Raw genomic sequence first — 127,859 nt, 5'->3', positions numbered from 1 at the left:
TCTATGCGCCAGTGAACTTGGACGACAAGCATTGGGTTGCTATTTGGATATCGATCCCTAAGAGGCACATAGTCGTCTGGGACAGCATACCTTCATCTAGTGTACCAGACGCATGGGATGCGATAATGGAGCCTTTTCTCCAGATGGTCCCTTATCTGCTTGTTGAGTGCGCAGCCACCGACGAAATACGGGTCAAATACGGGTTGGAGCCATACACATATGAGAGACCGCTGAAAGGTGTACCCACGGCCAACAATGGTGATTGTGGCGTGTACGCTGTAAAGTACATTGAATGTCATGCTCTTGGGGTCTCCTTTGACCCTAAAGACTTTGCTAGGTGCAACGCGAAGAAAATGAGGGATAATATGGCGGTGGATATATGGAAGGAGCTTGTTGATCAGCATCTGAAAGAAAATGTGGATGGTGATAAGTTCGTGGGCATGTATGATTTTTGAACTTGTCTTTGTATTTGAACATGTCTTTGTATTTGAACATGATTTTTTAACGAGCGAAGTATTTGTATTTCAACTTGTCTTTGTATAGATTTGTAAATATATAAGTTGTCTGAAAGAAATAAGTCGTCTGGAAGGTTTTCCAACTGGACGACTTACAAATAAGTCGTCTAGAAGGTTTGGACGACTTATTATAAGTCGTCTGGAAGGTTTTCCAACTGGATGACTTACAAATAAGTCGTCTAGAAGGTTTGGACGACTTATTATAAGTCGTCTGGAAGGTTTTCCAACTGGACGACTTACACTGGACTTCTAAAAATAAAATACACTGGACGACTTACACTGGACTTCTAAAAATAAAATAAACTGGACGACTTAGTAGAAGGTAGTCTAAAAATAAAATACAATTGAAGGAAGAAATAAGTTGTCTGGAAGGCTTGGACGACTTATAATTAAGTCGTCTGGTAGGTTTTCCAACTGGACGACTTACAAATAAGTCGTCTGGAAGGTTTTCCAGCTGGACAACTAGTCAACTGGTTGTGTACATTGTGGTTTCGTATGGCCAGTTTCCTTGCAGTTTGAGCATCTCCGTGCCCTGTGTTTCTTCCTGGGTTTGTGTCCTCTCATCCTAGATAGCTCCAACCAAGATTGCCATCTTGATTTCTTCGGTCTCCCCCGACCACGCTTTAGTTCTGGAGGAAAGCATTCTCGTTCCTCAATATGTTGTGACACGATAGGATATATATTCTCTGAGTATCCTGCATACAGATAATTCTTTGAGTACAGTGGACATACAAGTGTGGAGATATGCAAACCAGCATGTGTTCCAGCAGCTATAGCATGAGAGCAAGGTATTTTCTCCACTCCATAGACACCACAATCACACTTTGCATGTTCCAAATCAACCACACAGTCCATTTTGCCACCTTTGACAAAGAAATGCCATCCATCAATTGGTTCGACCGTCATCGTATCCGCTATCTCTTCTCGAACAGCAAGCAAGTATTCAACAGCCCGGCTATGTTCAGTTGTGAGACTCAAAGCATCTTGTCTCCTTTTCCAATACCATTTTCCTAACTTCTGCCTTATGAACTCCAGCAGGAACGTAATCGGAAATCCTCTTGCTCGCTTCAGTGCGGAATTAATAGATTCAGCAATGTTGCTTGTTTTTATGTTGAACCTGTTCCCCTTATAATAAACCCTTGACCATAGCCGTCGGCTTTCTCCAAATACGTTGCAAGTTCCGGGTTTGCACTCCGTATCTTAGCCATGTACCGGTCAAAATCGTAAACCGTGTGAGCATAAGCAGCCCCTTTCACCAAGTACATGAGATGTTTCCCTTTAAACTTTTTGACAATGTTATCTTGAAGGTGATAATAACATATTCCTTGGGTTGCCCAAGGAAACACCTTATCACACGCACTTTTAATGGCCTTGTGCCGGTCGGAGACTATCACCAGAGGCTTGTCATGAGATATACAACTAGCCAATTTTGTGAAAAACCATTCCCAAGAAGGTATATCTTCCTCATCCACGATCCCAAAAGCCAATGGGAATATCTGAAAATTGCCATCTTGTGCGGCTGCAACTAACATAGTTCCTCCATACTTTCCACTTAGGTGAGTTCCATCCACCACAATGACCCTTCTCTGATACTTAAAACCTTTGATAGAAGCTCCAAAAGAGAGAAATAGATACTTAAATCTTTTCATAGAATCAAGTTCTATCGCCGTGATAGAATCAGGATTTGCAATGGAGATTTGCTCGAGATATGATGCCAGACGCGAATACCCTTCTTCTGCTGATCCTCTCACCAATCTTTGTGCATATAACAGTGCTCTGTATGAAGTGGTGTAATCAAGCGCCATGCCAAACATGTTCCTCATTGCATCAGTGATATGCTGCGGAGTTATCCCATCAATGATTCCAACACGATCAATGAAAAGACTACCTACATACTTCGGAGTACAGTGTCTCCGCTGAGCGATTCGGTCTCCCGCTGAGCATAAATGTTTTTCCACATACTTTGTTACCCAAAACGTGTTTGTCCCATGTTTGACACTCGCTCTGACCTTCCATCCACAATAGCTAACCCGACATGTTGCCACAACGAGAGTTTTCGTTGATTTGTATAATCTGAAAGAAAACTTACCCCTCACTGCTGCCAACCGCAGCTCTGAAAGCAGTGCACCCTTGCTAACAAAACTCTGGTTGACATAGATACTGGTACCATTCGATTTTCCTCCTTCAATAGCATTTGTCTTAGCATATGTCTTTTGGATTTCTTCAAAACAAATATTATCATCATCTTCCTCGTCCTCATCTGGAACCTTTCCATAAAGACTGTAATCCCCACCATTCTGATCCGTTTCACCAACAATAGAATTATCAGCATCCTCCTCCCCATTTTCCTCCTCCCCATCTTGATTTTCATCTTCAACAAACTCATTATCACCAACATCTTCATCATCATCACCAACATCTTCTTCCCATTCACCAGCTTCATCATTATCACCAACATCTTTTTCCCATTCACCAGCTTCATCAATATCCCTTTTCTCTGAAACCGTTTCGACCTTGCTGCGGCTTGATACACAAAGACATACTCTATGGGTTTTGAGTATCTCCAGCAAGTTTCGAACTTGTCTATCACTTGTAACATGAATGGGAAGACTGCCTGGAGCCATCATCATTTCTGCTGGTAATGAGTAGCTAATCTCCACACTCACTGTTCTCATGTCCAGGTTATAATCTTCTTGAGCCATTGCAACAAGTTCAGCATGTGTTGAATCTTCATTCAATAAAAACAATCTTGCTCCTTTGAGATCATCAACCACAAAATCCCAACGGAAATCTCTCAACAACCATTCTCCATACACTGCATGTAACTGAAAAATCATCTGCAAATATTCAAAATAAAACACATTAGTAAACATAGAGAAAATGAAGAAGTTCAATAAACATTGCCGCAGACGACTTAGCATTAAGTCGTCCAGAAGACTTAAAGGTAAGTCGTCTAAAGAGGTCACTTTTGCAATTGAAAATTAAAAGGGACGACTTAATTCTAAGTCGTCCGGCTTTGTTTGTTAAAAAAAAAACTTCAGACGACTTATATATAAGTCGTCTACGAGAAACGGGCTAGTTTTGCATTTGACCGAATCGTGTCAGATCTTTGACTATTTCTGGACGACTTATAATTCAGTCGTCTCTGGGAAAGTTAAAATTTCAATATTTTATGAAAACTTGACGACTTACGTGTAAGTCGTCCTAGGTTAGTTTTGTAATTGAAAAATAAAACTTGAAATTTAACTTTCTCCAGACGACTTAGATGAAAGTCGTCCAGCTAAACGACTTAATTTAAGGTCGTCCGGGATAAGCAAGGTTTGACCAGAAAATTGGGAAAAATTCTGGACGACTTTGCTTTCCCCGGACGACTTTAAATTAAGTCTTCTGGAGGGACGACTTTATATTAAGTCGTCTGGTTAAAGTTAAATTATGAAGTTTTATTTTTCAATTACAAAACTAACCTAGGACGACTTACACGTAAGTCGTCAAGTTTTCATAAAATATTGAAATTTTAACTTTCCCAGAGACGACTGAATTATAAGTCGTCCAGAAATAGTCAAAGATCTGACACGATTCGGTCAAATGCAAAACTAGCCCGTTTCTCGTAGACGACTTATATATAAGTCGTCTGGAGTGTTTTTTTTTAACAAACAAAGCTGGACGACTTAATTTAAGTCGTCCGTTTGACCAGAAGACTCATCAGTAAGTCTTCTACATACAGATGACTTACTAGTAAGTCTTCTACGCGAACAGATCTTGAAAAAAAATTCAAATTCGTACCTTAAACTAGGTGAGATGACTTCGTTTGCACACAGGGTCTTCTCCAACCACCCAGAACCTCAAACGAAAGCAACCGTAAGTCAAAACGAAAGAAATATGGCTCTGTCAACAATAGCTCATATTTTGAATCAAAAGCTTGAGTTTTTTGGATGAATATAGAGAGAAAGTGAAAGAAATGTTGTTTTTAGTTCATAACAATTGAAACAGAGAGAGTGTAAAGAGATTTACGTGCATTAAAGGGCATTAAAAGCTCCAAACAGTTCGTACAAGGTTGTTGCCACTATTCATTGCAGTGGCAATATTGTAAATACTTGAAGAAGATGAGGTTGAGACAGTAAAGAAGCCATTTTCGAAAAAAAAAAAAATGTTAATGGCATTTTCGTAGATAAAATGCAGGTGTAGGGTTAAAATCTCAAAAAAAAAAAGAGTCAAAAGAAAAGGTTAGTTTTCTGTTTGACTCCAAGTTTTGAGTCACTTTTGCAAAAAGCCTTTTATAAATTGTTTGTATAAAATCTAGCAATTTAGTATTTTTTTCAAAAAAAAAAAGAAATTGGACCGTATGACTATGAAAAAAAAACACTAATTAGCTACGTAACCAATTTCCCTAGTACACCTTATATACGGCTTCACTTTTGTATAATAATTTTATTTTGTCATTCAACATACCGGTAAAACCCGAAAGAAATAAAAGAAATAAAACTTCCTAATAATTACCTGTCAAAAGTTGTTCGTCGCTCTTTGATATTCATTCACCCTTTGCAAATATCTTTTTTTTTTAATTTGAGAAAGGTGAATCTGTTTCTTCTCAGACTTGTGGGATTGTTGATGAATTTGCCTAAGTAGAATTTCTGGGAGTATTTTGTGATCGGAAAATTTCTCCCAAAATTCCAACCTTCTCAGCTTCTGAAACCGCCAGCTCGCTGCTGCAGTTACAACCGATGCGTCGAGAAACATCACCCAGACCGACGACGTTGCGGACTCTGTGCATCCATCTTCTCAATCTGAGGTTTTCATTGAGTGAAGACGAAACGTGAAAACATGTAAGTTTTGATTTCGCGTTCGAAGATGAGAAAGAAGATGAACAAGGAGTGTATTTCTATACTATTTTATGAAATGAAACAGATTGTCTTTCCTTCAAATTTGACTATTCTCTTATCTGTCATGTTTATTAATATATAATGTTATATTTCATTTGATGTTTGGAAAAAAGTTCAATCTTGTTCGTTGTTGTTTCATGTTCTATTGATATGAGTTTTGTATCGGTGTATGTATGTATTTTATATTGATGTGGATATGATTTTGTAGAGAAATATATTAAACGTAAATGGATTAGAATTTAGTATCACATCAAATAAAATAGAATGCAATGTGATGTCGAATGGAATGATACTATGTTGTCTTTTCCACCTATTTTCACTAATGCTATTAATCTTCGGATATTTTTCTACAGTCAATCTGAATTTGGAGTCAGCAATTAACTTATTTTATGCAATCATAGACATTTCATAATTTCACAAATATGTATTATTCTATCTATTTTGTTCCATTTTATTTGGATTTAAGATTTATATTTAAATTTGGAGTTTATAATTAAGTTTAGAGTTTAGTGATTAAGATTTAGGGTTTACTATTTGGAAGGTGGAGGTTGAGGTTGAGATTAGCATTAACTTCTTTCATGCAAGTATAGTCATTTCATAATTTCACCAATATGTACTATGCTATTTATTTTGTTCCATTCTATTTGGGTTTAAGATTTATATTTTAGTAATGCTTCATATGTGCACTGTCTATATTTTGATATTTGGATTAGGGTTTATATTTTTTTTAGGGTTTAGTGATTAATTTTTTGGGTTTAGTTTATATAATGTTTGGATTGACGTTTAGGGTAAGCATTACCTATTCCATGTAATCATAGATATTTCAAAATTTGAACAATATATACTATGCTAGTTCATTTGTTACTATTTTGTTTTGATAATGATTCATATGTACTATTTTGCATATTTTGATACTTGTGTTAAGGTTTATATTTCCTTTTAGGGTTTAGTGATTAATGTTTTGGGTTTAGTTTATAGAAGATTTGGGTAAACAATGGATAAGCATTACTTACTTCCATGCAATCTTAAACATTTCAAAAATTAAACAATATGTAATATGCTATTTCGTTGTTACTATTCCAATGCTATGGTTGTCCTATACTATTTTGGTGATATGGAATGTGAATTTTGTAACTTTCAATTTTTCACGTATGTTCACATATGTTACGTACTTGAATACGGACACTTTTTATTTTAAAACGTCTACTATTTTTTCTCATTTTTACTGCTTACCGTTAAAATTTAAGTGATAAATAATCTAGGAGATGCACTTTGTTTCCATGCGTGATTGTAAATACAGCACAAAAAGCACGACGTCATCTACTCTCTCAGTTGCAACTGGAAACTTGTTAAGTGCAAGGACAAAACCGGACAGTTTGGGATCTAAATGTCTGACATTACATTATGTCAAAATCTTTGTCATTCACCTAATTTATATTTAAAATACGCTATTCTGCAAATAAGCCCAAAAAAAAACTCTAGTGATTTAGTACTGGATCAATATTGATAACGAATATAATGATTAGAAGAAGGTTTTTCTGATCGAATGTATTTATACCGAGTTGGTAGAGTGTACAATGTGTGTTTATGGCAAGGCTTATACCGGCTGCATGTGTTACACGCCTAGCTTCTCAGATCAGAGGCTGCTGCTTGACTGGCTCAACCTCGTCTTTACTCGGTCTTGATTGTTCTTTACTTAGTTTGGAGTTTGCTACTTCAGACTCCAAGTACCCTCTTACATACACGAAATAACTGTACTTAGGTGATTGGCCAATGAATATTATAGTGATGATTTCTTAGTAGGAGGAAATTATTTATCTTCACTTAAATTTTGAGACCGGAAGACAAGCTTCGTGAGAGTATTACTGAATATTTACAAAGAGGGTCAATTTAACAAGTACACTACGCAAGTTTATGGATCAAAAGATCAAAACAGAGCGATTTATTTCTCTCATAGTAGGTGAACCTTTGACCAGTTAAAACTCAAAGTGACCTTATTTCCTAATTACAAGCTTAATATGTCCCACTCTCCTAAGTCTCTCTTTAGACTAGTGCTAGCATTGTTAAGAGATTTGGACAAGACCAAAAGTGATTTAAGTAAACACAAGAAGTAGTTGGCGAGTCAACTTTCAAAGTGACTTAGTATATAGTCTTGTCTTCACCTTTACACAACAGTTATCAAGTCTCTCCCCATTATTTGCTGTAAAAGCAAAGATACCAAACCGATATCATATTTTCACCCAACAAACCAAAACATCACCAATACATCACACCTTCTTCTCTCTCTATTGTTCCTCCATGGAAATGGAAGCGATGGAAGAAAATAATCAAGTCGAGCAACAACATGTTGACACTTCTCGTCCTTTTAGCTCGGTGAAAGAGGCTGTTGCTATCTTCGGCCAACGGATTATGCTACCAGGACAAACTCATACGGTAAGTCCTGTTGCTGCTAGTCCAAGAATCACCCACACCGCCTCTTTGCCATCTTCGCCATGGAAACAGCGCCCTTCCTTACCCTCTTCTCCTCAAGGTCCAAAAGAAGAGTTCATGGACGTATTGAAGAAGCTTGAAGCTGAGATAACGGAAACCAAGACAGAGGTGAGGAAGTTGAAGGAGAGAGAGTCAGAGACAGAGGTGGCTTTGGCTACATTGAACGCCGAGTTGCATAAGAACATGTCAAAGATGGCTAAAGCCGAGGCTGATGCTGCTGGGAAGAGCGCAGCAGCAATGACCAAATCTATGAGCATCAAGGAAACAAAAGAGAAGGAAAATGGAGAGGACGAGAGGAGGAAAGAGCTGATGAGGAAGATGGCGAAGGAGTATCCTACATTGGCTCAGATACTTGACAGTAACAGAGGAGACAGAACTGGGTATCTTGTAAAGAAGAAAAAGAAGAAACCTATTGTTCCTCTTTTGGGAGATTTCTTCTTCCTCAAGAAGAAAGGTTCTTCTACTGAAATCTCTGGACCTCTTTACACTACCTCTTCCACTCTGCGCTTTTAGCTGAAACACCCTAAATCCAAATAAAATCATGTACACTGCAAGTGTATACTATATATACGTATGCAATTCAATGTCGGTGGTGATATCTATGTATACGTGTGTGTGTGTTCTGTATTTCTTTGTTTCTTTGATTCTTTGTTTGGATTTTGTATGCAAAGCACCAACGTGTGTTCCCTCTTTCATCATATTAACAGTTTTAATCTAATAACATCACAAATTAAAGAAAAGTAAACAGTGTAAACAAAGTCATTAAAAAACAACTCCCACGATTACCAACATTGCAGAGAAACTAAACATAAATGATCAAATCAGTATGAAAAAGAACAACTTCACATGCCTTTCTAGACACAAATAACTCCCAACACCGAGCCTGTTGTGAGCAGCAGGAAAACAGCATCTTTTATTTTTGTTTCCAACAGATAAAACAACAATGTGTAGGATCCATACAGAAAAAGCAAGGTAAAAGTTACAACAGCAACGAGAAAAAAAAGAAGACAGAACTATAAAGTTGACAAAAAGGTACGAACCCAAAGATTTAAACCAAAGGGTCTTCTTAAAACTTGTTCGTCGTATGCATCTTCTTTACCAATACATTTAAAGTTTGAGGTTTGTCAGGAGTTGACCCCATCTTGGAGTATCCTCATCAAAAATGTAGGTAAGAGGTGAAACTAATACCCCACTGCCTCCAACCTGCAGTAACATTGGTGAACTTGATTAGACAACCAACAAGCAATCCAACGTTGAAGTGAAATTAGTAAAGCAAGAGACTGCAGGGATTACTAACCGCTCTGAGTTGCTTCACTGACTCGTATAAGGCCTTCTTTGGCACACAAATCACAATGGCATAGTAGTCAATCGATACTTGTCCATCTTGTTTACAGTAAACTGGGCTTATTGTTGGTCCCTGCTCATTACAAGAGAGAGCCATAAACAATCAGTGGGAAACGCTAAAGCCAAACCTTCAGAACTCCCCACCATTCTGAAACATTACCTGCAGTCCTGACAATGATGGTTGGCTCAACACGCGCTCAGCCACTTCCTCAGCACTATTTCCTCTCATGTTGGCAACAACCTGAAATGAAAATATTAGAGAAAAGAAAGTGAAAGCAAGAATAAGTGAAAAAAAATCATCACTAAGAACAAAGTGCGTACAGTGAACTGGCCATCTGCCTTCAGATGGGCCTCCAATCTCTCCAGAATCTCGTGTACTGTGTTTAATGCTCCTTTTCTGTCGGTCAATGCTCTTCGGCTTGCCACAAGAACCGCCTGAAAGTTTTAAAAAGAAACATTCAGTTATAATGGCCACTAAAATTCTATGCAGATTCCAGTAAAAATTCGCATCACCTGACTTTCCAGCACAACGCCTCCGTCAATCTCTTTTAAGTTATTCTCTTTGAGTGTAGTCCCACTACTCACAAGGTCCAATATGGCATCAGCTATACCCATCTAATTAACAAGAAAATATGTGTCAAACACAAGAGAATCCTGTCTCAGGCTACTTGTGCGCGCGTAGGAAAATCTTTCACGTCACAGCCTAACAGTAAGACACTGAATCAGGACATTATAAGCTTATTGAGATTATCCTCGAGAACAGCACATAGTCTTTACATTATTGGCAATTCTAACTTCGTAGAACCTCCAATCAAACAAAGAAGGTTAAAGACAGCAACCATGTAGATGTATCTAACACATTACTACACAAGATGTAACCATGAATATGCAGCAAACTATATCTTCATCGAAAAGTTGACGTCTTCTCTATTCATATGGAAGACTTGTTATTAGCCTAGTGTTGAAGAAAGACTTTAATGACTGAGGTGAAATAGAGTAATCTCACCGCCGGAGCTGCCTCGAGAGCTCCGTCTGCAGTTGAAAAGGCCACATGCTGTATACCGTTTTCTTTCATAAATTTCGGTCCGAGCTGCAAAAAAAACCAGTTGAATGAATCATTCCCAAATATTATTATTTGACACCAAAAGGAGAATCTGTAACTCATCATATTCATACATAAGTGAAGCCAGTAGCAACACGCAATGGTCTCTCCTCACTCCACTGTGGCATTTGCGCTAGCTCCTTGAGAGATTTAATGTTCTCGAAAATCCCATAGTTGGGTATCTGAAATCATTTGAGACGCGCAATAAGCCAAACATTTGCGGTAATGATACATAATAGATAAGTAGAGATTACCGCAATGGAGAGATGGCAGTCTCCAAAGTTGAGAGCTTCATGGACAATGATAAGATCTTCATCTCCCTTTAAAAAAAAAAAAAAAAGAAGGAAAATTCAAACATGTAAATTATAATGCAAACGGGGCCTTCCATAGTCAAGAGAATCGCAGGGAGACCTCTATATCCTAAAACATGTAGCCTAACTAAACAACATGGGTTGCCAATGTGAAAGAATCGAACAAGAGAATGAAAATCAAAAAGCTCTGAACATGATATCAAAAGCTCTTCCAAGAGAAAACCATAATGGTGGCGAGTTACCTGGCCATACTCACTAAGAGTGTCAAGACCAACGATACCAAGATCCAGATCTCCTGAGAGTAACTTCCTAACAATGTCTTTTGGCCGTTGGAACCAGACTTCAGTGTTCGGTAACTGGAGAACAAGTAACCATTACCACTCACTATAAGCCATCCACCATACCACAAAAACGCACGCACTATCGATTTAAGTTTGGTTCGAATGCGCACCTGGGGAATTTGGGCAACGTATTGCCTAGGATTGACTTGTTTGACAAACAGTTGACAGTCCTTGACAGAAGAAAAATAAACAACAAGTATGAAGCGTCAGAACTCAAAGTGAGAGATGGCCAAACGCAAACAACACCGTCTAGGAATATGAAAGCTACATAACAACAAGATTACCCAGCTTTTTAGCTTTAACGAAGTAGCCAAGATTCGATCTTTTGAATACACCAAACATTACAATCATAACGAGATTCCGGTGAAAGTACTTAAGCGGCGCTATTCGAAAACAAATACAAGTTTCATAATAACAAGAAAGATCCATTTTGATTGATTCTCACTTTGAGAAGATCGATGGCATCGGCGGCCATGCGTCCCTTACTAGGGAGACCAAGACGAATCTGGCCTCTCTCCACAACAACGGCGGCGGGGGCGGAACCGTTCGCGACGGAGGATTGTAAGGAGGCGACGGAGGAAGTGACGAATCTGAGGCATCTACGGCGAGTTCCCAGGTAGGAGAAGGCGGAGGAAGGAGACGGGGAGTGGATTGGAGGGGAAGGGGAAGGGGAGAGGGAAGGGCATTTTTGTAAATTGGTGGGGAGAAGGATAGACATTGTTGTGGCGGTGGCGGCTTCGTGCGAGTGAAAGAAGGAAGGCGGCAGCGGAGACCAGATACTGATTACAGATTCTTAATGCCCTCCAAGGCTTTACACAAATTAAGTTTTGGATCTCGATTTATTTAAATTATTATTTTTAAATACAAAATATTTACAAAAATATCTTATGATAGTTTAAAAAAAATGTTTTTATCGCAAAATAGTATCAAAATGTCAAAATAACAAAAAGAATTGTTAAAGAATAAAAGACACTGATATCCATAAGGTTAACTAAGTAATCTAGATTTATTGTTTTGTGTTTTAGATTATATGTATCCTCAAGGTTAATTACATACATATGTTATGTTCAACTGTGTTAATTGCAAAGAGGGATTACGAAGGGAGAGAATACGACATAATATTTTAACTGAGACTAATAGTCAAAGTAATATGTGGAGCTATTTATATTGTTAGTGAAGTTGTAGTTCGGCAATGGCGAAGTAAGATCGAAGGTGTTTTGTGTTTATAGTTTTGTTTCACTAAAGACTGCATATGTAGTATCCTCGAAAGAGAAATCGAACCATTTGTACTTCATGGAAAAGAGGGATATAAGATAAGATATGAAAGGAGTGAAATCTCTGCTCATCTTTGACATGTGGGGGTTTTCTCCTTAGAGGAAACCTATCTTCTCTGAAACTAGAGGCATCTATCTCTATTTATAGAGAATTTGATGGCACCAATAGAACAAAAGGCTAATGGGGTTTAAGTGGCGGCTAATGAATTTTAATAGGCTAATTTTGATTTATCTTAGATTAGTAAAAATGATGCTAAGCTTACCTTCACAAGCTAGCAACCCAATACAAAGGTTGCTAGCTTGTATTTAACAGTTTTTGTTTGTACTTTGTAATAAGGGTTTCATGTTTGCTAATGTCGTGTGTTGGGTTTATAAACATCTAAACTCTAAACCTCAACCTTGTTAATGGGCATTTTCTAATGAGTAAATGACATGGTTTGTAGACGTTAAAAATAGGTTAAAAATAGGCAACGAGAAAAAATAATAATTTTAGACTATTAAATATAAACATAATAATATTAAACGTCTGAAACAATCAAATCCGATGGTAATTGTTCTCAAATCACTAACCACCAATTGAATAATATTATCTTCAATCAGGGCCGGCCATGGGCTAAAGCCCCTAAAGCAAGGATTTTAGGCGCCATAGCCGGTATATATTTTGGGGGCGCCAACAAGGTCCAAAACAGTGCATTGGTATAGTGGTATGTGGAGTTACCTTTCTACCTACTGATTGTGTGTTCGAATACCCCCTTCAATTCTTTTTTACCTTTTCTCACTTTTAATAAAGATACCAAGTATTTTAGTTTATCCCCTTTGATCTAATATACACGATCGTTTTATTCATAAAATCTTATTACGTTTGTTTTTACCTACTTGAGTTTCTTTGTATTAAATATGAGTATCCCACTATATAAAAGGGGCTATTTTTAAGCTTCCTAAGGCTATCCACATGCTCAAAATAATCAGGGACAATCAAATTGCCACGTCACTGCCGGATTGGGCTTGAAATTTTTAAAAAAAAATTATACGAATCCAGTTTGGCCCATCTCGAAGCCCGAGCATATTCCCGTGTTCATTCTGTTCATAACCCTAAGTGCCGTCTCATTCTGTTCTACACATCCCTCTCCTTCAACATCCAACCTTATCGCCTCCTCATTCCTTCGTCGATTCTCTTCCTCTCCCCTACCTCCTCCCGCATAACGCCTCCGATGAGAGCGCTAGCACTTCAATGTGCTCTCATAAATCCCCCATTCAAGATCCCTATGGACCCTCCACTTCCCCTCTCCGACTCACTGATATCTAGATCCCTATATATATTCTTCTCACTCTTACCACAGATCGTAAAATCCAGAGTCTTATCATGGCGAAAAACACTGCAAATCTTTCCGGCGAAGCTTCTTCTCCTCTCCTCTTCCGACATGTTTCACCAGGACCCGGTGATTCGACCTTGCAGTTTAGGCTTCTTCATTTCTGGGAAGCTCGTAAGAATGTCAAAGGAGGATCCGGCATCCTTCTTGGGATCGAGATGCTTATGATTGATTCGGAGGTATATCTTCATGTTTCCTTATGCATGTCGTTTAAGCTTCTGGAATACACGAACAGTAAATTGTTTAAGCGTTTTTCAAAAAAAAATTGAACATTGTGTTGAGATGAAATTATATAGGCATATCTTCATAAAAGCTAAATTGATTGGTTAGAGATGAAATTATATAAGCGTCTGTTGATAAAAAACTTATGGTTGGTCATGTCTTATTATGCATTTCGTTTGCGTCTGTTGATAAAAAACTTCATTGATTGGTTCCTGTCTTATTAGGCGTATCTTGAAAACAAACGTGACTGATTGGTTTGAGATGAAATTATAAAGGCGTATGTTTTAAAAAAACTTGATTGTTTGGTTTCACATCATATTAGTGTATTTTTGATTTGTCTTCATGTTCAAATGATATTAGCGTATATTTGATTTGTCTTCATGTTTCATTATCATGTACCTATTAAATGAACGTGTCTTTATCAGAACTTAAACTGCTATATCATTCCAGTTTTGTTGTTTTGCTAACTCACCGCAACTATTTTGAAAAAAAAAAACTTGATTGATCAGCTTGAAATCAGATTAACGTATTTGTGATAGAGATTAGGTTAATATAAAACATGGCTCTGAGTAATACGAGAAGTGGAAAGATTGTTTTTATTGCCTTGCATCTATCTATTTGAACGGTTTTAGTTTTATATATTGTTCAAATAACACACTCTACTTTTAGATATTCGACTGACCCAATAATGTCTCTCTGTTATATAGGGTACTGTGGCTCGGAGGTTCATCGGTCTGAACCGTCGCAACCAATACGAGAAAGAGCTCAAGCGTGGGATGATCTACACACTGACCAACTACTATGCATCGAACACCAAGGTGATGTACCATGTTGCTGACCAGAGGCTGGTAATTTGCATCTCACACGCCTCTGAACTGAGGAAGGTGGAAGAAGACATTGAAGCCATTTTGACAGAGCGCTTCAGAATCCATTCCTTTACAGATTTTGAAGCCAACTGTGATCTCAGAGGAGATCTTCACGGTAAGGGTTTAGTTGTTTTCTTACCAAGTTTAGACCAGTACAGCTTCCCAGTTGATTGTTTGTAGCCGTCTGAGTAACAATCCGTGTAACTTTGTGTTGTAGATGTTGTCGGCCACCTTAAGCTGGTTGATGGGCATCCTCTCCATCAGCGTCCGGTTTTGTGCACCAAGGATGACTCAGCTTCTCGGAAAGTGATGGTTCATGTGCAACTTAAAGAGTAAGCTACTATAATTCAGCCATTGTTTTTAAATTTATGATCCTTACTAAAACATCTATATTTTTTTTTACTTTGCAGTGGTCCAGTGATTAACGTGTACCTATGGGACGAGGCTGCAGAGAATTTCCGCGTGAAGTTTGACGCCTGTGCAGACACTCCAACGGTTCTATTGGTTACAACGGTCAATCCTAAGAAACTCGGTGGTAATATCTCACACTCCATATAAGACTTCCTAATCACTCAAATTCAATTACATAACCCTATCACTAACTGCTTATGTATTGTCAGGGAAATTATGCATAAGTTCAATGTCTTCATCAAGAGTGTTTTTGGACGAAGAGGTTGACCCCACCAAGGAATACTTGACATGGTTAGTATTTTACATAACCCTACCACTAATCACTCGCACTTAGTTACACTCGGTTATTGTTCAGATATATTTTACTTGACCACTTTTAAGAACCTTGATGATCGCCTGTTGTTAATTTTTTTGGCAAGGTTGACCACGAACCCTGGTGCAACTTCTTCAGTCAATCCTGTTGAGGTGGTTAAAGCTGAAACACTCACAATAAGTGAGATTGCTGCCTTCATCAAGCGTGAGCCTGCTAAGGTAATCCCCATTTGGTTATTAAAATCAAACATTTTCTGAATTAAGTTGCTGATAACCTTTGGTATGTGATTTCAGGTTGCCTACTTTGACTGCATTGCCACAATTGATGATGTCAAGCATGGCACTGAGTGGTATTACATTGCTTGCAAGGATTGCCAGACGAAGCTAAACCGCGGGCCGACAACACTGCTTTGTCCAAAATGCGGCAATGAAAATGCTACTGCAGTAGCCAAGTAAGATTCTCCATTCTAACATGTTTCATCCTACAATGTATTAATCACTTGCCTTTGAAACAGCTACCGGGTGGAGATGTCTGTCTATGATAATGAGGAGCAGTGCACGTTCATCATTCTTGGAGATGCTGGGAAAGAGCTCACTGGCAGAAAAGCAACAGAGTTGATCGACACATATGCTGAGGTAATAATTTTGATAAACTTGACACTTATTTTCATCATAAAGTGCTACCAATTTGATAAATGATTCTGTTATAATAGGAAAATGGGGGGAGATGGGGCTGAGCTTGAGGTTCCACTGCCACAGTGTTTTATCGATGCAATAGGACAGACTAAGAAATTCAGGATCAAGGTATCGCCCTACAATTTCACATCTACACGCCTATCTTTGACTGCAACCAAAATTGTATCATCAGCAGTTTTGCCCCCAAAGAACCCCCCCCCCCCACTCAACACACCAGCAGGAACTGAAGTGGAAATCTCAGATGTAGCTACGAGCAGTGGTGGTGGTACTTCAGCCAGTGACGATGAGAAGAATGCAAAGCGTACCAAGCGTAGTGGCTAGATCGGATGCAGTAAAGTCACTCCATGAATGGATGGTACAGACAGCCCAGTCATCATGCTACTCTAATAACAGTCTTCTTATTTCTCTTTACTCAGTTTTGATTTTTCTTCTCGCTAAGACAGTTTGTTATTGGAAAAACCTTATGGTTTGGTTTTCTTATTAAAGTTGTTTGGTTTTCATTATCTTGGTTATGAAACTATAGTTTTTAATGTCTAGGTGTTCATTATTAGACTAAAACAGTTTAAAAAAACAAAAAACATGCAGTCAATAAGGACTACGTACTTTATAAATCACATTATAGTAAAACATTGCATGCATCGAATCTTTAAGTCTAGCGAGAAGATCAGTTCAGATTCTCACATATTTGCAACCATAAAAGACGACATAATAATATTCTTCTACCATAAAGAAAATTTCCATAACTCATGCCATTATTGAAAAAAATATCTTTACCATTAATCCAAATAACTAAAGATATGGAAACAAAACCATAACGTTTTGAACAGATATTCTGCTTCTAACTTTAACCTCAACTAGGATAAGATCCGCGCCTTGCGCGGAATTAAATTATTATTTTTATTATATTTTGGAGAATGAAACAATAGTTTGGCTTCATTTGGATTAGGGGTGTTCAATCCAGATATCGGGTTGGTTTCGATTCGGTTCGGTTTTTCTCGGTATTTTGGTTAGTAAAATATAACTACTATTCTAAATCCATATTTACTTTGACTTTAGTCTTACACATACTTTTGAAAGATTTCAACTGGACAACTAAATTGATCAGCCAATCTTGTTGCTTTAAATCATTAGTATATATATATATATGTATTATTTAGTTTGAATATTTATTAAATAAAAATTCATATGCGTTATATTTTATGATCATTTGTAACTTATTATAACAAAAAAAATAATCTATTGATCACAAAATTTTCAGAGTGAGAATCTTCAAATTTCTAATAATATATAGACGTTTTGAAAAATTCAAAATATAACATATAAGAAAAAATATAAATATTTTTATTATATATTTAATGTGATTTTTTAATATCTTTTAATAATATAAAATTAAAAAAAAGAACTAAGATACCAAAATTGTTATCAAATATTTATTATTCATAATAATTAATTTTCATATATACGTTAATCATATTAGGTAATTTCGTAGCTTATAATTAAGGAAAGTGCAAAAACAATATTTGGTAGATTATTTATCAATTCGAATATTCGATAGTTAGTTTAATAAAAAATATAATGTAAGTTAAGATGGACCAACCTATTTTTTTAAGAATAGTATATTTTATATAGTCATTTATTAAATGAGAATTTATAATCATACACTTCTATGATCATTCATATCGTTTTATAACTGAATATTTAAATCATCGATACCAAAATTTTCAATGTGAAATCTTTAATAAGCTTATAATTTATAAATGTTTTTGAAAATTCATTGAAAGTTTTAATATTAAAATATTTATGTAATCTTATGGTATATAGTTTAATCTATATATATATATATATATATATATATGTTTTATTATTAAATGATATTTTTTACTCATACGGTTTTAAAATCATGTGTATCTTCTTATAATATTAAATAAAAGTTCATATTAATACAATTTTATGATCATTTGTAACTTATTATGACAAAAAAATAATCTATTGATCACAAAATTTTAAGAGTGGTGATCTTCAAATTTCTAATAATTTATAGACGTTTTGAAAAATTCAAAATATAACATATAAAAAATATAAACGTTTTTATTATATATTTAATGTGATTTTTAATATCTTTTAATAATATAAAATTTTTAAAAAGAACTAAGATACAAAAATTGTTATCAAATATTTATTATTCATAATAATTAATTTTCACATATATGTTAATCATATTAGGTAATTTCGTAGCTTTTATTTAAGGAAAGTGCAAAACATTTTTTGGTACGTTATTTATCAATTCGATAGTTAGTTTAATAAAAAGTGTAATATAAGTTAAGATGGACCAACCTATTTTTCTAAGAATAGTATATTTTATATAGTTATTTATTAAATAAGAATTTATAATCATATGGTTCTATGATCATTCATATCATTTTATAACAAAATATTTAAATCATCGATAACAAAATTTTCAATCTGAAATCTTTAATAAGTTTATAATTTATAAATGTTCTTAAAAATTCATTGAAACTTTTAATATTAAAATATTTATGTAATCCTATGGTATATAGTGTTTAATCTATATATATATATATATTTATTTTATTATTAAATGATATCTTTTACTCATATGGTTTTAAAATCATGTGTATCTTCTTATAATAAAAATGTTAAACCATTGATCATTAATTTTTAACATAATAATTTTAATAGTTTTAGTCATTTATTGTCGTTTTTAAAAATTCAAAATATAACATATACGAAAAAATCTAAATTTTACTTTTATAGTTAATTTGATTGTTTAATTTATTTTAATAATATAAAATTAAACAAAAAATGATGGAGGAGATATAAATTGTTATCAAATATTTATTATTAAAATCATTAATTGTCATATATATATTAGTCATTTATGGTAATTCCGTAGGTTTGATTTAAGGAAAGAAAATAACATATCATATCATTATATCATATAGTTTGACCAACTTATGTATCTAACAACATACAAAAATCGAATGTGGACCTACTTATTTTTCAATTGAATGTAATTGACTACCTAATTGAGTGCCACCTATGCATTGGGGCCTATTTTAGTTAATACAAAATTGAGGTTACATCTTTTCAAATGTTCCTCGATTAATATATAGGGGATACTTCTCTACCATATCAAACACCCACTGCCTCCACCGAGATTCTCCTTCTATCTTCCCAACTACGTCTTCGAAGCCTGAAGAGGAAAACACCTACCGCCCCATCAGGTAAGAAATCGTATCCCATCACCCGGCTATACCCTTCGTCGCAGAAGCGAATTAGCTTCACATGGTTGCAGCAATATCATCCCTCTTACCCAGTCCCGGTTAACTAACTTTATTTATCCCAGTTTGGGTCATCATATCTTACTTATTTCTCTTTTCCGTTTATTTGATTGTTTAAGGAACGGCTGTCCATAAAGACCATGGTGAAACCAACCTCCAAAGATCCTCCGCTTCTAGGAGGTATTTTGAATTTCCAAATTATTGTTTGAATCAAAAACATTATTAGTATTATTATATTAGTTTAATACGGGACTCCAAAACTCAAATTAAACAAAACTAAAAGTTCATAAATATAATTATTTACATCTTATTAAATTTGATTTGTCATATTATTTTTTAATACCATACAACCAAATATATTAGTTTTCAAAAAATATAAAAAGTTAAAAATTACTTTCCAAAAACCCCACTAATAAGAAAAAGCCCAAAACACCATAAATTATATATTGTACCTTAACTATTATAATTTTAGAATCAGAAACATTCTTACTATCGAAATGTGAATAAAATGTTTTCACTTACTTTATATTTTTTAATGAAAATTCACATGAGTGAATTATTTTACATCTTATTAAATGTTATTTGTTTATAAATATGATTTTAAAACATACAAAAAAAGGAAAATACTTTTTAGTATCAGGTTCTATGTGGATAACAATTATTTAATATATTTGTGTATTATTATATTAATTTAATACACGAATCAAAACTCTTATGAAACTAATATAAAAGTTCATAATTATAATTATTTTCATCAGAAGCTTGCCCTGTTTAAAACATATATTAAAACAAGGAAAGTCATAGTGTTGAATTAAACATCACAAGTATCATTCCACAGATACATGAAGATTATAAACTAAACATAAACTTTACAAAAAACTAAATGCTAACAAATATTTGACTTTTCCAGGTAAACTATCCCTCACAGCAACACCTGAAACGCACTTCTACTTTAACAACGAAATTGATATCATTCAACGTTTCCAAAAGAGGAATAAACTACTATCCTAAGCCTCATAGCAAACGCCACCAGTCCTCAACAAAATTATTTACTCAAACTTACTATGTTTTTATAAAAGATAATTATCACCGCTTCCAACGTCTCCCCATTATAAAAAAATACAAAAATTAACTTGCCCTTTTGGAAACTTCAAAACTACCAATTTTAATTGACCAGACTTTTATTAAACATGTAATCCGCGCAAAGCGCGGACACCGACCCTAGTAAATTTATAAGTATAAATTAAATACTGAACTATTGTAAAGCCATTTTTCAGAAAAAACTATTGTACTCTAACCTAATAATATTTCTTTCTTTCTATACTTTGGCGCTATTTCTTTCTGATATTGATGTCATCTATTTTGATGGAATATTGTTCCATCATGTAAGTTTTATCTTCTCTAATTTTTTTCTTATACTTTTTTTTTGTGATTGATATAATTTGATTTAGGAATATTAGACGATAATTTTTTTAAAAATCTAAACAAACACAATATTATTATAAACTAGATTCTACTTGTTGCCCAAAAAAAAACTGATTCTACTAACTGTTTTTTCCGAAAAATTAAATACAATTTCACAAGTTGAATGGATGATTGTTATTCAAATATAGGAGTTTTAATCATACATTACTAGTAATTCCAACTTAGTTACATTTTTAAAAGTAAAGTTCATAAAAAAGTAATGATGTTTGAATATATCTCATACATAATAAATAAATTACTGATGATATCAACAGAAAATTTTAAAATGATATTTTGCATGATTCTAATTGCATATCAAAAATGGAAAAAAAAAAATTATAATGGAGCAGATTTTTTTTATGCGCTTTAGGCGCCAATCCGGTCCAAACCGGCACTCTCTTCAATATTCAATCATAAAGAATCAATGCTGAGGTTGCATGTTAAAATAGTTATAAAATCCACATGCGTCAATGATACCATGTCTCCAACCACAAAGATCATGTTAAGTTTTGAAAAAGCACCCCAAAAAAACATCTCAATTGTGTTTTGATTGTTGTTAAATGTTAATAATCAATTCAGGAGTTGAAAATAGAGACGATCAAGTTGCAATTAATGCAACTGTCGTACGAATTTCTTTATTTAAGCATGCAAAAACCATAATCCTAGAAAATATAAGAAACACAGAAATAACAAAAAAAGAAAAAGGAAATCACGGGTCCCCTATCATTCCCTCCTATACAATGAAAACATTCTCTTCTCATGAAACAATTCATTCAGACACAAATTCTTCTCTAAGACTACTAGTACTACAGCACACACAAACCTCATAACAAATAATCAAACCTCACAACAAAATAATCAAACCGCTACAAACGTTTTAAAAATTAAACTCTTACCAAATTCAATGCTTCATAAGATTAGTTTACATCAATCACCCATCGCTATTTGAATTCTCATCTCTACTATCATCATCCTGATCGCTTTGTTGTGCCTGCTGCTGCTGCTTCTCTTGATGTTCCACCGCATTGTTCACTTGTTCCGCGTTTGCGTTTCCACCTCTCGGATAAGCCGCGTTCAAAGCGGCAAGCACCCCAAGATTCGAGTCCGGCAAACTCAAACCTATATTCTGATTCGGTTGCTGCGGCTGAGCCAAGAAGGAACCTAACTGAAGCGGACTTCCTCTGTACTGATCCATCGGAAAACTAAACCCCGTTCCCGCCATAAAATGAGTCGCACCTCCTCCTCCAGCTCCGGCGCCGCCGCCTCCGAACGGCCACATATGTGCACGGTTGGCGTTGCTGCTGCTCTCCATAGCAGCTGGCTGATTCCCAGCGGTGGTAGTTGGTACCGGAAGCATCCAAAAGGTGTTCCCACCGGCGGACCTATTCGTCGGAGCAACCGCCCACATCGGCGCCCCCGTGGCAGCCGCCGGAGGTTCGCTTTCCTTCAAAGACTTGTTCTCGTTCTGCTTCCCTTCACCGTCCTCCTTCGACGAATCAACCGATCTATACCGTTTTCTCGAGAAACTCTCTCCGTCGGGACCCGGAATCGTTTCCGCCGGAGCTTGTTGATGATGTTGCTGTTGTAGATGGTGATGAAACCCTAGAAGCGGCGGCGTGTGAGCTCCAAACGCGCCTCCTTGCTCCTCGTACTGATGGTGAGTCAGCCCGAGAGCGCCGTAGAGAGGCACCGACTTCGACGGCGGCGCGGAGAGAGTCGAGCCGCTGCTTCGGAGGGAGACGCTCAGAGAGGAGAAGTTCGCGGGGATGGTCCCGGTGCCAGTAGCGGCGACTATCGCCGGCTCGGCTTGCTGGAGAAGCCACTCGATGGTTTCTCCGTCGGACTTGTGCCCGAGCTCTCTCGTTAGCTGGAAAACCCTAGCGGCGCAGAGAGCCGGCATCCTGATTCGCCGCCCTCTTCCGTCGACTTTCGTGTGGCGGTCTTTCGACGAACGCTTCGTTACAACTCCGGAAGTAGTCGCCGCCGCTGCTGCGGTGGATGAGGTCGTGGGGTCTTCTTGAGGAGTAGATCTGGGAACGATTGAAAGAGAGGGATCGACTAGATGGCGAGAACCTCCTCTGGCGGCGGCGCCGTCGTCGGAGAGATCCATTTGATATATGGTATAGGAGAGAGAAAGGGGAGGAAATTGGAATTAGGGTTTGGTGAGAGAGGAAGAAACGGCCATGGATGCTCGGATTGTCGCCTTCGTATCGCTTCCTGTGTTTTGACTCTTGTCTTCTTCCCGAGAGAGAGAGAGAGAGAGAGGGTTTGATGATGTAAAAGCAGGTGGAAGACTTTTCCTGAAAGTGGAATTATTATATTTGTAAAGCTTTTTTTTTTGCCGTCATTAAAATAATAATCATTTATTAATTGGGGTGTTATAAACGAAATTAATTAGGTAAGAAAATATTTAAACACTCCTCACTCGACGAAAATGACTTGGCCTTCATTATTTTTGAGTGTCTCTTCCGAACCAAAACCACCCAAGTTTAAAATTTATATTTTGTCTTTCTTTCTCTCTTCCAAACACATAATTGTTTTCCCAATGACGGTTTTTAAGTCAATTTGTTTAAGATTTGATGAAGGGATAGTAATCGCATGATCATACTCGAGGTTCTGACTTCTGTGTCTAAGAGTTAGTTTTCAAATTTCTCGATTTTAAAAACATCGTTTGATTATGTAGCTATCAGTCGATTACTAAAATTAAATACATGATGCTATTTATTGATGAAACATTTTCATTAATTGTTGATTTGTTATCGGACATGAATACTTTATTTTAACAAGGAATTATTTTTTAGAAAAAAACTAAACTATGAATAATCATATATGATTAGTTGTATGTCTATCATAATGTTTCACATTGTTTTAAGTATACATTTAACATAATCTTTATTATAGGGGGTGATTGATATTGGCTGTGAGTGCTCTACACAGCAATAATTCTCTCTAGAGCAATAAAATCAAAGCAATCAAGCTTTATTAATAAAAACTAAAGCTAGAGCCTAAAATCTTAAAAAGAAAATATAATGGCTCTAGAAATCAATTTTTCTACAGCTTTAGGTTTAGTACTTTTAAAACTTTGAAATAAACTTACAGCAATAAAATTTAAAGCTAAAGCCACAAAATCTATACCTTAAATCTTAAACCAAAAAATCCAAAGTTACAGCTTCTACCAATCAACCCCATAATAGTTGAGTTTTTGCTCACTCCTTATCGTGTCACGTCAGCGTTTTGTGGGTCCCATTTTTAAAAAGTGTGAAAAATGTCAAGTTCATGGCTCGAACCCGGGTTATTGAGATATAAACACCAACATTTATACCGCTAAGCGAAACGATACTTTGTACATTAATGGCCGAACCTAATATATATCTATGAAAGTAATACATGAACATGTGGAGAAACTGAATTAAAATTTGCGGGCAAATCTGTTCTGTCCAGGGCTCTGACCTCACCAAAGAAACAACTCGAGTCGTTATCCGTCTCCTCATTGATCCGTAAGAAACAATAAATACATAATTCCCTTTATATTACTATCTACATTGTGCTAACATCAATAATCAAATATATTTCCTACCCAATATTTGTGGTCGTCTATTTATCTCTCTTACTTATCAATCTAATTTTACACAAATCTTTATTTTACAGCTTAAAAGAAACCACAATTGACCCAAACAATCAAAACACCAAAAACTAGAATCTCAAAAAGGACGAATCATTAATGATCACCTCTCTTTTTGCCTAATCTTACAAATAAACTTCAAAACAAATATACCAAACCAATCAACTCAACTAAAACTCAACGACTCATACATTGAGCCATCTAAACAAATTCAAACTATGCAGCCAGCTATTTAACAATTTACAAACTTACTTTTGCAGATGTTTACGAAGAAGACGACAACCAAGATCAGTGAAATTACCTAAACAAAAAAGAAGAGTAAGTTACAAATTCTGATAAATACAACTAACAATAATTTTTGTTTACATATTACCCATCAAATAAAAGAGAAACAAACACAGCCACACCAGGAGATACAAGAGACAATCCTAACAGACAAACATGTCCACCTACTCACTCCTCTTGTCTTATGAAAATAGCTTACATGCTCAATGTCAAAAAACCAATGCTATTGTCTTCTTATGAGAAATACATATATTCGTTTAAAACTCATTAAAGCCCAAATACTAATTGTCACTCTTTTTATAGTTGTTTCTACAAGTCTTCATATATTTGTTTTAAAGGTCCGATAAAAGCAACAAGTTTAAAAATAAAAAAAACATATAATCAACATAATAAAAACAAAAAAAAATTATTACTTAATACACACAACTTACACAACTAAAGTGGAGAAAAATATCCAGAAACAAAAGGTACTTTCAACAACCTTAATATAATTTATGTAATCTCAACGGTACAAGTAACAAATTAAAAAGACAAACAAACAATAAGTTTCAGTGACACATCAAACAACACCACGAACTATATCAATCACATTACTAACACAATTTAGTTCTTCGTGAGTGCAGAACAGTGCATACACAGTTTATCATCACAACTCTAACCCTATAACAATAAAAAAAACTTGAAAAACAATGATCAACCCAAAACGCAAAATTCACAGTTACAATAACCCTAACAAATATTGAGATGAAACAAGAACTCTCTCCACAACTCCGCGCTTGTGCGGGGGCAATGCCCCTAGTTATCTTAAAAGTTACGTTTCAAATTAATAATATTCCCTATAAATCAGGGAGAATTCCCTTAAAATACCTGAAATAATTTAAATTTGCTGCAATAATACATGAACTATTTTGATTACCCATATTTAATACAATATATTTTTATGAATGCATACATCTTTTTCTAAATTGAACCGAAATCATCATAATTATTAAAAACCTATTAAACATTAAATCACTTCAAACATTTGGTTAATGGAGTATATTTTAGGGAAAATCTCCAAAATAACATCTTTTTAAGTTTATGTCACAAAAATAGCCTTCAAAAACTAAAATGACCAAAATAGCATTTTATCTTTTGAAAAATTTAAATTTTTTTTTATTTTTCAAAATTTGAAATCTTATCCCAAAACCCCACTTCCCAACTCTAAACCCTAAAACCTAAACTCTAAACCCTAAACCCTAAACTCTAAACCCTAAACCCTAAATCCTAAACCCCACCCCTTAACTCTAAACCCTAATGTCTAAATTAATTTACCATTGGGGTATAAGTGTATATTTATCTCTTTTGATAAAACATTAAGTGCTATTTTAGTCATTTTTATTCTTTTTTTTTGCATAAAAGGCTTTTGTCATTTTTATTCTTAGAGGCTATATTTGTGACAAAAACGTTTTTAGTGTTATCCTAGTCATTTTCTCCATATTTTATTAGAGACAATTTTATATCGACTAATCTCATTATGATACATAATTATTGGCTCACTTAAAGACAATTTGTTTTTTTCAAAAAAAAAAGCTGATATAAGAAGATCCACCACCATTTTTAGCAAAATTAAAAAAGACCCACCACCACGTTGTAAGATCGCCAGGTACACTGTCAAATAATACATGCACGTTAGAAATTTACCATATTCCAAGTTTGGCTACCTATTTTATATTTAGAATGAGCGATGAAACAAATCGGAAAGGAAAAATCCTCACATAAAGAAAAAAAAAATTCCTCACATGGGACAGTCACTAAACGATCCTCATCTTCCTATAAATAACAAATTCAAAGGAGGCTCATGGGAGAGGTAGCCACTCACCACCAAATCAGAGAGGTAGTTACATATATCAATAACTCGATGACGTAGGAAACATCATGATGGTAAGGACGAGTATTTTCATGTATCCATATTGCGAATTCAAACCTTGATGGAAGAAACTATTGCATGATATTTCTGGACACTTCACATGGGTATATATTTCTATTTTCGACCCATTTCGAAAGTCCGGTGTGTCAGCCTATCCATGGATCATACGTTCCTAGAAAATTAGTCTGAATCTGTTTGGGTCTGGGATTTGCTCTTGAGTTATCAAGAAAAAACTCGATGAATTCTTTTTTTTTTTTTTTTGAAACAGTCGATGAATTATTTAAACGAGAGTTTCAACCCAATCTTTTACTCTCAGTGAAAACGCATGACTTGGACGTTACAAAGTTTTCGGTTGAAACCTCCGAATTCTTTTTAGAGACTTTGAGTTAATTTACATGGATCCATATTTACCCCTTTTTGTGGAAGTCACCAATATGCAATATTCAAAATGATATCCGAAACACTCTTTAAATGTCTTGAGTTTAGGTCCTTGTGATTGCTTTTGTTAATTCCTTATTTGTTTTAGAGGATTGTATATTTTTTTGGTTTATTCTAAATTCTTTTTTTGAATTTTCAGGAATTGTATAGAAATATATGAATTGTTGGGTTTGTTCTCCATGATTAACCTAATAACGATAATGAAATTTTGTAATAAACTATTTTGGATCAGTAAAAAAAATAGACCTTTTATCGGAATTATTTACACATTTTGGTGAATTAGCGATGTTAACTATTTTTCATTTATTATATTTTCTGTAATTTAAATTCAAAAGTAGATAATATAGTACATATTAGAAAATATATATTTATATGATATACAGTGAAACCTCTATAAATTAATAATGTTGGAACTACACCAAAACTATAATTTTTTTATTAATTTATAGAGATATTAATTTATCGATATAATAATTGAACAAAAAAATCAATTTGAGACTATAAAATTATATTATTTTATAGAGTTTTTAGTGTATATTAATTTATAGAGTATTAATTTAAAGAGGTTATACTATTCGTCATGTGCTTATGGTTTGAGTTTTCGAACCATTTTCAATTGATTATATTTGTTGAAAACGAAATATAATAATTCATATTCAATGCGCCTTTCCAAAAAATTTACAACAAAAATACGAATTTAAATTATTCAATTCCTATAATTATATAGTCCGCACAACAACTACATGCATTCTAAGTTCTATCATGAAAAAAAAAATTGGGTCGAAGTCGAAGACATATTATTGTTATTATGGAAGTAGAGGGACCCAGAGAGAGAAAGAGACACGAACACATATGTTTAATGGATTTGTCTAAGTGAGAGAACAGATGAGCATCTTTTAGACAGTGAAGCGTGCGTTTCTTTGCAGGTGTGGACAGCTCATTCCAATCTACCTCCGTATCATTCACCTTTTCCTTTGATATTTTTCGTGTTATAACATTTTATTAAATGGGTATCCGATACCTTATTGTTTTATTTAAATTAGGTAAACAGCATCAATTTGTTTTGTTTTATTTGGTAAATAGGAAATAAATTACAAATGCTCTTAAAATTGTTGCTTCCTATTACATCAAATGTATATAAAATTAATGTTTTATTATATTTTTCTGTTTAATAAAATTTCAAATTTTAAAGTTTAAAAGAAGTTCCAGATTTCTATATACACATATTTATGATTTTTAAAAAAATTATACATGTTTATAATTGGCTTGAGTTTACTATTTAACAATAACTTAAAATACATAAATATTAAACGAATATTTAAACGAAATCAAACTTGATCAAAAAAATTATTTTATCCCGTAACTTCTTCTAGTTTATTTGTATAATAACTTACGAAGAAAAAAATTTAGGATCTAAGGAAAAGTTGGACTTAATTTGATTTATGATTGTATTTTATCGGTTTATAGCTGATTCTTAGACAGTAACACAAATTTAAGAGTTGCATACAAATCTATTTTTTTGAAAATAATTGTAACCTATAATTTAATATATAAATAGAATGAGTCAAGATATTTAATTTTGATGTTATATAAATATTTCAGTGAATGAATACCTCTTTGGACCCAAATATCTTGCATAACTTTTTGTTTCTAAATAATAATATTTTAATAAAATTGTATTGATATTTTTTTTTAAATTAAAATAAAATTTATTGAGCTCGCTATTTAAGGTATATATTATTATAATATTTATATCTCAATAAAAATATATGTTTTAATTTTTTAATTAAAAATTATTTCAATTATTCAATAGAAATATTTTATATAGTTTCATATATATATATATATATATGTTATAATAAATCAATATTTTCTTGAGCTATTTTTAAAACATAAAATAAGTAGATACATTTTTTATTTTTAGTTAAAGGTTACTAAGAAAGAAATAATTAAATATAAATAAAATATGTTGATAATAAATTTAAATGAAAAATAATGATGAATACTAGACCAAAAGTCTTATAAAAAATTATATTAAAACAGCTTAAAATATTGAAATTGTTTTATGTATGTATTTGTTTGTAATATAAACATTGAAACATGTGTGTTCTTGTATTTGATGGTACTTGATTTAAGCAAATAAAATAACAAACAGTAATAAAAACTATAAATTAATAAAAACTGTAAAATATATACTAGATTCATAATATATAAAATTATAAAATATTTATTTACATTCTAATAAATATAAATTTAAAATATAACTAACAATATTTATTAAATAAAAATTTATATTGTTATCTCATGTTTATTTTTCATGAAATTTACCAATTGAAGTGGAGAGTTTCTTCGAGCAACAAGGAGCTGGTTTAAATTTTTCATGTGGCTTTTTGTGAAAAGTTTTGTGCATAGTAAGATTGAAAACTAAAAAGTATTATAAAACACGAGTCACTTATGCAGTCAAATATAGGCATATGAAAAAATTGAAAAAATGTAATAAAAATTAGAGAGAAATGATTTATTCGAGTCTGAAGAAATACTAATTTCATTTATATAATGAAAATTTAGTTTATATGGTATTATAATTTTATCAAAGTATTGCATATGATAATATATATATATATATATATATATATATATATGTACTAATAATAAAATATAACATACTGAATTTTAAATATTTTAAAGAAGAAAAATGAATAAGGAAATTCATTCGGGACAAGGTTTGTATAGTACATTGGAAGGTTTTGATGGATTGATGGGGGCCAGAAATATTCGAGCTAGTTTGTCACCTCTTCACTCGGTAGTGGAAACTCTCGTGTGGACAATGAAATGTACGAAGAATTTACATCAATTTCAGGTCACATTTGCAACAGATTGTTCTTAATCTGTGAAAATGTTTCAGAACCAGAAGAATGACCAGCATTTACAAGTTAATCCTAAGAGGAAGTTCTACAACTCAGGACGGACAGTCTCACACGAAATGTTAAGATACATCCGTTGTTTGTTGTCCACATAGATGCATAGTTCACAGTTTGGTTTGCAAAGTTTTCATAAGTTTGTTTACGTTGATGATTGAAAAAAAAAAAACAAATGAAGACAATTTTGTAAAATCCACATTTTGGTTCAATGTAAAATCCACCTTTGTTTTAAAATTCTAGACAAAATAGTGAAAAAAGCATAAATGTAGATACAAGTGCCAAGGCAAATTCTGAAGCAATAAAAGATCTCGACTCGACACTTGAAAGACCTCACAACAGAGAATGTCATCAACTTTACATGAAGCATTCACTCGAAGGGGATGCACCATTTTACCAGTAACATAAAATACAAACAAACAAACAGACAGTAGATATCATAGTACAACTCCACATATCAGTGTTACTACTTTTGTCAGGGTTCCGATACATTCGTCCCACAGCACAAGTCGCTACAATAAATGAAGTCGAGGTGTCTTGATCTTCCAACTAAACCCACCTCAAGCAAGTGCTGGAAATAATACAGGAAACGGAAAAAGTGATTGACCTGCTCTTGTTGAAACGCCAGGCCCTTAAAGATCTAATGAACCAGTTGGTGGTAGAGAGAGATTCATTGACTAAAAGTGAAATTGACTCGTCACTGATACAGAGTCGCGGCTAGAGTTGGAATCCTTGCTGTTTAAGGAAAGACTCGAGAACTGAGAGTCAAGATCTTTGCTACTGGCACGTTTGTGACTTGCTGGTGGTTGCTGAGTTTGTTGCTGCTGCTGATACAGAGCACGTAGTCTTCCAATTTCTTTCTCCAACAGCTCCTGTTCCACTGGAGAATAAATAACTCATGAGTTGATAAACTAGATAACACTTCAAAAACTCATGCATCGGATTAGAGAAACTTACTTTGTTTGATCAGCTTCTCCTGCGCTATGCTTTCTAGACGCTGCTTAAGAGCTTTATTTTCCATACTCAGAATAAGATTCCGCTGATTGAGAAAATCAAGATCAGCTGAAACTTTTGAGCCTTCTGCCTATAGTTTACCAATGAAAACATACTTTAGTGCTCTCCCCAGAATTGTTACCTCGAATTTATTTTAAAAACATTACCTGCAATGCTTGTACAGTCCTTTCTAGTTCAGATATGTACTGGAGCTTACGGACCCGTGATCGTTGTGCAAATTGCCTGCAGGAAGCAACAATAATAAACCATGTTATGATAATGGGAAATATAGACAATAAGACCAATCAAGAAGGAGTAAAGAGATGACATACTGTTTGGCACGTCTTGTATTGTCAGCATCACAAGTCACCGGCTGAGCATTGGAGTTTTTTTGTTCAGGAGAGAACTTTTTAGCGTCATGGGAGAGAGTTTTGGCGTAGTTCTTTGTCTCTGGTGCTTCTTGAGGCATATATGATGATGATCCCATGTGTTTGCCACCAACACTCTCTCGAGTGAAAGGTTGCCAAGAAGGACGAGGACCAGATGCCACCACCAAAGAATCCCTCTGTCGATTCGTCTGTTTAAGAAAATTAGAATCAGAGTAGAAGGCAGCGCCCTGAGCATTTTGGTTCCAATCAAGCTCATGAACCCCTCCTCTTTGAGTGGAAGAACCTGTATTCCTATAGCTGAAATCGTTTTGGAGAGTCAAGCTTATGTTTTTCGCATTAGCCATGTCTAGGTAAGCGTAAGAGTCACTTGACGAACGCCGATGACCGCATTTGCGAACAGGGCTCTCCGGCTCATTGAGAAGATCATCTAGCCAGAACGGAGGCTCTTCTACCAAATCGCTCTCGGAGGAAGTCCGCTGATGATGATGGTGGTGGTGCGGTTTCTCATCATTAAGTTTGTGACCGTGGTGCCTTGAACCAAGCGGGATATACTCTGAGTATGGTGCTGATACGGTAGGAAACGGAATCTTTGGAGGGAGCAAAGCGTTTTTGCCTGGGTGCATCAAGTCTTTCACGCTCTGTGTTCCCTTTGAGCTAGCCATTGCTCTGCCTAACAACAAAATAAACACAAAGCATTCTTAAATCAGATCTGACTGCTTAAAATCATTGTAGACACATAACAAAAATACTCTGAATGGTACCAATATATATATATATATGTTTTTTGTTACCATTAGATCATTGCAGAAAATTTTAAAACAGCACAAAGGTTTTTTTTTTTCGGGAAATAAAAAGCTGACATTTACAGCACATCGACATAGCAGAGACCCATTCAGACCAGACAAGACCAGCTCATCAAGTTGCTGTCTCATTACGCTAGATTAACATACACACTTTGTTTTCAGACTCGTCAAAGTGATTACAAGCTCTCTTAGTTATCTAAATCAATAAAAAATAAATCATTTTCCAGCAGTCAAACAATCAATCCAAGACAAAAGAATCGAGAATCCATAAAAAAAGCAAGCAAGTGAAACCCAGAAATTAGGTTGATGAATAGATGCAGATTCGTCTTCCATTTACCGATAATCGATTCTATTTTCAAATCAAAATAAAAGGAAGAAAACTAACCAGTCGGAGAAATCGAGGATTGAGAGAATGGATCCGAATCGAAGAAGTTGAGAATGATGATTGGGGAGGGGGTTTGGTCCGTACAAGAAAGGAGAAGAAGGTCGTTGGGGGTGGTGGAATCTGTAATGAAACTCTGTTGCCTATCTGTCTCTTATCGTTGATGAATGAGAAGTATCAATTGACTCTCGAGGAAGAGCAATTTTAGTTCTGGAATAAAGAAACCAAAGGCTTTCTCTTTTGACCTCGGCCCTTTTTTTTTCTTTCGGCCCTTTTATCTTAGGCCTTTTCCCTTCATTTTCGTTATTTAAAAAATCGTCCCAAGTACTTTTATCATATTTACTTTTAACCCGATGTTTTCATTCTCGCGGTTTTGTGATTCAAATACAAATGATTAATACAATAATTTGAAAATTGGAACGAACATCAAACCGGATATGCCTTTGGGTTTCATGGTGTTTGTCAATTTGGGAAGCCCACGATCAAATAAACCCGCATCAGTCGGTGTTTTTATTTGAGGTTTAAAGTGCTCAGTGGCTAAAAAGTTCTATTATGAGGGACATAATTTTCAAACGTTAAATACGACATGCATTTAATCCAATCATAATTTGTAAAGCTTCCATTTTTTTTTTTTGGAACACGTAAAGCTTCCATTTTATCCTCCATTAGAAACACTTTGTTTATCAATCTCACGTCACTCCATAAAGGTGATATACTGTACTTTGATTTTTTGTCGTATGATTCAAACATAATACGAAACTTATGATGAAAAGTTATATCTTTGCTTCATACGAACACTCATGTAAGGCTGTATAACAAAATTCCGCAATTGTCTTGGAGTTTGAGTTAAGGAGTATCCTAAAAAAAAGAATAGAACAGTTTAGGAGTTTTTTTTGGCTGAGTATGGTCTTAACCAAAGAAAATGTAGGCAGCCAAAAGCTTTAAGTTCAGTGTAGTTTGGGGTTGTGCCAAGGAGCTACTGGTTGAGTGATTAGTGAAAAAGAACTGGGTGGGCCAGCTTAGGTATAGGGGAAAGGAGCGTGGACCCCATGGCCCAATTTTTTTCGCAAAAATGGTATTAAAAGAAGGGTCCATTTTTTTAAAAAAATTAGGAATAGAGACCCAATTTTTTCAAATTATCTATAAATATAAGTGAAAGAAAAATTTAAAGCTATTTTGCCCAAAGGCCTATGATGTTTTTGAGCCGGCCCTTGGGTAGGCTGTTAATGAGAACCATCTTGAATGTTCTATATGACTCATTCATTCACCACCAACTGATTCATGACATTCATGAAGTTTTTTTTTTTGTTTAGTCGATATGTGATTACACATTTTTGATGTTAAGGAAGATGGTGTAATCACAGATCAGAACCAAAAGCTGCTTTGATTATGAGCTTTAATGGTCGAAACTTGCTGATGGTTAGTGGGCTGTAAAATTTCAACTTTCGGTTTTGGTTAGGCCTATCTGTCGGTTCGATTCCGTATACACATTTGGAGCTGTTATATTTATGAGGTTTTTCATATAGTTTTAGGTAAAGATAATTTAGTACCCGTGTAAGGTCGCGCTCAACTTGTATTCTTCACGCTTACCCAATAAACATAGTCAAAACAGATACATTATCCACGCTCACCTATAACAGAGTCAAGACAGCTAAGAACTGGAATGAGTTAGTACTGATGTGGACATCCTAATAAAGGAGGGCGATGAGGTTACTTGCAAAACAAGTTTTAACCCATAATCAATTTAGAGGAAATTATCTTAAAATAGATAGAGGCATGGCGTAAACAATGGCTTAAACAAAACAGAAACCCCCCTTTATATTTTCAATCTAACTCTCTCTCACTTCTTGCGGAACAAAAAAAACTTAGGCCTCAAGAACTCACAGAGATCAATTCAACAAAAACCTTTTTTCTGCTCTCTATCTCTTTTTCATCCCATATGTTGCTTTCTTGAGTTTATCTTAAAAGAATGTAAAGCAACATCTGAGGATTCATTGAAAACCAGACATAAACTTATATTTAAACAAAAAAAAAAAACAAATATTTGTGTGTGTGTCTTAATGATGAAATAGCAGATTGAGAGTAAGAAAGAGGTATAACCGCAATGGCGATAGAGAGAATGAGGCAGTTGATGTCCCTTTGGTCTAATTTGAAGAGTAGCCGCGTTTCTCTTACCGGTGGGAATCATACAGCCGCTAGGTTCTGCAACCGCTAGTCTCGCCTTTCTCTAACCCTCTCTTCTCTCTCTCTTTTCTTCTTTTTCTTTTATTCTTATAATTCCTTTTGATTCTCTTTTAGCTTTCTTTTCTCTTTTTCCTGTTAGCTACCAACTTCACTTTTGGGCACGCTCCCCTTTGTCTCTCAGCTTTTAAGACATAGCAAAAACATAAAAAAAATGGTGTTTGTTACTGTCCAAAACATTCACTCAATGTGTCAAAAGCATTTTCACTACCTCTTGAAAAAGAAAGACGGTTCGAGCTATTCTCTTGGCTCTGAGGATTCTTCCCCCAAGGCTTCTCGTTCTGAAGTCTTGAGTCTTTTTATGAGATCAACCCTTTTGGCTTTGTTGTTTCTGTCATTTACTTGGTTGAGTCTGCTTAAGCATGAAACTGATGCAACCGCTGCATCCAAATCGGTTGAACCCGACCATCATAGGCTATTGCCTTCGCTTCTTAATGACTTAGAGAAGGAAGGTCTCTTTAAACTTGGAGATAAAGCACTCCTCCTTAGCGAAGGAGATGGTGAGGTCACTGGTACTTCATACTCTCAAACAATCATCGAAACCGAGGTGCTTGTTGTATCTGCAAGCGATGAGGAGATGAAGAGAATGGTCCCAAGCAAGACCTTTGATTTTGCCTTTGCACATTCTCGTCACATTGACTCTGTTGAATTTCTAGACAGGACTCTCAAAGTTGGCGGTATCCTCACCGTCCAACTCAACCATCATGATCTTCCTACGCATTTCTTAAAACATTTAAACTACGAAATAGTCTACATGAGGAGCTCTGACTACACGGTAATGGCCATGAGGAAAACAGAGGAAACAGAGCAAAAACAGAGCATAGCCACCACCACCGGGAGAAAGCTCCTCAGTATCAAAGAAGAAGAGGCCAAGAAAAAAGCTTTGAGTAAGCTAGAAGATGTTCTCCTTGAACCACCAAGAGCAGCTTCAAGGAAATCAAGAACCTACTTGAAACGGACAAGGTACCTCCCGGACCTTATGGGAGATAGTTTGGACCTCAAGAGCTACTCGAGGCGGGTATTTATTGATGTGGGTGATGGAAAAGGAAGCAGCGGAACAGAATGGTTTGTTAAGAATTACCCAACAAAGAAGCTGAGGTTTGAGATGTACAAGATTCAGACAGTAAACGATGAGATGAGCATAGAGTCTGAAAATATGGGGATAACGGAGTGGCTGAAAGAGAATGTGAAGGATGAGGAATACGTGGTAATGAAGGCAGAGGCAGAAGTGGTGGAGGAGATGATGAGGAACAAGTCGATAAAAATGGTGGATGAGCTTTTCTTGGAGTGCAAGCCAAAGGGTTTAGGACTAAGGGGAAGGAGGACGATGCAGAGTAAGAGTGGTAGGGCTTATTGGGAGTGTTTGGCTCTATATGGCAAACTTAGAGATGAAGGTGTTGCTGTGCATCAATGGTGGGGTTGAAGTTAAAGGACAGGGAGACTGACTTGAGATAATATTCACATATTTATGTTTTGTTTTTCTTTCTTTCTTTTTCGGTTGTCAATTTTTTTTTTTTTTTGTTAAATCTTGTGATCATCGATGTATTGTTGTGTTTAAAATATTTTATGATGTTGTATGGTTTGGGGATCTAATGAGCTTAATTAAAGTTCTTTATAATTTCTACTAAAGCTCTGAATGGTGACGTACGAGAAAACTGCAGAACAAGTGCGGTGCGGTTCTAATAGTAACAAAATTGTAGGTATATGTAGAAATTTTTGTTACTATACATGGCGGTGTGGGGCGGGGCGGTTCGTCACCATTCGAAGTCTTAAAGTATTATCTTAAATTAGAATATACGGATTCACGTCTCCGTGAGATTCTGTAGACTATAGTTGCCATTGAAACTAAATTCTTGTTCTTTTTTTTACATCAACATAAAAAAATTAATCAAGACTCGATTGAGTCTGTAAATAGTGCAAATTAGTCAATCATTATCGATCCAAATGATAACATGCGGAACAACTGCAGTGCAATTCTAATAGTAACAAAAATATATATATATATATATATATATATATATATATATATATATATATATATATATATATATATATATATATATATATGTATATATAGAGATTTTGCGGTTTGATTGATCACCATTCGAAGGCCTATGTTGTTGCGCAAGATGTTGCTATTAGTCTCATTGAGAGAAACACCCTCAAACAGTTTCATATGTGAACGAATATTGATACAAAGAGGCAATGTCTTATTGACAATATAAAATATATGAATTATTTTGTTGACATTTGATGATAAAATATATATTTATACAGAGGCAGATAGCCAAATATATTATATACATATATAATAAAAATATTTAAAAGATGACATGAGGAGAAGCATATAGCTTATTGACTAGCAGATCATTAGCATAATCATTATGCTCTATATTATACATTCAATATTTTTTATAAAAAACATTTCTAACAACATTTAAATGATGCAAATGCTCTCTACGGCTCTACCCAATGCTTTCATATGAATATTTTGGTAGAACATTTGCATTTATAATATATAATATCTTTAAAATAATTTAAAATAATTAACTTATTTTATATAATAATATCACAAAATTATATTTATATCCAAAAACTATATAATTTTCTTTTTAAAAAATAAATTCATTTTTTTTAAAATAAATATTTTAAAAACAATTTTATTTTTATAAAGATTAATTTTTGAAAAAAAAATTATTTTATTTTAACATTTTTTATTTTTTTCAAAAAATTTAAAATAAAATAATTTTGCATTTAAAATAATTAAATATAATATAATATATTGTTAAAATATTAAAATTAATATACATAATATATTGTTGAAATATTAAAATTAATATACATATATATTATAAGTATAAGATATCTATATTATTCAGAAAATAATGAAATTATATATCATATACTAATTTTATATGATACTTTATTTATAAATCATTTACTCCTCTGCAAATCACTTTATTAATTGCATTTACGAGAGTGTACTGCTCTGTAGCATATTGGTTTTACAACATACTGGTAATACATTGCCATAAGCTATACCAATCGAGGCCTTAAACACATAAATTGTTTTGTTAATTGTTCAATTCCACCAAGAGACATCTCAAAAAAAAATTAATTGTTTTATTATTCAAATTTTTGTTAATTCTTTTCAAGAGAGGGTCATCTCAAATAGGATTTTAACTATTTTGTTGTTTGAATTTTTGTTGATTTTTAATTCAATAAAAAATCATCTCAAACAAGATTTTAATTGTTTTGTTGCTTGATTTATGGTTGATATTTTAATTCTGGATATTCTAAAGCAAAAAATAATAATAATTAAAATCATGTTCGAGATGACTATTTTTTAAGTTAAACAATCAACAAAAAATCAAAGAAGAAAACAATTAAAATCTTGTTTGAGATGTATGTCCATGAAGTTAAAAAATTAAACCAAAAGTCAAATAAAAATAATTATAATCTTGCTAAAGATGACCCTCCGTGAATGATTGTTAACTTCTGTGTTCTATTTAGCATGATTTTTTTTTTAATTCGTTCAACATTCATAGTCTAAAAATGAAATTATGATTTTTCTTAATTCTTGTTCGTAGTTTAGACTGAAAATTTGACATTATGTATAGATTTTATATTATATTTTATTTTGTCAATTTGTGTCGAGTTCTTTGGATATGTGAAGTTATGTTCGAATCAAAATATTTCACATTTAATTATAATTTGATCTATTTATGCATAATAATTATTGGGAAAAATATGTTGATTACAATAAATTTATTAATTAAATACATATTATTTGATTCTGAATTTTTACCCAATTCAAAAACACCATAACGTTTCTGTTACGCATATAACAATTGATTTTTTAAAAGTCACAATTTTCACAATCAACTGTAAGTCAAAAAATAAACTTGTCAAATAAAAATACTTTTAGAATTAATTAAACATTTTCTTTGAATACCAATTTTATTTTTAAAGAAAATATTATGATACATGGATAGTCCTATAAACTAGATTTTTACTTGAATTGTTCATTTTATTGTGTGAAACTATAACTGTCATTTTTACCTCTTGTAAAAAAAATGAAGAAAATTTAATGAAAAATTGATTGCAATTTTGATATTGCATACACTTTATATATTTTTTATTTGTTTGAACTATAAAGATTACGTTGACTTTAATTTTTTGTAAATGGCCAATAGTAAACAATTTTTTTTTTAGATTGATGTGCATGCTATCACTAGGTGTGCAATATATATATAGCTTAGAAAATAAATATAAAATTCAATCATTTTTGAAGATATGAAAACAATCAAACATTTTTAGCCTTATCCTTGCACGTTGCTTTACACAAAGTTTCGGTAACTAAAGATACAAATAACATGAATCTTTGATCTCATTTATTTTGCTATCTACACATCATGTTCATAAATTAACAACATTAGAGAGATATCATATTTTTGAAACGAAAAATCTTGAAAATTATTAGTTATGGAAACAATAAAACAAAGATGTACTGTAAACATTATGAAGCATACGAGACTAAGTTTCTTCCATATTCTCAGATGTAATGCTTGCAATAAAATATGGCGGATTGGCTTAGAGAAAGTTTTATCATGTACTTCGTTATGCCAATTGTCAATGCACTTTTAAAATCTTCTCACTTTGAAAATACGTAAACAAAGAAGCAAACATGGACACATATCTCAAATAAGATTTTAATTATTTTGTGATTTGATTTATGGTTAATTGTTTAATTTTAGAGAGAGTCATCCACAACATGATTTTATTTGTTTTTGGAATATTGGTTGATTTTTTTTTATTCTATGGAAGGACATCTCAAATAGATTTTATTGTTTTGTTGTTCAAATTTTGGTTGATTTATTAATTTAAGGGGGAGTGGCCTTAAATATGAAAATAATTGTTTTGTTCTTTGATTTCTAGTTGATTGTTTAATTCTATCAAAAATTATCACTAATAATATATATTTTTTTACCTTAAATCAAGATAGAGTCATTTCAAATAGAACACAATTAAAATTATGATTCAAATGATTCTTTATGGTATTAAACAATCAACTAGAAATCAAACAACAAAACAATTATAATAATATTTAAGACTCTCCTTAGAGTTAAAAAATTAAACAAATTGATATGAATCTTCATGTAAGCTTCTTTGTTTTTACGTTTTTTTAACCTGAAAACTCTGAAAACTTCTCCCAATTTTTGTTCAACATCTGGAGTGAAAACATGAAATTATGTTTTGTATCATTTTTTTTCATCTTTTAGACTGAAAATGTGAAGTCAAATATAAACTTTTCTATTTTTTGTTAATTTCTGTATAAACTTCTGTGAAATTATGTTTTAGCTACTTTATTGATTTAATTCTAACTTGATATATTGTTCTGCATAATAATAGTTGAAGAATAGATATGTCTACTACAAATAGTTGATGAATTACATTATTATTATATTTATTCATGGATTTAATCGTGACCAAACCAAAAATACACTAATATTTTTCGTTTAGTATGTAACTGTTGATTTTCTTAATCATAACGTGCATAGTTAACTTGCACAGTCAACTAAAAGTCAAAGTATTAATATGCGTAAACATTAGTTGCAGAACATATTTGTTGTTTTTCATTTGAGTATACATATTTCCTTAATGCCAATTCTATTTATACAGAAAAATATTTTGATAAATAAATAGTCCACCAAACTATATTTTCATTCCAATTGTAGTTTATTTTATGTGAAACTATAAACTTTTTCGTTACCTCTTTTAAGCAAATGAACCAACCTTAATGACAAAATATAATATTGAGGATGCATAGCTTGTTATATATATATATATATATATACTTAAACCAACCATATATATATATATATATATATATATATATATATATATATATATACCATTTATGCTTGAATTACAAGTATAAAGTTGATTTTTTTTTGTGCAACATAAGTTGATTTTAACTTCTGTTCATTAGCATTCAGTAAACAATGAGGATGATTGGTTGGGCTGTGAATGGTTTTACAGCTAAAATATTGTTTAGAGCCATAAACTTAAACCAACCATGCTTTAACTTTCTTCAAAATACTCACAGCCCAAAACAAACAAAAGTTAAATTATTGGCTCTAGCACAATTATATTTTAAAGTCCTCATTTCGTTGATTTAGGAAGGCTGTAGCAATTTTTTTTCCTTTTATATAAATTTTGTTAAATCTTGTCATTAATTAAACATCGTTGAGTAAAAGCTCAAAATAATTTAAAAAATAATTTGTTGAAATATAGATGTTTGATTGTATAAATATTATATAGAAAGGTAAAATATTAAAATTATAAATGTATAACATAAAAATTAAATTCAAAATATGTAGATATGATATATAAATTACATTTTCTTCTATAAATACATCATATGTCATAATAATATTACATTGTTAGATAAAATTTTAAAGCATAATTATTATTAAACTATATTTTTGTTTGATACTAAATTGTAATTTTTACCAAATAAATAACTATTGACCACTGATGTTTTAATTTTAAAATAAGTAAATATTAATTTTAGAAGTAAAACTAATATTTCTACACATACAATTTTATATTAAGAATCTACAGTTACAGCTCAACCATTCTGTCACATTTTTTTCTCATTTAACTTTTACAGTTACAAAAGATACAATTACAGTTTAAAACTCCACAGACTAAATTCTACGACAAAATTTTTACAGTTACAGTCCAACTAATCGTCCCCAATATAGAAAAACTTTGACAAGTGTATTGCCATCATTAATATGAAGCACATAATGATGACAATACACTTGTCAAAGTTTTAGAAATATAATGTAAACTTGAAAATAAAATTCAGCTTTAGAAAAGAAAAAAAAAAAGAAAATTCAATCATTTTGAGGATATAAAATAATCAACTATCTCCAGCTTAATCATTGCACATGTTTTTACCCAAAATTCCAATAGAATATCGATACAATAATATGAATCTTTGATCATAATCTTTATGTTATCTACATAGCTTAAGAATAGATTAATATCATTAAAATAATAAAAAATAATTTTAAAACAAAAACTTTTTAAATCTTTAGTTATGGAAACAATGAAAACAAAAATGAAATAAAAAGAAATAAATTATGAAGCATACTAGACTCAACGTTTCTTCCACATTCCAACATGTAATGTTTAATTTGCAGTAACCAAATTTGGTCGAGGCTCAGAAATAGCTTCAAAAACCAATGTTCTCCAACTCTGAGGACAAATACATCAAAAGCGAATGTTGACACATACTGTTACACTAAATTATTTTTCTTAGTTGTACTTATCAATGAATTTTCAAAATCTTTCCAATATACAAAATATATAATCATAGAGGCAAACATGTAGAGTAATCTCAAATAAGATTTTAATTTTTTAATTTATTATTTAATTCTAGGGAGTCATCTTAATCTTGACATTTATTTTTTTTAATGTTAGAATGTTGTTGATTATTTAAATCTACGGAGAGACATCTCAAATATGATTTCAATTGTTTTATTGATCAATTTTTAATACTTTTTTGTTAATTTCAAATAGGATTTTAATTCTTTTGGTCATTGTTTATCTTAATGGAGAATCATCTCACACATAGTTTTAATTGTTTTTTTTGTTTGATTTATGGTTGATAATTTAATTCTAGAAAGAGTCATCTCAAACAACAAAACAATTATAATCATATTTGAAATAAGTTTGCTTTTATTGTTCAAACAAATAAACTAATAAAATCTTATTTGAGATGTATCCACAAGAAGTTCAACAATCAACATAAAATCAAACAATTAAACTAATTTTTTGTTTGAAATTTTTCTCCATAAAGTTAAACAATCAAACAAAATTTAAATAAAAATAATCAAAATCTTGTTTGAGAGTATTCTCCATGTTTGCTTCTTGGTTTCTGTGTTTGGTTTAGCCTAATAACTTCTTTCAACTTTTGTTCAATATTAAGACTGAAAAAAATCAAATTATGTTTTGTATTGATTTTTTTTCATATTTTATACTGAAACATGAAGTTATGTATTTCCTTCTCCATTTTTTTTGTGTGTATTTGTGTTTTGAATTTTATTCAGTTTGGTTAATAAGGGTTTTATAAAACTCCAACCAATCTCCCTTGAACTAACTTTGGATTGGTTTGAGTTTATCTCGGTTCAGATTAATTTGATTTGATTTGGTTTAGTTAAGTTTGATTATAAAACTAGTTGATTTTAATAAACAAAAAATGGAAATTATAAAAAGTTTGATTATGAAACATAAAAATAAATCGATAAAAATAAATTAACAAAAATTCAATTCACTAAAAATCCGTTCATTTAAAATTTTCAAAATATAATAGGTTTCATCCACGCTATGCACATTATGAAGTAAACTATTATTTTGATGTTAAGATAAATCAATATAATCTTTTATATACTAAAACACAAATCATTTCACGAATCAAATCTTGACACATAGAATATGTTTTAAAATATAATTAAAATCAATACAAAAGAAAATATAATTTTGATTCTAAATTTTCTAATATCCTAATATATAACCAAAATATTTTTCTCGAATCACCAACACCACGTTCAAAAAACTATCAACACCACGTTCAAAGATAACCACCATGATTAAAACTATTTTATCTTCTTCCATATAACTTTCTATCTATTAATTTTTACATTCCATTTGATCTTTTCTCTCTTGTGATTTTTCATTCTTCTTCTCCATGCTTCATTTTCGTTGTTTCTTTATTGAGATGTTTTACCGTTACAAAATAAAAATCCCTAAAATTTTATGATTACAGAGTTTTGGCACCAGAAAATAAAATATATGATTTTGTTTATTAAAATTATTTGATTTCAATAGTGAACCGAGAAAAAGAACTATACAAATTTTCGAGAGGCTAGAGCGTAATGTAAATTTGGCCGTCAGCAAATACGGATTAAAATCTGATTAGTGAAACTATAAAGGGGCAAACTCTTCGACGCTCAAATTATAATTTATATCTTGAATTTCTCTTTTCAACAACAAAAATCTAGGACGGTGAAGTAAAAAAAAAGGGAATTGGGTTGTATGACACTACAATAATGCGTAATTAGGTTGGTAGACAATTACCCTAGTTTTTCTATACATTGATACAATTTTATGTAATATTGCTGTTTTGCCCCTAACTCCAACCGGCAGAACCTGCTGAAAAGAAAATTAAAAATTTTTAATCTTTAATTGAGGAAAGTCACTCGTGGCGCTATTAGTATCACATTATCTTTTTTATTTGTTCTCGGTTTCTTTTGAGAAAGTGAAGATTACCGTCGACGGTTTGCTCACCTTCTTTTAGCCCACTGATTTTCTCTCCCAATCGCCACGGTCGGCCTCTTCTTCGAATCCTCGAAGTGCGTTGCAAAGGAGAAATCACCTCTGCTTGTGAAATTGGTTGCGAGAAGAGTTGTAAGTGTGATCGGCATGAACGACCACCATAGCCTCATCTCCTTCATATCGGCGATCAGGTTGAGATATGTTGCAATATTGTAAGTTCTCTGTTTTGTGCCATAGATTATATTATTTCAATGCTTTTCCCCATTATTTGGAATAGATTCGGCCATAGTATATTCTAAGTTGATAAATCTAACCCATCGTTTCTGTTGCATGCCCGATCTAGTAAGCTAAGGCAAACAAATTGATTTAGGGTTGAACTTTTCTTGGTTCGCCGTATTCATTTGTTTACTGCGATGGGGGATAATCATTTTAGAATGAAAAGTCCTTTTACGATAAAACAAGTTTAGTTCTCTTTGAAATGGAATATCTTACGGAACATGTGCTATTTGAAATGGAAAATCTTAGTTTTAGAGACTAGTTACGTGACATTCCATTCTCTGCTATTTCTGAAGAATCGCATCAGAACTAATATACTATTCGTTTTCCATTCCATCTGACCATCAGTTCCTTGCATATGTTATAATTCTAATTGCATATGTTACTTTTTTACTCGCATAAGCTATTTTCGATTGACACAACTAAACATTTAACCTAAGCATAGAGTAATTCATATACTAGTAGCCTATCTCATATGCTGCCATTTCCTTCCAACTTGTATACTAACGTGTGCTTCTTTTTTGTTGTGTTATTCAGGTTTGTCATGGATGAGCTGGAAGAGTAATAGTATTTCTATACTATTTTATGAAATGGAACAACTCTTCTCTTATTTATCATGTTTATTAATATATAATGTACTATTTAGTAAATTATATTTTATTTGATGCTTGAAAGAAATGGTTCAATCTTGTTCTTTGTTGTTTCATGTTCTATTGATATGAGTTTTGTATTGATGTATATATGTGTTTTATATTAGTCTGTATATGATTTTGTAAAGAGAAATAATATATTGAACGTAAATAGAACATAATTTATTATGACATCAAATAAAACAGAATACAATGTGATGTTGAATGGGAATGATATATATTCATATTATGTTGTCTCTTCCACCTCTTTTAATGCCATTAATCTTTATTTCTTTTCGCTACAATCAATCTGAATTTGGTGTAAGCATTACGTCATTCCATGTAATTATAGACACTTCAAAATTTTGGACAATATATATGTAATGTGTTATATCGTTTGTTACCTACTTTATTCTATATGCTCATCTAGAATGGAAATGCATGTTACTTGCATTTTGAAATTTGGGTTTAATTTATGAAAAATTGAGGTTGAGATGGATAAAGGTTTATATTCTATGTAGGGTTTAGTGATTAGTGGCTAGGGTTTAGTTTATGAAAGATTGAGATTGAGATTGGATTAGGGTTTATATTTCCATGTAGGGTTTAGTTTATGTACGGTTGGGGTTGACATTGTGGCAAGCATTACCATCTTCCATAAATGCATAACCATATCAACATTTGAGAAATATGTTAAGATGTCTTTAGATTGTAACTACATTTTCAGATTTTCTATTCTATATGTCTCATGTAGAATGGTAATGCTTTACATACTTTTAATATTTGGGTTTATGGTTTATATTTGCGTTTAGTGATTAAAGTTTGGGGTATAATATTTTGTAGGTGGAGGAGGTAAGGTTGGAGTTAGCATTAACTTCTTTGATGATATCATAGACATTTCATATTTTCACCAAAATGTATTATGCTATTTATTTAGTTCCATTCTATTTAGGTTGAGGGTTTATATTTGGGTTTAGGGTTTATATTTTAGTTTAGGGTATAGTGATTATGGTTTAAGGTTAAGTATTTAGGGGTTTATGGTGGGGTTGTTATATTGTTTATTATTGAGGAGTTGGGATGGGGTTGATGTCATATACTATTTTTGTTGGAAGTGGTTTAAGGTAGAACACAAATGCATTAGTTCACAAGAATAGTCTCCATCTGAGTTTAAGGTTTATGGTTATGTTTCGTATGAAGGTGTTTTGTTTGTTTCTATCAAACATAGTACTTTTATAAATGGAATAGAACATCTATATAGCACAGTTAACCTGTACGTGGTAAGAAAGCATGTGACATGGATGTATTTGCTTGATTTGTTAGTTAACAGTACACAGTGAATGTGATCCATCTCTTAAGTCATTGATGTCATCTCTCTTTTTGTTTTGACCGGTAACTTGTTTCCAGTGGGGGTATAACCAGCTTAGGAGAAGGTAAAATGTTATTCACTCAATAACGTCAAAATCATAGCCATCTGCCTAATTATACTCTCGATTTTGGCTATGTCGTAAATTCACCCTAAAAAAAATGGTCAAAAATTTTTTCCTCTATTTTATGTTACTCTTCAAAAATCTCTATTTATTTTTATGGCTTTGCATGCTTAACGAAATTGTATTTCATAGCAAATAAATTGTGGTTGACTGATACAAATTTCAAAAGATGTGGAAAGAGAAGAAAATCTAACACTATCCAAAACGACAATCACAAAAATGGAATTATAGGTGTAAATAATGTACTTTACTAATTCTTTTATCATAAACAAGCATCATATTTTGTTTGGTTTGCTTCAGATTGATATTTATTTATTTTTATGGAAAATTTTCCAAATTGGAAATTCAGCCTCTTTGTCTATTTGGTATAAAACATTTTTTTGTCTCTTTTTGTCTCTTTTTGTCTCTTTTACCATTTCCATTTTTAAAACATAATAAAATAAATAGTTTTATGAATCAAAAAATTATGAAAATAGAAACAACTGATGAAATAAATACTCATATACACAAACAAATTTTTTTTTTTGGGTTGAAAAACTTGTTGAATTAATTTTTTTAATTATGTTATACGGAAAGTAGATTTCATCTTCTATGAAAAATGGCAAGGTAGAAATTGATTTCTAGATTAAACAAGTTAATCTACTTTTTCTAGAACCAATATTATACTTTTAAATAAAATTCTAAATATGAAGAATGTAAAAGTCTACGAATTGTGAATGTAGCTACATTTTTCCTGAATGCAACTTCTACTTTTATGAGCAATTCTAATATTGTAGGGATACAAAATCTAGACACAATTCAAAAGGCTACATATAGTAGAATTTGCTTATGGAATTGTTGTATGGTTTCTATGTAGTGTAGAAGGTACATTCTACGGATAAGAAAACCTGATTCTGAAAATTTTAGAAGTTCAGTTATGAATATATTTCCAAAAATATTTGTAATCTTCTAACTTTTTTTAAACGTGTAGAGGCCGATTTCCTTGTCAAAAAAAATCGATTTAACATTTTATTCTTAATCAAACCATGATTTCTCCATAGTTTTTTTTTTGTGATTTTCACAAATTATTTTTCTATGATGCATATCTATACTACATGTGGTGTATGGAAATTAGTGCAACAATGAGATGAGTTTTTTCGGCTGATGACAAAGGGGACATGTTATTGCTATTGGAATTGAGTTACCTTAGAAGATTTAAAGAGAATGGTTTTGTAACAATAACAACAAATCAAGTAATATGTTTGCTGAGATGCAAAGCAAGAAGAAGAAAGAAAAGATGAAACAAGTAGAAGTTGATAGGGATGATTATGATGCTGACACCATGATTTATGGACTTGTTTTAGGGTCTTGTTTAGGATCTCGTCTAGGGTTTGCTTAGGGTTTGGTTAGCTGTTATGGTATTCGTTTAGGGGTTTGTTTCAAAAATCATTACATATGTGAATCTCATTGTAAAAACCAAAAAACATAATAAGAAGAAATTCATCAACATAAGACTAAGCATTCTCGTTCCCATACACCAATATCAAAAACAATAAAATTAAGCATTCTTGTTTCTAAATCAAGTTACATAAACAAAGACAAAAAGGTAACAACAACAAATGGTCTTCAATGGCTATTGACCCCCAAAAAATGACAAAGAGTAAAACAAATAAAACCATACACTTAAATCACTTGTTAAGCTAAGGGTATGCGTCTGGTGATGAAGGAAGCCTCGCCGTAAAAACTTCAACACTTGTCTCCGTGGCATCCAAATAATACTAACTTTACAAGTCTCACGCATTCTCTTAATTTGCTCAGACGTTTTTATCTACAATGCAAGTATAAAACATTGCTAGTTGTAGTTATAAAGATGAGTATCAAAAGAAACAAAAAAAAATTCAGTAAAGACATACAATATTTGAAACAATAGCTCCAGATTCAAGAGACTGAGTGAGCAGAAGCTAAATGTATGAAATCATCACTAAAGTCAACAGTATCTTGGAGCTCACTATTTGGTTCGATTTTGGGAGTCCTATAGATGTGAAAAAATGGAAGAAAATTTGTTAGAAGCATATAACAGGGGATAGTCAAAGCTATGAAGTCATTGCAAGCCAATCGAATTGTTACATAACATTAACAGCTCATGTAAAATTGTCAACATTAAGCCTTTCTCAACTAAAGGACGACTCCATTAGGCATGGGCATAAAAACCGAAAACCGAAAACCGAACCGGAACTGAACCGAAAAAACCGAATCCAAAACCAAACCAAAATTCAAAAATAACCGAACGGTTCCTATATTTCTATAACCGAAAAACCGAAACAAAACCGAAACCAAACCGAGAACCGAATGGATACCCGAATATCCGAAATAAAATTTATAAACCTAAAAATATTCATTATATTTAGTATTGAACATACTAAATATTCAAAACTTTCTACTTATATACCGAACTATTCAAAAAAATCGAAATACTATAATATTTTTTTTATCTAGAGCACTTTAAATTATCCAAATTATTCTAAAAAACCGAATTACCCGAATAGTTTTTATCTAAAATATTAAAATTTATCTAAATTACCCGATTTATATCCGAAAAATCTCCAACAAATTGTTTTTTACCCTGAATTATCCAAAATTAACTGAAAAAACCGGAACCGAACGAATTGGAACCACAAATTTATCGGATATTAGCCGGTTCTTATAATTGTTATCGGAACCGACCCGAAACCGAAAAACCGAACCGGACCCGAACCGAATTTCATAGATAACCGAACAGTTCCTATATCCCTATAACCGAAAAACCGAAAATCGAAAGAACCGAACCGGAACCGAACCGAAAACCGAACGCCCAGGCCTGGACTCCATTATCAAAAATCGAGTTGAGCCGTGTTCAACATTGCTAGTAACAAAGTGACGGGGACTTACATCAATAGCCCAGACAGGTTTATCAATCTGAGCAGGCATAAAATGCTTGGTAGATATGGGGTATTGTCGTATTGATTTAGGGGCCTACACTACATAAGAAGAAATAAGAAAAATCCAAATAAAAAAGAAGTAACAGCATATGCAATAACTAATCAACAATTCAAGAACACAAAGACTCTTGATTACGAACCCAGTTAAATTAAAGTGAGGAATCTTACGTGTTCTACCCTGCCCTTTCCTTCTCCGAGAGACTAGATCAGAGTTCTGATCACCTGAAAGAGAATTATCAATTGAAGACAATTGAGCTTTCACATCTACTGACATGTGTGTGCTCGTCGATTACTCCAGAAAAACCAATAGAGAAGGTAAAGCTTCAGATTACTCCATAGAAGCAAAGAACGAAACCGAAAACAAAGAAGAAATAGGAAGAAACAATGTCGAGTTTACCTTCAAGTGAGACCAATGTCGGAGGGAGAAGAAGGGGTAGCCAAAGGAGATTCGATTATGGCCAGTTTCAGTGTTGATTTCACCGAGAGAAGAAGTGATTCAATTTTGGTCTCGTGTTTGTCCAGAGAGAGAGAGAGAGAGTGGCGGAGAGAACGAGAGTTAATCAATTTAGATGTTTGAATGGAACGGTGAGACAAATGCAGTTCTACCGCACAGGCACTTCTCCTGCATTGCATTCACCACTCAATAATTTATGGTTTTACACTGCAGATAGCTCGAGATCTGCACGCATTTCATTTTTTGGAAAAAGGAAGAAATCTGCATACATTTGGTGTTGTTTGCAACAGATCTGCAAATATTTAATTTTTGAAATATATTTATCCATTTTTATAAATACAATATATTTATTATATTTCGTTTACAACTTTAACAATATAAAAACTATCATTGACTACATATTTCTCTTTCTATTTTCGTCATATAATTTTAAATTTATTTAAGTTATTATTTTATAATGTGTGTTAAATTATAATATTGATAATGCAAAATATCGTAATATAATTTAAATATGTATACTAGTGGAAGATATATATATATATTTCATTAATTTTTTAATGTTATTTGAGGTTCTAAGCAATTTACATGTACATAACTCTCTCATTACATTTTCTTTCATTACATTTCCTTTTATCTACAAAACCTTTATCCACACTTTCAATTTCCACATCCACGACACCAATAAATTATAATTTGAAAATTTTAATAAAATATCAAAGTATAAATATATATATATGGATATCAATATATATATATATATATTATCTACGTATTTACATATTAGAATATAAAATTATAAGGAATAAAATTTGATGGGTAAAAATTAAAATAATAATAAACTATTAAAACTCCGTCACGTGATATAATTCCCGAACCAAACTAAAAAAAAAACTCTTCTTTCTAAAACCTAACATAATAACTCATTAAAAGAAACTAACAACTAACTAAAGGAAACAACTAACTAAACTGGTTCCTAAACATAAAGTCTTTTTTCGTTAGGTAGAAGGGCAATTTCGTCTAACTTTCTCTTCGAATTCAGAGAATGTGCTTCTCATGTAAGATGTGTCTGTTAGTGTAAAAAAACATAAAAATGTGACTTATAAAGTAATGCACTCATTTTTGTTCTATTTTGACAAATTTATCTATATTTATTCTGGCAAAGAAAAATAAAAGTCATGATGGTAACACCTTATAATGCTTCTTGTGATTTATGTTTGAATGTTATTTGAATAGCAAAACACACTATTCTAACATAATAAGTTAAATTTCTTTTCTTCTACTAGTATAGTATTATACAGAAAAACATAAGAACAATCTTATTGGTTGATTCTTGAATTTGGATATTTCTGAACAAAAATAATATTAGTTTTAATCTGTTTATATTTAAAATTCAATTTTTGTCTTATTTTTTAAAATACATCCAATGGAAAAAAGACAAGTGGCAATATGGACTTCTAATAAATGTGTCAGAATTTCTCGCAGCTAGCTTTTTTCCTTTTTTTCCTATTTTCTTTTTAATTTTTTTTTTAATCCTAGATACCCATTAGCATTGCCAAGAATGGCAAAAAACTACCCATGGGAATACAACAATCTCCCTACAAACACCACTCCACAAGGCAGTTACTATACCTCATCCAAAAAATACCTCCAAAAACCTACCCAAGCACCTAAGCAGAGGATGATACTTCTTCATTTTCAAAACAACCTAGAAGCTACGCAGGTGGTCCTGCCGCCACGTATGACTGCGTCTGCCTTCCTTTGGTCACCCCTTTAGCAATGAGGAGAGCTCCTCTGTTGTTTGCTCTCTCTTTCTTCACCACTCTCCACCATTCAAGTCCACAAATTTACCCAAAATAAGTCCTATCTCTCCTTTGAAGTTAGGCCAGGCTTTAGGTCTAAGAACCGTTTGAGTTATGTCAGCCATCATCTAAGGCAAATATCACCTTGTTCTGGTGATGAGATATGATACTTTCCACTGACCAAACCAAGACTTGCAGTTTTGCGTCATGTAAGCTACCAATCTCAGAGAAAGCCCTTCTCCCATGAAGAAACACCTTACCTTTCTCATTCCTTAAAACCCAAGCTCCTCCAGCCAAACAAGTTCATTTCATCCAATCGACGCCAATGTTACATTTGAACCAACCCCTCGGAGGGGGAACCCATATTTTCTGGCAAGCCGTGCCATCACCTCGTTCTTCTAATTCCTCCTTTTGCTCCTCCACTTGCGCTAAACTCCACATCTCAGACTCCACAAAAAAATTTTCCACCAACTCAAGCAAACCAGATTGTTTTCCTTCAAACATCAGATTGTTCCTGTTCTTCCAAAGGAACCAAGTGATCCATGGCAGAGCATTACGTACCTTGCTTGGGATTGATTTGTTAGACCCCATTGAGAATAGGTGATGAATGTTGGCGTAGTGAGATGTCAAATCAAAACCGCCTGGGGGAGATGGAACATTCGCCATAGCCCAAACTTGGCGCGCAACATGACATGTGAAGAGGATGTGATTGATTGACTCTCCTTGGAACCCGCAGGCTTGACAACAAGGGTCCAACTTGATGCCTCTCTTCACAAGCAATTCACCTACAGAAATCGCATTGCTCAAGGCTCTCCATAGAAAATTTAAGGAGAAACCTTGAAGTAACATCCAATATATTCTAACAGATGACAAAAAAAAAAAAGATATCCATTAGCATACTCCACTAGACCTGCTCTAAGACACAAAAAATCTGATGGAGATTGTTTTAGGTATCTCTCTGTTATTTCTTTTCTTCTTTAATTTTTCTTGTCGTAAGCCAATGTGTTTAAAACTCTCTTTTTGATGGACCACTTTTTCTGAAGCTAATAATTATTTCTATTATTTTGTTGAGGTAAAATTTTGTTCCTAGTGTTGAGGTTAATAAATAATAATCACACTGAGAGGAAACTAGAAGAGAGCAGTTGAGATTTAAAAAAAAAAAAAAAAAAAAAAAGTTTTAGTTTTTTAATTGGTCTCATCTTGTTTGTTGTTTGTCAAAGGAAACATCCTAAAAATGAGCTTAATCAAAGGATCCCACCAAAATACTCGGACATGTCCCGGACAAAGACTACTTCTTTGTCTGATCCTGAAAGTCTGGAGTTCTAGATTTTATACACATTGATGAATTGGTCATGTTTGAGCCTTCCTCTTCTTCTTCTTTAGGACAAAAACATGTTGCAGAGAGCAGCGAGCAATGCGTATTCATGGTGGTGGGCCAGCCACATCCGCACAAAGCAGTCCAAATGGCTCGAACACAATCTTCAAGGTACGTTCCATTGTTCTTGATTCACATTTTCACCTAATAATAATGTTCTTGATCCTCATGTGCCATTTGCTTAATCCAATCAAAGATGGCTAAACAAAGAAGTATCTTCATGTGTTAGATATGGAAGAGAAAGTAGAGTATACTCTTAAGATCATAGATGAAGATGGAGACACCTTTGCCAAAAGAGCTGAGATGTATTACCGTAAAAGGCCAGAGATCGTTAATTTCGTGGAGGAGGCCTTTCGATCATACCGTGCATTAGCTGAACGCTACGATCATTTATCTAAAGAGCTTCAAAGCGCAAACCGCACAATCGCCACAGCGTTCCCTGAACATGTTCAGTTCCCTTCGGATGATGATGATGATGAAAATGAAGATTACGAAGGCAATCCAAGGAAACCACATCTTCATCTAATTCCCAAGGGCAGCAACATACCTGAAGTCCCGGACATTCCAAAGAAAGAGTTCAAAGGTCAATCTATGATGTTGTCAAGAAAAGGACCAGCTTTCGCCAAGCGTGAAGCAGCGGTTGTTAGTTCAGGATTGAGTAAAGAAGAGGGCTTGGAGGAGATTGATAACCTTCAGAAAGGGATCTTGGCGTTGCAGACGGAGAAAGAGTTTGTGAGGAGCTCATATGAAGAGTCTTATGAGAGGTATTGGGATTTGGAGAATGAAGTGGCTGAGATGCAGAAGAGGGTTTGTAACTTACAAGACGAGTTTGGTCTTGGTGCTGCGATTGATGATAGTGAAGCTAGGACGTTGATGGCGAGCACCGCGTTGAGTTCTTGTAAAGACACAATAGCTAAGCTTGAGGAGAAACAGAAACAATCTGTTGAAGAAGCGGAGATTGAAAAGGGAAGAATCACTATTGCCAAAGAGAAGTTTGATGCATTGAGGAACAAATTTGAGAAACCGGAAAGTGAGAATCATGATGAGCTTATTGAGACAGAACAAGAAGAAGCTGATGTAGTTCAAGAACTTGAAGCTGATGTGGTTCAAGAACTTGAAGCTGAGAGGGAAGATTCAAATGAGAATCTTACTGTTGTGAAGCTTGTGGAGAAGATTGATGATCTTGTGCATAGAGTTGTTTCATTGGAGACTGATGCTTGTTCTCACATTGCATTGGTGAAGACATTAAGATCAGAGACAGATGGGTTACATGAACATATCCGCGGTCTAGAGGAGGACAAGGCGGCTCTTGTTTCGGATTCCGCTGATATGAAACAGAGGATAACCGTTCTTGAAGACGAGCTGAGTAAAGTTAGAAAGCTGTTCCAAAAGGTGGAAGATCAGAACAAGAGTCTACAGAAACAGTTCAAAGAAGCTAACTGGACTGCTGATGATTTATCTGGAAAGTTGCAAGATGTGAAGATGGATGAAGATGTCGAAGGAGCCAGAACCTTCCAAGAACAGCCAGTTGCTTCAGGATCAGAAGATGATCTAAAGTCAATCTCAAAGGAGACAGAAACGACGAGTAGTGTTGAAAGGAAGAAAGAGAATGAAGACATTGAAGAAGCAGATCAAGAAGAGAAACCTGAGACTAAAGATTCATTTGCATTGTCAGAAACAGCAAGCACTTGTTTCGGAACAGAAGGAGAAGATTTGGTAACAGAATACGAAGACGAAGATACACCAAACTGGAGACAGATGTTACCAGACGGCATGGAGGATAGAGAGAAGGTTCTGTTAGACGAATACACATCAGTACTAAGAGACTACAGAGAAGTAAAGAGAAAGCTAGGCGACGTAGAGAAGAAGAACCGAGAAGGGTTCTTCGAGCTTGCATTACAGTTGAGAGAACTCAAGGATGCTGTTGCTTACAAAGACGTAGAGATTCAAGCTTTACGCCAAAAGCACGACACGCCAGGGAAAGATTCTCCTTCTCCACATCATGTAGAAGGAAACAGCCAGCTGGAACATGATCAAGGACAACAGCATGAGAGTGTCAGCATCTCACCAACTTCAAACTTTTCGGTTTCCACTACGCCGCATCATCAAGCAGGAGAGGTGAAGAGAACACCAGCAAGGACTAAGTCTAGTGAGGTCAGGGTGAAATTTGCAGACGTTGATGATAGCCCGAGAACAAAGATTCCAACGGTGGAAGACAAAGTGCGTGCAGATATAGACGCGGTCCTGGAAGAGAATCTAGAGTTCTGGTTAAGGTTTAGCACATCGGTGCATCAGATACAGAAGTACCAGACAACATTTCAGGATCTGAAATCAGAGCTGTCGAAGCTGAGAATCGAAAGCAAGCAACAGCAGGAATCTTCAAGAAGTGGTAGTAGCAGTAAGCACGCAGCTGCATCAGAGGCAAAACCTATCTATAGACACCTAAGAGAGATTCGAACAGAGCTGCAGCTATGGCTAGAGAACAGCGCGGTTCTTAAAGACGAACTCCAGGGAAGGTATACATCGCTAGCTAATATCCAAGAAGAAGTCGCAAGAGTCACGTCTCATTCTGGAGGTGGTAAAATAAGTGACTCAGAGATAAGTGGTTACCAAGCTGCAAAGTTCCATGGAGAGATACTCAACATGAAACAGGAGAACAAAAGGGTGTCAAGTCAACTACAATCGGGTCTTGATCGTGTAAGAACGTTGAAGACTGATGTAGAGAAGATTCTGGGTAAACTGGAAGAGGATATTGGGATCTCAAGTGCAACGGAAGCAAGAACAACTCCGAGCAAGAGCTCGTCGAGTGGAAGGACGAGGATTCCATTACGGTCGTTCTTGTTCGGTGTTAAGTTAAAGAAGCATACAAAACAGAAGCAAGCTTCAGCATCCCTCTTCTCTTGTGTCAGTCCATCTCCAGCTCTGCAAAGACAGTCTAGTTACGTTAGGCAACCTGGAAACCTCCCTGAATAATCTCATCAATCATCCGTCTGTTATTTTACCTTTTCAGTTCCTTTTTTTTCTAGCTTTTATGTCAAATCAAATCAAACTGTATCTTCATTCTTTCACTGTATCTTCGAAGTATATTTAGATTCGTACTAATTAGTAGTAGTAAGTACTACTGTACATCATCACATTCTTGTCTTATTCCTAAGGAAAAAAAAAACATTAATAAAAGCACTAAAACAATGCAGCAAATAAAAACTACAACTACTGCTGCTCGGTCCCTGTCACGGTTGCAACATCAGGACTTTTTCCTTTACTTGCTTCGTCCTTGGGTTTTGATTCAGGCTCAGCCACAACAGAAGGTGGAACCGTGGAACTACTCAGTTTTTCAGGTGGTTTAGCCAAAGAACTTTTATCGGTGCAAGTCTGAGGTACTTGGTCTTTTTTAGGCATAAGACTAGGAGGAGTGTCCACTTGTGTAGCCACCGGCTTTCCTGCGCTAATCACTGAGTTTGTTGAGATGGTTTTATCTGGCTGAAGTGTTGTTGTAACCAAGGGGCTTGTTCTGCTTCCCTGAGTTTGCTCTTTCTGTACACCAACCGGCTTGCTAGATGAGGTAACTGCCACTCCCACACTTGGATTTTGTGGCATTGCAGTAGTTGCATTAACTCTCTGTGTGGGAGCCAACCTTGAAGACGCAAATCTAGAAGGAACTGAAATATTCTGGATTGTAGGCCCTTTGGAGAAAGGAGCCATAGGGGAAGGCTTATTAAAAGGTCCATTAGCTGCATTCCTTGCACTCAAAGGTCCAACCACTTGAGTTTTAGTAGTAGCAGCAGCAGCAGCAGAAACACTCTTTAATGGCTCACCCTTTGGTGCTGATGGCATGCTTTCTGGACGAGGTGAAGATGCTGCAGAAGCGGTTTTCATAAGCTCAGCCTTTGTTGATGATGTGATACCTGATGGACGAGGCAAAGAGACTGCATGACCGGTTTTTACAAGATCTGCCTTTGGCGCTGATAGCCGTGGCAAAGCGGCTGCCGAAGTGGTTTTAACAGGCTCAGCCTTTGCTGATGATATAGTACCTAACGGACGAGGGAAAGAAGCTGTCGATGCGGATTTTACAGGCTCGGCATTCAGTGTTGTTGATATACCTGAAGGACGAGGCAAAGAAGCTTGGGAGGATTTAACCTTTGACACTAACGCAGGAGCAGCATTCTTTCCTGGTTCAACCTTTGGCACTGATGCAGCAGTTCCCAGGCCAGACATACAGGCTGCAGTAGCTACTGAATTTGCTGTTACCATTAGTTCTGCTCTCAAAGTGGAAGTTGGTTTCCTTGCGGTGACTCGAGATTTTGCAGTTTGAACGGCTGTTGCTGCCCGGGGAATTGCTTGAACTACTGGCTTAGCCTGTTGTTGACCTTGCAATGAACTACCATTGCCTTGTGCTCCTGTGGTGCTACCGGATGTAAGCACTGGAGGTATACCTAAAGAAACACACAGTCAAATCTAACTGACAGAAGCTTTGGGACTCGAACAATTTTAATAAAATAACTTATAAATAGTATAATACGCTGGAAAAGATCTTTCTGTTACTCATACCTACTGCAACCTTTTTTGAGGGAATTCGATTTCCCACAGCCAAAGATAATGCACGATTGGCAGCTTCTGTTCGCTGTTGGTAAGATTGAGTAGAAGAGTTTGATATATCACCCCTTCTCCTTATAGATCCCCACCGCTGCAAATGAAAATATCAGTTTGTTACCACCAGCCCAAGGAAAGAAATATGCTAAATAAAAAGCATTACATATTTACATATGCCAATCCAAAGTTGTCCACATAGATCTTTCTTCACACTACTTACAAGGTATATATGGAACCATCATATATAATTTGACAAGAAAATATTCACAAAAAATTGTGAACAGATAAAATATCGCCCTCAACGGCGGCCTCTATGCTTGTCAATAGATTTTAATCATATCATTTAGAGGTGCATGAGCAGGTGAACAAAACAGGGAAACTAACTGAAAAACGATGAACGAGGGACGGCAATATGGTTAACAGAGTAAACCATCATACTCATACTCCTGTTACTACTAAATGGCTCTCAGCGTGATGGAAAGATATTACTATGCATATGCCACGGACAAATAGACAGGATATAATGCATAAACAACACAGAAACTCTCATGCCTGCTGATACGAGAGGATGCACAAGGTAAATGAAGATTATTAAATGATATGAAACAATGTCAGCCAAATGAAATTATGACCTGAGAAAGTTGTGCGACAGTTATCTCTCCCTCATATTCTTCCTTAGAAATAAGGGCCCAGCTGCCTTCACCATGTCGTTTCACAGCAGCGATCAGCTCCAAATCCTCCTCGACTGACCATTTTTTTCTTTTCTTGCGAGGACCGCCCATGTTACTGGCTAACCCATTTCCATTATGTCCCTCAGCTGCTTTCTGAAGAGAGATTGGAAAGGTGATATTCATCCCTCTTGACGACCAATACGAGCCTGACGGCTCTTGAGGCCTCCTTTGCAGGCCATAAGGTATATTAATGGTCAAGGGAGCCTCACAAATTGAGTCTTCAGGAATGTCGGACTCGCTTGGCACATAGGAAGCAGCAATCACCTAAACAAGGAGACAAAAAAAACATGAAATGTAGTACTTGGATCATTTAGGAACTAAGAATAAGCAGACAATAATATCAAAGAACAGTAACCACAACTTAATTATTAGGAAGACACAGCATGGTAATATTTAGACCAGTGACTAAGATGTTTAGTTATACATACTACACCAATTATTTTGGAAACTCAAATATCTTTCAAAGAAAGTATCACAGAGAAACAGCAGTTATGATGAAAAAGTATAGAGAAGAAGCTCAATTTTGGAAAAAGAACGTCTTTGAGAGGATTGAAAGAAGAAGAAAATCAGAAAATCTATGCATCTCCTACTTACTTTAACATGCGCAACAGCTTCGGATACCGCATCAACGGTGACTGCAGGGGAAGCTTCCAATTCAAACTCAATGTCACTATCATCATCCTGCACAAGTAAGACTTCATTAGAAGTTGCAATAACGTCATATAATGCTTAGCCACTCATCAGATGCTAACAAGTAAGAATCCCAAACCAACAGGTTCAAGATAGTACACTAACATAAACATTAGCAATGCAACATAAATGTGAGAAATTTGACACCAAATTGAGTTTCTAGCAAGATCCATCATAGCAGAAGGTAAGGCAAAGAAAACACTATAAAATCATATACTAAAACAGACCTGAAGGAGAGGGTTATCGTCCATGGGGAGGAGAGAATCTCGATAAGCAAGATGGCGCCATAGCAGCTGGTATTCTCTAGCACTGGTGATTCCAGTACTAGTCTTCTTCACCAGCTCATTCCAGTCCATCTTCGGCTCAGCGTAGTAAGCCATCTCCTGAAGCAGCTTCAGTATCGTCATGGTGTCATACCTGCAACAAACAAAAGACATATATAATTCAAAAACGAGAGAAGCGAAGCGAAGCGAATAATAAATTTTTTTTTTTTTTTTTAAAAAAAAAGAAGAGAGACCTTTGGAGAAGAGTGGCGATGTCTCCTTCACTGATGAACTCTTTCCTCTTCTTATTACTACTGCTGCTATCTACCATTTTTGAGGGAAACAGCAATCACATGTCACGATGAGCTCAGAATCGAAATCTGTGGGGGAGGAAGGTGTCGATTTCAGTGACGGAACCCTAAATTAGGATTTGGGATTTGAGATTTGAGATTTGATAGACGGCAGTGGAATGTCCTAGGGCTTTGGGAGTTGGGTTCGACGAAACGGCTCGGAACGAGAAATCGATTCGATGATCGGAGCGAAGAGGATGCTCGAGACAGAAGAGTTAGTCGTGGCGCGTGGAAACGCACGCACGCACGCGTACGCCTTTGGGTTTTAATCTTGTGAAGAGAGAAAATAAAAAAGCTTTTAGAGACTGACTAGAGAGGAAGAACGGTTGCAACTTGCAAGTCAGCCTCGCTACTATATATTAAAAAAAAATAAAAAACATTTATGAAAAAAACATTGTTTAAAAATGATTTTTGTTCCCACCTCTAGGGGTGCTTTATTGTAGAATCCGAATTATCGGCATTAATATAGGTTATAGAAATATTATTATCTTTGAATGGGATAATATATCTCTATAATCAAATATGTCTCCCAGAAAGCTTTCAGTACACGACTCCTATCACTTGGTGCCCACGTTTATACGCTGGAAGCAAATGTTTCATTCTGTTCCTTTTCTTCATGTTAAACGATATGGTTATTGTTGTGCTGATGCTGATTTATTAGCTAACAAGTCAATTGTTTCGCAATATTCACAAACAGATTGGAGTTTGTTCCATTCATGTGCACTTAGTTGTACACCAACGTTTATCATTTGATAGTAATCAATACACTTATTTTAACGAAAATAGACCACATCTAACTCGTTTCTATTTTCCTTTTTATTTTAATGTTTTTTCTTATAATAAAAGTGATTTATTTTCTCCTATCATGTCATAGAAGAATGTCGTTTTTCTATAAATATAGAAATAACAAATACTGTTTTTCTATTATTGAAAAACATCTTAGAACAAAATAAAAACACATCTATATTTCAGAATTCTTTTATTTTAAATGAAAAATAGAGACGAACAGAAGATTCTCCAAATTTGTAACTAGTAATTAGTAAAATGAATAGATGGGTAGTTATTAATGGAATGAAATTAACATTCCGTTTATTCTAATTTTTTATTCAGAATAATTTTTCAGAGATAGATTTTGTTCTGGAATGCTATAGAATGAAATAAAATACTCATTCTATTTTTTCAATTTAACTTGTAAATATTATGAGTATATAATGAAATTAAGTATTCATGAAAATTTTATTCCATAAATATGCATGCTGGTTTCTTCTTAAAACCTATAGCTTAACAATCTTAGAAAATTCGAAACTATGAAATTTAGTTACCCTTTAAAGTATTTAACTTATTTTTTTACATTATAAAATGATAGTATAACCACGCGTCTGTGGTCGGGTGGTTAAGATGTTCTGTGGATTCCCAAGGAATCCGAGTTCGAATCCGCACCACACCAGATTTCCACGCGCGTGGTCACCAAGGCTTTCACATTCTCTCTCCGGGAAATCGTTTACCATTTTTTTTAAAATGATAGTATAAGAATTACATAAGCATTGATTGCTTGTAGCTATTGCATGTTATTGTTTCTTGCATGCATACTTGCTTTTGTTTGGAGTACTGGGTTGAGAATCGTTGTTGTTGTTTACTTGGGAACCGGCAGGGCCGGCTTAGATAGGAGGACAGAGGACGAGCGGTGCGACTGCTTATTTTTTAATAGATAAGGGTCCATTTTTTTATAAAAATATATTAAAAACAAGAAAAGGGGGCCAAATTTTTTTATATGAAAATATTTTTTTTTTATTTTCATAGATTTATTTTAAAAAATACTTATGGTATTTTGAAAAAAAATATATATCTATCAGATTTTTTTTTTTAATAATAGTTTGGAAATTAAAATTTTTTTTGTCCGAGGGCCCATGACACCATAGAACCGGCCCTGGGAACCTGTTTTCACTTGGTAAAGCTAGACTATTTATCTCCCCTTTCTTTCCATTTTGTAGGTGAACTTAGAAAAGTGAGCGTTTCCTGGGTGGGTGCAGACGTGTAGTTTTGCGGTGTTGGTTGCAGTTAATTAAAAAAAACTGTTTTTTTGTTTGCTTAAATTAATATACAACTGTTTATGCTAACATAACTTACTCTAGGCCACAATATTTTAGCAAAAAAAAAAAAAAAAACTCTCAGCCACAATACAGGTTAGCAAGTCTAAGGTTACGGTCGAGAGGAACAATATCTCAGACAATTGAACCGAAGCCTTGGACTAGTTTTTGTCTTGAACACTATACTTTTTCAACCGAAGCCTTGGACTAGTCTGGGAGCTCAAACTCTGGCATTTCCGGGCCATGCGGGTTAGTCTGGTATGTCGTGATCAGGCCCGTCTCATACTCACTGTGGACCCTGTGCAAAGTCTACTTTTTTACAGCAAGAAGTAAAAGGATTTTGTAAAAAAAGGCCCTAAATCTATATTATAATAGATCAGTTTTTGCTCATTCCTCAGCGTGCCACGTCATCGTTTTGTGAGTCCCACTTTTAAAAAGTGTAAAAAAGTGTCAAGCCCATGGCTCGAACCCGGGTTATTGAAATATAAACACCAACATTTATACCACTAAGCTAACTGATACCTTTGTACATTAATGGCCGAACCTAATATATATTTATGAAGGTCGGAAGCCCCTGCTTCTTCGGTTTCCTCTGAGGGTCGGACCTACAAGTGTATTATGGGTTTCATTTTTAAATGGGATTCATCACGTTATATGAAAAAAGCTTAAGTTTGCAACAATTATGGTTTTCCTATATTGTAAACTATTGTAGTTTAATATGGGTTCTTTTCATTATTGTCTCAAACAAGTCTGAGTTACAGAGTTGCGCCGTGTATGTTCGTAATCTATTTTTTCACCGGTGAACTCTTCATGTCCCCATCTTAAATCGCTTGATCATAAATGTTCCTGATTTGTAGCCCCTCTGTAAACTATATATATATGATTCTCATCTTTGATGAACCCAATCTGCATCTCCACAAAACTCATTGATTCCTCTTAGCTTTAACCATCTTCTAGAAAATGTTTCTCTCTGCTTCTCCAGTTCGTCAAACCGGCGTCCCGGCATCCGTCACTCAACCTTCGAGTCTCTCCGTCTTGGTCTTAGTAGTCAGAGCTTAGCCTCTGGCCTCTGGCTTCCTCCGCTTCTGGGATTCCCTGAACTTCAAGACAGAGAGTTTGTGGGAATCACGGTTCTTTTCCTCGATGAAAAGGTAAGTTAATCTTCGATCTATCACACTTATTTAACATAATTGTTTTAATTTATTTCCTGATTATTTGTTGGATAATACTATTTGCAGATTCCGTGATTCATGGGTTTACTCCCGTCGGACGTGCTAATCATTATATACCATCTTTGAAAGCAGATTCCATTGTGAAAGTCGATCGTTTTGAGGTTGCTAGGTGCTCCAAGTGATTGCGAACACAAACCTAGAAATTGGTAAACATAGCATATTTGGCAGCTCCAAGCAAGATTACAATCAGACAAATTCAAGTGGAATGACATACCAACAACTGAAACTGATAATTAGTCAACAACTTATCCCATATTTTCCTTATCTGAAAAAATCAACTGTGTTTCTGATCTATTTTTTCATCTACGCAACTTTAGCCTCTGTCATGGATAGCTCTCTCCCAAGAATTGCATTGACTATGGTTTCTAGGAAGAAAAAGATCTTGCTCCTGAAAAAAGAACGTGACAACCCTGTTGTGAGATTTTAGTTTGTGCAGAACAAAAAACCTTGATTTATTTTCTATTTAGTATAATGATAGTTATTGACAATCATTAGTTATTTGCCAATATGTTTTTTATGCGGCATTTCAGAACTCTCCATTCCAAGCGGAACAACAGATGGAAGCTAATTTTTCCGAAAGCTCCTCGACTTCAAGACAGAATCAGAAGATAGATGTTGGTGGGAGGTTAATCAAGGGAATACTTCAGAGAAGTGAGACGGCCTAGCCAGACTTCATCTTTTGTACGGTCTGAGCAAAGAGTGGAACCCACAAAACACGAGAGAAGAAAAAACAAAACACGAAATTAACATATTCAGATCTTCTCTCTTGCATGTCTAACATCTGGCGCCGACGAAACTCAACACCCACGGCAGACGAAGCTGATGCAAGTAAACCTCTCATCAATCATGCTTAAAATCAATCTACGCTTTTCAATCTCACAAACTAAGAAATAATTTTACCTACATGAATCGGGAAATTAGTGCCCACATTCCCGACATAGAGAAAAAAAGGAGTTGAAGTCCTAACAGTTTTTTCAGTATTAGACTAAACCACAGATTCAAGGCCCAGTTATTTTGAAACCCTAACATTTTAAATCCAAATTTATTATCTTTTTTCATGCACTATTTGATTTATGTACAAACAACTACCTAAGTAAACACTAACAAGTTCCACCACCCTCAATTTTGAACATATAAGATATAAAAATATCAACATATGACTTCGTCGTTCATTCTTATATCAAACTCATCAACCTATGTAATATCCAAAGTTCCATCAATCACATTATAGACAAAAAAACAATAAAACCCCGTAAACAAAACTATACAATACACCTATAATGTAGCCGATTCCACGCTTGCGCTGGAACTATGCACCTAGTATTTCTAAAAAAGGCCCTAAACACTAACAAAAATTTTGTAAAAATATTTTGGACCCTGTGCAAATGTTCCTCTGGCACATGCCAAGAGAAGGGCCTGGTCGTGATCTCTCGAAATACAAGAAAGAATCCACACATCAAATGAATAAGATCAAAACAATTCATATAAATAGTAGAAAAGTCTAAATCTCTTTTTTTCTTCTATCTGCTATCATCCGTCTAACTCATATTTTCCAGTATCCTATAAATTGAACTTTTAGAAGTTTTTACTTATTTGTATCCTTTCTTCAACGAGAACAACAACAAAAAACTATCAGCCATTTGCAATTGCGAAGCTTTTTATGCAAATTAACTGAGGACTGTTTTGTAAACCTTCAAGAAATGCAAAAGATTGATATTGTTTCTGGCTAAAATTTCTTTTTCAATATACCAACGTCTGTACAATATTGTTGATCGCTCTCCCTCCCTCTCTCTCCCTCAATATATATATATTCTTTTTTTTTCATTCCCCTATTGCAGCCGAAAAAATACAAAATTTACAAGAAAAAAACACCTCCTCCCTCAGCCAAGGATAACAATTTTGATTGTCCGGTCAGAATGATTTTAATCTCGAAAATCCTCATACGGTGAAGTTCCGCTTGAATAGCCACTTTCAAATGCAGTGCCCTCTCTGGGAGATGATGGAAGTGATTCTCTTTGCTGGGAACTCGAACCTAATCAGAAAACACACAAAGTTATAATGTTGGGAAGTCCAACGAATAAGGAGATTTTTAGTTACGACCAATGTGACTGTTGCTCTCACCTCTTTGAGGTCTTGGGCGGAATTTCTTAGTGTGGCGTTTGAGGAGCCTCTTAGTCTTAGATTTTGTTATAGTTAGTTGCCGAGCAAAAGGAGACAATTCTACATCACTGTCGCTCCACTCCCCGTGGAAGTCATTCTCTGCTTCACCTCTCATAGTTCTCATGACAAATGCTTTGGCCTTGCGCCTTTGCGTATTGAAGAGTCCTTTAATAGAAGTAACAAACCCATCACCTGCTCCATCGCTTTGACGCTTAAACCATGGTACTTGATTATCAGATTTCCCCGTCTGATCATTGTCACTTAGAATAAGGTCATTGTCAGCAGATTCACGGTTGTTCTGAGATTTGTCTTTGAATTTCTTCCCCTGAAAAATTTCGATATGTTAAGCTTATCTTGTGCTCATAATCTAGAAGTGGATTCATAAATGGACTATTCCTGACCTGCATTCCTGTAACAGACTTCAATACCCCCCAAATGATGTGTTTCTTAACACGAGAAAAGAGTCTTCTCCAGGTACCAGTGAACTCATCACGGTGAAATGTATCCATCAACAACTTGAGGTCATTTACAACAAATCTTGAGCCCTCATAGGTCACTAGAAGCTCCACCTGAAGATGAAAAGATGTAAAACCGATTCAAGCAACACACTTTCTGACCTTAGCTTACGAAGTAGCAGTCGTAAAGATTAGCCCAACACACCTGACTTATTCTAATGTCGTGAAACTCCATCATCCTTCTAGGCCTAGATTTCTTCTCCTCATGTGATTTTCCAGCCTTCTTTTCTTCATGAGAAGAGCGGCCAGGCTTGACGGTTTTTGTCTCTTTGGGTTTCTGTTTAGAGGAATCCTCCTGTTGTTCCACGGAAGAAGCATGCAGCACGAGTTCATTACCTATAGATTCTGCCATATTTTCTCCCCCAGTCCTATCGAAAGAAGATGTTCTCAACTCCTGAGCTGAACCACCAGTACTACACCTTAGGCTTGGCGTATTTGATTTCTGCAAACAAAATGCAAGAAAATTAGTAAAAAAGAAATACATTCAGAACTTTCACTCAGGTGAAAAAGCCTACTTGAACAGAGTCAGCATTGCTTTGTGACAGCGTTGTCGCAGAAGCAGAGGGTGATTCAGAACTCCTGCGAGATGCTTCAACAGCGGAGTGACTAGTTGTAGAAGAATCACCTGCTAGCCCTTTCTTTACACGTTTTGAGCCAGCTGTCGTGGAAATTTTCCAAACTTCCTGCAGGAAAGAAAGTTAACCAACAAACATTCAATACAAACTTTAATAATTATCAGTATTTCCATATAGAAGTTGAATTGTGGTGCATTTGTAACCTGTCGCCTTTGTGAATCCTGCTCTTCCTCTGGGAAGAAATACTCCCACATCATTCTGTACATTGTTTCTGTCAAATGGATCCTTAGGGGGTAAATCTCCACCTACAAGATTTGTGGGTATTATCCGACAAATTTTAAATCGCACACAAAAAGCAGACATAGTTCAACTAAAAGATATAATACAGCGTCATAACATAAAATCTCCTAGCGTATCATTGAAAGAGAAAAAGATAATTACATGGAAACGCTCAAGAGGATAGTGTCCATCTTTTGGTGCTCCTTGCTTTGCATCAACACGAAGCATGAATTTCCTGCAAATTAAAATTAAAGGTCACTTCTAATGAATTTCACTTGTCAGAACTCTAATACAAAGTTCGAGTGCCTTTAGTCTCTTCGAGCATATGTGGGAAGAGACAGGAACCACATTTCCAAAGTCAGATGTCAGAACCAGCGTCAAATTAACAAGTACTCAAGTTTAAGTTTAAGATGCGTAGTTTGATAGCCCTATTATTCCATTGATCTATTTTACGCCATCAAAACCTTTCCCAGTTCAACTAAGAACCCATCATCCAGAATTAAAATGCTTAGCAAAGCATGTGATATGATAAGCACCAAAAAAGAAACGTACCTTCCCCACTCGGTTGGAGGATTCCATGCTGATAAAAGCATATCCGACTTTGCATGAGGCAGACAGTTCCTCAAAACAAAGGACTTGGTCGTGAATCGAGCAACGCCAATGTCCTTGTAGTCTCGATCAAAGTCATAAATCTGCATATACACATTCATTTAAATAGACTAGGTTAAGTCAGAAATGAACTAAGTTGATTGAGGAAAGATTCTAACCAAATTTCTCACTGACTCTCATCATTCCACATTCTAAAATAGTGATGGTGAATAACGAAACATGATATCCATAAACTTACCAGGTCATTTATCTCTGCTTCAGCAAAGGATTTACCGTCTACAAGCATGCTCCAAACAACCTTATTGATCTGCAAGGATATGCACATAGCGTATGATGGACTTTTGTTCTTCTCTTTCTCCATCAGTCGCAGCTGTGCAGCCTTCTGCAGTGCCATTCTTAAAGATACGGAAGCAGCCTTTCTAGATTTCTGTGCATATAAGAGCTCTTTCTTTAATCCTTGCACCTAAAACAAACAAAATGCAACATCAAGTTTTTGTTGTCACAATGAAATAAATTTCACACAATTATTTTCAGGAATCTTACCAGTATGGATCTTCTGGTACTTATCATCCACAGCTCAACTTCCCTTTCCATATGTGTATCATCAATATTGTCAGAACAATAAGACAATTTTCTAATATCATCAAGAAGCAACTTTCGCGCTCGCTCTTTCTCTTCAAGGTTGATTTTAGCAAGTTCTACCTCTTCAACTCCATATGGAACTACCTCATCAGCCTCCTCTTCAACATCTTCATCTTCAGTAGGACACTGGAGACTACTTTTCCGAGGCCTGAATTATCAAAGAATATCCTCCTTAATGCTAGAGAACTTCAAAAACTAAACATGGCCAAAAATGTACATGAAGATTTTCCCTAGTCATTGGTGGATTGAAGTGGTATGGATTCTAAAAAGCACTTACGGAACATACGTTTATTTCAAGCTAGTTACTGCAATAAACAAGAGAAAGTGGACGATGTTGACATGAAATCTATGGGTTTCCCCTTTAATTTTATTCAGGTTTCAGAACTCACTTTGGAAGCCTTGCAAAGAGAAGGTTAGTCAGAACATCCAGCATAACCTGGAATTGCCGAGACGTCATCGTAGCGGTTATATCGTGTGAATTGAAAGTGAGCTCTTTTAGTGGTTTCACCTGCAAAGGCAGAAGAATTAGGTTCTGAAAAGATTCTGAAACGGAAGTTCAAACACTATAGGGAAATTTTAACCTCCCAAAAAAATACTATTAGAAATGGCGTTACCTTTAAATCAGGATTTCCACCTTTGTGTCTTGTATACCTTAAGAACATGTCACAAGGCATGAAGACCCTTTCAAGTAAAGCACCAGTACGTTTCACTTTTGGCGAGTTTCTGCGAATTTTTGGGAGCCACTGCAACCCAGCACCTGGGTCAACATCAGTCGGAGCAACATGGGCCTGCACATGCTCTAACATTACAGAAAATTCCATCCGAGTCCAAGTCATCTCAGGACTACATTCTGGAACCTGGGCACTTCCAGTGCCAAGAGCCTGCTCAATTACTTCCACACCAACACGCATAATGGAATTAAAAGATCGTGCTAGAACACGACCACTAACAGCAGCAAGCAGAAAGCGACCCTGTTATTCATCAAAGTGAGGTTTATCAGCCAGTAAGAAAACTCTTTTTTTAATAACCAAAACAATATCATGTCAGTTTTGTTGGTTAACTATATGCATCACACAGCTTGTCAGCTCTAATATATGCTACGAGAGAAGTTTGAATGCCAGCTAGATTAACCTAATAAGTAAATACAAATACTGTTACAACGCTCTAAAGTAGGTAATGGTGTTAATTGTGCATTCTAATACGACGATAATTACTTACATTAGCATCTTCTGAGTGAAGATTAAACTGTGGCTCAATGACATTCACCATGAAGTGACGAGTCCCATCTTCCTCAGATTCACTGGTCTCAGTATTACCTAGATCGAAATGCGAATAAGTAAATAACATCGTTATTGAACCAGCAAGTTCTCTGAGAAATTTCAGTTCTTTGAGAAATGAGTAAGAAAAAAAAACAGAAACCAACGTTGTTAATTATTAAATCATGACATACCAGCTCTGTCATATGATTTCTCAATTTTCACTGAGTGCGACGGTGATGAAAGAGGTTCTGCCATCTCCATAGGCTGAGAAGGGAGGTTCCTACCTGGGCTTGCAGAAGATTTCAACGTTTCCCCTTGATGTGTTTCCGGACAAGATCCCTCTTGACTCTCTTCAAGAATCTTTCTGTGTGTATACTGACGAGACGGAGAAGGTTTCGGTGGCTCAAATGCTTTCGATATTCCACCAACAAAAGACCAAACAGCATCTCTATTTGCAATTGTCCACAGGAGTTTGAGGCCATAAACAAAGACCCGTTGACAATTGTCAGCAATGACAACATTGTATCCATCATCATCACTAGGGTCTGATCGTATATGTTCATCACTCTCGCTTCCATTCTCAAACTCAGACCTCACATACGTCATCTCCAGATTTCTTCTTCCAGCCTCTTGCCATGCCAATAGTCTTTCAGGATCAGCTTTTGGGGACTGCCTTCTGATTGTAAAATAATCAGAAGACAATAGAAACCCTTCATCGCGATGCTTCTCATTCCTCTTATGGTCCTCTCCAGAGGGTACTCTGTCTATCAAAGCATTTTGGGAGCTTTTTCTCAAAACCTGAACGCTTGCTGGAACGTAAGGATGCTCATCTTTGTTAAGAAAAGCCTTAGGCACGTGAAGATCAAGACCTTGATATACAAGGTCAAGCACATCCCGCTTGCATTCAAATGTATATTTTTGCTTCCCGCGACTATAGCACAGTTCGTATTTTAGCTTTGACATGTTAAAACTCAATCCTTTGGCAGGATCGTCAGAGTCCCAAGGCATGTAATTTATCAAGGAAGGAGTGGCATCTACACGGAGCATAAATTCCGTCATCACCTTATCTAGAGATAAATTTCCTGATCTTGCACTTCTTGCAACACCAAACCTAGGCCATCTGGAGAAAGAACGTAACTTATGAGGAGGATAGTAATTCAAACCCCAGAACTTAAGTATCCATGCCAAATCATGAGCTCCGAGATTCATTGTTGGTGTCTCAGGCTGGTCTTGCGAGCTGCAGAGAACTGCAGTGTCTGTTGGATGCTCAGTACCTGAGGAAGACTGGTGAAACTTTTCAGGTCTAAGGGAGAAATTCCACCGAAGCGAGAGTGATGTTGATCTGAACGGATCAAAGACCTTCTCACGAGGCTTTCCTTCAGATGGAAATGCATATAGGTAATGATTCAAAGAATCCCCAGACTCACATTCCCAGTCCATTGTGACTTCAAGATTAAATGCAGGGGCTTCAATAAATGCACCTCCAGAGGTGCCAACTGGAATTTTTAAAGAGTGTCGGCTTATCAAACTCTCCAGACTGCTCAGTTTTATCTTGAAGTCTTTAGCATTGACAAACACACGACCATCTGACTGCTGAAGTTCAATAGGACCAGTCACTATTTGAAGTTTATCAAGACTCTCATATGGATCCGTTGTAGCAAGAACATCCCATTTTGATTCAGAGAAAGATAAACTGATATTGCCATGAACATAGTTTCTCATATCATCCCACCAAGGTAAGCTTCGTTCTTTTTTAACGGTGGGTAGAATACCTGGACCTCTATGACTCAGATTCGCTCTCCGAAGAGCAACTGTGAAAGCATAGCTAATGTCTGCAAAAGCCGGTTCATATCCAACTCCAAAGGAAACTTGTCCTTGTTCAAAGTGTATGCGCAGATCTGAGTAGGTCTTCATCGGTGGAGTTGTCCCAGTTGCTGACCGGAACATTCGCACTTTTCTCCATCTGCCTACAAATACGTCTTGGGAAATTTGTGGCTGAAAACACGTTGCCTAATTTAAAAGAACAATAACAAGCAGTCATGAGTCATATAATCAGTCAATTGAGGTCATAACCAGAAAGCTGTGGGTTAGAAAAACAAACTAAAACAAATATTAATCATAAACAGAGATAAAAAATCATACATATTGCATGGGAAACGAAAAGATAACAAGAAAATAACCATACCTGCTGAGCCAGCACAATACGACCTTCACATTTGCCAGAAGTGCCAGAGAGAAGAGGAAGTGTGTAATCTCTTAGCTGAACTACCAAGCTTCCAGTTTTCAAGTCAACATTGCTTCCATATAACCTTGAAAAGGGTATGTCGTTTTCTTGACATATAGGATCAAGCTTCTTCAAGACTTCCATCAAACCAGCATCACCACCATGAACTGCCGTCACGCTTAAATCAAAATCTGTGGCACAAACAGAGAGAAGAGAGGTTCTAGCAGTACTTGGCTTAAAACCTGCCTGGAATCCTTCCGTACAGGCACCTGAACCCTCTGAGGATGCTAAACCCTGGCATGCCTGATAATACGATTGAAAAGACCGTTTATGAATCTCATCCTTCACTTTGTTAATAGCTGAAGGATCCTGGACATCAATTTCAACCCCATCAAAAAGCATCTTTCTTTCATCTGTAGGATCACTTGTTTCAGCACCTTTAGGAGACTGGGTAGCTTTTTGGATAAAATCTTCAAGAAATTTCAATCTGACAGCCAACTCGCAGGCTTCCTTCTTCAACAGATGATAGTGTTCATCAAGCCAACCTTGAATTGGTTCTTCCTCAATATATGCGGTTAGCCTGCGTATGCCAAATCTTATGCGGCCAAATTTTGGGCTAGATTTCTTGTTCTTAGGCTTCGAGCTTTCTCTCTTTCCTGGAAACAGGTTTTTACTTTTCGCTACAGTTATAAGTCTCAAGGCTCGCAACATGTCCTCAATCGAATCATCTATGGCACGCAACTGTAATTTGTATGGCATACAAATGTGCACATCAAGACCTTGTACTACCCAGTCCCAAGGACCACTTGTCATTACAGGGGCTGCATCAGACACACTAGACGAGGCAGCAGGGATTCTTGATATTTGCATTCTTGTAGTTTTCAACACTCGAGATCCATTAAAAGCAAGCATAAGCCCCTCAAGAAGGACTCCTATACACGCATTCTCAGAAAAAATTGATTGCGCCTCCAATTTAACCTCTACCCCATCTCCTACCTCAGCTGATATCGTCAAAGTTTCCACATCAATAGCAAACATAGATTCCTTTTTCTTCTGCTTGTCAGCAGAATTGGACAGATTTCTTTCTTCACCCGAGCCACCATCTTTCACACTAGATCTGCCCTCCCTTTCCTGTTCCTCAAGCTTTTGCGCATAAACCAGGGATTTCAACCGTAAAAACAGTTCATAGAAAGATAGATGAACATCAGGTTCCCAACCCAGTGAAATATCAGTAGCACTGAAGAGAGAACACACATCTATGTCATTAAGACCACCAGATCGACGTACAAGCTTTGCGTTGTGCATATCAAACAACTTGACCTTTGAACAAGGTTTATGCTCCTCCAAATGCTCCTGATAGATGGATACTGCTCTTCCAAGATCCATTTGCACCGAGTGTTTATCCTTGTTGAGACAAAGGCTAAACTGTGATATTTCAAGAGAAACCGAGTACTTCAGTCTTTTACATTCTTCAGAAGCAGTAGACGCTACGTTCGCTGTGCGTGGTCTGCCATCAGCTAATGAACTAAACGTAACTCGGCCACCTTGTGATCCATAATTGACGGTTTTAGGGTCTTCAATAACTGTATTATCCAATCCAGTGTCGTCACAGAAAGTCACACAACAACGTTCAAGATTCAGATTCACTAGCCTAGTTCCTTTCCCAGATCCTTTGGCTGGTTGCACTCCTCCAGTTTGATTCATCTTTTTGCCAGCAACAGATAATGTCTTGAAGAGAGCTTCGAAGGACATAGCATTTGTTATGAGAGATTCAACACGCTTGAAAGAAAAGTATATACCCATTCCTGTCACGTCTACTGAGAGTACCAATTTACTTCTGCAACCAACCTCGTCAGATGATGTTCTGTCTCTTCTTCCCCAATCCAAGCTAAGCTTTGCTATATGCATCAACGAACCAGAGTTCGGCTCTATTCCGAAAAGGTTTTCTTTAAAGCATTCCTGGTACTCATCTGCCAAATGCAGATTCAATTCACCAAGTTCAACATGAATTGCTGTGCCCATACTCGAAATGTTATTTGCAAACACATGCGACGACTGCGAACAAAACTGCATATCAAACACCAAGAACGAAATACTGTTTAGCATATAGTAAAACAAAATTCATATGTTGCATAACTAAAGAATTAAATCACGCAAGTGAAAAGGCTTACTGCAATTTCTCATGACTGCATTTAAGTTCACTTATCTATGAAGTCTAAGTTTAACCAAAATTGTGTAATTACGTGACTTACATGATACACCGGTAAATCATCAATACCATAGAGTATAACAGCCATCTCAGGGGCTGAAACTGTGCCTGTCCACATAATGGCTTTCGTATCAGCAGCTTTTGATTTCTCCAGTGTGTGAGTGGGACCATGAAGCACCAGTTTTTTCTTTTTCAAGAAATGAAGACGCAACCACGGCTGTAGCCTAGAAATGAATAGGTTGCATCGTGTACCTCCCAGCTTTATATCAACTTCAGCTCTTACAGGCAGAGCCGGCTGAAAAGAGAGAATATGTAACAGTATAAATTTACAAGCTTTCGAAAGTATAACTAAAACTGATGCATACCAACAAAACAGACTTCCCGTTCTGGATGAATACATATGATACAAACTACAACTACAAACAGAAACCTAAGTCAGTTGTAAGGAAACAAGCAAATAGACCTAGGATTCACAAGTCAAGAGTATTGATTCAAATGTATTCTTTTCATAAGATTCCAAACCTGAATTGGGATGTAGATAAAAGAGACCACATCAACTTTCATTATCTCCAAAACAGAGGACTTAGCTTCTCTAAAAAGCTGCAAGAAACACAAGAGCACAGCATTAGTAGATAAAAAAAAAGATACAGAAATCATATATCTGAAAGAGCTAACACAACCATACATGAATCTCACTGAGTTCCATCTGAACATCAAGACGTGTACTCTCCCCTGTGTCCTCAAAAGATTTTGACTTAACACTCGTAAGTTCGATTCCTGTGATGTTATTCTCAGCAACGAGATCATGTTCTCGATTGACACATCTCACATCCAGTTTGGGTAATATGAATAAAACCTGGTCAGTAAGACCACACCGTCAGTGGAGGTTAGATAGTTTCAGACTCAGAAGACAAGTAAAATCTTTTCAATAATGCAGACTCACAGAAACGTAAAATATTTGGCCAAGTTCATTAGGCAAACTAACTAACCTTTTCAGGAAAAGATGGAGAATATTTTGCGAGTGCAGCCACCAGCTTATGCTCTTTATCCGATTTCTTGGCGGATGAAGTAACACTAGTTGACCTTACAACATCATCTGAATGGACAGTAGATGATGAATGTTTGCTCTTAGGAAACGAATCCTCATCAAAAGTCAGAGTTACATCTCCAGATACAATTTCCACATTTCGTGTAACAATACCTATAGCCCTATATTCAGAAAAAGAACGAAAATTGAGTAAACCACTGATTGAGTAAGGATTTATCTTCTGAAACATAAGGCGACATGAATCTAGACAAGTGCAAGTATCCAAAAAAGTCTACAATGTAGTCCATTTAAGCAGGTACCTGTCATGTCCAAACTCGGTAGAAAGAGAGAATTCATCACAAAATAATGCAGCAGAGGATCTGTCTGATGTGGCAGAAGACGTTTGGGAAGCAGTACACCTTTCAAAGCCTATGCTAGACGACTCATCAGACATCATGCGTGATTCACATAAGTGAACCAGAATCGGTATTACATGCAGCTTAACATATAGATTGGGCTTTGTTCCACCATCCTTAGATATATCTAACTTCAGTTCTTTGACTTCAACTATTGCCTTTCGGGTCTGCATTACACATAGTTTATTACAAAATAGTTTCCAAATCTCTCTACCAAAAGACAATCAAATCTCAGTACTGCATACGAAGAAAGATAGTTAACTCAAACTAATTACCTTGACAACCATATCTGCGACAGAAACTGAAAGAAACCTTGCAACATTAGCAACCACCATCCACTTTCCCCTGCCTGAAGTACGAGGTTTCTGACTTTTGGCTTTGGGTACATTTTTGGTTGAAGTCGATGACCTCATTACAACTTCAAGATCACATATCAAGACTTGCACTTTTGGATCTCTAGAAAGAAAACCAACGCCGAGTTTGACCAAGGACTGTCGTAAACTAAGTTTAATTTCACCAGCAGACACCGACTCAATAGCACCCTAGAAACACAGACAAACCAGAAGCAAATCATCTTTGAGATAAACTTTACAGTCGTCTCAAAACAAAAGCATTAGCAACAAACTATTGTCCAAGTAGAAACAATCATGCAAAAAAGTTGATACTAACAAGACGGGTCTGCTACAGAATGTAAAAAGCAGAGATGAAATAAAACTACATTGGTCTTCTACAGAGACAATCTTTCATAGCTACATTGATATGTATCAATCAAGCTGCTACAGAAACAGTTTTTTTTCTTGGCAATAGTGCTTTGATGAAAAGTTCACATAAACATTCTTCCTTAGCTACATAGAGAATAGATTCAATCCACTAAGCTTCTAAAGGAACAGGTTTTTGATCTCTCTTGACAATAGTGCTTTGATGAATAGTTCACAGAAACTTTCTTTCTTAGCTACATAGCAGAGATGCAACCCACTACATTGATCTGATTTAAGCTTCTACAAAAAACAAGTCTTTTTCTCCTTTGACAACAGTGATTAGATGATTACACAGAGTTTTCAGGTCTCACCTTTTTAAACTTAACCACGACATCCTTGAGGCATTTCCAACCGCCAACACGGAACACAACAGATGCTCCCAGCACTCGGCTAAGAATCCACGCAAAGAACCTTGAACAAAGTCTGAGAAAAAAAACAATCTCACTACTAAAATACTAAACACCAAAGTAACGTATACAGAATCAAGTAAGCAATTGTAATCAGCTATAAAGGCAAACTCTTGAAGGGAGAGTGGCTCACATGAAGATCATCCACAAGAAGATGGAAACAATCAGGAAGCCGAAGAAGAACTTAGCAGGTGAAGCCTCCATCTCCACCGCTGCAAATTTAGAGCTCACGTCCGCCCGATAAACTGCGAATTCCCCACTAGGAGAGACGAGTTTCACCCGCCGCCGGCACTGAAACAGACGATTTCGAAGCAAAACACCATCTTTGAGTTCACAAGGGAAAGCAAAAATGAAACCCTAATCGTTCAGAATTGAAGGAGAGTGCGAGATGTTAGAGCTGCTTCCATAGACGAAAGATCCGATCCGATAGGTTGTCAAGTGTGATCGCTAGAGAGAGAGAGAGAGAGGAGAAGCTGATGAATGACCATGTGTGTGACTGGTGACGGGTTGAGAGATGGTTGTTGGGATCTAGTGCGGTAAGGTGTAGCGTTTAGGACTCTTTTAGTCAATTTTCTTTCTTTTCTTTTTTGTTTTTTTATTGTCATCTTCAGTCAAATTTCTTTCATTATTCATTTAACTAGTGGTTTGCCATATTGTATATGTTTAGTTTGGAGTTTGATGATTGTTATGTGTTTTAGTTTTTATTTGTTAGTAACATGTTCTCTGATATTCTATTATTTAACTGTTATAATTTATTTTTAATTTATTTTTATTTAATGAAACCATTCTTTATCTTCAATTCATCTTTTGTACATATTAATTATGTTTTTTTTTTAACTTTGTTTATATATTAAATGTTAAATATAGAATGTTTAATAAATAATATATGCCTAAAAATGTTGTCGTAAAGTTTTAGTTTTATAATTCTCATTATTTCTTTTTGTGCTAAATAATTTATTATTTTCCAAACTTTAAGACCGAAAACTCCTGAGCCAAATGTAACCTATAAATACTTATCACAATTTTTTTGTATTTTTATCTAAGTTTCAGAGTATAAATTTTTATTAATAAAGAACATCATTCGTAATGCAACTTCCACTGGACCCATGAATCATCTTTATGCATAATTTGACGCGAAAGAGCTGCATATACTTTGCATTGTCGGTATATCCCGTTAGGGTATTTTCAGGGATACACAATAGTTTTTTTTTTGAAAAAGGGTACGCATGAGTTTATCATTTAAAATTACAAATTTTATAAGAAATGTGATAGTAAGATAATGTAAATTTCTAGAAACTCAATGAAAATTTTGATATGGATTTTTAAATGGTTCATGTGAAAACTATAATGCACTTGAATCTAGAAAATTTCCCATTTAAAGTTTCTAATACACGATTCTTATTACTACATCAAATCATCGCTTAGTTTATGTATGATAACCACCGTTTTTTTTTGCTTATTAGAGGATTAATAAATTTAGAACACTATATAAGAAATACAAAAGAAAAAATATATATTGATCTCGAAGTAAAAAAGATATATCACCAACCTTTCTATAAGGTTATAACTTATAAGCATACGGATAAAAAATATGAAAGACCAAACTGAAGTTAGGTGAAGATTTAGGTAGAAAATAATTACCACAAAGTCATAGCAACTCGAGTGTTTGTCACTAACTAATATGAGTGGTAAAAGCTAAGATTTGGAAAAGAGCTCCCCGGATATTTAATCCCAAAACGTAAGAATATCAAAACCGCACGATACCAAATATTTTAAGCTCTAAACTTTTCTCCCTGCCGAACAGAGAAATGATGACAAGGGCAAGGAAGGCATTGAAGAAGAAGAAAGGGTTTACTCAGCAGCCAGATTTGTATTGCCATGATGGTTATGCAAATGCGCCCTTTATCTGTTAAAAAACTATTGATGTTTTTATTCATAACGACCGTTGATGATTCTGGTTGAGAAATAACACGCTGTTTGAGGACATTTGTGTATTTTATAAAGATGTGTTGTGTTTTGTGAAACACTGTTTTCATCTTGTTTTATCGAGGACTATGATTTTTTTTTTTAGTTTCTAAGTTTTATTTCTTTTGAACATCCTTACAATATTAGGACTACTAAGGAACCGTTTAGCCAAAATATTAGATAATAATATTATTACATCTCTTGCCAAATTGCCATTTGATATACACAAAAATGGAAGTCAATAGTGTTTTTTCTCCTTTGAAAAAAAAAAAAATACGAACATGCATGGGGGGAGGGGACTTGGCTTTGAGAGGGTTCGTGTCTGTTTTCTTCTAACATAAGACAGATAATGTTTCTCCTTTTTAATGGTCTCAATCATCGATCTCTTGAACCCATGCTAAATCTGCAAGACAACAAAAAGACACTAATCATTTCCTAACTAATGATTGTCAGACTTACAGTAAACTGATTAGGATCTCAAGATGAAACTACATGTAAGAAGCTTTTGTAATGATACCTTGTAAGTTGTAACACAGTTTCTACAGCTGCATTTGGGATAAGAGAGGCCCACTATTTGTTGATTATCTGTTGTAGTATCTTTGCGTATCACTCCAATTCTCTTGTGGCTTTGACGGGCCTGCAAATGAACAGAATACACTTTGTAAGTTGAGCCAACACTAAAGAGAGAGGCATTACAAATGTTCTAAGGTACTATGCACAACCTCCTGAAGTTCATAAGTGAACAGTGAGTTAGATCTTTGTTAGATGGTCTTGACATGATCAAGAAACGTATTGCACTTCCCTGTATCCAGAGTCATGGCCATCTGATCCATAAAACCAAATCTTCATCATTAAAGTATTTCTTAAGATTAATCTATTTCTTGAGTACATAACGTAACATTTGTAGTCATACCTTTTTTTTTTGCAGCCAAGATTGGAAAGATTAATGGTAGGGGCTTGAATTCCTGCAACTCTTTGAAGGTCAACCATGGCTTCACTCCGGGGTCAGATGATGCATCATTCCTGCTACAACTTGCTTTTTTGCCTTGCAACCCATGCAAACTCAGCCAGTGCATTTTACGATTGTGAAAAGTCTGACAATCCAAAACGTAAGTCAATAATCATATCACTTCCAAAACAGAACCAGAGAAAAAAAAAGAACCAGAGATGCAAAACAAAGGAATATCAATAATCATATGACAGTGCTTCAAACAAAACAAAGGAATATCAAAGCAGTAACAATAATCGAAATGAAAAGAGAGAGAGAGAGAGAGAGAGAGAGAGAGAAAGAGAGAGAGAGAGAGAGAGAGAGAAAGAACGAAACATCATATATTCATATATCGAATGCTCCATACTCAGAATCTTACCTACAAATTTCTTTGAGAAAACAATCCAAACTCTGTTGTTTATATACAAAGAAATAAGATGGTGAAGCTTTGTGATTTGGAAGAGTCTTCATATGTATTTATAGTATAACAATTTAGGAATTTGCCATGAAATCGGGAGAGGATATTTAAGATCGACATAGTGGGAGGGTCTGAAGGAGAGAGTTAATAGCATGATCAGGATTGAATGAAGAAGAAAACGTTACAGAAGAGCAAGGAGATCGTCGTTGCTAATATACGGATCTGATAAAATGAAGACCGGCGGAGAAGGAGAAGGGTGTGTCTGGGCCAAGTACATTAATAAACTTAAGAGGTCCACTTTGGACTCTTGTTAACAGAAATAATTAAAAAAGCCCAGTTCAAATAAGTGAATTAAGAGATCCGGCTGGAGAAAAAATAATTTCGCAAGTAGCCTGGTGTGCTGACACGTGTCGGCAAAAGCTCCACTCTCCTTGAGTACGTGGAGGAAGGATGAGAGAGCATACCCTACTTTATTGTATAAGATTGGCCTTTCAGCTTTAGTTTATTTGGCAAAGTAAATAATCAAAGAAAACATAAATAGTAAAAGATTTAGAGAATTTGATCGAAATACGATAAATTGGATTTTTTTTCTTTTAAATAGACTGCAATCAAAAATAGATTAACATTTAACTTTAGGCCTTAGTATTTATGAGGTGAGATTGAGTTTATAAAAACTTCTGTAAAATAATTCTTAAAATTTTATATATGATTTATGAGGGTTAATTTTATATTTTTTTATAATAAACTTAAGGTATTAATGGAATAGTTACCATTTAAAGGTAGATTTAAAAAGTGGTATCAAATTTTATGTAAAATTAAAATTTCTCCAAAGATATATTTATTGCTTCCAAAATTGAAGGTCTTAAAAATAAATATATAAGTGTATCTTTTCATCTTTAAAATTATCTTAAAACTGCATAGATTTTTTTTATTTATTATTATTTTCTTATTTCTATTTATTATAATTTTAAAAAATCTAAAATATGTCTTTTATATAAAATTAAAAATATGTCTTTTTATATAAAAATTAAAAATTCATTTATAAATGTGTGTGTTTTCTTATGTGTTCATTTCTATATACTATATATGCTCTAAAAAAATATTAACTTATACAACTAAATTTTCTCTTCCTCGACCAAATTGTTCAGCGAACTAGATTTTATTTCAAATTCGATTTTTTGGGCAATTCATTTGGATTTTGTTTGTTTTTAACACTTGTCAAATATCAATTACATTATTACATAATCTCTTTTTCTTTTACGTTAACATAATCTCTATTTCTATTATATTTGACGATCTACTACGTACTTATAACATATACGATACGGATCAACAACTTCATGTACGGTGATTCCATGAATGATGTAGCTTTACCCATATATTTGGATCGATGAACGGTTCTACATGTACGACATGCTGAATGGACAATCTCTCTCCACAGCACACGGCCACAACAAACGGCTTTGCTTGCAACACTCTATGACTTTCGATAAGCATTTCATCCTATAATTTGCAAGAAAATGCATTTTCTAGAAAGCGAAGCTCAGACCTAATGTAAAATCTTTTAGACATTGACCATCAGCCTAGCGTAGAAGTCTTCCTTTGTTTATATATCTTTTTTTCTTTTTGATGTTTTGTTTCCGATAAAAGTGAGTTTCTAACTCATTTTTTGGATTAATAAGTTTTGAATTAGTTTCAAATATATTTTGGATCTGAGTGTTATCTTCTTTCTTCAAATCTTTTAGGATAGAACCTAGTTACAGTCTCTCCTCATATATGTATTATCGTCTTTTCAATTCGTGTTGCATGTCAGAGTAATTTCTTCGTCGCTTATTCATGTTTCTTACTATGGACCTAAGTATAGCTTTGAGACGGCTTCCATCATGGAAAATGAATTGAGGATGAAAGCTCACATATAAGGTTTGATTTCTTTTCGAAAAACAAGATGTATAAATGGTGAGAGACGAGCTTTGCCAAACTCATCTTCTAATTTCCTCTTTGAGATTTTCATGAAAACGAAATTGGACCAACAAAAAATGAAAGTTATTCCTAACTGTTGTATTATACTTTTCTGAAAACTACTAAAGCCAATTTTTAGCAAAAAAAAAAAAAAAACTACTAAAGCCAATTAAAAGAAATGATAAGCTCCTAAAAACTTAATTGTTATTTTTAAATAATAAATGATTAGGAACTTGCTTGCTTAGTATAATACAAATGTATTTCAATCACGTATCTCTCCATATATGCTACTTTGCTTGTTAATGGAACTTCACTAAAAACGTCTTAATTTTAAGTGTAAAAAGCTATAAAAAATTCGCCTTTAGTCCTATAAAATTTGTTGTTAGTTAAAATATGTTAAACTGGTAAAAATCATTTTTATTACTTAATACACCGATAAATTTAAATAAAATTTCTGTCAATTAACTATATATTTACAAAAATAAATTGTTTTGTAATGTTTAGTTTTATATTAGTAAGACACACTTACAAATAATTTTGATAAAATATATAGTATATATTTATACCAAATTTCAAAAACATAAATAAAAATGAGTTATTATTATATTTCAAAAATCTTGACAAATAAAAATTACTTTAATGGTTGATGTACAAGTTATTAGTTATTACAATATTTAAAAATATTGCCTAAAATATAAATTTATAAAAGTATATATATCATAATTATATGATGTCATGTCACAATTTTTCAAATTCATGTCATTTTTTTGGGAGATATATATGTCAAATAATGTATAGGAGATATGTCTTTTTACTTGATTTTTCAATGAAAAGATCATATTTTGTTTGGTATCCACAAATATGAGTCTGCGTTAAGATTTCTTTTTGTTTCAGAAGGTGTCATGGAAAATCTCATAATGTTCGCTAGTGGTTGCATATGAGTTCTTTCTCTTTGAAATTCATATTATGTTATTCACATGTTGATATCACTCAAATTATCCTAAGAAATGAATTACTCTCTCAAATAAGAGGTTCAATTGTAGTACTTAGGGATCAAATCCACAAGGATCTAGAGAACCTAGTAAATCTAATTAGAGTTATTAAACTAGGTTGATTATGTTTAAATGTAAATAGCAAGTTGTGAGCAAGGTAGTTGCTCGGTTGGTTTGATTGAGTTTTTGACACTTAGATGAAATAGTTAGACTTAGGGTTTCTATTCAGGTAATCAGGATTATAATCCTATAGATGTTTTTTGTATGCATGATATTATAAAGCTCAATCACTTGAGAACAAACCGATCGGCGTTCGCTTTCTTGGTTTGTCTATTGACCAGATCTAATGGTCTCAACAGTAGGTCGGACCAATTAGAAAGTATCGATCGATGATTCTAGAGGAATATCGATCGATACACCTTTTGCACCGTCGATCGATTATTCTATAGGTATATCGATCGACATGCTCTAGTCAAGCTTTGCGCGCGGGTTGAATAATGCTCACTAGGCTTCCTAGATCAGATTTCGCCTTACTCTAGCAATCCTAGCTCAATTATGACGGATTCATGGTGAGATTCGAGTGTTAACTTGTGCCTACAACTCCTAGGTCAAGGTTCTAGTTAGCTAATCTAGAAACAATCATTAATGACAATCATATTGATGAATATCACAGCTAGTAATCTACAGTTGGGGCTAATCCCTTGTAACCTATTTGAACCCTAAACCTAACAGTAGAACTACTCAGACATAGCTAAACAATTCATAGCAACAAATAAGGTATAAAAACTGCATAAATATATAATATAAAATAATAGAGTTCCAATCACAAATCTCTCTCGATCTTCTCTCCAACTTTACTAAATCCTAGAAAACATTTTTGCTGTGAAAACAAGAGAACAAGAAAGCATGCTTTGCCTAAAACACATTGGCAAGCTATATATATTAAGTTAAAACTCGCCAGGGGCAATCTTGTAATTTGACGAAGTCTTGGGTTCTAAGTCGTCTGGAACCAAACGGGCTTATGCGCGCTTCGCTGTCGATCAATGTCACAAGGCGTGCATCGATCTATTATTTCCTCTGAATGTCGACCTCCGGTCTTGCTCGATGGTCAGCTCGGATGCTCTCTCTTTTTATCTCCAAAATGCTCCAAAATAATCACTTTCTTTCAAATCAATCCTGAACCTATAAATATACTAAATAGACTCTAAAACATAGTAATTAGTTATTAAAATGCTTATAAACCATAGATAAAAGTGGGTAAAATTCATGGCCTATCACATGTCGAACTTTTTTATTACATAAGTCGAGTTAAATTATGGACTATATTTCAAAAACTTAAGAGCACCAGCATTAATGAACCCCCGGTTGGGGTTCATAATTTGATTTTTTTATTATTTTTTTTTTATTTTTTCGTTTGATTTTTTTGTTTTTAAAAAAAAAAAAATTGACCAATAGCGGGCCGCCACGTGGCGTGGGGCCCGCTGAACAGTAATGATCCGGGTTCATCCGGAAGGAGCGTGGCGAGACAGAGTCATAACTGTAGCATATTATAATCTATTTTTTTCTCGGGACGCGTGTGAACTCCTCTTATGATTCCCTGTTGCGCATGGTCTAATGATTTGCCTTTAAGAACTACACTTTTCCAGATCCTTTAACAACGCCAATGGCTTTCGTATTTCATCCTTACTGAAGATTGTGCATGTAATTCTCATGTCCGTGTCCGACAGTCGCTCATGCAGATTCGCCCATTCTAGGTACCAACATCGCTCTCTTTAGGCATCTGGACCCACCATGTTAATTTTCCGAGCATAGAAAGAATTTTTGATTGATTGTTCAATCATTTAGTGACTTTTCTCCATGCTTTGGTATCACTCACACAGTTTCACGAATCATTTTTCGATAAGTCACTTATCCGTCCACTTTTCCAACTAATCACGTTTAACTCTGAAGTTCTTCCTATATAACCGACCGAAAAAGTAAATGCACTTTTGTGACATAGAAATTAAAAATTAGACTAATATACCTTTACTTGATAAAAATAAAATATTAAGAGATTATCTATAGTTTATGTTTTTACAGTTACAATTTTTACGTGTTATTTCATCAAATATGCAAAATATTTATCAAGTGCAAGAGAGACTGAACGAATATAAAAGATTATTTCTATTATAAAACACTAGGAAACAAACCCGCGCATTCGCGCGGGCAATTAAATTTTTTACGGTCAAATTTCAATGATTTGATATTAATAAAAATATATATTTATTAATTATTTTATCTTAATTTAATAATTTTTCATTTAATTTACACATTTATTAAATCTATTTTTGTCACACGCATGTTTTGCGAATTATTCTTTTCGTTTTTATTAGATGACGTTTTAGGATTGTATATACAGTCTAAAACAATTTTTAATATGTAAATTTTCTAAATAAAAATATCAATAATAATTATACTTAACCATAGTCTGACTAATAGAAAAACCAGCTGCAAAATACATAAAGTCTAACATAAAAAAAATTAATAAATTTTTCATTAGATGTAATTTGAAACAATTTGTTTTTCAAACCGTCAAATATTAAAAATAAAAGGAGTAGTATATTATACGCGTACAAAAAATATAAAAAGAATTATTTTATTTTGTCTTATTTTTTTATTTTAAATACTGGTCAATTAAGAGATTACAAAAATATGAAATCGAAGATAAACACTTTGACTTACTGATTTTCTTTGTAAAACAAAACAATTCAGTCAAGCTGTATAAAGTTTGTTGAAACTTGAAAAATTTAACAAAAATGCACTGATAGTTTAAACAACACTAAAGTTTAAAATACATAGAAATGAAAGAAAATAAATAAATAAATTTTGATCTTTGTCAAGTATTAGGTTACACAAAATTTCTTTATATGATAAGACAACCAACTTTTCTATTTTTTTCCAAAACTTTTCAAATTATTTAGATATAATACAGTTAAATTGTTTATCAAAATTTTGATTTAAGGGTATTCTGAAATTTGAATTTGGGATAATATGTTGTACAAGTTGTAACTTTCAGATTATGTTTGTATTTGCAAGTTACTAATATTTAACATTAGGAATACCAAGTTCTCCAAAGAAACTTACCTCTGAAGCAGAGTCGGACCTGAGATTTTCGGGACCCTATTCGAAATAAAGATGAACTTATCGTAGCTTTGATAATAAAAAGCAACATCGAAAAAACTATAAAACAAGAAAAAATCTCTCGTTTTCTTATGAACTTGCTTGCTTTTACAAAGTAAAGAGAAGAGGAGAAGTTGAAAAGACTATCTCTAGTAAGTTTCCTCTAGTGAGTTAAAAATGATGTTTTTTACTTATTTAAATTTATTATAATATTTACGATTATTTAAATAAAAATAAAGTACAGAAATTCGAATAACTTACTGTAAATTACTTGTGCCAATGTTAATAACTTATATTTTTTATTTTGTACAGTACAAACCAAAACTTTGTTTTTTAGTTTGACTTTACACATAAAATTAATATATTAACATTACATATCTACAAAAGGAAAAATAGGAAATGGGGGCCCCATTAGGTGGGGGCCCCATTAGGTGGGGGCCCTACACGGATAACATCGTGACTCTGTCCAAGCCCGGCTCTGCTATGAGGTCTATCCATTTCTTTTTCGAATCCAAACTAAGAGCATCTTCAACCCATTGCTATATTTATTTCCAAATGCTATAATAAAAGAAAAAAATGCTCCAATCCATTGCTATATCCACCTCTAAAATAGAGATTACTATTTTTCCTCTATTTATAGAGAATTTTTTTTTTGCATTCCTCTATTATAGAGGCCTACTTTTTTTATTTTTAAAACAGTTATTCAACTTTTAAACTTTTATAATTATAACAAAAACAATTATTTTTGTAGGGAAATACATTTTTATAAACATAAGATCACACTTTTTATTTACCTAACAATCTTATAATAAAACTTTAATATAAACAAAGTTATAATTGTATGAAAATCTTATAATAATTAAAACTAAATAGGGTTGATTTTCAATTTTCATAAATAAAAAGTAATTGTTGTAAAATTAAAAATGAATAAAAATAGAGGAATATATTAAAGAAAAATATATTTTTATTTTAGAGTAATCCTAATTTTATAGATAGAAATAAGAGAATACATTGGAGATGGTCTAACCCACTTGAACACACACACACAAACAGATAAGGGATGCACTTGAGGCTGCGTTGGACCATACTCTTTGAAATTGTTTTGGTTCTCCTAACAATCCTTCGTTTACAACTTAGTAACGATCTGGATTAACTTTTTGAAAATCTGAAAAATAGTGCAAGAAGAATGTAACAGACATCAACCACATGACGTTACGTGGATTCCACTGAAAACAACTTATTTGGGTCTTTATATAGAAGTATTAAACTTCAAAACAATTAGACTATTCATATAAATATGATATTTGTCCACTGTGCTAATTGAAACACTAAATTACCATGCCTCAATAAGACTAATAGTTATTTGTATATCGAAAGTTCGTAAAGCTAAACTCATATGTTTCTGGGAACATCTATCTACATAATCATCTGTTTAAACCACTTCACACATTTTTATTCGCCCAGCGTTTGTCTCCCTTAGCATTCAGTTTAAAGAGAATTCCTATTTCAAACTTAATTGGTCATTTCTTGAGCAATTCTGTCTCATTTATAATTACTTATGCATACAAGTTTGAAAAGAGAGAAGAGAGGATCATAGAATTTGGAAAAAAATACAAACATGTAACCGAAAAAGAAGATTTTCTTGTTTAGATAGCCATGCGTCAAAGATTGCAAACGTGAAGAATTATTGACATTATTTTAGATTCAAGTAGATAAGGAATTTAGGAATTATAACCAATGTATACGAAAGTGCACAATAAGATTCGAGTCGAAAACAGTTCAAATACTTTTGAAAAAATAACAATTCCAAAGACGAAAGAAGTCGGAATCTGTAAATAATTATACTATTTCAGAACAAAGAAAAGGGAAGCGTGTAACAGACTGCTCGCTAGCCACAAAGATTCCCTACATCACCTCCTGCAAACAACTAAAGAAAAAATTAGCCTTTAAAACTACAAAAAAAATTGTATGCCCCAAAAGGATGTTTCTCACGTATGTGCTCAAAACCGGCTCTGCTCACTCACGAAGGTCCAAATCTATTAGTAATTATATTTCTTTCAGGTTGTAAGCTTGTCTAAAATTTCGAGCTACACATAAAAAAAACATAATGGTAAATTTCGGGTGTCAATCTAGTTACAACAAAAGATTTGTGGAAAAAGCTATTTCATTTATTTGTCCTCTCCCAGTTTAGTTGAAGATTCACTGAGTTTTCAACATAACAATATTATTATCTATTGAAAAATATTGCTTCAAAGTTCAAATTAAATAAGATAGATTGTTTATACCAAATGTGATATATAGAATGTACAAGTCAAAATATCTCTGGCAGGTGGACAAGAACAAAAAAGTAGTAACACATGAGGGCACATATACTCTAAATGCTCATAAAAGGTTTTTAAAATCTAAAAAACAAGCTTATGCGGCTTCATTCCTTGTGCAATGAAAACCTTGTGCCAAGGCAAATATTCAACTCTGAAACTACCTCAATGGCTTTGATCAAAGCTCCATCCACAGCCTTCTGGTCGTTTTTTCCCTTGTGTAGACACTTTCTGAGAATTAAGAGAGGAGTTGCATTATGTCTTTGGTCAAAACAGTTGACATATTTACCAAAGAAGATTATTACCTTTCTCTCTGCCTCGAAAACTCTGATAGACCTTGGAGTGTATACGTACGGACACGAGAGGAAGGCAACACGCAGAGGAAGAGGAAACAAGTGAAGAAGTACAAGGGAGAGCTTGAGATTGAAGTGTAGCAGAAAACAATAAACTTGAGTAGTATAAATAGTAGACTTATTTGCCTTTTGCCTTTGGGTTTTTATGCAGTCTGTTTGGATCTTTAAGCAATTTGCTTAGGATTTGTGCTCAGGTTTGTACTGCTTACAATCTGAGAATAACAAAAGGAAAGTATAATTCAGAGATATACATCCACGGCTCCATCGTACTCTCCTTCTCCCTTCTTGGTCTTCTTCTCGGCTACCTTTCCAAAATACTGATCATCAAATTTATCGAGGCTAACATCAGAGACTTTCAGTTTGTGGCAATCATTGATATTGAAGGGCCAATTACAAAAATAGGAACATATCAGGTGACACAAGTAGTGGATGCTTAAGATGGATAATAGAACGTGGCAGAATTAGAAAAACTCACCGGTCACAAAAAAGAAAAACAGAGGGTAGTTGGTTCAAAAAAAATAACTCTCTTGCCCTTGAACCTACCAGCAAGGATGATCGGTACTGTCCCAGGGGTGATGCTGGATCCGTAATACAATCACATTCACAAGAAAAAGCCTACTCGGACTACAGCGTATAATATTCAATAGATATCTAGATTCTCTTGCCATCGATATGGAACCAGCCTAATCAGACAAATAACATGTAACCGAAGTTGAGAACATGCAAGAGATTAAAAAGAACATATATGTGAAATAAGGAATGGATAATTAGTTTGAACCAGTTAACCGCCTTATCCTGTGCATACATCTACCATCTATGCAATCTATTCACTGACATCTAAAAACATCACATCTCTACGTTCGGAAACTTTGGTCAAACATATCTCTACACCTAGTACGGGAAATTAATATAAAACTAATTTAGAAAAGCAAACAGATTTTCTACGGCGAGAGAGGAATATGGTTAGAGAAAGACATACACTGACGTCTGCTCCGGTAGCTTCCGACCCAAGAAACAGCGAAGCTTTAACAGACGAAACTTCCGAGTTGGCGTCGTAGTTGAGCCTCAACATCAGATGACATGATCTATCCTCTGTATCTTATTTTCTGAACTTTTAGCTTTTCAATTCCATCCATGGCAGCGTTGTCACCGCCACAACTTTCTTCTTCTACTTCTTACTCTTCTCTCTGATCAACTTTATAACGTCGGTTTCTCGTCATCAATGGAGACGGCGGTGGTGGTTTAGATTCGCGGCGAGATCTATTAGAAATCAATTGTAGCCGTTGAATTGGCAGGTTAGAGCACATCATGATGATGAACCAAAACTTTTCCTTGGGACTTGGATTGAGAAGTGTTCTCAGAAAAAAACAACGGCTCAAACCAGTTCTTTTTTTTTTTTTTGAAAAAAGGGCTGGCTCAAACCAGTTCTTCAATCTACTAATCCTTCAATCTACTAACCAGTTTAAAAGGTGTGTCGTTTCATTATCAAAAGAGGCCACTGTAAAAAGGTGCGTCCATCAGAGAAGAGGTGTGTCGATCAGAGAAGAGGTGCGTCGATCTGTTGAAACAATTAGATGACGTAAGATTTTGTGATTAAAATAAATCATGTCCGTTAGATTTAAAGTAAGGATAAACTCAAACGTTAGATCAAACTTTTTTTTTCCTATAAAAAAATGTTGATGTGAACAAAATTAGGTTTGCTATTATATATAGATTAAATTTGGAAATTTAAACATTTTCAACTATAATAAACTGATGTATGGCACTTTAAGTAATAAGTATATTATTTCAAATAATAATTATATTAAGAGACAGATAAATAAGTACCATTTCAAGGATAATTTTTTAAAATTTTAACAATTAAATATAATTCTAAGTTATCAAAATTCAATAAAATAAACCTATTATATTTTTAAAATCCTAAAATTTACTCCAAACAAAATTAAGTGTGTTTATGAAAAATAAAACAAACCAAACTAGTCAACATATAAATAAAAACAGATATTTAAAACAAAAAATATATTTTTGTAAATTAATTTTTGTAAAAATATTTATGCTCTTTCAAAGTGTAGGCGAGGATCTAGTTTTATAGTTATAATCATAAAATATCTTTAGATTGAAGATCTGACTTATTTACAAGTTGTAGTTGCGTGTGCGGATACATGAGTTTACGGATACGAGTGGTTTCAAGTGTTATTAAGTAATATATACAAATGACACATCAATTAACAATATATGTGTTTACAGAATACTATATGACTCGTTGACTAATAATATATACAATATCAATTTAATAATAAATTAACAATAAAAATATTAAAATCATATTATTCTAATAAAATAATATTAAATTAATATAATGAATAATAATATTACGTTTTATTAAAAATAGTTTAGATAAACTTTACATTTTTAATAAATAATTTTTTTCTTTATGAAGATTAATATTTTATTTAAAAAATATTTTGTTTGATTTACATTTGTATATTAATGACTAATATTTTACAGAATAATTTTGTTTAAAGTTCTTATAATATAAATTATGATATTTGTTAGTCAGTAGAAAATATAAAAAGATATGTATATATTTGTATTAAAATATCTGAATTTTAATTTAATATTTATTTTAATTATTTTAATTATTTTCTTAAAGAATGGTTTTATTAACCCATTGCGCCTAGCAAACGCTAGATGGAACAAAATTTTAATTTTGAGAGTTAAGCGGTATGAATCGTTTTACCACATTTTGTGATTATTGTAAATCACTAATAAACCACTGCCACCCATAAAGATATGTTTTTCGATGGTAGGGTAAAACAATCAAACCCTAAGCTGTTGTGTTGTTGTGTGTTGTTGTTTCTTGCAGTCACAACTGGAGATGATATATAATGTCGTAAAATGGATTGTCTGAGAGTGTTTTTTATTGTTTGGCGATTGAGACATATTAATTAAGGATCCTAAGGCAGTTCTTTATTAATATTTTCTATTTTAGTACTTGAATGGATTAAATTATCATGTTCACATGTTGTTGTGCTTGTTTTACATCTGACGCTTGCAAAATGGTTAGTTTTGTACTGATGGGTTATTGGGGTTTTCCTTGATTTATCCAGGTCCATTAGAAATTTGGTTAGAAACAGAGGATGCTCTGTTTTGTTCTTCATGTATTTGTTGTATGTATCAGCTTTTATGTATGATCCTAATTGCTTGACATAAGGACCTTTCTAAAAAATATTCAGTCACATAGCTTTTATCTCTGAATGAACGGATATGAGATTGAAACATAAATTGCAGTAGATCAAGACTTTGCACACATCAGCCAAAGATGATTGGCTAAGGTAGCAAATTCTTTTTCCAAGATACAAATACTTATTCTTAACTTAATGCATATGTAGCCAAAGACGATTGGCTTCACAAACAAATTCTTTTTCCTAGATACAATACTTATTCTTAAATTGATGCATATGGAAGCAAAATGAGAAAAGGGAGCCAACTTCTGTTGTAAAGAAGCATATAAAGGATCTATCATCGCTCGGCACAAGAACCGGTTACTTACCAAATTCAAGCAAACCGGTGCCCTTGAATTTCTCTTCCATCAATCCGTCGATTCGAGCTACCATCTCCGGAGTCAGGTAGTTCTGCCAGTCTCCTACATTTCCCTTCCTGAAGTAGGCACTAGTCTTATATATACAAGGACGATCCTCTCGGTCTTTCTCCCCTATGTTGGGTTCAAGATTCTTCAGCGTCTCGAAACTGCAAAGACTCACAACTTTCTCAATAACCCCTTCCTTCTCTTCCACAGCTGTGATTCCATAACCCATAAACTCAGCCAGTTTCTTCACATGCGGGAAAGGATCAGATTTCATTGTCTCATACTTGAGGAACAAGATCTGATTTGGATTTTCTTGGTAAGCTTTCCAATACGACAAGACATGGTCCAGATAGGGACCATAGCCGGAAAGACCTCGACAGAACATATCAAAAGACTCCTCAAGACTATTGAGAGGGCCATTGTCTACCTTTTGCTTTTGGAAGAAAGTCCACATGGAGATGAAAGTGTCTTTTGGGTCTCTCCAGATGTAAACCATCTTGCAACCCGACTTGGAAATCGACTCGGGTAATAGTCCGTGAGGCAGATGAGTGGCAAATAGAGTGTTCCCTTTGTCCTTCAGAACATCAATATCAGGGAAGAAAGGGAACTCCATCTCAATGAACGGAACAAGCTCGTGAGGGTTACGTTTCAGGAGAGGGTTTGAGGAATCGTCGAAGCGAGAGCGGTTGGCTATAGCGGAAGTGAGAGCTTTGAGCCAGGTGGTTCCTGTCTTTGGGTAGCTACAGACAAGGAAGTCTATGGGTCGCGCTTGGAAGAACTCTTGCGCGTGGAGGGAGCCTTCAAGGAGAAGCTGAATAAACCAGTGACCACCGTATTCAATCAAGGGAGCTTTAGGTCTCCAGCCTTTCTCATGAGGAAACGTGGCGATCAGGTCTTGGTACCGTTTCTTATTCTTCCCAAACTCTGTCTCGGTCTGGTCGTGCTTGGATGAGTTCGTCTCTATTGCTGGCTCCATTGGGGATATAGAAAGAGGGTATGAGATGGTAATTACTATTCTTTGTTTGGACAGACGAGATTGGGTTTTATATTGAAGCTACGTAACACTGTGTACGATTAGGTATCATGGAGCAAGGGTTTTCAACCACTAGCTTCCGTGAAATATTTTTGTCATTGTTGTCATCAACTCATCGTATCCGACCAATTACTCGACTATAAGCTTCCGTCAAAGACTTGTTGTCTTTGCTGTCAAACCAACGTATCCCATCAACCACTCGACTCGAAGCTTATGTCAAAGACTTTTTGTCATTGCTGTCAAGTCATCGTATCCGATTAGACAAACTCATAATAACTTAATTATTTCATAATATCATTGAATTTCAATAGTTGAATACCAATAAAAATGAATATTTAACCTTTTCTTTAATTTGCATGGAAAACTTTAAACATATAAACTGAAACAGCTGGAGTATCAAACACTAAAGAGAAACTAATTTACATGAAACAAAAAATGCTCGACGGTTCTTGGTCTTGGATAAGTTTTGGCAAAGGTGGAAAGGCGGAGATGAAGCCACGTTGAAACTTCTCCTCACCACACAAAATTTCAACGTCGAAATTTCTTGCATGGAGTTTGGATTCCTTACGGAAGCTCCTCGTTGATCGATGCCCTGACAATACTCAAGGTCGAAATTTCTTTGCATGGAGTTTGATATGCTTAATGGTGAGACTTTCACCAAATCCCTTTTGATCTGAGATGTAGCCAATATGTCTTTTGAGTCATTATTTCTGGTGTCATCATTGTTACACTTTTACCATAGTTCATGACATTTTATATGTTTATATTTTATTCTGTAGCACCCAACCATTTTATCCTCCACTCGCAATAGTTTTTGACGGTTAATTTGTAGACTAAAAGTAAATATAACCTAGTACCCGAAAAAATATTGAGATCTTACTTTGGATAGTCTTAAAACATGTCCGATGGGGGTTCTAATGATTAGTTTAATTGTGTAATTTGTGAAGTTTAAAGCTTCTACTAATGTAATTTAATTTAGCATGGTCCAATGTGAAAACCTTTTTGAAGTTCTTAATTTTTTTTTTCTAAGTTGAATGATTGGTTTTCATAAAATTTAAACAAATATGACATAATATGAAATCTTAGTGAAATTGGTGAAGAGTAAAAAAAGGACAAAAAAAAGGGAAGAGAAATGGTAAGCACAATGTGATTTTCATTACACCATACATATTTTTAACTTATAAAGGGAAGATAAATCGTAAGCACAGCACACATCTATGCATGTCACATGTATGTTACTGTCTTTTTCTTGTTTCTTTTGGCGTTAATAATACATCAATAGGACTTTGTTTGCTGGTAGCATTAACATCGAACCTGACAAAGCACTTCTACTCAACTAACAATTTGATGACACTAAAGTCCATTTAATTCTCAACCTAAACAATTTCTCACATGTTACATGTTTATGTAAACCAATGAAAGGTAACGCAAAAACAGAACATGACAGCTTTGAAAAAACTGTCTTTAGTTCTAAGATCTGGCTTAGAGCTTTAAATGCTTTACCTCAAAACGTTGGTGGAAGATGTCGCCTTCTTAACATTGCGTGTAATCAGCCCCCTCATACAAAATGAAACAATGAGTTGCTTATCTTCTTAACATTGAGTATCGCAGTTCTTAACATTAAGCAAGGTTAACAGGCCATAAACACACACACAGAATATATAGAGAGAAGAATCTGAAAGCATACTTTATCTTTTTGGAATAAAGAAAGCCACATAGTTCAGCAGCACCTGGAACATAGTCACGCATATTAGAAGAGAATCAAACCTATAACCAAAGTAAAACTACTTTCTTGACATATGAAAGACAATGAAAGTTCAAGCTACTTCTCAAAAGACATAACATTTGATTTAGTAAGACAATGAAAGTTCAATCTTTATCAAATGTAACTCATTAAGTCTCAATAATTATCAACTGTAACATGAAAGTCTTGTAGCGCATTAAGATCCACTATGAAGTTTCAATCTTTATCAATTGTAACACTACCAAGTCTCAATCTTTAAGCCTATTCTTAGCCAATCTCAGGGAGGGGAGTAAACCGTACCTGGCATGATCTGGAGCTTATTGATTCCCTGTTTCTCATAATCAGCGATGGTTTCATAGGCCTTCTGCTGTTTATTTCATAGGCCTTCTGCTGTTTCTCGGCGCTCCAAGACTCGATGTGGTGAAGAATATCGATTCCAGTAAGGCTCTCCTCTCTGCTTTGATTCGCTTGTACTCGTCTTCACCTAAGACGGACCTGTACATTGCGGCGAAATCGATGACCGGAACTGTCAGAGTTCTGTCCATGTCGAATACGACGCCTCTAAGGCGTGATTTCGCGTTGGTGGTTAGATTCGCCATGGAAATCGAGGAAGAAGAAAAAGGTTTGAGTGTGAGAGAAACAAATGTTCTCGATAAGAGGAAAATCATGGTAAAAGCCGGAACTGAAGGAGAGCAACGACGACGACGATTTCACGGGCGGATTTGGAGAAGGAGAGCAACGACGACGACGATTTCTCAGACAGAAACATAAAACCATCGAGAAGAGAGAGACGACCGATACAAAGATTATGGGGTGCCTAGCGGTTCCAAAATTCCTTAGAGCATAATTAATGGCGCATCTTAAGAGGGTTTCTTAATGGTGGGGGCTGTTAATTTTTAAAAAACCGATCACAAAACATATCAAATTAGGATCGATCTTGGAGTGGTTTTTGGGCTGTTCCCTTTCTTCATTTATTTCTTTTGGATTTGTTTTTAATAACCCCCTCTAAACACCTCCAATGGAGGTGGTCTTACCGGGTGGAAATCTATGGAATGTTCCGGCGGCTATCCAGGCTCAGGCTCCTAAGCTTGTTGCAAGACACGTCGGAGCCATATACAGTGTCAAGATTAAAATGATCTTTTATCTTTTTGTATTGGGGTTTGACTTGGGATTTTGAAACGTACGGGCTTTAAAATCACTTGTAAAAATATTCAGCTTTGAGCCAATCAATATAATATAAAGTTAACAAAAAGATACTCTTACCGGGACTAAAGTTTTTCCACTAGATTTAGGATCATCGAGCTTCAGCCTACAACACTTATTTTTGTAACACATTATGACTCTAATCAATCTATTTGTGTATGCTCTCAAGTATTAAAGTGCATAAAGCCATAACCAATAGTCAAGGAAGTGTGAGATCATGAATCTATAACGAAAAAAAAAAGTTTATTCATGAAGTACGGTGTACGCAGAAAGCCAATTTTCAAAAAAAAAAGAAAAAAAAGTACGGTGTACGCATAGTACACAATATAATATGGGAAAAACTCATGCATTTTACAAATGTTTCAAATAGTATTCATAAGTTGTACTGATGCTTGCGTTGTAAATTATAACAAACGGCGGCGTCTTAGCGTTGGAAGTGAGTGAAGTTACAGCGTATATGCGATGGGATACGCGTAGGACGGTATTTGTTGTCAAGCCACACAGCCGTTCCTTTTGCCTCCAAAATAGCCTGCTTTGTTAATCATATATAATAAGGTTTCTAATCAGAACACAATGAAAAATCTACACAAGAACTTAAATAATAGCAACATTATCACTACAAGAACACAGCGACATACTGAGGAAAAAAATCGTCGGTATGTCGTCGGAATAACGTTATTCCGACGACATACCAACGAAACAAGTCCTCGGAAATAACTCTTCGGAAATTCATTTTTCCTCGGAAATCCCTCGGAATTTTCCGACGGAATTCCTAGGAAACAAATATCCGAGGAAACTCCGAGGACCACCAGTTCGTCGGAAAGCTCCTCGGAATATACCGAGGGAGAACTTTCTCGGGATATTTCGATGGACTTTCCGATGGTCCAATCCTCGGAAGTTCCGACGAAATGTTCCTCGGAATTTTCATCGGGAATTTCCGAGGAACGGAGCCCTCGGAAAATTCCGAGGAACGGGTCCCTCGGAAAATTCCGAGGAACGGGTCCCTCGGAAAATTCCGAGGAACGGGTCCCTCGGAAAATTCCGAGGAACGGGTCCCTCGGTATATTCCGAGGAACATGTCCCTCGGTATATTCCGAGGGTTCATTTCCTCGGAATTTAAAAAAAATTAATTTTTTTAAGAAAATAAAATTTTTGAAATTTAAATTCGAAAATATAAAATTAAAATTAAAATTGAAATCATATTAGTTAATATTCAAAGCTGTACAAATAAAAATAAAACATTCCGAGTTTTTGAAAAAAAAAACTACGGGTCTGGCACGTCCGGGAACACCTCGTTTGGGTATATCCTCTGCATCATCTCTATCATTTGCTGGTTCAGCCTCCTCTGTGCCTCATAGCCCGCCTGTTGAGCCGCCATCTGGGTCTCCAACAAAGATATGCGATCATTCTTGTCCTTCAACTGAGCCGTAAGTACTTCTGGATCAACAAAGGGCGGTGGTGCAGAAAAAGGAGGAACCGACCGTGTGCGACGACCCAAACCGACCAAACGTCCCTTCTTCTTTGGAACCGACTGAAATAGAAAATAGCCAAATTTACAAATTTAAATCAAGAAATAAATGAATTGAACTTTAAAAAAAAGAACTTACGGATTCAACGATTTCGTTGATTCGAAACCGGGACAAGTTGGTCGAAGCCGTCGAAGCGTCATCCTCGGTTTGAAGCTGAGACACTTCGTCTTGCACCTGAGTTTGGACCAGGCTGACCACTTCCCTCACAAGACCGTCATCAATCTGGCCGGTCTTCTTGTTGGTATACGCCCTCTTCATTAGGGCGAGATCATCAACCGGCTCGCCATCATTTTCTTCCGCCTTGAAAAAAACATAAATTAAAGAAACATTAGAAATTAGAAGAAATGGACAAAAAATAAAATTTCAAAACTTAAATAATTGAAGAAAAAGCGGCTGAACTTACCATGCGATCTCCCAGAGAGACAATAGATTGAGCACCCAAGTTATGCTTGAAGACGCCCTTCCCTTTACGGTCGCTCCTGCGGTTGGTGGAGTTGGTGGAAGAAGTTTCTTTCGTCTCTTCCTTATCCCAATGCGCACACAACTCCGTCCAGACCGTGTTGTTTATCGACTTTGGGACCTTTTAATAAAAAAAAAAAAGTTTAATAAATAAAAAATAGTTTAATAAATAAAAAAATTGTTTAATAAATTAAATCGAACCTTGTTGATTTCCCACTTCTTCTTCCACTCGTGGATCTGCTTCCCATAGTTGTCCATAACTTTATGGACGAAGTGGTGATAGATAAAGAGCGTCTCATCGGAATTCCAGTTGAATTCTTGCTGAAAAAAAAACACAATTAGTAGAAAATTTATATTAAAGATTAAAAATATAAGTAAAAAATTAGAATACTTACCGCAAACTGACGAAACCACAGATGCTGCTTGTCGGTACGGAAGTCAGTGAAAGTCGGATGTCCCTTGTCGAGGGCCGAGTACATCATACGGTTGATCCATGCGCTGATCCCGTTCCCGGATCGGTTGAACCTAATAAAAAGAACAAACGCTTAATAATGAATCAAATTTTAATGAAAAAAAATATGTTTAATTACCATGTTTGACCCCGTCCATGTGGATACGGAGTGAGATAGGGAAGATGGTCACGACCGGGCTGTCGAACCAACTCCGCAACACTCATCACGCCCGGAGGACCCGGAGGAGCATGAGCGGGTGCAGCAGCGGGAGCGAGAGGAGCAGGAGCGGGTGCAGCAGAGGGAGATGTATGGTAGGAGCTGTAGGGCGAAGGGGAATCCCGAAATTGGCTGGAATCTCGAGACTGTCTCCCCGTACCACCACGACCACGACGCTGTCGAGGCCGGGTCTGATCATCATGAGACCTGTAAATTAAAAAAAATATATTTAATAAATATAGAAATATATAAATTAATTGTTTTTCAAAAAAAAAATCCCAAATAATAGTTTTTAATCACAAAAAAGTTTTATAGATATTAAAAATGTTTAATAAATATATAAAAATAGTTCTAATAAACAAAAAATAGTTTTAATAAATAAAAAATAGTTTAATAATTACAAAAAATAGTTTTAATAATATTAAAAATGTTTAATAAATATAGAAATTTAAATAATATAAATATAAATTTTTTTTTTAAATCCCAGATAATAGTTTTTAATCACAAAAAAAGTTTTATAGATATTAAAAATGTTTAATAAATATATAAAAATAGTTCTAATAAACAAAAAATAGTTTTAATAAATAAAAAATAGTTTTAATAAATAAAAATTAGTTTAATAATTACAAAAAATACTTTTAATAATATTAAAAATGTTTAATAAATATAGAAATTTATATTATATATATATATATATATATTTTTTTTAAAATCCCAAATAATAGTTTTTAATCAAAAAAAAGTTTTATAGATATTAAAAATGTTTTGTAAAATCCAAAAAATCGAATTTATATACAAAAAACGTTTTGTAAAATCCAAAAAATCGAATTTATATAAAAAATCGTTTTGTAAAATACAAAAATCGAATTTATACACAAAAATTGTTTTGTAAAATACAAAAATCGATTTTATAAATACAAAAAAATAAAAAAATTATAAAAAAATTCTAAATCAATTCAACAAAACAAATTATTCAACCAAATCACAATTCTAAACCTATTTTTTTTTTAAAATCCCAAATAATAGTTTTTAATCACAAAAAAAAGTTTTATAGATATTAAAAATGTTTTGTAAAATCCAAAAAATCGAATTTATATACAAAAAACGTTTTGTAAAATCCAAAAAATCGAATTTATATAAAAAATCGTTTTGTAAAATACAAAAATCGAATTTATACACAAAAATTGTTTTGTAAAATACAAAAATCGATTTTATAAATACAAAAAAATAAAAAAATTATAAAAAAATTCTAAATCAATTCAACAAAACAAATTATTCAACCAAATCACAATTCTAAACCTATTATACAACCAAATCACAATCCTAACCAATCACCCTAACAAAAATCTATCAAATCTACACAAAAACCTAACAATTAAAACCTAAGAGAGTGGGATAGGGTACTTACATGATTTGTGTAAGAGAAGGGAGAGATCGCCGGAGATATCGTCGGAGAGAAGGGGGAGATCGCCGGAGAGGAGGCGGAAAGGAAGAAGAGAGAAATGGGGAAGAAGAAGCGGCTCGTGGTTATACAACCTAGGGTCCGAATTTCAATTTTCGCGAAATATTTGCCCGGTTAAATGAAAATATTCTGAGGAAATTCCGACGGATACTTAAATATCCGTCGGAATTCCGTCGGAATATTCCGAGGAAATACCGAGGAACTAGTGTTTGGGGTTTCAAAACATCGATTTTTTTTGCCGTATTTCATTTCTTATACAATTGTAATGCATATCATTGAGGATTCTTTGTATAGATGATCATAAACCATGAAATAACAAAATTTCAAAACGAATTGAAAGTATTCCCTTTACCGTTCATTAAAGTGTATAAGTGTTTCTCTTATGTTGTGGGGATTTCGTTCATACAATCGGAAAAGTGTTTATTATAGGGTAAGGAACAAATTTTTGACTTCATAATCAGTCTAAGACACTTAATAAGGGTTATATAAGTGTTATTCAAACCGTAAAACGTTGTTTTCGGTTTAAAAACCCTATTTCCTCGGAATATTCCGAGGGAATTCCGAGGAAACCCTTATCTTCCTCGGAATTCCGTCGGAATATTCCGAGAAAATACCGAGGAACTAGTGTTTGGGGTTTCAAAACATCGATTTTTTTTGCCGTATTTCATTTCTTATACAATTGTAATGCATACCATTGAGGATTCTTTGTATAGATGATCATAAACCATAAAATAACAAAATTTCAAAACGAATTGAAAGTATTCCCTTTACCGTTCATTAAAGTGTATAAGTGTTTCTCTTATGTTGGGGGGATTTCGTTCATACAATCGGAAAAGTGTTTATTATAGGGTAAGGAACAAATTTTTGACTTCATAATAAGTCTAATACACTTAATAAGGGTTATATAAGTGTTATTCAAACCGCAAAACGTTGTTTTCGGTTTAAAAACCCTATTTCCTCGGAATTTCCTCGGAATATTCCGACGGAATTCCGAGGAAACCCTTATCTTCCTCGGAATTCCGTCAGAATATTCCGAGGAAATACCGAGGAACTAGTGTTTGGGGTTTCAAAACATCGATTTTTTTTGCCGTATTTCATTTCTTATACAATTGTAATGCATACCATTGAGGATTCTTTATATAGATGATCATAAACCATGAAATAACAAAATTTCAAAACGAATTGAAAGTATTCCCTTTACCGTTCATTAAAGTGTATAAGTGTTTCTCTTATGTTGGAGGGATTTCGTTCATACAATCGGAAAAGTGTTTATTATAGGGTAATGAACAAATTTTGACTTCATAATCAGTCTAAGACACTTAATAAGGGTTATATAAGTGTTATTCAAACCGCAAAACGTTGTTTTCGGTTTAAAAACCCTATTTCCTCGGAATATTCCGAGGGAATTCCGAGGAAACCCTTATCTTCCTCGGAATTCCGTCGGAATATTCCGAGGAAATACCGAGGAACTAGTGTTTGGGGTTTCAAAACATCGATTTTTTTTGCCGTATTTCATTTCTTATACAATTGTAATGCATACCATTGAGGATTCTTTGTATAGATGATCATAAACCATGAAATAACAAAATTTCAAAACGAATTGAAAGTATTTCCTTTACCGTTCATTAAAGTGTATAAGTGTATCTCTTATGTTGGGGGGATTTCGTTCATACAATCGGAAAAGTGTTTATTCTAGGGTAAGGAACAAATTTTTGACTTCTTAATCAGTCTAAGACACTTAATAAGGGTTATATAAGTGTTATTCAAACGGCAAAACGTTGTTTTCGGTTTAAAAACCCTATTTCCTCGGAATTTCCTCGGAATATTCCGAGGGAATTCCGAGGAAACCCTTATCTTCCTCGGAATTCCGTCGGTATTTCTATTAAAAAAAAAGTCGATGCTAGTCTGTTTCCGAGTCATCTTTACCAGATGAATCTGAATCTGGATCTTGGTGAAACTCTCCAATCACTGGTTCATCCTCTACGTGAACGACGGCTTCCTCTCCGAAGTCGGTTAAATCGACTACAAGGCCAACTCCAGCTAAATCTTCTGCTGCACTTAAGTTGCCGGATGTGCTTGGTTGTAGTGGGTCTTCCAGCTCAGAACTTCCCTGAACTCGGCCTCTCGGGTTGAGTCTTGTAACAGTAACCCATGGATCATCTCTGTTCCTTACCCGGGGGTACTTGATATAACAAACCTGTAACATTTAAAAAATTATTAGTAAAATTATAAATTAATACACATGATGATGAATCATTCTAAATAATTAACATTTAATTACCTGATCGGCCTGAGAAGCAAGAATGTAAGGATCATAATATTGCAGCTTTCGCCTCGAATTTACTGATGTAACACCAAATGCATCTGTTCTCACACCTCGATCTAGAGTGTTGTCGTGCCAATCACAATAGAAAACAGTACAGCGCAATCCAACCATGCCCAAATACTTGATTTCCAAAATCTCACGTATGTGTCCGTAGTATACATCATCTCCTGATGCAGAACAAACGCCAGCATCATAAGTCGTACTCGAACGTCTCCTCTTCTGAGTTGTGAATGCATATCCTCGAGTACAAAATCTCGGATATGACTTCACAATAAATTTTGGTCCAACGACCATCTCGCGTATCCAATCGTCAAATGTTTCACCTCTGGCCAAACTAGCAGACACCTATATTAATAGCACATATATATGTTATATCAATAAATGTGAATTAGTATAAATATGTGATAAATGATATTTTAATTTGTTTAAAGCACTCACATAAGTAAACATCCATCCAGAAAATTCTCTCTGCTTCATTTCTTCTAGCTCGTCCTCTGTGGCGTATCTATATGCGAACCACTTTTCTGCCATGAAAATCCTGTACATATGATGACAATAATGTAATTAATTAAGATTTAAATTTCAACTTGTTAAAATAAAAATTTGTAAGCTAATTTATTTACCTCTCATATTGAAGAACATCTTCGCAGTTGGTGAGCAAATATGTTTGCAAATTACTGCGCTCCTGCTCAGTAAGTCGACGGTCCTTTGGTTTTCCGCTAAGTCGTCCAACGTCTGTGAAAATGTCTGGAACCGTAACATGATATGTTGCCCGTTCGCCTCTATCATCATGCCGAGCAGGTCTTCTGTTTTTGGTCTGAACTTCTGCTGGAAAGTACTACTCGACAAAGTTTGAAGTTTCTTCATTGATCATCTGTGCGACTATAGAACTTCCACCCTACTTAAATTTTTCACCATCTTCTTCAAATGGAACATATACCGCTCATACAGATACATCCATCTATACTGCACAGGACCACCAAGTTCCAATTATCTTGCCAGGTGAATAACAAGATGCTCCATAACATCAAAAAATGAAAGAGGAAATATCTTCTCAAGGTTGCACTGAATCACGGCTATGTTAGTCTTCAAATTTTCAATACCTTCAAGAGTCACTGATCTCGTGCATAAATCGCGGAAGAAACCACTTATCCCTGCAATTGCTTCATGAACATTTCGTGGTAATAGTTCCTTGAAGGCAAACAGAAGGAGGCGCTGCATCATTACATGACAATCGTGGCTTTTCAAGCCAGTAAACTTTCCTTCCTTTCTGTCGATACAGTTACGCAAATTAGATGCGTAACCGTCTGGAAATTCCACATCGTTTGAAATCCAATCAAAGAACGCATCTTTTCCCTCTGCATCAAGTCGGTATATGGGAAAAGGAGCCCTACCATTCTCATCAACATGAAGTTCTGAACGAGCAAATATATCGACTAAATCCAGTCTTGACTTCAAATTATCCTTTGTTTTACCTTGAACATTAAGGATCGTGTTCATGAGATTGTCAAAAAAGTTCTTCTCAATATGCATGACATCTAAATTATGCCTTAGCAGATGATCCTCCCAGTATGGCAGATCCCAGAAAATACTTTTTTTGTGCCAGTTATGTAGGTCTCCAACAACATCTACCGGAAAACGCTCATGTCCACCGACGTCTGGCGTCCTTTCTGCACCAAAATCTCTTAGTTGTGTCTTCAAATCTTTCCCACAAATTTCCGGAGGTGGACTGTCAAACACCCTTTTGTTCTTCGTAAACAAATTCCTACTCCTACGATATGGATGATCAGGTGGTAGGAATCTCCTGTGACAGTCAAACCAACACGTTTTCCTTTCGTGTTTTAGTTGGAAAGCATCAGTGTTATCTTGACAATATGGACATGATAGCCTTCCATGCGTTGTCCATCCAGATAATATACCATATGCTGGAAAATCACTTATTGTCCACATTAGTACTGCCCGCATTTGAAAGTTTTTTTTACACGAAACATCGTATGTTTCAGCACCTTGAGCCCATAGTTGTTGCAACTCATATATTAGTGGCTGAAGAAACACATCAAGCGATCTCTTAGGATGCTCTGGTCCGGGAACGAGAATCGAGAGAAACAAAAACTCTCGTCGCAAGCACAAGTTTGAGGGTAGGTTGTATGGTGTAAGAATGACGGGCCATAGAGAATACTGTCTTCCACTCTTGCCAAACGGGCTGAAACCATCAGTACATAATCCAAGGTAGACATTTCTTCTCTCATACGCAAAGTCGGGATACTTTGATTGGAAATGCTTCCACGCTTTTGCATCTGAAGGATGTCTGATCTCACCATCTATTGAGTGCTCTGCATGCCATCTCATTGGTTGCGCTGTGCGTTCAAACAGATACAACCTCTGCAACCTTTCCGTCAAAGGCAAATACCACATCTTTTTATATGGCACTGGAACTCTTCCACTCGTATCTTTATAACGAGGCTTTCCACAAAATTTGCATGTAACCCGCTGTTCATCCGCCCTCCAATAAATCATGCAGTTGTCGCTGCATACATCTATTACCTGATACGATAAACCAAGACCAGCTACGAGTTTCTGAACCTCGTAGTATGAACCAGGAGCTACATTATCCTCGGGTAGAATACCTTTTACAAAATCAGCAATCGCATCCACACAGTCTTCAGCCAAATTATAATCTGTTTTAATGCCCATCAATCTTGTAGCAGATGATAAAGCTGAATGACCATCTCTGCAACCTTCGTACAATGGTTGCTTTCCAGCATCCAACATATCATAAAATCTCCTAGCTTGTGCATTGGGTAAATCTTCCCCTCTAAAATGATCATTTACCATCTGCTCAGTACCTACACCATAATCTACATCCGTTCTAATTGGTTCTTCTAATCTAACCGCTGGCTGAGGTTCGCTAGTACTACCATGTTCATAATCAGTTTCCCCATGATGATACCAAATTTTGTAACTTCATGTAAACCCACTCAAATATAGATGAGTCCAAACATCCCACTCTTTAATAACCTTTCTATTTTTACAATTAGAGCAAGGACATCTTAACATACCTGTTTTTGCTTCCGGTTGTCGGTGAACTAACCCCATGAATTCGGTTATACCTCGTTGGTATTCTTCCGTAAGCAATCTCGTGTTCGGATCCAAATGAGGTCGATCGATCCAAGAACGAAAATAATTCGAAGAAGACATGTTTTTTATGAATCAAATTCGTGTGTAAAGAGAGTAAGAGGGAGGATGAAGATATGGAGTGAATGAAGAGGAAGAGGGGTGCTTGTATTTATAGTTGAAATCCTACCGACAGCCCGAGGAAATTCCGACGGAATTCCGACGCCAACGGCTTGTTTGTCGGAATTTCCTCGGAATTTTTAAAATCCCCCAACGGTTCTCTAACGGCTATAATATATCCTCGGAACTCATCGGTTTTTTCCAAAGAATACATTTTTCCTCAGTATTCCATAAGAATATTCCGACGGAATAATATTTCCTCGGAATTCCGTCGGTATATTCCGAGGAAATTCCGAGGAAACCAAATTTTGTGTTTCCTCGGAATTTTCTCGGAAATTCCTCGGGATATTCCGAGGATTTCATTTTCCGTCGGAATGTCCGTCGGAATACCGCTGTTTTCTTGTAGTGTATTAACCTCTTGATTTGGAATTTTAAAAATGAACTGGACAAAATAAATGCGTGCCACAGATGTCCCCGTTATCCCCGTTTTTCACCACAAACTTGCAACCACTCTGTTAAAAAAATTTCTATAAAACATTGACAAAATAATATGTGACAAATATTCAATGAGAAACGGGTCAAAATTACACGTAGAGGTGAAATGAACTTAATGGTTAACTCGGACACTGCCAACGCTTCACCAGAACGGGACACTTCTTCACAATTGACACCGATACTTTCCATAAACTCGTGTCGACCTTAGTATGATAATGTTAAAAAAACAAAAACCGATAAGAATGAGATGTCTAGTAAGAACAAAGCTCAACTCTTTACGACGATTTATCATAGTTTGAAGCAAAAATATTTGCAACCCAATGAAGCTAACCGTGTTGGCAGTAGTTTTGCGTAAACAGCATTGTTCACAACACCAAACTGATCCAATACTTAATCACAAACTTTAAGTTCAATCTCATGGAATCCACTCATTCTGCCAAACCAGAAATTTGGTAAGAATATTCGGGTTCCTACAGATTTCAAGATTAGTTTGGCCTTGGCCTGAGATATGAAATTCAGAGAGATGTATGGCAGTATGTGTACTCATTTTCTCCTTTCTGTTCTACACAAGCAGGACGTTTGAAGGTATTTTCGCCTTTTCGCCCCAGAGAGGTACATTAAGTGGTCTCCTTGGCGAATAGGGAAACACAGCAGGCATAGAAAGAGCTGATATGCAAGTAGCTTAAAACATTGCACCTTTCCGATTGATATTTTGCCCAATTCTGTACACCTTTTGTTCCCTTTATGGAAATTGATTTCAACCCCCCTCCCCCCCATATCCTTATATAATCTACAAATTGCATAAAACACGCTCAATTCAATACCTAGACTTCATGTGTCATCATAACAAATTTAGCAAAAATTTCCCGATCGCAGTTTGAAGTGTGCATTTTGCTGATTCCACACTCGTTTTTTTGTCAGCATGATTCTGTAAATGTAAGAACTAACTCACAGATTAAAGCACAGAGTACACCAGAGAATATCGCTACAAAGATATATGTTATTACTAGTATTCTTTTAAAGCGAACTTACAAGTATCTCTTTAAACAGAACTCGAACAAGATCAAGACCCTTCTTGACTTGTTCCCCCAGCATCACACGTCCTAAGATCGAATACAAGATCTCTAGGACCTCTACCCCTTAGCCCTTAGTGTTATTCACTCGCTTTCAAGCTTAGTGAACTCCACTCTTATGCTAAGAATACAATTCTCTCGCCAACCCTAATCCACAGGTCGAGTGTTACTATATATACAATACAGCCAAGTCGGCTATCCACGCCTATCTACCCAATATTTCCTATCTACCCAAATATGGCAAATTCCCTAAAACCTCTCCAAAGTTTTTAGAAAACTTCCATCTTGAGATCTCCCTTCTCCAAAGTGAATCTCTTCAAGCTTGCTCCCCAAGATATCTTCGTATCAACTTAGCCTTGATCCGCAATCCATTCTTCAAGTCACAATCTTCATCTTGACTTGTTCATCCGCACGTACACTTCTCTGTTGCAGACTCTGCTCCATTCGTTGCTGTACTTGCGTCTGTATCAGAACGTCCATCTGATCTTTGCATCTACAATCTCCCCTTTTTAGCTTTGGATGTCTCTCAAGCACCTGCACAGATCCGCTCAAACAACCACACATATTCGAACATATATATCCGGAATAATACGTGCATTAAAAACTTGAAATTAAGGTTCAAAACATGCGAGTTCAAGAGTTAGAGATTAACATAAAACCAAAACACAAAAAACAGCAACATTGTTTTATCTCTCACTCCCCCATAATAAAAAACGAGAAAACAATAATTTTTCTTCCCCATAATCTAGTTCCCCTGATCATCCTGCTGCTGCGGATCGTCTGTCTCTTCTTCTCCCCCTGCTTGAGAGCATACAGAGTTAAAATTCATAAAGATCATAGTAAATAAATAATCAGATAGAAGTCTTACTTGGAAACATCATGCTTGCAATCTGTCCCACGACGCTAGTCAGAGTCTGCATCGCGGTTGCAAGCTGTTGAATTGCTTCGGAGGTCGTTTCTAGAGCCAGCTTTGCCTCTTCAGCATCGATCGGTTGTCCTGGAGCTGCAATCAATCCGAGGTGAATGATCTGGAACTTTCCAGCAGCTCGTGGAGACTGTCTCGGTGGCACATACCCAGAAGGAGCAGTCCTCTCAGATCGAGGTGTGCTTGGGGTTGGTCCAGAAGAAGGTGCTGCCGTTGATGTCGATGCAGTTTTTCCTTTCTTCTTAGCCTGCCTCTAAGCCTTCTTTGCAGCTTTTCGTTCTTCCTCTTGATTCTTGAGATAAATCTCCCCCAGACGAGCATCCTTCTTGTATGGGATTACAGGAGAAAGTTTCTCCCTTGGCTTTCTCTCCAACTCGAATTGAGTTTGAAGGACCCCAAAGATTGTGGGAGGAAGAATCAGCCAGCGCATATCTTTCTTTCCTCCCTCTTTCTGAAGCACTGCTAGATTCAGAATCTGAGCATAGAACATCTCTCCAACATCAACTCTTATTCCGTGAAACATCTTGTAGATGAGTCGAGCACGATCAGCTGATACAACATTCTTGTGAGAGGATGACACCCAGTTGTATGCTGAGAGGATCACAAGCACAACCTTGCACGGAGACAGATATTGTGGGAACCGAAATTCACACCGTCGAGTTTTGTTAATCGGAGGAAAGCCAAGTTAACCTAGCCTTCCCTGAAGGTCCCGGTTATCTGCTGGGCCACGCACAACACAATCAATATGAAAGATTCAAAAGTAATAAATCGTAAAAGAGCGAAAAGAGAACAAAGAGGTCTTATTTCTGAATTCGCGTTTGAGCGTGAACAACAGGTAAGATCCTAGGCCACGAGAGCTGTCGGTATGTTCGCTAGTCTAGCCACATAAGTTCTAACCTAGTCGAGTCGCAGCTCGGTAGTAAAAACGGAAAAATGCCTAAATTTCTCTAAGTATTAAGTTTGCTCTTAGAATGCCCTTTCTTCTCTTCGTCCTAGGTCCTCCTTATATACTCCTCCTTAGGTCGGTTTACCTCTTCTCGGGCCAGATTTGTCGCGAAGCGGGCTTTTCCATATTTCCTTCTTCTTTGTGATTATCTTCGGAAATTTGACATTTATCTCTTCCCACGGATGCATTAAACCGTCATACCAGTTTTTGGGTTCAAGTCTTTTGGGACCAAAGATGGGCCGTTGTCCGCAATTCAGACCCTCTTTGGGCCGTATCGAAACTTAAGCATTTTTACGATTTTACTTGCGAAGTAGCCGTTGGTATAGGCATGGTTCTTCCAACGGAACCCTGCTTCTTCACATAGCCGAGGCAGTTGGTGTTAAGTTAACCGTAACCTGCTCTACTACGAAGAATAGGAAACTGTTCGAGAGACATAACCTTCCCAACTTCCCAAATCCTTTCGACGATGTTTTTTAGACGGAACATTGGTGTCGTATCCACGGACCCGAAGACTGAGTTACGGAAACTTCGGACGAAGATGCATGGTTACGGGATGGGACCGGGTTCGGAATGGTCCATGGAGAATTGGCCGTGCTTGCCGAGCAAGCCGATCCGTGGCACGATCGAGCTCGCCGGCGAGCCGACCAGCAACACGGCCGTTCTCACCGGGCGAGCTGGCCCGTGTCACGGCCGAGCTCGCCGGCGAGTCGACCGGCAACACGGCCGAGCTCGCCGGCGAGTCGACCGGCAACACGGTCGTGCTCGCCGGGCGAGCTGGCTCGTGTCGCGGCCGAGCTCGTCGGCGAGTCGACCGGCAACACGGCCGTGCTCGCCGGGCGAGCTGGTCCGTGTCATGGCCGAGCTCGCCGGCGACTCGACCGGCAACACGGCCGTGCTCGCCGGGCGAGCTGGCTCGTGTCGCGGCCGAGCTCGCCGGGCGATCCGTTTCGACTGTTCGTTTTCTCGGCTTTTGAAGTTTTGACCGAGACTCGGTTTTCTAAAGACTTTCGGACATCGATTCCGTCGTAACCGATTTTGACCCCAACAGCTAGCCCCACAGCTAGCTAGGATCCGTGGACCTGGGTGTTAGGTCCTAGCTTGCGGTATGGTCTGTTCTAGGTGGAATTTAGACGTAATCGTTTGTCGAAAGATCGAAGGTGGATAGTAAAAAAGAAAAAAAAATTTATAAGTAAGGGAAGTAAGTTTTTCAAATTCTTTACTCACTTCTTCCCTTAAGAAAAGATTTCTCCAAGATAGAAATTTTTTCTCCAAGATCTCTCTTTGCTAAAAGATAATGTCTTCAAGAAAAGGATCTTCAAAGAGGAATTCTTCCTCACATTCATCTTCGGGTGACTCTTCTGCCAATAAGGTGATCGCCCCGAAAGAAGAGTTCAAGTTGAGGAAGAAGCAAAGGATGCGTACTACAAAGCTATTTGCGGCTCGCCTCCGCCTTGGTAAGACATTCCGATTCCTAAGAGGCCCGTGAAGTCGCCAAACGCACCCCTTACACCGAGCATGGTCTCTCCCGACTACCTCACGACTCTCAGGGACTTTTACCAGATCCCAAGTCGAGTCGTATTTTGGATCCCGAGTGGCAACGAGAGTGCGAAGAACCCTCCGGAAGGTTTCTTTACTTGCTACGAGGCCTTCCTGGTGTTTTGCCGTATGTGGTTTCCGATCCCTGGTACCATCGTTCGCGCGCTTCGCCATTTTGGGCTTTCGATCAGCCAGCTAAGCGTTCCGGCCTTGCAGCATTGGCTTGGCGTGTTGATCTTGAGTTACGAGCTAGGAATGGACCTTAACCCTGGTGACTTCGAAGGATTTTGGTTTATGAGAGGAACGGGGATCGATGGCTTATACCGCATGGCGCCAAAGAAGGGTATGGCTATATTTCAGGGGCACACTTCACATCCTAAGGCATGGTTTGAGCGCTTTTCTTTGTCCGGATAGATGGGGAGTCTGTCGAGGAGAGCTACCTCCACCTATTCCGTCGGGAGTGGAACTTCACCCATGGTAATACGAATAGCTATATTTTTCGTTTTGATACCTTGAAAACATGCGAAGATGATTTTTTTATTATCTTGCAGTGAACAGGATCCTTCCGCCGACTCCTGCCGATCTTTTTGCCAAGCGAGATCTTCTCCGCAGCAGGCCGTTCTTCTGGAATTCCTTCACCGTCGAGCGGATTCGAAGCGCGGTGGAGCTCCATCAATCTCGAGCCGTCTCTCAGCCTTTGGACGTTCCGTATGGCGTAGAACCGGTCATTGATGTCTTGCCTGCTCAGAGGCAGAGAATCAGGTCTCGGAAAGGCAAGGGAGTTGCCTCCGAGAACGTCTTGGGAAACCTTCCGCTGCCAGAATGGAACCCTGGTTTCTCCCCAGCGGAAAGGAGTGGAACCAGCGAGGTTCCCCTTCCCAGCGACTTTTTTGCCGACCTCCCTCCCGGTTTTACTACTCATAAGTCGCTGGACGAAGAGTCGAGAAGGAAAGTAGTCGCCGAAGGCTCCAGCTTAATCAACGAGGTTTATCCTTTGAACTTTGATCTAAATTATATATATTTTTTTGTTTCCCTTTCCGATTTTAAGTTCGTGCAGGGGATGAGGGTGTTCAATGCGGCGCTCGACGGAAGTTTCCGGGAGTCGCGTATATCTCACTTCAAAGCCGAGGAGGCTGAAAGAGAACTCTTTCGGTTTCGGAAGGAGGTCGAAGAACAGAGCCGGAGACAGGCTGAGCTCCATTCTCGGGCCCTTGTCCGTGCGGAGAGGAGAGGAAAGAGAGCGATTGTCGCCGAAATGAAGCAGAGGGCTGGTTTTTTGCCACCGAATTTGAGAGCTTTAAGGATGCTCTGATCTTCGTGGATGATTTTCGCGAGTGCCGTGGCTCGGTTGCTACCCTCTACGAGTCGCAGAACGAGGACTTCTCTTTTCCTGCCGAGGTCGCCGAGATGTCGGGTCTTATGAACGGGTGTGCCCATGCCGAATCCTTGGTTCCTCCGATCGAAGGAAGGGTCCGACAGCTTTGGGACTCCATCGAGGTCTCGGAGGACACGGCGGAAGCGGGAACCAGTGTCGGTGATGAAGGTGCCGGAGTCGCGGACGGAGAGGTGGATCAGCCCGTGAGCTCGTTCGGGATCTCCATGTCCGGGTTCCTCAACTTCGAGCTTTGAGGATTGTTGGGATTATTTCCCTTAGTTTTATTTCGAGGTTTGATGTATCTAGGCCGAGTGTAGCCGTATTTGATTTATGTGTGTTATGGCCTTGCGAGGCTATGTGAACTATGTGTTTGAGACCGGCCGTTTGGTGGCTTTGGGTCCTAGCCGTTTTTTGCGGCTTCTATATATATGATGAATGATTGACATTTTGTGCGTTTTAGTTTATACTTCTGCCAAGTGTGAGGGAAAGATACGAGTAGTCACTTCGTATCTTAACTCTTAGTTTATCGTCTTGTTCGTTTGCTCTTACTGAACGAGGGCGTTCGGAAACGTTTAGGAGTTTCGCGAAGTTTCGTGAGCGTATTAGATATAGACGATGGGACATGTTTTTAAGATCTCGTATCATGTCCTGAGATGTTAGTGGACCAGTAGGACTGGGTTTAGGGCAAGACCTAGGTTTACTTTCGGCTCTAAGGCTGTGCGACGACTGATCGGCTCTCGTTTTGCCTGTGGGCGATTTCCACCTGGTTCTTTCCGATTTAAAGTCCGTGACTTGGCGCCGGCTTATATGACATGTATGGAACGAACCGAGCACTCTCCAGAGACCGTCTGGAGTGCTGACCAAAATTTCAGATTTCTTGTATCGCGTGCTATGGTGTCCTTGTCGGATGTAAGAGAACCTTTACTTTTACGAAAGGTTAGACTACGAGTTCTTTTTTGAGAACGTTTTGGGTTTGTCCGTCGGGGCCAATCGACGGGCAATTTTTAGAGTCGCGGACGGACCGTGTGTTTGGATAATATCTCTCGAAAATATTTACGACGTCTCGCTTTTTCCGAAAGGTATATCCTTTGTAGTGAGAAAGTTACGATCTTCGTTTTTAGAGAAGATGTATTTGGTCTTGCTTGACCATTGATACACAGTGATTGTTGTTTAAGTTAGTTCCCATCCAAGGACTGCTTGAAAGGTATGCGTGTTTGGAGACCCTTGTCTTGGGTGTTTCTCAGGTCAATCTCCGATTGTTATGGCTTATTGCAAGTGAATCGGGAGACCGAAATAAAATGAGTTTTATTGGAAAAGTTTCGAAAATATCGAGTACATGTGTGGATATTCCGAACTTTGTGGGAGCATACGAGTATACGTACCCACCCCCCCCCCCTTTTTGGAGAGGGGGATAGCTGAACTTGTCAATAGGAGAAGCTGCCTACGTACCTCTTTCGAGGATCAAGCCATCGCGTAGTTCTGCTTTGTTGTTGCGGGCGTTCCTACTCGTTGGATAGGGCCATTTCTGTTACTTCGGCTGTTGAGGCTTTAGTTAAATCGGCAGCCGTTTCGTGAGTCAGGTTTTCCCCTGGTAGGGCGATGGACTCCGGGATCGCGTCGCTGTCCAGAGCCGTTGCCTGGGCGAGTGATTCCGAATCGCTCATTGTGGAACCTTTGGGAGTACTCCGAGTTTTCTTGACTCGCTTCGGGCTAACCGGAGGAGTGTTCCGAGTTTGTCGTAGCTTATGCTCGGCCAAAAAGCAGAGCCTAGATTGTTTCTGGCATCCCCGGATTACTGCTGTTCCGTTTGGTGTTGGGAACTTGATGCTAAGGTGGTAAGTCGACGGTACCGCCTTCATTGCGTTGATCCATGGGGTTCCCATGATAATATTATAGATGGCCGGATTATCGACTACGGCGAAGTCAACGATTTTCGTGACTTCCCTTGCCATGAGCGGAAGTTTGATCGATCCGAGGGTCATTGATTTTGTGCCCGAAAAACCGGTCAGTGGTTTTGGTTCCGGGATGATTTCCCCGAGTTCGATGTTCATTCTCCAGAGAGTGTCGCAGAAAATGACGTTGACCGTGCTGCCTGTGTCGATGAGGATTCTTCCCACTTCAAGGTCTCGAATCACCATGTCGATGACCAGCGGGTCGTAGTGAGGTTTATCGAGTCCGACGGTTTCCTCCTCCTCGAAAACAATCGTATCGGTTGGAGCGTTGTCGGTCAGGGACCGAGTCGTCCAGTTAGAACTTGTTTCCGCCTTTCTTCCGTAGGCCTTGATGAATGAAACAGAGTCGCGGTAGAATTGCGATTCTCCAATGATCATGTTTATCCTCCGGCGGGTACTATTGTCTCCAAGCTCATCCTACCTTCTTCCGCGTTTTTCGCCAGACTGATTTGCGCTTGCGTCCCTCTCGGGAGACTCTTTATCAGTTCTGGGAGGGCGGTCGGAATCCAGGATGAGGTCTTTTATGCTAGTGACCTTCGAGAGGTCGCCAGCGAGAGGTTTTGCGGCTAGCCTTGCGCCGAGAACTTTGCAGTTTGTAGTGGAATGACCTTTGGTCTGGTGGAACTCGCAGTAGGAGTTATCCTTATACTGGTTCATGGACCAGGTGTTTCCGGAGGTCTTCCCTTTTTCAGAATTGATAGTGTAGTTTGTGGGAACCGAAATTCGCACTGTCGATTTCCGTTTAAATAAGGAAACTAGGAAAACCCTAATTTCCCAGAGGTCTCGGATATCTGCTAATACCACACACCAAGCAATCAGAACACGAAACGAGAACAGTAATAAAATAAGAAATCAAAAAAGAGAGCAAGATAGTTCTTATTCCGAATCTGCGTTTGAGCGTTTACAACAAGGTAAGTGCCTGGGCTACGAGAGCTGTCGGCGAGATTCCTAGTTTAAAACCCTAAGATGGCAAAAACCTAATTGAGTCGCAGCTCGAATAACAAAAACGGAAAAATGCCTAAAATCGCTCTAAGTTCTAAGTTTGCTGTGAAAAGTCCTCTTCCTTGCCTCTCGCCTAGGACTCCTTATATATTGGCTCCAAGGTCGGTTTACGCTTTTCGTCTTCTGCCCTTAAGCCGCCATAGCATAAAAATAGAGATATTCCATTTTTTACGATCTTCGTAATTATCTTCAAAATTTCATATTTATCCGCGGAGACTTGACATTTATCTTTCTTTGCGAACCAGGCGTATACCGTCATGTGGCTTACGGGCTGTTGGTTAAGAAATTGTAAGTTGGGCCTCGAGTCATGTCTTAGGTCCCTTTGGGCCGTCTTTCGACTCGAAGCGTTTATTACGGCTTCTTTCGATAAAGAATGAACTTTCCGCGGTTTTCACGATAAAGTTTGACTGATAACTTAGAAATGGCGGGGAACGTTAAATGGGTTCGCTACGGTCTTCGGGAGATAGCATCGAAGGGTAGACGAGAATGCATGGACTAATGTCGTATCGACGTTTCGGAAGAGCTTGGTCGCTACGTAGCGACCGAGCGCTCGATCGCTACGTAGCGACCGATCTTCGGTTCGAGCTCATACTTCTATAAGTAGTGAGCTCTTGTCATTCATTTGCTTCACACCTTCCCTTCTTCAAACCTTCAAAAGCTCTCTAGCTCCAAATCTCTTGTTTTTAACATGTCTTCTTCCCATGGTGACAAGCGAAGTTCCGATGTGGAGATGGGCGAGGCTACATCTCCGGCGCCGATTCTGACTTCTCTGGTCGAAGCGCCGGCTTGCGTTACCGATCATCTCTCCTTTCGAGAGAAATTAGTTCGTCGCCAAGCCGAGAAAGAACAGGTTCGAGCCGGCGCCGAGTTACCATCCTCTTCTGCACTGGCCGTTGCTCCGGGTCATGGGACCGAGGGCGTAATTCCGCGAGATACGGGAACTCTCGCAGGCTCGGTCGTTCCGGATGCTTCGGCTTTACCTGCTGGATCGTCCACGACTCCGATTCTCGTCGAAGATAAGGAGAGGGCTGCTGACTCTATGCCGCCTCCTCCGGCCAGGAAGGAGATCGTTCTAGCGCTGCACGCTCCTAGTGTTGTTCCAGTTACTCAGCCTAAGGGCCGGAAGAGGAAGTTTACCAAGGGCGGTGACGGGGAATCTTCGCAGCAAGGAGGCTCGAGCATAGCGTCGGGGCTTCACGGAAAGGTTTGTCGCTCACTTACTTTCTTGATTGTTATATATTTTTCTAAAAGACAAAGAATCCCTAACTTTCTTCTCATTTCGCAGTTCATGTCGTTGATCGACGGGATGATCAGCGAGTGCGGTTCTGAGACCAGTCGTCTTGCCGGGGAGTTGTTGGAACTTCAGGGTAGATGGTCCGAAATCGAGACCATGCTGACGGCTGTCAAGGATTCTCACTCCGTGAAAGTGTCGAAACTTGAGGTCGCGATAGGGGAGCTCGAGAGGGACCTCGGGAAGACGGCGAGTTCATTGCTTAAGGAGAAGAAAGCCAGGAAGGCCAAATCTTCGGAGGTGCGTTGTCTTCAGCGTCAGATCGAGGGCGATGCAGGATTAGTGAACCGCAGGATTCGAGAGGCCATGGACGCTCTTCGTTCTGAGTTCCAAGCTCGTTTGGCGAAGATCTCCGCCTTTCTGGGCTCTCTCGAATGCATTTGGAACAGGGATTTAGCCTTGGCGACGATCGAGGGCGGGATGACCGTGGTTCAGTCGTTCCGAAGTGAGACTCCTCCAACCTTAGAGGTGGAAGAGGCCCGACAGTCCGGCTGCAAGGGAGATTTGGCAGTCGTGGATGGAGATTTCAATCTCATCCTAGCTGACCTGAAATCCGCGTGCTTCCTTCCGACGTGTTCAGAAGGCCCGGAGGGGAAGGATCCGGTGCTCGGAGTTGACGCGGCTCCAGGTTTAGATGAAGCGACAGGTGAAGAGGGAGCGTGAGCTCTGACGATGACTTTGGTTTGATCTCATGCGGGAGATTTTTTTTTTATGTTTGGTATTTCGGCCTTAAATGGCCTCATTTCGTGTTTCGGGACTGGCCGTATGTGGCTTTGAATCCCCGCCGCTCTGCGGCTTTTTATGACAAGATGGCCGAGTTGCATTTTTCATAAGCTTACATATGGCGTGGAAGAAGGGTGATGAGTTGTCGTCTCATATCCTTTTTTGATGTGAAATGTTTTGTTCGAGATATGTTTCGAGAGTTTTTCCGCGAGATATCGACTTCGCGGGATATCTGAAGATGTCGAATATAAACATAGAGGCATGGTTTTGGGATCTCGTATCTTTTGGATATCATGCCTTGAGATGTTAGAGACCAGTGCGCTGGGTTTAGGGCAAGACCTAGGTTTACTTTCGGTTTAAGATTTTATGCGGTGACTAGCCGGCTATCGATTTATCTGTCGTGATTTTAACCTGATTCGTACCGATCTAAAGTCCGCGATAGGTTCTCGGCTTATATGACTTGTTAGATACGAATCGAGCATCTATCCAGAGACAATTTTTAAGTCAACCGGAAGTGCTGGACCAAAATTTCGGGTTTCTTTTATAGCGCTATTATCCTTGTGTCGGGTGTACGAGAGTCATCTTCGTGAGATGGCTATGTCTGTTTAGGACGTTCAAGAGTTCGATGTGATCAGCACCGAACTTGGCGGCAAATGCCGTCGTTTAGAGTTTTTGCGCAAGATATGTGTTAAAATGTTAATCATTTTTTGACGGAGTGTCCGTTTTCGTCGTTCGGAAGAAGTAACACTCGAGGCATCTCTCGCGACGTCTCGCGATGCCAATGGTTGCTTCTCCCTAACGGCTGATTTATTTCGAATATCGAAAATGTTTCGCGGATAAAAGATAATTTGCTTGGTTAAAATATGTCGGAAACATCGAAGGCGTGGTTGGATGTTTTCGAGTTTGAGAGTATACGAGTATACGTATCCACTCCCCTCCTTTTTGATGAGGGGGGACAGCTGAATTTGCATTTCGACAAACTGCCTACGTACTCCTTATGGAGATCAAGCCGTCTCGTAGTTCGGTGATTGTGAGTTGGTTAGTGATAGTATTTTTTGAGATGCATCGCGTTCGAGGTCCTTGGAATTTTTATGCCTTGCATGTTGGCTATTTCGTAGGAGCTCGGTCGAACGACTTTTTCGATTTTATAGGGTCCTTCCCAGTTTGCTCCGAGTTTTCCCGCGTTTCGTTCAGCGGTGTCTTGGAAGACTTTGCGAAGGACTAGATCTCCCTGATTAAATCTGCGATTCCGTACGTTGGAATTGTAGTACTTTTCGGCTGTGTGTTGGTAATTTTGGATTCGGATGAGCGCTCGATCTCGGCGCTCGTTAATGAGATCGAGATCGCCGAGGAGCATTGCGTTGTTGAGCTCCTCACGTTTGGGAAGTAATCTTCTTCGAACACCCGGGGAATTCTACTTCTCCGGGAATCATGCATTCCGTCCGTACACCAGAGCGAAAGGGGTTTCTCCTGTTGCTCGCCTCGGGGTGGTGGGACCAGAGGACTCCCTCAAGTTCGTCGGTCCACCTGCCTTTTTTTGCCTCTAAGCGTTTCTTCAGTCCATCGAGAATGGTTTTATTAATCGTTTCAGCTTGTCCGTTACACTGCGGATATCTGGGCGTTGATTTGTTAAGCCGTATCTTCCATTTTTCGCAGAACGCCTCGAACCAGGTGGAGATAAACTGAGATCCGTTATCGGTTACGATTTCGTAAGGAACTCCATGCCTACAGATGATGTTTCTCCATACGAAACTCTCGACTTGGACATCTTTTATACTTGCGTACGAATCTGCCTCTACCCATTTTGAAAAGAAATCGGTGAGGACTAAAAGGAAACGCTTTTGCTTTGAATTATGAAGGGGACCGACGATGTCCATGGCCCAGCGCATAAAAGGATAGGGCGATGTGATGGAGGAGAGAACTTCGGCTGGTTGTCGGATGGTTGGAGCATGCCTCTGGCATTTGTCGTATTTTCGTGCGAACTTCTCGCAATCTACGATCATCGTTGGCCAATAGTATCCATGGCGCTTGATTTTCACTGCCAGTGATCTTCCGCCGGAATGATTGCCACAGGACCCAGAATGTACTTCTTCCATCACTTTTTTCGGTTCTTCCCCTTCCAAGCACATCATGAGTGGTCCAGAGAATCTCCATTTGTAAATTTCTCGTCTACTATTATGTAGCGCGCAGCCTGCATTCGGACTTTGCGGGCTGCCCATTTCTCGGTGGGCAGGCGTCCGTCGATAATGTAGTCTCGAATTTTCTGCAGCCATGGGGTATCGCAGCCGTAATCGGATTGCTCTGATTGCGGTCGTATTGTAACTCCTTCTTCTTCGTCATCTTGACCTTCTATGAGGTTGACGACGATTGGTGGCCCGATGCTCGGATGTTCGATGAACTCGATCGGGATTACCCGTTTAAGTCCTGGATCAGAACTTGATGCTAAGGCCGCGAGAGCATCTGCCTGGACATTTTCGGAATGGGGAATTCACGTAAGGGCAAAACAGTCAAACTTTTGAGCTAGTTTTTGGACCAGTTTGAGGTACGCGTCCATCCGTTCGTCCCTGACTTCATACTCTCCGCTGTACTGACTTGCCACTAACTGGGAGTCGCAGTAAGCGTGGATGTTTCGTAACTTCAAGCCGTGAGCCAAACGCAGTCCTGCGACGAGTGCTTCGTATTCGGCTTCGTTGTTTGAGGCTTGGAACTCCAGCCTAAATGATTGCTCTAAGATCTCGCTCGTTGGCGATGTGAGGCGAATTCCGATGCCTGATCCCTGTTTGGATGAGGATCCGTCGACGTGAAGGAGCCAAGTGGAATTTGGTTCCTCGTTGGTTATGGTCTCTGTCGGTAATTCGACCAAGAAGTCCGCAAGCACTTGTAACTTTGCGCTTGTTCTCGGTCGGTACTCGATATCGTACTCGCTCAGTTCGACCGCCCATTTAGCTAACCGGCCCGATTGACTCGGGCTATGCAGGATCGTTCGTAGGGGAAAAGTTGTGAGGACGACGATCGTGTGGGATTGGAAATATGGTCTTAGTTTTTGGGCCGATGTTACGACCGCGCATGCTAATTTTTCCATTAGCGGGTATCTAGATTCGGCATCTAACAAGGTTTTGCTTATATAGAAAATAGGTTTCTGTTCGCCGCGTTCTTCCCTGATCAGCACGCCGCTCACAGCTGTTGCCGTTACAGCGATATACAAGAACAAAGGTTCCCCCTCCACGGGTTTTGCGAGGACTGGAGGGGAAGCTAAATACCGCTTTAGCTGTTGGAAAGCGCTTTCGCATTCTTCCGACCATTCGAATTTTTTATTTCCCCGTAAGACATCGTAGAAGGGCAGGCACTTATCTGTTGATCGTGAAATAAACCGGTTAAGTGCCGCGACTCTACCGGTCAGCCTTTGGACTTCCCGCTTATTCCTTGGTGAAGCCATCTCGATCAGTGCGTTGATCTGTTTTGGATTAGCTTCAATGCCGCGGAATGTGACTAGGTAGCCGAGGAATTCCTCTGATGCCACGGCAAACCTGCACTTTGTCGGGTTGAGCTTCATGTTGTGGGAATTTAACTGCGTGAAACATTCCTCGAGATGTGATACGTGATCCTTTGCTCGGAGGGATTTGACTTGCATGTCGTCGATATAAACCTCCATTGTTTTACCGAGTTGCTTAGAGAACGGTTCACGAGTCGTTGGTAAGTTGCGCCAGCGTTTTTGAGTCCGAAGGGCATTACCTTGTAGCAATAGGTTCTGCGATCGGTAATGAACGCAGTTTTCTCGCGATCGTTAGGGTTCATCATAATTTGGTTGTAACCTGAGAAGGCGTCCATGAAAGACAGAAGTTCGTTTCCTGCCGTTGCTTCTACTAATCGATCGATGTGTGGCAGGGGGAAACTATCTTTTGGACATGCCTTGTTTAGGTCGGTAAAATCCACGCAAACTCGCCATTTTTCGTTTTTGTTTTTGACTACTACGGGGTTGGCGAGCCAGTCTGGATACCTCACTTCCGTTATTGACCCGACTTTAAGCAATTTTTTGACCTCGTCGTTGACCGCGGAATCTCGTTCAGGTCCTAGCTTCCGCCTTTTTTGTTTGACGGGTTTGAAAGTCGGATCGATATTTAATTCGTGACACGTTATGTTAATGTCAATCCAAGGCATATCTTCCGCGGCCCATGCGAAAGTATTGAGGTTCTTTTTTAGACAGGTTACGAGCTCTGTCCTCAAAGGCTCGCGGAGATTGGCTTCGATCTCGACGCATCGTTCCAGAGATGCTTCGTCGAGACAGACTGTGACCACAGGTTCGGAAGTTGGTTCGCGTTTTTCCTCTAGGGCCGTGATGTTACGAGACTGCCAGAAGAGTTTAGCCGAATCTTGACTTCGCGAACCTTGGTCGGAGACCTTTTTCTCCGTTTTCCTAGGAGTGGTCTCGAGGTCTGGTCTTTTTCGTTTTTGTTCTGCGGCGTAACACACCTGTGATACTCTTGGGTTTCCCCATATTACCTCGATTCCGTTAGAGGTTGGAAACTTGAGGCAAAGATGGTACGTTGATGGGATGGCACGCATGGCGTTCAACCATGGCGTTCCCATGATAACGTTGTAAGATGCAGGACGGTCAACGACCAGAAACTCTGTAACTCTTGTCACGGTTCCGGCTTTGACTGCGAGATTAATCAACCCGTAGGCCATGGTCGTTTCTCCCGAAAGTCCCAGTAGTGGGCTAGGGTATTTCACGATTTCGAATTGATCGATCCCCATTTTCTCGAGAATATCTTTGAAGATGATATCGGCCGAACTTCCGGTGTCGATTAGCACTCTAGCGACGTCGATATCTCGGATCGTCAGTTCGATAACAAGGAGATCGTTTCGAGGTTTGGCTCGATCGACTGTTGCTCCCCCTTGAACAAGATGACGTTCACGCACGTTGAGTCTTGCATATCGTTCCTGATCGTTGAATGGTTTTTGCGGGTTAGATTGATCCGTGGGCCCCCTCCTTCTAACGCCAAACTGTGGGAACCAAAATTTGCACTGTCGATTTCCGTTTAAATAAGGAAAGTAGGAAAACCCTAATTTCCCAGAGGTCCCGGATATCTGCTAATACCACATGCCAAGCAATCAGAACACGAAACGCGAACAATAATAAAATAAGAAATCAAAAAAGAGAGCAAGATAGTTCTTATTCCGAATCTGCGTTTGAGCGTTTGCAATAAGGTAAGTGCCTGGGCTACGAGAGCTGTCGGCGAGATTCCTAGTTCTAAAACCCTAAGACGGCAAAAACCTAATTGAGTCGCAGCTCGAATAACAAAAACGGAAAAATGCCTAAAATCGCTCTAAGTGCTAAGTTTGCTGTGAAAAGTCCTCTTCCTTGCCTCTCGCCTTGGACTCCTTATATACTGGCTCCAAGGTCGGTTTATGCTTTTCCTCTTCTGCCTTTAAGCCGCCATAGCATAAAAATGGAGATATTCCATTTTTTCCTATCTTCGTAATTATCTTCAAAATTTCGTATTTATTAGCAGAAACTTGACATTTATCTTTCCTTGCGAACCAAGCGTATACCGTCATGTGGCTTACGGGCTGTTGGTTAAAAAATCATAAGTTGGGCCTCGAGTCATGTGTTAGGTCCCTTTGGGCCGTCTTCCGACTCGAAGCGTTTATTACGGCTTCTTTCGATAAAGAATGAACTTTCTGCGGTTTTTACGGTAAAGTTTGATTGATAACTTAGAAATGGCGGGGAACGTGAAATGGGTTTGCTACGGTCTTCGGGAGATAGCATCGAAGGGTAGACGAGAATGCATGGACTAATGTCGTATCGACGTTTCGGAAGAGCTCGGTCGCTACGTAGCGACCGAGCGCTTGATCGCTACGTAGCGACCGAGCGCTTGATCGCTACGTAGCGACCGAGCTTTGGCTTGAGCTCGATTGCTACGTAGCAACCGAGATTTGGCTCGAGCTCGGTCGCTACGCAGCGACCGAGTTCCTGCTTGAGCTCGGTCGCTACGTAGCGAACGAGCTCCTGCTCGAGCTCGGTCGCTACGTAACGACCGAGCTCCTGCTCGAGCTCGGTCGCTACGTAGCGACCGAGCGGAACATGTGTTCGGTTGCTGCGTAGCGACCCTCTTCGAGCTCTTGTCCGATGACTCGCGTTCCTTCCGCAAATTTTTTCGTAAAGAAGAATCTATTTCGAAAAAGTATTTGTCAAAGAAGGTTTCTACGTTTTCTTCTTCGTGGATTTTGACGTTAACTTCGTTGCAACCGTTTTTGACCCCAACATAGTTGTGCCCGCCCTGGATGTCTTCTCCCTCGTGGTGGACATACTTGTCGTTTCGAGAGCTTTTCTTTTTCGTGGGCGTCTTCTGCGGGTTGTACTTCTGGGAGAGGATTTTCATCTCCTCTTCCATTACGATGAAGTCCGTTGCCTTATGAAGAGCATCCTGAATCGTTCTCGGTTTTTCGAGGGATACCTATTGCCGGAATTTCGACCGGTACCAGAGAGTTTTCTTCAGAGCATCGATCGGTACTTTGTCGCTGATCCTGGGGACTCTTGCCATTACTAGCTTGAATCTGTTCATGAACTCGCGAAGTGGCTCATCTTCTCCTTGAGACAGGCTCCAGAGATCGACGTCCGAGGTTTCTCTATCCATGAACATGGAATACTGCTTGAGAAACTCTGAAGCAAGTTGGCGGAAACTTCCGATGGAATTTCGTTTTAGGCGAGAAAACCATTCGAGCACGGCTCCTTTAAGGTTTTCGACGAAGAGGAGGCAGTAGCCAGCGTCTCGTTCGCGTTCCTTTAGTTTGCACCTCCCCATCGCGATCTGGAAAGACTGCAAGTGCGCTTTCGGGTCGGTCGTGCCATCGTAGATGGGAATTTGGATCTTCCCCGGGTCCGAGACGTTGGTCTCAGTAATCCGGGCAGTGAATGGGGTTTTGCGTGCTTCCTCGAGAAGTCTGTCGATCTCGGACGCAGCGCTTGTCGCGTGGAGGATTTGTGATTTCACCGCTTTCACCTCCGCTATGGTTTTCGCGATGTACTCGCGGAGATCTTGGATCTCATCAGGATTTCTGGCAGCCTTGCGAGCTTGTCTGTGTTGGCCACGGTGGATCCTGGCCTGCTTCTCGGCCAGCTCCTCCTGTTCTACCCAATAGAGGTTTTCTTCTTCCTCGGTCATGGGTTTTTCGAAGGACGCATCCTGCCGAGCGGACTGGCTTCGCGTTCTTCTTGGGTGGATGTCAGCACCGTCATCCGAGTGATCGGACTGGTCGCTTATATCCAGGTCGATGCGCTCGATTTCTTCTCCTTCGTTGCTCCCGGTAGGAGGTGGAAGGTTCTCCGCAGTTGGCTGTGCACCTGGCTGGAGCGTTTCATCAGCGTTTTGGCCTGTGGAAGCCTTGTCCGCGTGTGCAGCTCGATTGCCCGGAGTTTCGGAATCAAGTCTTCTACTGCTGCGGGCTCTTGTGGTTCCGCGCGGGACTTTGCTTCTGGCCTTCGCAGTTAAGGTTTCCACCTGTTTTGCGAGAGAGGCCACGAGTGTTCCTTGTTCGTCCGCCTTTTTCTGAGCGGAGGCGAACATTTCCTTCATCTGGTCTAGTATCGCGGTGTCGGCAGTGACCATTGATACGTTTCCAGCTGGAGTTTTATCAGCGTTGGCATTGACGGGAGTCCCGTCGTGCGTTTGCGGGTCTTTGTCAGCGTTGGTCGTCATATCGGACTGAGCGTGTGTGGTTGCGAGAGAGATAGATCCGTAGCCCCCCCCTCCTTCTAGCGCCAAACTGTGGGAACCGAAATTCACACCGTCGAGTTTTGTTAATCGGAGGAAAGCCAAGTTAACCTAGCCTTCCCTGAAGGTCCCGGTTATCTGCTGGGCCACGCACAACACAATCAATATGAAAAATTCGAAAGTAATAAATCAAAAAAGAGAGAAAAGAGAACAAAGAGGTCTTATTTCCGAATTCGCGTTTGAGCGTGAACAATAGGTAAGATCCTAGGCCACGAGAGCTGTCGGTATGTTCGCTAGTCTAGCCACCTAAGTTCCAACCTAGTCGAATCGCAGCTCGGTAGTAAAAACGGAAAAATGCCTAAATTGCTCTAAGTATTAAGTTTGCTCTTATAATGCCCTTTCTTCTCTTCGTCCTAGGTCCTTTTTATATGCTCCTCCTTAGGTCGGTTCACCTCTTCTCGGGCCGGATTTGTCGCGAAGCGGGCTTTTCCATATTTCCTTCTTCTTTGTGATTATCTTCGGAAATTTGACATTTATCTCTTCCCACGGATGCGATAAACCGTCATACCAGTTTTTGGGTTCAAGTCTTTTGGGACCAAAGATGGGCCGTTGTCCGCAATCCGGACCCTCTTTGGGCCGTATCGAAACTTAAGCGTTTTTACAATTTTACTCGCGAAGTAGCCGTTGGTATAGGCATGGTTCTTCCAACGGAACCCTACTTCTTCGCATAGCCGAGGCAGTTGGTGTTAAGTTAACCGTAACCTGCTCTACAACGAAGAATAGAAAACTGTTCGAGAGACATAACCTTCCCAACTTCCCGAATACTTTCGACGATGTTTTTTAGACGGAACATTGGTGTCGTATCCACGGACCCGAAGACTGAGTTACGGAAAATTCGGACGAAGATGCATGATTATGGGATGGGACCGGGTTCGGAATGGTCCATGAAGAATTGGCCGCGCTCACCGGGGGAGCCGATCCGTGGCACGATCGAGCTCGCCGGCGAGCCGACCAGCAACACAGTCGTGCTCGCCGGGCGAGCTGGCCCGTGTCACGGCCGAGCTCGCCGGCGAGTCGACCGGCAACACGGCCGTGCTCACCGGGCGAGCTGGCTCGTGTCGCGGCCGAGCTCGTCGGCGAGTCGACCGGCAACACGGCCGTGCTCGCCGGGCGAGCTGGCCCGTGTCACGGCCGTGCTCGCTGGGCGATCTGTTTCGGCTGTTCATTTTCTCGGATTTTGAAGTTTTGACCGAGATTCGGTTTTTCTAAGGACTTTCGGACATCGATTCCGTCGTGACCGATTTTGACCCCAACAGATATCGCGTTGTTAGATTCCTGAGACTCAATGTGCCTTCTGTCAGGAATTCTGCCAAATCATCAATTGTGAGTGCATCAGCCGCCTCATCAGCTTTTACTTCTTCTTCCGATAGGGGCATGAGACTTAGGTACTCATTGATCTTGGTCGGAGAGAATTCAAACCTACGGCCTCAAACGGTTACTTCTACCCTCTCCTTGGATGCTCTGGTAATTTCTCCAGATAGTGCAGCATAGAATTCCTTCACAATTTCTGGAATGTACCCAACCAGACCTGTGACAGTTCTCTCTAAGTGATCTTTCTTGGTGATATCAAGAAATCCCCCGGTATCTTCAGCATTCAAATCAACCGATCTTTCTGGTATGATTTCTCTAGAGGAGAAACTCTCATACCTCTGTTCAGCTACAAGATCTGCGTTCACTGATTTCCTTGTTACCCTTGTTGAAGATCCTTCTGCCATAGTTGGTGGTGCAGGTTTCTGAGTCTCTGCGACAGATGAGGTAGACTTTCTCGCTGTCTTTCTCACTGGGTTGTTTCTTTGAATCGATGCTGGAGCCTTCCTTTTCTTGCCTTTGGCCTGCTTTTTGATGTTAATCAACAATTCCACATCCTCAACATCAACTTCTTCAACGTCTTCTGACTCAGTCTTCTCTGACTCATCTCCTTTTTCTGATTCGTTCTCAGCGGGAGTCTCAACCTGAGTTGGTTCGATGATTGGTTCTGCATGGTCTTGTTTCTTTGTCATCTGTTCATCCTCGATGTGAGGCTCTGCTGGATCTGAGTCAGCGTCTGATTCTGTGTTGAGGTGCTCAGTTGCAGTCCCGAACACATCAGATCTAGACTGGGATGTTTGACTTCCCTGTGGAGTCGCATGTTCTTCATCATCGGAATAATCAACATGACTCAGCGGTGGTGGGTTTGAGGATTTTCCGGCGGCGGAGGTGTTCTTGTTCATCGACATGATTTCTTGAGAGAGAGAGAGATAGTTTTTCTTTCTTTTGGGACTTTTGAGCTTTGAGAGCAAAGAGAATTGTGAGAGAAACAAGTTGGCGTCTAGGGTTTATCAAGGGGTAATCATTTCCTTTTTGGTGCATTACCCCATGATCTCCTAGATATTCGCCATATCTCTCACTCTCTCCAAAATGGAAGTTTTTCAAATTTCAAAAATTCGAAATCTTCCATTTAGGCTCACACGATCTCTCTTCCCTTTTCTCTGATGTCGACACGTATTGCCCACTTATGAATTAATCGGACCGAATCTTCACTGTTGTACTGTGATACTCGATGACATAGACTGGTAACATATACTCAATGACTTTTGCTGACACAACCACTTAGACAAAAGAAAATTTAGTACATTAAACAAGCAAGCAATGATAGAACACGTGTCACACAAGTTAATTTTTAATTTTTAAGTACACAAACTTTTTGTTTTACCTTTTCCCGTTTGACAACTGTTCGTCGAGTGATCCAGAGGCTGACATAGCTTCTGCTATAGATGCACCCTTCTGCTCTACTAGATCACCATCTGATCATCAAGCTTATTTCATGTCTAGCTTTCGCACAAATATGCCTTTATCATGTCCTGACTCAGTTTTCAACCTTTATTCGTCATGAGAGAGCTGGGGGTTGTTACTTCTTTTCTTCTTTTTCTTTTTCTCTTTTCTTTTGTAAGAGTTTTCTTGTGCTCCCTTTTTGATGATGAGAGACACAACATCTTCTTCCCCTTGTTACTTGATTGCTCTCTCGATGCGAAACCTGTACTTTTTGAGATCATGATGGCATATTTGGCAGCTCTTTTCCACTACTCGCTTCTGATGTAAGACAAAATCTGAACTTTTGGTGCCTCTGCATCAGCTCTTCTGTCATCCCCTGTACACTTACACA

The 127,859-nt window shown here is 36.9% G+C and overlaps 10 protein-coding genes, 2 long non-coding RNA genes and 2 pseudogenes across 16 annotated transcripts; 4 read left to right on the top strand and 10 right to left on the bottom strand.

Moving 5' to 3' along the window:
* Nucleotides 1–7,613: 7,613 nt before the first annotated feature.
* LOC106366609 (WEB family protein At1g75720) lies at nucleotides 7,614–8,616 on the top strand. The gene has a single exon (XM_013806265.3). The coding sequence runs from the start codon at nucleotides 7,694–7,696 to the stop codon at nucleotides 8,396–8,398; it is 705 nt and encodes a 234-aa protein (XP_013661719.2). The 5' UTR covers nucleotides 7,614–7,693; the 3' UTR covers nucleotides 8,399–8,616.
* A 160-nt stretch (nucleotides 8,617–8,776) lies between these two features.
* On the bottom strand, nucleotides 8,777–11,806 carry LOC106366608 (ATP phosphoribosyltransferase 1, chloroplastic). Its single transcript, XM_013806264.3, has 11 exons — nucleotides 11,429–11,806; nucleotides 11,094–11,153; nucleotides 10,885–10,998; nucleotides 10,586–10,651; nucleotides 10,406–10,513; nucleotides 10,236–10,319; nucleotides 9,743–9,844; nucleotides 9,551–9,664; nucleotides 9,390–9,470; nucleotides 9,183–9,302; nucleotides 8,777–9,088 (listed from the first exon to the last, which is right to left on the bottom strand). Exons 1-11 carry the CDS (start codon nucleotides 11,699–11,701, stop codon nucleotides 8,993–8,995), a joined length of 1,218 nt encoding a protein of 405 aa, XP_013661718.1. The 5' UTR covers nucleotides 11,702–11,806; the 3' UTR covers nucleotides 8,777–8,992.
* A 2,653-nt stretch (nucleotides 11,807–14,459) lies between these two features.
* On the top strand, nucleotides 14,460–16,321 carry LOC125592382. Its single transcript, XM_048767441.1, has 3 exons — nucleotides 14,460–15,657; nucleotides 15,733–15,890; nucleotides 15,954–16,321. The coding sequence occupies exons 1-3, from the start codon at nucleotides 15,415–15,417 to the stop codon at nucleotides 16,135–16,137; spliced, it is 585 nt and encodes a 194-aa protein (XP_048623398.1). The 5' UTR covers nucleotides 14,460–15,414; the 3' UTR covers nucleotides 16,138–16,321.
* A 5,161-nt stretch (nucleotides 16,322–21,482) lies between these two features.
* On the bottom strand, nucleotides 21,483–23,231 carry LOC106366610 (transcription factor TCP8). The gene has a single exon (XM_013806266.3). It carries the CDS (start codon nucleotides 23,008–23,010, stop codon nucleotides 21,832–21,834), a length of 1,179 nt encoding a protein of 392 aa, XP_013661720.2. The 5' UTR covers nucleotides 23,011–23,231; the 3' UTR covers nucleotides 21,483–21,831.
* Nucleotides 23,232–30,366: 7,135 nt separating this feature from the next.
* On the bottom strand, nucleotides 30,367–32,983 carry BNAC09G15590D (uncharacterized protein At4g06598). 2 transcript variants are annotated; one of them, XM_013806267.3, is made up of 5 exons: nucleotides 32,643–32,983; nucleotides 31,398–32,124; nucleotides 31,233–31,308; nucleotides 31,030–31,156; nucleotides 30,367–30,952 (listed from the first exon to the last, which is right to left on the bottom strand). In XM_013806267.3, exons 2-5 carry the CDS (start codon nucleotides 32,114–32,116, stop codon nucleotides 30,750–30,752), a joined length of 1,125 nt encoding a protein of 374 aa, XP_013661721.1. In that variant the 5' UTR covers nucleotides 32,117–32,124; nucleotides 32,643–32,983; the 3' UTR covers nucleotides 30,367–30,749. The 2 variants fall into 2 exon arrangements, with proteins under 2 accessions (XP_013661721.1, XP_013661722.1); XM_013806268.3 differs by having other exon boundaries at nucleotides 31,398–32,120; nucleotides 32,643–32,875.
* Nucleotides 32,984–34,471: 1,488 nt separating this feature from the next.
* Nucleotides 34,472–36,490, top strand: BNAC09G15570D. Its single transcript, XM_013803919.3, has one exon. It carries the CDS (start codon nucleotides 35,035–35,037, stop codon nucleotides 36,301–36,303), a length of 1,269 nt encoding a protein of 422 aa, XP_013659373.1. The 5' UTR covers nucleotides 34,472–35,034; the 3' UTR covers nucleotides 36,304–36,490.
* An 11,595-nt stretch (nucleotides 36,491–48,085) lies between these two features.
* Nucleotides 48,086–50,317, bottom strand: LOC106364308. 4 transcript variants are annotated; one of them, XR_001273161.3, is made up of 5 exons: nucleotides 49,972–50,317; nucleotides 49,743–49,796; nucleotides 49,525–49,613; nucleotides 48,510–48,628; nucleotides 48,086–48,424 (listed from the first exon to the last, which is right to left on the bottom strand). It is a non-coding gene; the product is annotated as an uncharacterized LOC106364308 (long non-coding RNA). The 4 variants fall into 4 exon arrangements; XR_001273160.3 differs by having other exon boundaries at nucleotides 49,743–49,866; nucleotides 49,972–50,290; XR_001273159.3 differs by having other exon boundaries at nucleotides 49,743–50,290.
* A 418-nt stretch (nucleotides 50,318–50,735) lies between these two features.
* Nucleotides 50,736–56,406, top strand: LOC106366614 (protein NETWORKED 2A). The gene is made up of 2 exons (XM_013806271.3): nucleotides 50,736–53,313; nucleotides 53,432–56,406. Exons 1-2 carry the CDS (start codon nucleotides 53,220–53,222, stop codon nucleotides 56,173–56,175), a joined length of 2,838 nt encoding a protein of 945 aa, XP_013661725.2. The 5' UTR covers nucleotides 50,736–53,219; the 3' UTR covers nucleotides 56,176–56,406.
* Nucleotides 56,242–60,167, bottom strand: LOC106366612 (mucin-2-like). Its single transcript, XM_013806269.3, has 6 exons — nucleotides 59,731–60,167; nucleotides 59,441–59,630; nucleotides 59,118–59,204; nucleotides 58,425–58,787; nucleotides 57,751–57,886; nucleotides 56,242–57,635 (listed from the first exon to the last, which is right to left on the bottom strand). The coding sequence occupies exons 1-6, from the start codon at nucleotides 59,805–59,807 to the stop codon at nucleotides 56,413–56,415; spliced, it is 2,076 nt and encodes a 691-aa protein (XP_013661723.2). The 5' UTR covers nucleotides 59,808–60,167; the 3' UTR covers nucleotides 56,242–56,412.
* Nucleotides 60,168–64,861: 4,694 nt separating this feature from the next.
* LOC106366615 (protein SABRE) lies at nucleotides 64,862–76,742 on the bottom strand. The gene is made up of 23 exons (XM_013806272.3): nucleotides 76,359–76,742; nucleotides 76,130–76,241; nucleotides 75,336–75,602; nucleotides 74,965–75,227; nucleotides 74,607–74,826; nucleotides 74,303–74,473; nucleotides 74,140–74,217; nucleotides 73,661–73,912; nucleotides 71,370–73,475; nucleotides 69,376–71,194; nucleotides 69,144–69,241; nucleotides 68,540–68,896; nucleotides 68,315–68,433; nucleotides 67,827–68,073; nucleotides 67,522–67,746; nucleotides 67,227–67,366; nucleotides 66,837–66,909; nucleotides 66,599–66,700; nucleotides 66,336–66,503; nucleotides 65,966–66,262; nucleotides 65,707–65,874; nucleotides 65,267–65,630; nucleotides 64,862–65,177 (listed from the first exon to the last, which is right to left on the bottom strand). Exons 1-23 carry the CDS (start codon nucleotides 76,427–76,429, stop codon nucleotides 65,068–65,070), a joined length of 7,827 nt encoding a protein of 2,608 aa, XP_013661726.2. The 5' UTR covers nucleotides 76,430–76,742; the 3' UTR covers nucleotides 64,862–65,067.
* An 11,196-nt stretch (nucleotides 76,743–87,938) lies between these two features.
* Nucleotides 87,939–90,770, bottom strand: LOC106366616. Its single transcript, XR_001273685.2, has 2 exons — nucleotides 88,330–90,770; nucleotides 87,939–88,255 (listed from the first exon to the last, which is right to left on the bottom strand). It is a non-coding gene; the product is annotated as an uncharacterized LOC106366616 (long non-coding RNA).
* An 861-nt stretch (nucleotides 90,771–91,631) lies between these two features.
* On the bottom strand, nucleotides 91,632–93,135 carry LOC106366617 (cytosolic sulfotransferase 18). Its single transcript, XM_013806273.3, has one exon. It carries the CDS (start codon nucleotides 92,940–92,942, stop codon nucleotides 91,923–91,925), a length of 1,020 nt encoding a protein of 339 aa, XP_013661727.1. The 5' UTR covers nucleotides 92,943–93,135; the 3' UTR covers nucleotides 91,632–91,922.
* A 915-nt stretch (nucleotides 93,136–94,050) lies between these two features.
* Nucleotides 94,051–96,055, bottom strand: LOC106366618 (annotated as a pseudogene).
* A 127-nt stretch (nucleotides 96,056–96,182) lies between these two features.
* LOC111198547 lies at nucleotides 96,183–106,551 on the bottom strand (annotated as a pseudogene).
* Nucleotides 106,552–127,859: the final 21,308 nt, after the last annotated feature.

The sequence above is a fragment of the Brassica napus genome, chromosome C9 (assembly GCF_020379485.1).
Source record: "Brassica napus cultivar Da-Ae chromosome C9, Da-Ae, whole genome shotgun sequence".
Classification (NCBI taxonomy): domain Eukaryota; kingdom Viridiplantae; phylum Streptophyta; class Magnoliopsida; order Brassicales; family Brassicaceae; genus Brassica; species Brassica napus.
This window is presented reverse-complemented; position numbering and strand designations above follow the sequence as displayed.

Coding starts and splice junctions, on each gene's coding strand:
- LOC106366609 (XM_013806265.3), top strand. CDS start 7,694: ATGGAAATGGAAGCGATGGAAGAAAATAATCAAGTCGAGCAACAACAT.
- LOC106366608 (XM_013806264.3), bottom strand. CDS start 11,701: ATGTCTATCCTTCTCCCCACCAATTTACAAAAATGCCCTTCCCTCTCC. Junction 11,154..11,428: donor ATGCCATCGATCTTCTCAAA/GTGAGAATCAAT, acceptor TCTTCTGTCAAG/GACTGTCAACTGTTTGTCAA. Junction 10,999..11,093: donor ACGTTGCCCAAATTCCCCAG/GTGCGCATTCGA, acceptor CTTGTTCTCCAG/TTACCGAACACTGAAGTCTG.
- LOC125592382 (XM_048767441.1), top strand. CDS start 15,415: ATGGTTAGTATTTTACATAACCCTACCACTAATCACTCGCACTTAGTT. Junction 15,658..15,732: donor TCAAGCGTGAGCCTGCTAAG/GTAATCCCCATT, acceptor ATGTGATTTCAG/GTTGCCTACTTTGACTGCAT. Junction 15,891..15,953: donor AATGCTACTGCAGTAGCCAA/GTAAGATTCTCC, acceptor CCTTTGAAACAG/CTACCGGGTGGAGATGTCTG.
- LOC106366610 (XM_013806266.3), bottom strand. CDS start 23,010: ATGGATCTCTCCGACGACGGCGCCGCCGCCAGAGGAGGTTCTCGCCAT.
- BNAC09G15590D (XM_013806267.3), bottom strand. CDS start 32,116: ATGGCTAGCTCAAAGGGAACACAGAGCGTGAAAGACTTGATGCACCCA. Junction 31,309..31,397: donor AATACAAGACGTGCCAAACA/GTATGTCATCTC, acceptor TGCTTCCTGCAG/GCAATTTGCACAACGATCAC. Junction 30,953..31,029: donor GGAGAAGCTGATCAAACAAA/GTAAGTTTCTCT, acceptor TTTATTCTCCAG/TGGAACAGGAGCTGTTGGAG.
- BNAC09G15570D (XM_013803919.3), top strand. CDS start 35,035: ATGGTGTTTGTTACTGTCCAAAACATTCACTCAATGTGTCAAAAGCAT.
- LOC106366614 (XM_013806271.3), top strand. CDS start 53,220: ATGTTGCAGAGAGCAGCGAGCAATGCGTATTCATGGTGGTGGGCCAGC. Junction 53,314..53,431: donor GCTCGAACACAATCTTCAAG/GTACGTTCCATT, acceptor TTCATGTGTTAG/ATATGGAAGAGAAAGTAGAG.
- LOC106366612 (XM_013806269.3), bottom strand. CDS start 59,807: ATGGTAGATAGCAGCAGTAGTAATAAGAAGAGGAAAGAGTTCATCAGT. Junction 59,205..59,440: donor ACGATAACCCTCTCCTTCAG/GTCTGTTTTAGT, acceptor TTACTTGTGCAG/GATGATGATAGTGACATTGA. Junction 57,636..57,750: donor CTCAAAAAAGGTTGCAGTAG/GTATGAGTAACA, acceptor GTGTTTCTTTAG/GTATACCTCCAGTGCTTACA.
- LOC106366615 (XM_013806272.3), bottom strand. CDS start 76,429: ATGGAGGCTTCACCTGCTAAGTTCTTCTTCGGCTTCCTGATTGTTTCC. Junction 68,434..68,539: donor GTGGAAATCCTGATTTAAAG/GTAACGCCATTT, acceptor CTGCCTTTGCAG/GTGAAACCACTAAAAGAGCT. Junction 66,910..67,226: donor CCTCCAACCGAGTGGGGAAG/GTACGTTTCTTT, acceptor TTTAATTTGCAG/GAAATTCATGCTTCGTGTTG.
- LOC106366617 (XM_013806273.3), bottom strand. CDS start 92,942: ATGGAGCCAGCAATAGAGACGAACTCATCCAAGCACGACCAGACCGAG.